The sequence below is a fragment of the Electrophorus electricus genome, chromosome 16 (assembly GCF_041902795.1).
Source record: "Electrophorus electricus isolate QZ-2024a chromosome 16, ASM4190279v1, whole genome shotgun sequence".
NCBI lineage: Eukaryota > Metazoa > Chordata > Actinopteri > Gymnotiformes > Gymnotidae > Electrophorus > Electrophorus electricus.
In genome coordinates, this window is record NC_137512.1 from 12306238 (window position 1) to 12448961 (window position 142724).

A 142724-nucleotide genomic window follows, 5' to 3' on the forward strand; every position below is an offset into this window, starting at 1 on the left:
TTAGAACATCATACCGTGATGCAAATCCTGATGCACACAACATAATGCAGGCACAATCATATGTTATGTAAAAGATTTTATGGACCCTCTGTATCTAGGCTAAATAAGTGAAACAGTTGATGCATGGGTTGGTGTTGCAAATGTCAGTTTGAGTATAGGAATATTTGTATTAATTATATATTTATTTTTAATTTTTATTAATTATATATATTTTTTAATCTTACATTTATTTTTAAGTACTGTAGATTTATATAAAGGTGATCCCATTAACCAATTGCTGCACAACCAAGAAAAAACACGTTAATATGATAAAGGGGGAACATAAGCATCCTCTGTGAACAACTGGTTATTCTTTTTAGCTTTTTTCACTTATGTCCACTTAATCAAGCCACACACGAATCACAAAGATTTCACCAAAAACATTTCTCAATCATTGCTGTAGTTAGTGGAATGTGAAAGTACAATATAATTTACAAGTACAAATCACTTTTTTATACCAAAAATACCAAATCAGCCTCCAATAGCCACATATAACATGATCGGTGACAAAGACTTGATAATCATCAGTAACTCCACAGCTGGAGCAAATGTGGATCAGTTGATGCTGCAGTGACTGTTTGGAGTCAAGTTTGGTTTTGGCTGCATTTCGTCTCTGCTGGGGACAGAACATTTAGAAGCTTCCCAGAATTGAGAGGTGACAAGCACACCAAAGTATTTAACAGAACCAAGGTATTCTATTCTGAAGATGAGGTGGACTCTAATGCAAAACAGGGGACAAAGGGACTGTATGATTTGTCTTATGGCTTGCTAGGCTTCACCCCTGACCCCAACCCAAGAACCATATTTTAAACAGGGCAGAACAAAGCAGAGATAACTGGAAAGAAAGGTTTACAAGCAAAGTTTAGGTTGACTTGACAAATCTAAGGAGAGAGAAAATAGTAGAAAGGAAACAGAGCTGTAGGGCCTGTTGGGTTCATATACATGGCAATTAAACATATGGAAGTGTGGAATACCAGAGAACAGCAGACAGATAAACAAATAAACCAGAGGAACTGAGGCAAGGATATGAGTGTGTGGGACAGAGCCCTTGAAAGTCTGCCATTCCCTCAGAATTTCACAGCTTTTTCATACTCTACTGTTTTTCTACTAAGCTGTTCTTGGCATCAAGCCCAGGGGCTGGTTGCTGATAAAAAGAGAGTATCCATTCTCCTCCCTGTTGTGCTGTAGATGTGCAGGCATTGTGTCCAACATTTTTAGAAAAAGAAGTAGTCTGTGACCAAGCAATCCTAGAGAGAAGTTGTCGCTCATTGGAGTACCAAGGAAGAATTTTACTTGTTAGGCTGAGACAGTGACACAAAATAGATAAAATAGACACATAGAAAAGAAATAGAAGTGATATAAAAGCTTTTAATATTCTCTCTGTTTAACAAGTTGAAGAAGAACACCAAAGGATCAAAGAGTTTTTTAGTTTATACTCATGTTCCCCATATGTGGTGAACCATAGTGTACAAACAGCAGCATCCTGCAGAGGGAGGGCTAGTTACTAAGGTTGGCTCAGATCTATGTGCTTTTGCACATCTGTTTCTGACATGGAATTTCCAATTTCAATTGGGATTTCCTGAAAATTAATAAAAGCTATTATTCATGTACGTGAACACTAGCCAAAGTTCCTCCACCCAACATTCTTCATTCTGCATATGCAGTCATAGCCATTTATTTGACTAGGCATTCATGGTGGTACCACAGCAATACAACAATCATGCATTTTTTATAATGAGGTACAGAGATAGATATGCTTTGCTTCTGCAAAGACATGTTATGTTTGCAGAGGTATAGGCAGCAAAACTGAAGCTTGCTGTACACCATTGGGTGAAATCAACGGCTCACTTTATAATTAACCATGAAAGCCTCAGTGAAAGAACAATAGGCAGAGCTGAGTTCTTGGCCAAAACTTGCCTTTTTTGACTAAGAGCTTGAAGAAGACTACTTGTGTGGCAAGAGTGATCACACAGTTAAAATTCAAATGCCAGTGCCTCGTAAAGGAAGTCCTCTGAAGAAGCTGACAACGCCCATCTGACGCACAATAGAACATTGCTAAATGGCCTATGTATAAAGCAAAGAGAGGGAGGGCATTAGTAGTATGGTCGTGTATGCAGTCCTCAGGGACTTGTTTTACATAGATTACACCTCCTTTCCAGTAACCCCATCCTAACAACCTCCTTTGAAAGTGGTCAGAACAAAGCACAGATAACTGAAAAGTTGATATAACAAAGCCCAATAAAATGTTTTAGTAGTTAAAAAGTTGCATCTATGCTGATCATATCTGTACCTCATAATTCACTGATTCATTTAATTTCTCACTTTTTCCTGTAACCTTCTGGACTCCATCAGTAATAAAAGCACTAGTTTGGGCCTTCTTACTAAGTTTGGTGCTTCCAAAATGGAAAAATCAATATTAGGTACAGTGAATTGGGGAGAATACAAATGAGACAGAGATGATCTTTAAAATGCCATAGCACTGCACAGTTTGATCACTGCAAAGAACTTAATATTTAGTTGGTGAGCTGAATTATGTGTTAATACATGAAAACACTAACCATTGCATATCAGTATCATTCCTCACATTAGGCTTACATGAGCTTCACTAGACTTTAGTATGTTCATACTAAATTTGGTGGTGCTGTAAGGAAAACTACAAAAAAGGTGTTTGAAAAATGAAGATAAATATTGAAGATATTAATCCCAATTAATACACTTTAAAGGAAAGCCAAGCACATGCTTTGAAAGCCCTGGTAGATGCTTTTGAGGCAAGCTTGGAATCACAGAACCTTGAATGAATGCGTACAGCAGTGTTTCCCAGGTGTACATTTATGCTGGACTGCAGTTTAATGTTTCCACTAGTCTAATTTGCAGGTTGAAAATCTTTATCTGATTATACTTGATTATACTATAGTTGAAGAAAATCTGGGGCATTTGTGTGGTATATGGTCTGTCTACAATCTGTTAGTTCATAAAAAATCTTATGGAAGTTCATACAAATCCGCTTATCTTTTTAAAGTTTTTGTGTGATCTGCCAGGGGAGTATGTATTTCATGTTGGCCATATCGCTACTCTCACAAACTTCAAAATAGAGTAACACTATTCAATACAACCCTGCAAGAATAGAGGGGACAAATTTATGTGTTTTTTCATCACATAAAGCTTCATTCCTTTTTTATCTACCTCAGCTAACACACTAATTCACATTCTCCATACACAAGCTCTATTGCCTTACCATTTCCAATCAACTACCCATGCACGCCAAGTGGTGATGTCAGCCCTCATGAGGCTGTTGGCAAGATGCCTTGTTAAGGCAGGCATATTTGGGGGAGGGCATCCAACTAGGGGAACATAGCAGGGTGTTTTGGAATCAGTCTGCTCCCAAGCCTACAACATTGGAAAGGTTCATGATTTACCATCTCCACCTCAGGTAGTGCCACCATGTTTACGAGTTTATGGGAGATATGCAATAATCATGAGTCAGGCATAGAAGGCATTGATTCTGTGATGAATCTCCTTATCCAAGGCCCCCATTCATTAGCACTATACTGCTATGTAACAATACAGTCTGCCTTTTGCCTGGGTCATCATTCACACCTCTGTGACTGTGATTACGATACAGTTTTCCCCAATCTGCACTGGCACATTGGATATATATCGCATGTCACTGACATTCCACTGTAATAATAATCTTCATAATCTTCACTGATGCAAGAAAGATGCTGTGCCATGGCAACATCTATTTCAAATCCTGCAGTGATTGTTGCTTTCTTGATGACCACCCTGCAGTGATTGCCACTTTCTTGATGATCACCCTGTTGTAACCATAAGTTGCAATATTTTGTTCAGTGTGTCAAATGGCACAATTTAGCATTAAATACTGAAAGCAGGACATTAGAGGAGGAAATGAGTCCACAATAACATTCTGTTGCTTGAGTCAATAAAGTCAGTGACAGTGCCTGGGCGTGGGGGTTTGGGTCAAGCTATTTGGCTTTTGTGAGACTGTGTACACACACTCTCAGCAAAGAAAAAGAGCTCCAGCGTGCTTGGCATGACCAGAAAGGAAACATGCACAAAAGGAGGGGTAACCAGGGTGGGCAGGGTGGTGATGGCTAGTTCAGCGAAGTGGGCTAAAGCAAGCAAACTGGACATGCTGTTGCTAGGCTGCTTTGTTTAAGGCTGAGTAAATAAGAGACAAGCCTCTGTTTAACAACAGAAGAAACCCCTTTCTCACTAGCTAGCCCAAATTACACTTATTACCAACTATTAACACCCCCAACCTTGGTGCATACAGGACTGTGTTTTAAATTCAAGGCCATCACATCAACAATGAGATTAAAAAGGATCTCTGTAGTACTTCCAATCTTCTGTTGCACTATCAATCACACAAAGTTTCCTCAAGATACTCTGAGCACTGCAAATTGAGCTTAACATGAATCCAAACACAAAATGGTTCTTACAGAACAAAACAATTCCTCTGTATTTCAGTTTATCAGACAATAAAATCCAACAGCAAGTTTTAACTTAATGAGAGATAAGACAGTCAGTGTATGATATGTCTACTGCAGTGCTGTATCAGTTTTAAGCAAAGACCAACCAGCTGGTATCAGTTTAAATAGAGCCATGTGGCCATGATTAAACCTCATGTGCACCCATCAAACCCTCTTGACTCTCTGTCGTGAAAATTCAGTGCTGATCCTGTGAACCCAAATATGCAAAATATTATCTAGGCTTTAGCTTTGATCAAAGCTTATCTGAAGCAAAAAGGTTCAGGATGACCAGTCAAGTCAAATCCAGGGTCAGTTCCCTGCAGCTTTAAGTTATCACTGATAACTTAGATCACTGTTTGTCTGAATGGCTACTTTTCCTATGTAATCATTATCCTTGATACATTGCAGTGATAAACCAGCACAGGAGAGTTTGTCCCTACCCATCCCCCATCAGCCCAAAAGGGATGCTCTCTGGGCAGGTCAGTGGGAGGAAGTCAGCAGGGAGCAAGGGAGGTGTTGAGGCTTGTCATCCTGTTGTTGATGGTCCACACCTGTCTATTGATTCTAAAAGGAGACCGTGTGGGGAGTGTCTGTTTGGGATGTGACAAATGAATTGAGTCAAAGTTAAATGAACCATATTGGTAGTGCTTAAAGGAATCCTTCACACAAAAATGGTAACATCACAAAGAATGAATTTAAAGTTAATAGAAACCTGTCGTTCTGATTTGTCTTATTCTAATTGGCCAAAAAGATTTTCTTCATTTTCACTAGTTTACATTTTTGTAAATGCATGTACTTGTAATAACATTTTCTAGTTTCACTTTTTTGGTTCTTTACCTGTGGTAAAATACATAAAATGTATAAGGTTTTCCAATATATACAATTTTCTAAGATTGTCACTCTAAGCTTTTCAATGGCACACATATTAACATTTGTTAAAACACAGAGGTATGCTCTCTGATGTCATCACAGACTGGAGAAGGTGTTTGCACCCAGACTTCATTCAGTCAGTTTTGACTGTTGGTACTGGTCCATCTAAAATCAGTGCAGTAAATTGAACTAGGTAGAAACTGAAAACTAAAAAATGTATTTTAAATGGCCATAAGTCATTTATATGTACAAACCATGTTAGTCTTTACAGTCATAAAGAGATAGGATTGATGAATGAGAAGACACTGTCATCACAAACGCGGATAGGTCTAATGCCTTCACTTCATAGCGTGGCAATTTCAAACAGAGTAAAGAAGTTCCTTTGCTTGATTAGGTGATAAAATCTGTTTCTGCTGGCAAGCCTCAGTATCAAAGAGATTCAAAGAACATTCTAGTGTGCTTAGCATTGGGAAAGGACTTAGCTGAAAATTTCCTTTGTGTGTTGAGTTATGGTCAGTCACAATTAACTTCGGAGAACTGAAAAGGGGACCAAACTAAAGTTATGGCTTGTGCAACCATTTAGGTATTGAACAGGCCATGCTTGATAAACCCCTATAACAATGCATCCATTAGCATGGGACCTGGAAATACTGGATAAGGCCATATTGTCTGTCCTCAAGTGCTGTATAGACTCTTTAATCTTGGCAATCAAACCCAGCATGGTCAATCTCAAACATTTGTATTTAGGTTAAACCTTTGCTGCTGATGAGGTTTGCCAGTATGGCAGTGGTGCAATATACGTCACAATTACTTGCTGCATAATATAAACTATAATGCTACACCATAAACTATTTAGCATAGCTTGAAATTCCACTCGTAAATTGTAGGTTTACATATCACTTTGTAACTATTAGTGACAAATAGAGAATAAGATAAAAGAATGTCAGGTTCTTGCCAAATTCCTGCACTTCCTTTTTCATACAGCACACTGGACATGAAATAAGACCAGCAAATTATGTCAGTAGATGGATTCTATAATAATGTTCCACATCCCGCTTTTGGTGGTGTCTCTGTGATATAGCTATCCCACCAGGCTAATTCTTTCCAAATAGGCCAAGAAATGATCTTTGCACTAGAACTAAAACTAATTTATGGGTCTTTGATGAACAGCCTCAGTTGGTATTAAAGACAAATGGACTGAGTTTGTTGCAGTGACAATGTAAATCACATGATTTTGATCATGACACTCTGATGAAATTTCAGATGATGTTGGAAAATGACTTATAGATCAAGCTAATTTTACTGAAAATACCCAAAATCAAATATCTTTTCTTGAGTCTTGGGCTTCTCTCTTTAGGAAAATGCCCTAGTTGCTCCTTATCAGACCAAAACATTCCTGGAAAGGCTGCAGCCAACAGCTTCATCTTGATTAATGTGGCTAGTAAAAGGCTCTTCCCCTGTTTGTAACTGCTTACATCAAAGGTACTCTGCCCAGCTTGCAAGGCCAGAATCATCAACTCCTTCACAATGGGACAGGTTCAGTTAACAAGTCCCGCAATGGCAAACGTGCTAGAGGGGTCTTTTCTGGTGAGTCACTTGTGCGTAGAAAACAAAATCTTCATGAGGGTAGTGTTTATGTGAACCTAGATGTCCTATAGGTGAGTGTGGGCATTGCAAAGTTGATCTGAAGACAATTCTAAAGACAGGAGAGTGGGATGTTAGACTTTGCCTGGATATACTTGTTATAACCTTAACACCTAAACCTAATCTTGACTTCCAACAAAACATTAACTCTCTCTGAGCTGTTTGATCTTTAAGGTTCTGAATGTCATTCTGGTTAGTCCAAACAATCACCTGGAACAAAGTTTAGAAGCTCATCACTCATATAACTCTGAAGCAACATTTATGTCCAATCACTGTCAGGTAGTCTTAATTAGATCTATGGCTTTTGCTTGGAAGATATAAAAATATTTGTAAGAGCTCTAAAATCATTCTGGTGTGAGTAATGAATAAATTGCTTAAGAAAGTTAATACCAGTTGGCGTCCATATTAACTACAGAACATCGGTACTGCTGTAATCCAGTTTGCTGTTAAACAGACAGATTTAATTGTTAATCAGCTTTCTTAATCAGTTTCCTATGAAGAAAAAAAAATGTAAAAATTAAATATTTCAGAGATCCAAGAATGCTGAAGCAACCAGCAATGGGAAATTGGTCAAGAAAATCACTTTCAATATTATTAGTGACTAGCAACTCATTTACAACAGCTAACTTGAGAGTGGCAAAGGTCCCTTATATCATAAAAAGGAAAGCCCCCATAGTTCTAACAAGAACACAATCGTCTAACTACTTGACTTTGTTTCACAGCTAAAACTAAAATATCTTCAGTTTGTTGATAAAAAAAAGTGATCAGCTTTATGCTCCAAGATGGAAAAAAATCAAAGAGATAGTCTCATTGTATTAGCATTCTTTAGATCAAACACAGTGCAGACCATTTTATCTGACAATCCCCAAGACATCAGTGATAGTGGAGTCTTCATAATCTTGCTTATCACAAACAAAGATAATAATATAACAATTCAACAGAGTAGAGACAAAACTGAATATTAAGGTCCCTTAACATTGTCTCCCACATAAGCTCTCATATCATCATTACTGTTATACCCATAAACAAGATAAAATAAACAAATATAAACAAGAGTAATCATGTAACTTTATGGCTAAACAAGAGTACAGTATGTAACAAACTGTTTTCATAATGAAATTATTACATCCAAAGTGTAATGGTTGAATGTAATAAGGACACTCGTGGATTATGGTGTTGAATAACGATTTACATATGGAAAGACAGGGGCAAGACATGATCCAAAATAGGGAGTAGTCAGAGGTGATGCAGATCCTGAATAAACATGCATCATTTTCCAAATCAAAGTCAGGTACAGTTGTGAGCTGAAACCAGAGTAACAATAAACATGAGATGTGTAGACAGGGAAAAACCAAAGTGTCATAATTTAAAAAAACAAAAACAAAAAAAAAAAAACAGTCCAGGTAGAAAACGTGAAAAAGGCAATCAAAGATAATGCTCAATAAGCATAACGAAATGGTAATACTTCATACCAAGGAATGGTTATAGCTTTACTTAAATCTTAAGTGGATAATTGTAATTGTAATCAGGTGTAATCAATATTCTGTAGAGGCTGGTTTCCGGTGTCCTCCTGAGGCCATTAAGCGTGACATTAAGCGCTTTAACATTTTTTAATTGAATTTGTTTGGCTGAATAAAAATATATGATTATTAATTTATAGACTCAGAACACTCTTTTCTAATGGTATTTAAATAATTTGACTAAATGGATGACCAGTATTGGGCTAGTTTTTAAACTGGGCAGTGAAAGTGGAAGTGACCCATCCCACCCCCCATCTCAGCTGCTGGCAGCTGTGCTATCACACATCTTGACAGTCTTAGAAAGCCCATTGTACAACCTGTGTCTCCTGCGCAGCCCGGGCCACACAACCTAAACCCCTATCCACAGAGTTTTACCTATCACTAAAGACCAATTATAACCCTAGACCACCAAAATTGGAGCAGTTGAGCTCAGCATGTAATAAGAGATATGGTGAACTAAATTGCATTCATAAAGACTGCTCAACCAATTTACTATAACAGATTTAGAAAGAGAGAGGTTAAATATTGTTTTGCAACAAACGTTTCATAGATTTCTTAAAATACTGCTTCAGATTTGATATCTTAGCTTTACTCTTCTATGAGCAAATAAGAACCTGTCTGCGGTAGTAATTGTACTCTGGTTGGTTGGCTGCTTGGCATGCTGTTTACACACCTTTTCCTGTAGCTTCCTCTATAGGCACTTCCAGGGCTGGCGTCAGTCAAGCCTGTTTCTGCTTCTCATGGGCACACAGGAGCGGGATGCACTGCCCCTAACACACCAACACACATACAGACACATTCATACATACACACAGACAAACACATACACACACACACACAAACACAAACACAAATTCAGCTTCTGAATGTCAACCAGACACCACAGGGACAATCCAAAACAAGCAGAAAAGAATGGAAAAGAGAAGGATTCGCAAATTGATTGGACTCCAAAATAAGATGTAAAGCTTACTATTGAATCTTAATACTGGAAGTGACACATTACAAGTTTTAATAATTTCTTTCTTTTAAACACATAATTAAGTGCATAAACACGGAACATGGAAACTGAATTATTCCCCACCCTTCATTTCAAAGTTTTGAGTAGAGTTGTGCAGTTTGTAAAAGGGGCATCTGATTTGAGATCATTTGAGACCATCGTCTCTGGTCTAACAGGTCTCCATAGGGTCAAGGGAAATTAAAAGGAAGGGTGATTTCTGCACTGCAGCAAGACAGTAATGATCCATGATCCACTTGTTGGACAAGCTGTTCTCACCCATGCTACCCATAAGATACACAAGGTGTCGTTACAACTGATGGGCCCCATTTGGTTTTTTATGGGCTTTTTTTCATCTGTAAGAGGAGTAAAGACCGATGACGTTGAGGGATAACGCAGGCCTCACTTCAAATGATGGATAACGCAGGCCTCTCTATACAAGGTTGGACATGAGTCAAATATGCTGTAATTGCTGCTGGCAAGGAACCTGACACTCTGACTAGAACCACCTAAGGCCAGATCAGTTATTAGGGTTTTATAATCTTTTCTCATCTAAGCCATTACAGAGAAACTAAATACAAACGTAATTATTACATGGTTATGATGAAAGGGAAGAACATTAACACACACCTGCCTTGGTACTATAGAAAGAATCACAGAAATTAAATGTACAGTCAGTCACGCAAAAACACAATTAGATGACAGTTTCATGATATCATGAAAAACATGTCCAGCATTACTCTTTACAACATCTTATGACCTCTTGTAATATCTTTTGCATATCAAATCATGTTTCTATGATATGTCTAATGCCACAACTGCTCTGGATTCTTTAATAAATACATGTCAAGTGACAAACAGGAAAACAAATAAAATAGAAATTTACACTGTACACATATATAGATTCAAAGGCACAAATATAACTTCTAATCCTCTCCCCTCGGCAGGTTTGCTTGCCTATACAGCTTTATACACTGCTCAACTGTTACATAAATTCAAAAGAGAAATGGTACAGCCAAGATTAGCAGGAGTTCCATCTGAAAGCATGTTGCATAAAACCAACAATCATCCCTAGTGCTTTGAGTTTGTGTTCCAGTGCAGATGTCATGAATGAATTCTAAAACACTTCTTAAAGTGGACTACAATAATAAGCCTCTGAATCTTCTGAAAGTTGAAACACGGGCATAAGAAGAATGAATACACTGAAGAGGGTTAGATGTTGGTTGAGTGCACTCTGCAAGCCCCAACGACATTATTCCAACTACTGCTGCTGCACCTACATCTGCTCCAGCAATGCTCTGCCAGTCAATAGTCACCTCGCTTTCCCACTTATCCCTCCAAAAATCACTATAAATACATCACAACATCCCACTTGTCTTTGCAACAGCTTGCCATAGCTTTATAAAGACAACTGCCCATGTTTCTACTTCTTGGTATTTTTGTACTTTTAGATTGAAGTGAATTTCTTTTTACATTGTCGTGCTTGTTCTGCTTTGTTTGTCAGTACAGCCCATTAAATGCCTTTTAGACTTGACTGATTAAAAAGTGTGTCTGGTTTGTGCACCCACCATGCACAGACAAGTAATGTCTTTACAGAGTAATGGTAAAAAATATATATATATATATATATATATATATATAGCCCAATTAGAGAAATATGTGTAATTACTTATGAAACACATATTTGTCATTCAAATATGGCCACCATGAAAATCTATTAACCATCTATTAACCATTGTTCTCTACAAAGCAAAAAAAGGAGAACAACCACTTTTAGACTTTTTCAGCTTTTAAACAAAGATAAAAAGTCCATTTCCTACATACATAGTATTATAAATATATTTATTGTCTGGGCAAACTCAATCAAACTGCAAAATATAGAAAATGTATGTACCATTCTTTAAAATTAGAATTTATTAAAGCATACCACACTTTAATATTACACAATGGTATGTATTACACACTGATATTTAAGAGCTTGCAACTGCCAGTCACTGTATTTTCTCTCAGTGATTTTGTTCATTGCTAACCATTTTCTGCATAACATTATCCATTTGAAACTTTTTTTCAAGGTATTACCACACCCTAGAAACAGAGAAAGATGTGAATAGGGGTGCAGTGTCATGTTTGCCCCCTAGAGGACATATCACTCATAACAATAATATAATTATTGTATTATTTTTAGGCCCATCTTCAGCAATTATTTCCATCCCTATAACGTAACATGCTGCAGAAATGCAAAGTAGCATTTAGTGTAATCTCTAGTTATCTATATGTGCTGTAACAAAACAGCACTGATCACATGATCAACATTGTTTTCTATAGGAACTCTGTAGAGTGGGCCAAACTTTTCAATAGATCTGCTTTCAGTTACTCATGCACAGCATGAGGGTAATGGAAACCTTTCAAGGTTAATTGCAATGTTTTTAGATCCTTTATTTATTCAAAATTGCAAACATATATATCTAAGTTCAATCAATCATTTTAAGGCTGTTTGTCTGCAGTCCCAACTCATTCCTATGTACTGATGAAATAATAATGTTAAATAATATGAAATCTATGTAATTTTATGAAAAATAAAACCACACTGGGGAGAGGCACCAACACCTAAAGAACAATGGAATAATGTCAGTTTTACAGATTGTGCCTAATGGTGTAGCGTAGATAGTATAGTATACAACTTTTGCTGTAGTAGAATCGGGGAGTGTATGAACATTAGTAGACATGCAAACTTATCCAAAGCTATTGAAAAATCTCAAAATTTGCTGTTCTGCTCCCATTAATGAGCCCTCGCCAATAGATGAGGATAGCAATTAAAATATTAACCCCATTATATATTGTCTGTAAAACAACAACAACAAGAAGACTTACATAATCCAAATGTTTCATAATTCTGAGTGACGTGGGATTAGTTTGACTGTAGCTAGGTGGAATATCATGCTTGCTTTTCTAAGAGTGAGAGACAGTCACTATGTGATGTAAAGAGTAGTGAAAGTAATGTGACCAAGTAAAATGAGCCTAAGCAATCATTCTGGGTGAGTTGTTGTCATATATAAGAGACAAGATAGCCCAGTTTCATTAGCACTCACTTGCATTTATATATTCCAAAATGGAATATAAAGTGTCCTGGTCTGAAATAATTAGGACTATTGTTTCGTTGGTCCTAGTGGTTGATTAGACCTATAATATATGGGCCACTACTTCAGACTTGGGATAAGATCATTATAAATAATACAAGACTTGCAAAACTACTGAGTACTCTGCTCCATTAATTCCAGAGGGGCATGGTCAAAAGTCAGGTATCACCTTTTGGAAGCCATTTACATTCAGTTAAAAAAAAACAAAAAAAGACTGGCCTGCAGTGGGTACATGTACTGCCTAAAATATTTATGTGTGATAGATTAGTTGTGGTAGAAAAAAAAATGGTTCTGGCCTATCAAAAGAAAGTTGTATAACCTAGCCTGACTGAGAATAGACATGCACAAAGATAAAGCATGTCAGATGGGATCACCAGAGACATGGCTATGACATCACTCTTGGCACCAGCTTTTCCCAAAGCAACATCCAAACAGTGTGGTAGATTCTATCCACCAGGGAAGCCTGCATGTCCTAGGTACACACTGCTACACAATCAGGAGTGATGATGTCAACCTTTTCCCATACAGAGCTGACGAGTGGCAAACAGAGTGGCACTTAGGCTCCAGGACGAAAGAACACGGGAAGTTAATGAGTCCTTCACTTCATAGGGCTGAACTTCCAGAGACTCTTTTGACATGTCAATCAGTCCAAGAGCTTATAAAGGTGAATTGGTTTGGGTATGTTTGCTTTCTTTTTCTTTTCTCTCCCCTTCCCTTCCCGTCCTTTCCTTTCCTTTCCAAAAGTGAAGCCTTGTGAGTTGAAATGAAATGGTAAGGGAAGGAATGGACATGATTAGTTGCTGTCTTTCCAGTTGATGAGAAATAAGTAGGTGCCATTCAGTACTGAGAGAGCTAGTAAATAATTGTACATCTTAAGAGTTTCAAATAACCTTTAGACCAGTAATAATTGGTATTTGTACACACTGTAAAAATGAAATATCAGAAATACTTATATCCATTGGGTCTACAAATGACATTCTCATAAATCAATTCATTATTTTAATCTAAATATTGTTGGAAATACCGTATACCATGTGGTATATAACAGCTATAATTCCTAATTATTTGATTAGGTCAGTACAACATTATGCTGGTTGTAATGCACAATGGAACTAAAATGAGCTATGTACTATCATGAATAATATATATATATATATATACACACACACACACACACACACACACACACACACACACACACACACACACACACACACACACACACACACACACCCCTCTACTGGTCGTTTGCAGTACTACTCCCCTCATAATGTAGACAGGATAACCTTCAGTAGGCCAGGCACGCAGTAATACATACAGACAGGTTAAAAAAGACAAGGTTAATTAATTTATTAAATAAATAAATAGCCTTCGGCTTAGCTGCTTTGTGATTTTGCATGTTTCGTGTGTATTTCCTTATTCATTTTGTTTTTCAATATTCACGTTCCTTTCGGGGAGCATATAAACCTTTACTTATTAAATAAAACAGTATCTTAAACCTGATTTAAATTAATCTTTTATTAAAGCACATAAACCTCTCTCTCTTGTAAAATACTTATTACTAATTTATTACCAACGCTGAGCGGGTCATCCCCGTACATCTGCTGCTGGAACTTTCTTTTTTTTGCCGCAGTGGACCGCGCAATGATACCTCATACGTAGTAAATCTCAGTCCGACGGCAGTTTTACTAGGTTGCTCCGCCGCCGGAGAATGTATTACATTTTATTTTAAAAAGACAAAACAAGACCTACTGGTATATTTGCGTATCTCAGAATAACATATCCATACAGTTTAACGTAATAGAAAAACCCATTCTTATTGCTCTCACCAAATAAGTATTAAATTCGTTTACAGTAGGGTCTAGTTTTGTATCAAAAAAGAAGTTCTAGCCGTGGCCACCATTTCATCAGATGCTATTGTATGGTGAAAGTAGGCGTTAGCATGTCTGTTTTTCACAAACTGTGTAGCTATTTTTAAGACATTATTTTTTGTATGAGAAATCGAAATATATAAATCTTCTAACAACGGACAGATTTTAAACCGTTGGTTCGGTGCGCATGACTTCAGTGTAGTTAGCTAGGTTCTTTGATTAGCTTATCTAGCTAGTTAGCTACTTAACGTTAAATAGCTAAAATAGCTAGCAAGGAAGTAAGGATTGGTCACTTGAATGTGGGTCCGGATTTTAATTTGGATTATCTAAATAGTCTACTCACACAAAGTGTGACGGTTATATTACATCAGTAGTTTTACATTTCTATTGTCACACTGACGACCATTCTGCAAGACTCAAAGACAGAAGGGGAGATGGCGAGCTCAGTGGGAAACGTGGCTGACAGCACAGGTAATCAAGATAGCTAGCTATTGGCTAATTTAGCTAGATAGCTAACCTACCTGCCTACCGTAAAGGAGCATAACATTTTGAACAATAGATTCAGTGTATGACTTGGCTTTATTCGCTGGTATTGACGTGTTTTGTCAGATTTTAGTTCGCTAACCCTACTTAACTAGTTGATTAAGGTGACCAGTTACACAAAAGAAAGTTGCTAGCTATAGTTATCTTCTTGACAACTTAAGACTTGGGTAAATCAAGAACTGTAGCTATGAAAATGTTGACTATGATGGCTGTCTAGCCCAGAATGTTAAAAAATGTAAATGTAGCTAGTTATTATTAAATGTATTGTAAACACTTAGGTTATTTAGGTTAGCTTCGTAACAGCTATGTGAAGCAAGCTACCTAGTGTTAGTTAGAATTAGGTAAGCTATTTTACAGCGCCATTTTACTTGTATTCCTATTGTATTCATTTGGTGTAAGAAAATGTTAAATGCCATTGCGTTGTTAGCTTTATGCATTTTGGGTCGCTAATTATAATCACAAGGTGTGTCAGTGTATTTTACAAACAGTAGGTTAACTACAGTTATATCCTTTCTATAAAATGTATCCGCCAACTAGGCTGTGAGTCCACAGCTCAAGTCGTGCGAAGTCCATTACGTCTCCGTACATTAGGTTTCTTTAACTGATAATTCATATAGAGTTAGCTTACATACATTATTTACTTAGCTAGTTATTTAGTTATTAGATTTGCTGTTAATATTACGCTAAGAGGTGTCGGCGATAAAAGTGTTACATGCTAATAAACAGACCTCTTAAACATATTTACACCCGTGTTCGTTGACACACCCAATATACACACCTACATTTATCTTGGGGCTGGGGGTGTGATTAACAAATGTGAAAATTGAAGAGACAATTATGGGGTTTCTGCATTTGCAAAAAATGGCATGTCAAAAGCTGTAACTTGGAGTAAATAAGTCCTCTGGGTTCATAAATCATGCAACAGGATACTTTAAAAAATGTATTTTGCATCAGTATATATGGGATATATGTATCGTCATGCAGGAACATTTTAACTCGCCTTAATATCCCTTTTTTCCCTGCAAGGTTTGGCTCCTTTACAGTCATAAGGGTCTTGACTGTCAGATTTAATCACCTAACTTGGCAAGGCCGTAATTTTGTTTGGAATCATCTGTGTGTTGTGAGACACATTCTCATGTTTATTCCCCCACACTTGCTTTATTTCTTTTTTTGAGGAAGAGTTCAGATTTTTAAGCAAATTAAAGAGATTTTTTGTATCCTGTATTTAACGTAGGTTTAGAGATTTATTGTCTTTTCATATACAATCTTCCACAGTGGACATGGTCTGTTAGAACTATATTAATCTGCAGATATTTTGAGCTCATCCCATTACGTTGTTTTAAATAGACATTGATTATTCTACCTGCATGTGACTGTTTTAAAAAAAAAAAATTATACATTTTATAGAATTGGTCTTCTCTCTAAGTCCTCTAAAATTAGTGACCCCATGCTTCCCCAGTTTGAGAATATATACACTTTGACACTCATGGATCTAGTCTGCATGATAAAGATAATTAGGAAAAAAAAGAAATCTGTTTTTGTCATTTTTATTTTTCTCATTTCCATTTCTTCTAACATGTTGTTTTCCCCCCTCCTCCTTCGGATTGTGTTGGTGCCACAGAACCAACAAAACGTATGCTTTCCTTCCAAGGGTTGGCTGAGCTGGCCCACCGTGAGTATCAGTCAGGGGACTTTGAGGCAGCAGAACGCCACTGCATGCAGCTGTGGAGGCAGGAACCAGACAATACTGGCGTCCTGCTGCTGCTCTCTTCTATCCACTTCCAGTGCCGTAGGCTTGACAGGTGAGACAGTTGAGGAAAGCTTCTTTTCATTCAGGCTGCTGTGGGGCACAGCAGGCCAAGATCTCTTGTTTGTTGTGCAGCGAGACTTGTCTACTGCATCTTTCCTCATTGTAGTTGTTGTGTTTATTGCAGAAGGTAGTGACTCTTCATTTATGATTACATTACTTCTGAAGATTGTTATACTTTGTCTCTTTTGCCTTTTCTGTTGAATATGGCTGGGCTTTTCTCTAATATGTTACTGCTGGAAAGTTTATTTTGTGCTTTAACCACAAATGGTCATTTCTTTGAACAAGCGGATTAGATGTATATATTTTGTATGTAAAATATACATAAATAAACATTTATATCATATTTTGTATGTAAAATCAATTTAAAGTATGTACGATGTTGCATGATGAAGAAAAATTAGAGCTTTTGTGGGCTGAACAGCTGCGTCTGTTGGCTTGTAGTTGATAGCGTTTCAACATTATCCTTACTTGCTGGCAGTAGACTCATGTTCTGGGCTCCACGCAGGTCAGCCCACTTCAGCACGCTGGCCATAAAACAGAACCCCATGCTGGCGGAGGCCTATTCCAACCTCGGCAATGTCTACAAGGAGCGTGGTCAGCTGCAGGAGGCCATCGAGCACTACCGCCATGCGCTTCGCCTCAAGCCAGACTTCATTGATGGGTACATCAACCTGGCTGCAGCCCTGGTTGCAGCAGGAGACATGGAGGGAGCAGTGCAGGCTTATGTGTCCGCTCTTCAGTACAACCCGGTGAGTAATCACTGACTATAATTGCTGGGCATGACTTTATAGTTCAAAGTTTGTTGCTTATTTTTCTATTTCTTGCTGCAGGACCTGTATTGTGTGCGGAGTGACTTGGGCAACCTTCTTAAAGCTCTTGGTCGTCTGGAAGAGGCAAAGGTCTGTTTTGACATGTTGGCGTGTGCATGTTATATTGCGTTCTTTATTTTTATGTTTTAATTTTTTGTGTTCATTTGTTTTTATACCCCTTCTTAAGTCTTAGCCTTCTTTGGGAGTGAGTGCTTCCGCTCAACACTAAGTGCTGTTTCTGTTCTGTAGAGTGTGGTTCTTTTTAGTAATTTCCTCTCCCTACTTGTACCCAGCCCAATGTCACCACTCACTCTGCCTGGTCTTAGCCCCCTTGCATACATACATAGTCATAGAACCCTCAACTAGTCCCAATAGTTTCAAAAGGGCAAAAATGGACCTCCCAGGACCAACCATGTTGGTGTGGTTTTGCTGTTCTGATTTTTCTAGTCTGTCAGTGGGAAACAAATGTATTTCTTCTTGACCCTCCCTTCTCCCCTTTCCCAGGTATAATCCCAGTAACTTTCATGACACAGGGAACCCCAAACCTATTTCCAACTTTTTTCTCAATTTGTTTTCTTTTGTTAATTTAATAATGGCTACACTGGAGTTAACGCCCCCTCCCTCCCTTTACATTTCTTCTTTCTGCCCTATCTCACTCCTTCTGCTTTTCTTTGTTTAATTAAACACTGCCGGCCTGGCCTGGCCTCTCAGTCAGTGCTCCTCCATACACAAGAAGAAAGGCTGGGTCCTTTGATGACTCACCAATGGGGGAATCTTTAAATGCTCCGGTTCTAGCATGCTTTTCCTTTAATGTTACGGAGGGATTATGCTGGCTCGGTCTTTTTTTTTTATTATTCTTTTTTTTCCCCTTTTTTTTCCCTTTTTTTTTTTTTCAAAAAAAAGAAAGAAAAAAAACAATGGACTGCTTTGAAGTTAGTGATGAAGTTTGCTGTGCTAAAAATAAGATGGCTTCCAACCCTAACACGTTTCTTATTTGTTTGCCTAACTATTCATTCATGCCTCCGAAAAGGTGAAGAACACTTTGGCTGACACTGCATATTTGCATTTTGCACCCATGAATAAAGAGAGTCCCCACTTACCCAGGCCAGTATGGTCTTCTGCCCCATAATGGTGGATCTGTGGGAGATTGAGGTAGAGAACAGAGAGATCTCTCCTCACCGGTTAGAAGCCCTCTTATTTGATGCCACAGGGGGGAGGAGTGGGAAGGAGCCCCCCAGATCAGCTCCGTTGCTCTAACCCCCCGCGCGCTTGCTCAGGGCCCGTGGAGTGTGCGCGCTCAGAGCTGCCTACCTGATCCTCCAGCCAAGCCTACAGATGCTCTTTAGGGGCTCCACAGTGCTTTTGCTAATAACCAGCCCGCTGTAATTCACTAGTTACCCCCTGTTTATTTCTACTCTCCACCTTTGCATTTCACTACAGAAATAAATGCTAAATGGCACTGGGGAGGTTTTGGGTGATACTGTGCGTTGTATGTACTGTGACGTTAGCCCTGGGCTGTGCCAGGCAGGCAGCTCCCTATCTGCACTCCACTGCACGCGGCAGATGCGATTATAATAGACAGAAGGAAATGCACATGCGCAGCACAAGCATTGACCTCTTTATTTCAGAGCTGTGGAGGCTTCTAGATACAAATCATTAAACCACAGGCTTTTTTCTTTACCCATTGGCCAGGATTGAAGAAGGCAGGACAGGATAAAGCAAAGAATGTATTAAACCATGTAATCAAGCAATAAAAAATAAGAGTCGATGATTTTTTTTCACTTTTGTCTCTTCAAGTATGATTAATGTTATGATTAATGTATGCCCGAAGAAATGTGTTCAGTTCATTTGGGGAAGATCAAGCCAGTTAGCCTCCCTCCTTTTTCTACATTCTACATCATACAAATAAAATTAGAAAAATTTCTACATGAAATACAAAGCCTTTCTTCTCTCTCGTCCCCCTACAAGCATTTTTTAGCACTTTAAAAAATTGAGATCCTTTACATTGCATGAGTGAAGATTATGCAGAATATTTTTACAATTTTTTTTGTTTTTATGAATATATTTTTTACCCATATAAAAACAATGTATTGATTGCAAACCTTTACTAACGCTCTTGTTTTCTTATTTTGTCTCTTTTGGTTTTTTCCACCACTGATATTGTTATTTAGAAGGTTTCAGGTGGGTGACAGTATTCCTGCGTAGGTGCGGTCTGACGGAAAGGAGCACTAGGGCAGCATCAGTCCTCTCCTCTTCTTCCAGCTGTGGCCGCCCCCCCAGACAAAGTCCAAAAATATGGTAACGGGTTTGTAACTGCCAACAAAAGAAAAAAAATACTTCATGCCTGAGTTCCTGTGTCTTGTGGCTACCTTTTGAAGAACTAAAGAAAACAAAGGAAAAAAGTAATTGAAAAAAAGTGTTATTTAGAATTCCTTTGTACAACTTAACATCGGCAAAGCAAGTAATTAAATGAAACATGGATTTGGATTCAGTAAGCAAACAAAAACACAGTAAGAACCCTCTAACTCTCTTCTTACTTGTTAATTATTTTTTCCTGTTGCTTTGATTTTATCTTTTTTTTTTCCTCTTTGATTTGGAGTTGCAGCGTTCTGCTGAGCAGATGATGCGCTGTGAGTCTGCAGCGACGCAAGGGCTGCGCAGCGACAAAATACCCTTGAACGCAAAGCAAAAGAAGCGCTTGCGCGCAACACACGCCCCCCTCCCCCTCCCTCCCAGCCTGGGGACTGCAGAACTTCCTGCCAACTCTGCCAGCATGGCACCCAGTGGGCCCCCAGCCCAGTGCAGGACACCATTGGCAGATACTCGTAATATTATCTGGCTATATTACAGCTCTCATATTCCCCTCAAAATCAAGGGCAATTGGCAGTGGACCCTGTTGTGTTCCTGAAGGGTGGTGGGTTTCAAGGAGTGTGCCAGTCTGGTGGGGTCCAGAGCACCTGGGTCTTTAGGGCTGTGGTCCACGCTGTGAGCTGGAGTCAGCGCTGGCAAAAGCGACAAGCAAATGTGGCGCAAGCGGCGACTGCAGCACAATGACACAATGGCCGCCTGCCAGGCTTTTTGCGCTTGCATTACAGGGATCTGCATCTACACCCTGCACAGGCATTTAAGGTTGTGACTGTAACTGGGCTAGTTGTGGCAGGATTTTAAAATATGAATTTGTCATAGACCTTGTGTGCATAATGTTAAAAAAGTGTCACATAGTGGTTTTTTGATAATGTCTCATACTGTTTTTTGTTGTTGGTGAGACCGTAACTGAAGAATGTCAGTGGGAGTGTAGGTGCTGGTCGGATTTGCGCAGCGCAGGAAAAAGCGTGCAGCTTAGCGCGGCAGAACAGTGCGCTCGCGAGCCCACGCTGTAGACTCACTTTTTGCATTTTGGAGAACAGACTCTGACTGCTTTTCTCTGCTCTTTTCATTTTCTTCCTTTTTATTCAATCTCTTTATTTTCTTTTATGACCCCCATCACCCCTGTCTGTTCTACTGCTCCTCTCTGCCCCTCTTCCTCCTGTTGTTTTCATTGTTAACCCATTAAAGGCTTGCTACCTGAAGGCAATTGAGACTCAGCCAAACTTTGCTGTAGCATGGAGCAACTTGGGCTGTGTGTTTAATGCGCAGGGGGAGATCTGGCTGGCCATTCATCATTTTGAAAAGGTGAGCGGGGTGGTTAAAAAAATTAATACGTGTTGAAACAACTCATCCTTATCTCCTTTTCTTAGACTTGCATCATGATTGTCCATGTTTTTGTTGTCTTTTTTTGTAGGCAGTGACCTTGGATCCCAACTTTTTGGATGCTTACATTAACTTGGGCAACGTTCTTAAGGAAGCCCGCATTTTTGACAGGTGAACTTTTCCTGAGCTGGTGTTCATACTCCCCACACAGACTACAATGTTCAGCTAGTATCCACGCTTACTCTTCGCCTTATACTGCACTTTTATGTAATAACTGTATATACATGTCCCCCCATTTTTCCCCCCTTAATTTTGTACTTGAAATTTAAACAGCTGTAGAGCACATTACCCTCACACAAGCACTGTCTCTGACTTTTGTGCACATGACAAACTTGAACCTACTTATCTACTGCTTTAGCATGAAACCACTACTGTGTATGGTTTTCCTTTACAGAGCTGTTGCTGGTTATTTGCGAGCCCTTAGCCTGAGCCCCAACCATGCTGTTGTCCACGGTAACCTGGCCTGCGTCTACTATGAGCAGGGTCTAATCGACCTGGCCATCGACACCTACCGACGTGCCATCGAACTGCAGCCTCACTTCCCTGATGCCTACTGCAATCTTGCCAATGCCCTGAAGGAGAAGGGGAATGTAAGGAACTCCATTTCCCTTTAACACTATAGTATCTCTATGGATATGTATCATTGTGTAATTATAATTTACTTGGGCTCGGCTTGTCTTCCTTCATTGAGTCATGGTAGCACCTACCATGTTAAGCATGTTAAATTAAGTAACCATCTCCTCTCAGGTGTCTGAAGCTGAGGAGTGTTATAACACAGCTCTACGTCTGTGCCCCACGCATGCTGACTCCCTCAATAATCTGGCTAACATCAAACGGGAGCAAGGCAACATTGAAGAGGCTGTGCAGCTCTACAGGAAGGCTCTGGAGGTGAGAATCTTTTCAGTTTTATGGCCATTTTTGTAGGTTTAAATCCTGTAGGTTTGCGTATGTAAAGAGCACATGTTCATAAACACTTGTCTATTTTTAAACAGGTTTTCCCAGAGTTTGCAGCAGCCCACTCCAACCTTGCCAGTGTCCTTCAGCAGCAGGGCAAGCTTCAGGAAGCTCTCATGCACTACAAAGAAGCTATCAGGCACGTCATTGTTGCTTCGGTTTGACTTGAACAATAATCAGTGTTACATTTTTGGACAGCCAAAAGTGATTCCCTTAACCTGAAAGTAACATTTTTGATTATTACCTTCTTTCTTTGGACAGGATCAGCCCCACCTTTGCTGATGCCTATTCCAACATGGGGAACACGCTGAAAGAAATGCAGGATGTGCAGGGGGCTCTGCAGTGCTACACTCGCGCCATTCAGATCAATCCTGCCTTTGCAGATGCTCACAGCAACCTGGCCTCCATACACAAGGTATTTTCTAATACTGACCTTTTAACTGCACTATGTAATGTTTTTCTCAGTTTCTTTTTGAAAAATGTTTTGAATCTGTGCCCCTTAATCCACAGGACTCTGGAAACATTCCAGAAGCAATTGCATCTTACCGTACTGCTCTGAAGCTTAAACCAGACTTTCCTGATGCTTATTGCAACCTTGCTCACTGTCTGCAGGTGACAAAAACCATCCAAATCTTCAGGCTTGCATTTCTGCCTTGAGGCAGATGAATTTAATTATACGATTTTCCTGTTTGTAGGTAATGTTAACATTTGTGTAGTTATGTTATCTAGGTTGTCTTAAAAGGCTAGCTAAATACTGTAAATGTGTCTACTTTCTTAATATGTAAACTGTGGTTCTTAGTCCGTGGTTACAGAGCTAGTCACTCGTAAATCCTGAGTCATATTATAGCCAACTTTCTTTTGCAGATTGTATGTGACTGGACTGACTATGATGATCGCATGAAAAAGTTGGTGAGCATTGTGGCTGACCAACTGGAAAAGAACCGCCTACCCTCTGTGCACCCACACCACAGTATGCTCTATCCTCTTTCCCATGGATTCCGCAAAGCCATTGCTGAGAGGCATGGCAACCTCTGTTTGGATAAGGTACACAAATTGGGCGATATCTTGTTTAAAGCACTCTATTCTAGCTACTTGAGGAGATACAAATTGTGTGCAGCAAAAGTCTTATTGATCTTGTTGACTGCCTGACAGATCAATGCTCTTCATAAACCTGCCTATGAGCATCCTAAGGACTTGAAGGCCAGTGGAGGGCATTTGCGTGTTGGCTATGTCAGCTCAGACTTTGGCAACCACCCCACCTCCCACCTCATGCAGTCCATTCCTGGCATGCATAACTCTGAGAAGTTTGAAGTGAGTTCTCTTGAGAAGAAAGATCATCATAACTCGAAACTAAAAAGGTCTAATACATTAGACTACTGGTAATACCTGGTACCATTCTTTGTTCTTAGGTGTTCTGCTATGCCCTCAGTCCTGATGACAATACCAACTTCAGAGTCAAAGTGATGGCTGAGGCTCATCACTTTACTGACCTTTCTCAGGTGATAATATGTAGGGGCTAAAGCAAGTAGAATAGCTTTGGTCTGTCCTCTCTGTTACTGTTCCTCACATTTCTCTCTTACTGTGTACCTTTCACATAGATCCCTTGCAATGGTAAGGCTGCTGATAGGATCCACCAAGATGGAATTCACATCCTGGTCAACATGAATGGTTACACCAAGGGAGCCCGCAATGAGCTGTTTGCCTTGCGCCCAGCACCTATTCAAGTAACCAATTCAGAATTCATACATTTCTAACTATTGCATGAACATTTTCCATTGCTGAGCATCTAGCTGCAAAGCTTGACAAAGAGAATGAAATAGCTAAGACTAAACACTGATGAATAACATTAACATTAAAAAACTTTTTCAGGCAATGTGGCTTGGCTACCCAGGCACCAGTGGTGCTCCTTTTATGGATTACATCATTACTGATAAGGAGACCTCTCCAGTCGAGTTGGCTGAACAGTACTCTGAGAAGCTGGCGTACATGCCAAACACATTCTTTATTGGAGATCATGCAAACATGTTCCCCCACCTCAAGGCAAGTGACATCTATGAATTCTGAAATATGTCAACTGTTAAAGAATGAAACATTCCATTCCATGTTGCATTCCAAATTATTGAGCTTTTGCTATTGTGCTGTACAGAAAAAGGCAGTGATTGACTTCAAGTCCAATGGACACATTTTTGACAATCGCATTGTGCTGAATGGAATCGATCTCAAGGCATTCCTAGAGAGCCTGCCAGATGTCAAAGTAATCAAGGTAAATTAGAAAGTCCAGGAAGAGTTGCAACACTTCATTATATTGCAGGTTTAGATGTTTGGTTGTATACTGATGTTAAATTGGCTTACTTTTAGATGGAGTGTGATGGCCAGGAGGCCACAGACACTAATGGAACCCTCTCTATGCCAGTCATCCCTATGAACACAGCAGCTGAGGCTATTATAAACATGATCAACCAAGGTCAGATCCAGGTCACCATCAATGGCTTCACCGTCAGCAATGGCCTGGCTACCACTCAGGTATTGCCTACTAAACACCTGAAGAGTTGATTTTCCTTCTAGCATGTAGGGTGCTGTTACCGTTTTGTTTTGTTTGTTTGTTTTTTATCTGCCATCAGTGGTGTTTTGCTCCTTGGGTTAAAATGCTGTAACACTTCTAGGTCCTTTACTCCATAATTCTTTAAGATGCTCTGAAAAGAACTGGCTAATATTTGAAAATGTTTATTAATCACTTAGTCCTAATTGACCATTCTGTTTCTTGTGGTGATTCACTGTTGTTAATTGGCAGGGTAGCAAATAGTGTTTTCTCTCCCTTGGCATGATGATGCAAAGGGATACAGAGTTTTCCCACAAGGTGATGTTGAATCTATTCTAATCTGTTCCCACAGATGTGTGCTTAATTTGTGCTTGAATCAAACATGGAATGTCATTAATAAAGAGAAACCAGTCCTGTAAAAGTACAGTGATATTGTAAGCAATGAAATCACATTGTTTTTTCAGATTTTTATTACCAGGAAGGTTGTTGTATCTGGTAATGTAGCCTTGCAGGTTTGAACCATGATGGCTGGTTACGTTAAGGAGAGTACGCTCCAAGACAGAATGTGTTGTAGCAGCTCAGCCTCATTACTCTTGTTCACCTGGGTTTTAAAGACAGCTGAAGGTGGCAAACAACATATAGATGGAAGACTTGGATGGTTGGTGTAAAAACACCAAGGTCACAATCAGAATGGCATTTCTTATTTGTCATTTAAGATGGATGGTTTCTATTCTGTAATTAAATAGACTAGAAATAGGTTATTTATGCAGTTGTTCAATAACAAATGCAAGTGGCACAGTCCTTAGTGATTTAACAAATACCATTTGCATAACTGTTTTACTCTTTACCTGAAAGTGAAAAAAGTCGTGTGGAAGAACCCATTTTAGTTTTTTAAGAACAAGGGGTTCACAATACGTAGTTTGTTAAGCGTCATCAATTTGGCATTTGCAGTACTGATATAACAAAGTTGGAAAATCTGTAGAAGTTATTTAATATTTTTTTAACTAAATTAGGAGCCTGGGCGATATCAAGATATTTAGAAACCCAGATGTTATGGTTTTCAGTACCATCAAAAATACATATGCTATAATATAAAAGCTAATACAAAATTAATTTATTATAACTGCGAACTTGACCAACAATTATTTGGAGGTAGAGAAGAAATAATTGGCTTGTGGGGCCCATGCACACGCTGGACTAATATTTAAATATAATTTTTGCCCATGTTCTTATGTGTTTACATTTTCGTTGCTGTTCAGTAGATTGGTTAACTACGTTTCCTGTACACCCTAGGAGGAAGTGATGTTGAAATAAACAAAGAGCTAGGAATTTCAGTGATTCTAATGATGTGATTTCTAGACAGGTATGAGAAGTAAGACTTGGCTACCAAGCAAAGTTCACTGCTTACAGTTAATAGTTTACAGTTGAAAATGAGCAGGTACATGCAAACCTGAAAAGCCAGTTTAAACACTGCTCTGCATTTGGGTGCATGATTGATTGATGCTGTTTTTTGTGCATCTTTGTATCTCAGAGAAATAACTACTATAATGCTAATGTTTTCTTCCTGTTTGAGATGACTTTTGTGCTGTTCCAGTCCTAAAATTTAAAAACATGCTAATAAAATCTATGATTGCAGTAACAGTAAATAGTTATAGTATTTTATAGTAATAAACTAAATAGCTAACGATATGAAACCTACAGATCCGCATTTAGATTGTTAAATTACTTGTTCAGCAGAAAACTGGCAACTTCTGTCACATTGAAAACTTTGTTCCTCATCAGTGATTTACATCTAGAAAAGGCCACAACCCAGTGTCTGTTTGTTCTGCTGTTGTCTGTTCTAGTTTTGTTTTGCTTCATGTGTTTGCTTCTTTGACAGTAAACATTCAGCTTCCCTTACATTTTCTTGTGCTAAATAAGTATGACCCTCCATTTGTCCCAAATTTGGTTCTCAAGCTTCATAACACAAAAAGGTTAGACATAGTACTGGCAACAACTATTGATTCTTCTTTCTAGATCTTCCAAACCCTGCTAGATTCTAAGTTAACACACAACAACTTGTAGTTACAGGTGGTTAAACACTAATGAAAACATGGCTTATGATGTTATTCAATTTCTGCTAATAAATCTCCATAAATTTTGTACACTAATTTGTGCTCCATTAAGTCCAAAGCTAGGTGAATATTCAACTGAACATATAGTGTTTAGACTTTTGCTTTAGAGTGCGTAAATTAATTTCAAGTAAACTGACATGCACTTAATTGAGTCCACACTTGGCCAAATGTATGTGAATGTGATATAATCACACATCACATATAATCCATTTAACCATGGATACTTTTTTGACATCTTTTATTTGTTAAATTTTTAAAAATTTATTTGTTGTATTTATTTACAAGATCAATAACAAGGCTGCCACAGGAGAGGAGGTCCCAAGAACAATAGTGGTGACCACACGCTCTCAATATGGACTTCCTGAGGACTCCATTGTCTACTGTAACTTCAATCAGCTCTACAAAATTGACCCTCCAACTCTGCAGATGTGGGCTAATGTATGCACTGGCTAACTACGTTTTACATAGGATTGCTCTTTTATTGTTATTTTGCTTTAGATGTTTAGTGCATGAAGTAAAAAATTAAATGAACAAGCACCACAGCTCATCTCATGTATCTGTTTATTCCAGATTCTGAAACGAGTGCCCAACAGTGTACTCTGGCTTCTCCGCTTCCCAGCTGTGGGAGAGCCTAACATCCAGCAGTATGCCCAGAACATGGGCCTGCCTGCCAACCGCATCATCTTCTCCCCCGTGGCCCCTAAAGAAGAGCATGTTAGAAGAGGCCAACTAGCTGATGTATGCCTTGACACACCGCTTTGCAATGGTCACACCACTGGCATGGATGTATTGTGGGCCGGCACCCCTATGGTCACAATGCCAGGTTAGCAGCCAGTACATTTGCCTACATAAAATTGTATTTGCTGTTTCTTATAAACAACATGCTTAATGATAGATGGTTTTGTAGGTGAAACGCTAGCATCTCGAGTGGCTGCCTCTCAGCTGACTTGCCTTGGCTGTCCTGAGCTCATTGCCCAGAGTCGCCAGGAGTATGAAGATGTTGCTGTCAAGCTTGGCACCGACATGGAGTAGTAAGTCAACTTTACTTAACTATTTGTACTTCCTCACACACCAAGTAAATTTGCGTGTACTTAGTTATAGAAGAAAATCCCCCATCTGTTTTGCAGTCTAAAGAAGATTCGTTCCCGTGTATGGAAGCAACGCATCACTAGTCCGCTCTTCAACACCAAGCAGTACACCATGGACCTGGAACAACTTTATCTGCAGATGTGGGAGCATCATGCTAGTGGCACCAAGCCTGACCACTTGGTCAAGCTGCAGCCACTTGAAAGTAGTGAAAGCACCTGAACTGGCTTGCATGCCCTCCCCTCCCCATCTGTGCCATCATTTGACCCTCTGAATTGGCTACTTAATCCCTGTGCTACTACCAGTTATCTTCGGTAACAGAGACTCCATAGAGCCTGTAGTAAAGCAATGATCTGACCATCCAGCCAAAGCTTTTTGTTCCTATGTGACAGGAGAGCATGACAGTTGTGCTACTTCACTGAGACACTCCTCCCCAATGGTTCTCTTCTCTGCTCTTCTCTTCTACTACTTTGTAGAATCTGAAATGGACTTTGAGCACCGGTCCCTTTGTCAAATTGTGACCTTCATTTCTTTAGGTGAAAGTTGTTCTTTTTTCCAAGGGTCACAGCGTTGCACATTGGAGCTTCGATATGTTACTAAAATGAGTGATTGGCTTTAACATGCTAACATGAGCATTTTTTTTTTTGTTGTTGGGTTTTTTTTTTGGTTTTTTTTAGTTAGCAGATACGCTTCTTTATCTCTTTTAGCCTGTTTATCATGACCCTAAAGTGGATGTGTGGATGGAAATAATCATTTTCCCTTGTTATTTGCCAATGATTTGATTTCTTTCCCTGTGTTAATGATAAATGCTCTTAGTTGTACCAGTTCATCAAAAAAGCTCTGTATGGACAAGTTAGAACATCATAATACACAGTGAAAGTGGCCTGCAAACCCCAGTACTGACTCCACTTGTTAATTTTATTATTTTTACCAGGAAAGGTGTAGGTAAGTATTTTTCTGTTTTCATTTTGTACACTGTCTTCCTGTTTACCATTTTATTTATGCTCTCTCATTGAAGCTTTGCAAGGCTCTTAAACTGAAATAAATGTGGCAAACCTGAAGTACTAAGAGTTTCAAATACTTGACAACAATAAGCTAAAATAAACTTTCCTTATCTTCCAATGCTATCAAATAGTATTTGGTATTTTATGCACTGCCCTTAAACATAAAAGGGAAAACAGTTATTAAAAAAACAAACAAACATACATTTATTACATAAACATACATCAGACTATTCATCATTAATTCATGAAGGTTTTTTAGCTAAATCAATGGTGTATAGTGTATACCGTGCGTTGCACTTTTGAACTTATTACTTGTAAAATATCTGTCAACCACCAGATGTCAATGTTCCGCTCCAACGCTTCGACCCTTCTATCGGCACAATAAGGAAAGTCTCCAAAAGCTTCATGAGCTTTCGTCTACCCACCACTATAAATAATGGATTAACATGATATTAAATACATGTACGTGGGCCTGATCCAGGGTGTATGACTATATCTACCCATAAGTAAAACTAGAACTGCGTATTTAGGCAGGGTTCCGAGGTGAAACAGGAAAGTGACGTTCCCCTGAGTTGTGACAACTTCCGTTCAGGTAAATTTGAAAGTTGTTTCTTTGTTTTAAAGGCGATAATTCACTGAGGTTGTTTTGAAATAAACCTTTGATCTTAAAGAAGGTTTAAGAAACAAGATATTTTACTGTGCATGTGACGTGGATAGATTGCACTTTATTAGTGGGAACTGTTCTGTTTGTCGATATGCTTAACTACTAATAGTTAGCTAACAGCTAGCATACTAGCTTTTCTATTTTCGCTAGGACAGCTAACCTAGCTAGACAGCTAGTGATAACTTCGCTGGCGTTAACGTACATGTTGCCATCCGAGAAACTAGCTGGCTGGCTAACTTGTTAACTAATTATTTATCGTAACACAGTTCTGTAAAACTAACAAATACACCTGATTTAGAAATTATTTAGATATATAACGCTAGCTAAGTCACTACTAATAGGATAACACTAATGAGAGCATATCTGTTTTTCCCTTTTGTAGGGTGCAATGGATCCCAGCACTCAAAGGCTGTTTCAGAGAGTTGCGGAAAAACTCGGATGGGACAAACCTGAGGCTCTAGATCGAGCTGCGGAAGAGGTATATATTTTTTGGTGAAGTATACATAAGTGAATGCTAGCTAGCTATCCTACCTATTACTGTGTGTGTGTGTGTGTGTGTGTGTGTGTGTGTAAAGGAGAATTTACATATTAGGTTGTCTCCTTTTTTTGGCTCAGTTGAAAGAGAGCTTGAAAAGCAGACGACCTACTACTGGTAGCTATGGCGCAGAGGCTGCTTTGAGGAAAGATACTTCGCGTAAACCCCAACTTTCAGACAGCGACAGTTCGGGGAAGGAGAATCAATGTGGAAAGGGAAATCCTCGCTCAAATCGTGCGTCATTAGAGCCCAGTGATGATTGTAATCAAAGCAAGTTAAGTATTTAATGTTCTAACACAGCGGTCCAAAAATTAATAAATATAACTGGTCATGTCCGTTTTCCTTTCAGTTCTTGCAGATAAAGTTACTCCCAGACGTACTTGCAAACAAATTTCATCTGCTAAGAAAATAAGGTATGTAATGTTCAACTGACTGGTATCACTTTTTTTTTTATTAATGATATTAAGTTCTTAGTTTTTATATCTATATTAATAATGGCTCAATAGGTATAGTCATTTAACTACTAAATAAAGCTTGAAGCAGTGGGTGTTGTCTTTTGCTGTTTTAAAAAAGACCACTTTATAAACAAGCCATGTGGTTTTTTTTATTTTTATTTTTTATTGGAATTGAAACAGGTTTCAGGGATCATTAGGTTATTACATAGAAATCTCAAAGAACAGCATCAAACCTGTCTGAAGATGAGGGAATACTGATAGAGACCGATTTATCTGTATCTCTTTTCCAGGGAACCGATTCCTGTTTTCTCCTCAGACAGTGATGACGATGATTTTGAAATCTGTAAGTAATTTTTTTTGTTTAATTTCTGGAGGTATTGAAACTTTTGTTGTTAGTATTAGTATTAAACAGTTTCTGTTTTCTTTTGTAGTTTTGAGTTGTGTAAGAACACCAAAAACTCAACCCAGCCTGCAGTCTGTGAGTGGCAGTGATGACAGGTCAGGGCTAGTGTGTTATGCATGGCTCAATAAATGTATTAACATATGGTGGTGATTTCTAACTTCTCTTAATTCTACAGCCTTAAACATTTTATAGTGGATGACTTAACCTCTGAAGATGATTTTGTTGTTGGGGAGAAGAAGCCATCTGTTTCTAACGGTAACCTTTATTGCGAGAGCTTTTGTGCCAATGCAGTTTTGCATCACACGGAATGAATGGTTAAAACTGTGATTTGCATGAACAAATTCACCAATATCCCATTTATCAATTTACTATTACTAGACTTAAATAAGTCTTATGAGAATGTATGCTAAAATTTATATTCTAAAATTGCAGATTGTTAACTATGATGTTAAATGTGGTTGTCTTTTCAAACGCAGACAAACAGAAGCACCCAAAACCCCCTGGGTTTGTCAAGAGGTGGCAGAGGAAGGCTCCCTCTCAATATGATTCCCCAGTCTTTCTCAGTGATGATGATGATGATGATGACAGAGACACCTGGAAGGCCCAGAAAGGTGTGTTCACATGCCAGCCCTCCAAGGACACCTGGGCTAAAGAAAACAAACTCAGAGGTGCCCTGCATTTTGTCTCCCCTCTCTCTCTACATACCATCCTTCTGAACCTTCCTCAGCCCTGACTACATGCAGTGGGAGGTGCAGTGACACAGGCAGCTCTGATGATGATGAGTTCCTGTCCTTGCTGGACCGAATCAAGAAGAACCAGAAATTGGGAAGCAGTAGCATGCAAGTTTCTCCTAAACTTCCTGAAGGTACTCTCATTGCAACTTTCATTACTCCTCATATAACTGAATAATAATTTCAAATTCATATAATTCTTATCAAATACATGTTCAAATTCATGTTGGAAGTCAGCTGATATACGTTGTATGGCGTTAATTGAAAATAAAGGAATACAGTTGGGGGGTGGTGTTAACTATTACACGTTTGGCTCATTTAATGTGTTTTTTCATTTGTGTGTGGGCTATAGAACCTAAAGTTACAACAGCCTGTTGGACTCCATCTGTTAAGGGCCAGAAAGGCAGTGACTGGGCACCAGTAACAGAATCTCTGTTGGACAGGACTCGAGAGCAGCTCCATATTAGTAGACCTGTGAGCCACAGTGAGCCACGAACAGCCCCCAGCAGCAGGTAGAGGGAGCATGTTGCCCTTGCTATAGTATAGTTTACTACCCTTTATAGCTCTTTAATATATGTAGCACTACAGTGCATCATACTGACATGTTTCAAATCAGGTTGTTGGACTATTTATTTTTTAAGAAATGTTAACTCAACTTTATAAATAGTTTTTTGTTCATAAAACTTCTCTAATTTCTTTTTGCCCCTCAAACTCATGAGACTGTGACACTGAACTGGTTTTATGTATCTGTGGCAGAGTGGCAGTATGTAAAATCCCAGGCTGCTTTTTGCAGTCTCTGTCCATCCCTGGCCCCATGTACTGCCGTAACTTCAAACAGAACAAGCAGGAGCTCACCAGCAAACTCTACCAACTTTATAACTCCAGCGTATTTGACAGCAAGGTCAGCATGTGCTCGCCTTATAATGATCATGCACATTTTAAATGGGTCCTAATTCAAACATTTTAATTCCACCAGCTACCCGCAGACATGACAGTCACCTGGAATAGAAAAATGAGGAAAACTGCAGGATATTGTATTACGGGACAAGAGCGAGGCACAAGCAAACGGTATGCCCGCATTGAACTGTCAGACAAAGTCTGTGATTCTGCAGGTAACTCTTACTTTGAAATTATTCTAATATCTGATCTAAGTCCATTTGAAATATCTAACCATAACATTCTAAGCAATAAACAACCACGCAGCATATCCAGTGATGTAGCTTACCTGGTAGAATAAGATGCTAGCAACATACAGATAGCATACATTATCCTGTAAATGTAAGCTAAGTTGCTTTGATTAAGAGTGTTAGCTAATGCTGTATCTGGCATTTTCAGCACATGGCAAACACCCCTTTTCGGATGTTTCGGACAGAGATCCTTTATCAGCTGTGCAAGCATACTGTTTCTGAATTTGTAGTAGGAGGAGCCAGTTTATATAACTGGAGTACACAGAGCTTCCAGAGAAAAAAGATGTTTCAGATAGAGGTCCTTGTGTCCCATATCAAGCTCTTAAAAGCATTGCATCTCCCTTACAACGCAGCTGTGTGCCTTAGCTGACTAGCTACAAATCTCCTTACAGTAGCATAGTTCTCACATTGGAAGTTCGGAACAGGAGACACAGCACTGTTTTGTAATAACTTGATTTAGACTTTCCGTGACTGGCGACCTGTCCTTTGTAGATCGGTTAAGGGATACGCTAGTTCACGAGATGTGCCATGCAGCCACATGGCTGATAAACAATGTACGAGATGGGCACGGCCCTTTCTGGAAGCTCTATGCACGTAAAGCCATGCTGGCTCATCCTGAGTTACCAACGGTCACCCGTTGCCACAGCTACGACATCAACTACAAGTATCAGTACCAGTGTAGCCGCTGCAAAAACACGTAAGTGTTTCCCTCCTTTCATAGTTCTGTATTCAGGGCTCGAATGATAAAGCTAAAATTCTCTATAACAGAATCTTTTATACTTTTAAAATGTATAAAAGCATTTGATTGGCAGAATTTGTTATATACACCAAATGTTGTCACACTTCTGTCCTTTTTCCTGAAATACAAAGTTGTGAAGAGTACCAGTCATTTAGTTAGTTCCTGGGCATTAAACTAAACCTCTGCCTGTGATTATCCCCAGCATTGGTCGCCACTCCAAGTCACTTGACACACAGAAGTTCGTATGCGCCTTGTGTAAGGGGCAGCTGGTGCTTCTCACAACATCTAAGCCGCGGAGGCCCACGCCCTTTGCTGCATTTGTGAAGAACAACTACGTGTCAGTGCGACAAGAGCTCACTGGCCAGAGTCATGCTGAGGTCATGCGCAAGCTCAGCGCTGACTTTGCCAGCAAGACACACCTCAGCAACAACTGATATCAGAATTTTAGAACAATTCTGATGCTTTTCCTGTACTGAATGTGATAACGTGTCATGTGGTGCTTTGCTGCACTAGCTTTTTCTGTGGTTATTTACCTCACTGAATCCAGGCCATTGGTGTGGGCATTACATTTCCATCGTGTTTTGTAAAGACACTGGGTTGGCATGTCATAAGCACCTTTCAATGGCTGTGAAAGGCCCACTTTTACAGATTTAAGCATATGTAGTTATTGTGGCAGGGTTGGTATTGTCAGATTTTAATACTTTCATCTTTGTGTCCTGTTTGTGTCTCGATGTTCAATAAACTTTTTCATACATACTGATATGTTTATGAATACTTTTTGGGAAAAGCAAGTTGTACAGATATGTCTAATCATTTTATGCAAATACGACATGCAGAGCATGTTGGGTGAATCCCTCGCCTAATGAGTTCGGCTTGGGTGGGCCTACTCTGCTTTTCAAGGCAAAATTTGGGAAGGGAGTTTTACGTTGTCAGTTATGAACAAGTTGATTCCCGAAATGTATCTAAATAATGTATTTTGCTTATTGTGTGTGTTCATAATCATTGTTTCAGGATTTAGTTCATTTTATTTACTTAAGTATATGTGCTGTTGGGTGTATGCCTCCCCCTATTTGTGTCCTGGCCAGTGTCTTTTCTCAGCGCCCATCAGTTGCCATGGTTACACGTATGTACTATGCTGCATTAACCTACTTGCCAAGACTACCATGTTCAAGAAGACATTCCTAAGAGGGCCTGGACTTTTTGATTGTATTCCTACCACCTCAGACTAGTCTATGCTGTTCTGAAACATAGCAGATAAGGGAGAACATCTAAGCAAGAAAGCAACTGTTTTGATATTTTTTTTAATGCTATAAACAGTCATTGATATTTAGGTCTGTACAAAACATTGAATATCAGGTAAATAGGACAGGATTGCAAAGTGGAAAATGCACTTCACAGAACTGCTTCAGAAATAACAGGATATTAATTTCTCCTTTAAAAAGCTTTCACATATGACAGTCACCACAAAAAAAGCACAATGGGGTCAGCACACTCATGTAAAAAAAAATTTAAAAATTCCCAGACTGAACGGAATGGTTTGATGCTGACTGCAAAAATCAAAAGCTTCAAGTGAACTGGTCCCTTGGCTCTGTAGAAACATTTGTTTTATAACTTAAGTGAAACTTGTGTGATTTTGAGACAACCTAGAGTACTATAATTTGTTGTACATATCTTAGAATTTCTTAAAGCATTCAATGTGATTCACTTTTGTAAACAAAAATCCAAACACATTAGGTAATCATCCAAATACACTCAGTTTCCTAAAGGGCTTGTAGTGTTAAAATCTTAATTATTTGAGGTCAAAATGTTACTCACTGTTAGGATAATCATACCTGATCATTTTCATAGAATTGTGCATTTTGTGGTCCCTTTTAAAATCCTGCAAGCCTCTGAATGACATGCTTTTGGGTGAGGGTAAATTAATGCTATATCTCCTTTCCCCTTAATTCCACCAATTTAGTATAAACATGTTTTCTTCATAATGCGAAGAAACTCCTGCTGGTTCACTTCTCCATCACCATCCCGGTCTGCTTCATCAATCATCTCCTAATGATGAATACAGACAAAATTACATCAAAATAGTGAAGCTAAAAACTATATTTATTAAAGATTATGAATTGGAGACAACACAGCAAAACAACCAATAATGTGCAATAATACAGGTCAGTGTAATTTTTAACATTTTCTTCATTTAGCAGAGACTGTCAGGTAATTGCCCTCACCTGAAGCTCTTCATCAGTAAGATTCTCCCCCAGCTCTTTGGCTACTCGCTTTAGGTTACGAAAAGATATCTTGCCAGTCTCATCATCATCAAACAGTCTAAATGCCTTTAGAATTTCCTCTTTAGAATCCTTTTCAGCCTAAAACATAACCAACTGATAAAGAAACCTGTTGGGTATATAATATTGTTTTTGTTGTTTAATCACCAGAGCGCAGAGCTCACCATCTTTTGGGTCATGATTGTGAGAAAGTCACTGAAGGAAATCTTGCCAGTCCCATCCTTATCGACCTCTGCAATCATTTTCTTAATTTCCTCTTTTTTGGGCTCAAACCCAAGTGCCCTCATAGCCACCTAGTGCAAAAAAATATGAGTATCTTCACACACTCACCACTCACTTTATAAAAAGCATCCACACTTTTTTTTTTGATCATCATTGGCCAGCTTCAGACCACAGGACCCTTGCTGGCTGGATATTTTTGGGTGGCAGTCTTCTGTAAACTCGGCAGTGGGTTTATGTGTAAAAACCCCAGCAGCACTGTTGTACCTGTTAGCAGTTCAACACCCACTAGCATTTAATATACTGAGATTTAATATACTGAGATTGGTCTGCCAGTCAATGTACTGATCCTGTAGTCAGAATCTAACCAGTGATGAAAGAGGCGTGGGTGGCTAACAGATTTCTGCATGGAGACAGAAGAACTGCAGTTAGTAATCATGTATATAAATTCAACAATAATAAGGATGTATCTAATAAAGTGGCCAGTGAGTGTAGGTGCATGACAGGTGTTTCTGATAAAGTGATATTGAGTGTTGATGTATACATGAAATATTCTTGTACAGCTTTTAGAACCTTACCTTTAGCTCCTTCACCTCAATGAAGCCAGAGCCATCAGTATCAAACAGTTCAAAGGCTTCTCGTATCTCCTGCCTCATTTCCTCTGTCAATTCAGGCTTAGGACTAGCTTTCTTACGAGGAGCCACAGCCCCAAGTGACGGCCTCTTGGCATTAGTGGCCTTTAATAAATAAGCAGTGTGAAGGCTCATTATCTTTACTAATACTGTTCCTCTTTTGACAATGTTTCAAATTAAGACCAGATAAACCACAGAATTTACAGCATCCTAACTGGCAGTTTGTTAAGGAGCAGATCTGCACCCTCAAATAATTGCGCAGCTTGTTTTCACGGTTTTAAAAGACAACATCAATGTTGCGGTGACTCACCATTACAGTCGGGAGCACAACAAGAAGAAGAAAAGATCCTTGACACTTTGCAATTTTACAATCTGGTTGTCTATTGTGAAATGTAATCCTCCCGTTTTTTAACGAATCTGTCAAGATTTTGCAACTATAAATGTTTCAGAAGGATACATCACTCACTCTCACGACACCACCGCAATTACAGCATCATCTTTCCCTGTTTTTGTTGTACAGTAGTCTACGTACTCTGCGGTTGGATATGGTGGGCTTTGCAAACGCTGATTGGTCTTTCTTTGACGGTGATTTTTCAGAAACGTAATAAAGAACATTTGATTTGCTACATAAAATTAAGATGTATACTGAGGACGTGCTAGGCTGTGGTTAAAGTTTTTACATTGGTGTGCCAAATATTTAAACGTTTAATTTGCTTCACACATTCGCTAAACCCTAAAGTGCCTTCATGAATATAATAGGCTACTTCTGAAATCTTTAAACTGGTGCAAAGTTGCTACGTTGCTCCTTTCAAACCAGCTTAGTTTTTCATATGTAAAAAAACAACAACATATGTGCAAAAACAAAACAAAAAACCCAAACCTAAAGGCTACCTATAAACATTTGATCTCGTGTGAAAGAGGCGGTTACTTTGGTAGTGCTGTTCGAGGACTGGTTCTTGCAATGGCGTAATTTGACGTAAACTCGGCATCATTGGTCAGTCACATAAGTTACCTTCAGAGCAAGCAATCGTCTACCCAATGGCAGCGTCGTACACTCTCTGCTGATATGTTCATAGTATACGAGACTTTACGAGGCTGACAGTTCATGTGAGTTGGGGTGCATTATTGTCGAGGTTTGAATAGTGTGTTGTTGGTCTGTTGTCTTGCTTGTTTGTTGCATTTGGTTGCATTCTTTGAAGGGTTTCATATTCATCGTTAAGATTGTATAGAATAACAGAATCAGAAAAGTTGATAGCAGTGTAATATACCTCAAATTGTTGAACTTGTAGCTAACGTTAAACTAAGACCCAATACCGTTGTGCCTTCCAGGGTGGTAGCATACCTGCTTTAGGTGTTAACATCGTGAGTATGGCAACGCGTATCCGACCGGTGAGTAACTTCAATAGTAATTTTTGCGCGTTCATGTTCTGAAAATAATAGCTAGCGTTAGTTCGGTTATTGAGATGACACCAGAACTTGCTTATGCAGTGTTCATCTAGTTGCAGACTGTTGTTTACTTCCAACAGAGCACCAAGCGATGTGCTGTCATAGGTGGCTCTGGATTTTTGGGCAGGCACCTTGTTGAGCGGCTGGTGGAAAAGGGCTTTTCAGTGACTGTATTTGACATCACACAGAGCTATGAACTTCCTGGGGTTACCTTTCACCAAGGAGATCTTTGTGACAAACAGGTGACTAGCTTCACGTTATACTTCTTCAAGGCATTCCACGCTTAATGTCTCATTTCTTTACACCCTTATGTTTTCTTCCAGGCTTTAATCACGGCTCTCAAGGACGTATCATTAGTGTTTCACTGTGCGTCTCCGGCTCCCGCCAGTGATGATCGCGCTCTCTTCCAGAGGGTCAACATCGAGGGCACGCATACTGTTGTCGAAGCCTGCCAAGAGGTTGGGGTGCAGGTATAAAGTGCGCAGACACACTAAACATTGAAGAGGAAGAACTTCTGGCCATTAACTGTTTTGCTGATTCAGTTCAGTTTGACTGGTTGTGGGTACACTTTGAGCAAGTACCATGATCACACAGTTTTTCATGCAGAAAGGACATTTCTGAAGGAAGCATAGAATTGGATTTTGTTTTAAAGCTAAGAAAAATGCCCGTATTTGGAGACCTGCAGGTTTGCAAGCTAATATTAATCCACTTTGTGCTTTGCAACTGTACACATAGTTAACAGATGGTAGAGATGAAGCTGTTACTTGCACTTCTTGTTTATGCACACTTCAGTAATGGGGAGATGTATAAGAAGATATTATAACCTAGATTTTTTTTCTTACACGTCCTGGACATAATTTTTAAATGTGATGGATATTTCCCAGGCTACTTTTAATAAATATGCCTAGTACCTTCCTAGTACCTTCGCATCTCATGTTTAAGTACTGAACAGTTAAAATAGTTGTTTTCATACTAGAAAAACAAAACACATCTTTTCATGAGCAATAACAGTAATTCACCATCTAAATGATGGACTAAATGTTAGTAAAATGGATAATGTTATTGAAATAATCACCTTTGGATTGGATAATTCATGCATTATAACTTACCTAATATGATTATTGGGAGAACAATAATCAGTCTTCCTTTATTCCCTTTTTCACTGCTAATTACTTTGTGTATAGTACAAACACATACCAGCCTACTAGCTAGTTACAGATCTGATGAGCCATCTTGGGTATGCATGTTTCTACAAATGGGCACAATCATTCAGTTGCAGTCAATCAGTGAGTGAGTGAAAATGGCTTTTGAAAGGTGGTCCTATGTGGTCCCACAAAAATGAATCAGTAAATGGTCATAGGAATGAATGGAGTCAATATATTGAATTGTCCAATATGTCATAACCTAATATTTTTTTATAGAAACTTGTTCTAACCAGCAGTGCCAGCGTGGTGTTTGAAGGAACTGACATTAAGAATGGAAAGGAAGATTTGCCTTATGCAAAAAGGCCAATTGATTATTATACAGAGACCAAAATCCAACAAGAGAAGGTAAATGTATTGTGCTTTCTTTTTGTAGTGACTTGTATTTTTCACTAGTGACTTGATGTACATTTTAATATAAAAGATATTGACCTTGTGAAATTCCACTTTTTCAACTATTCTGCAATCCCTTTACAGACTTTTTATTTAACACAGTATTGTCTTTTTTTTGTATTTTCAATTTCTTTCAACCACTGGTTCAAATATGAGGACAAATTCATTGTTTAAATGCCAAATTGTTTCTCACTGCTAGATAGTTTTGGAAGCCTGTAGTAAAAAAAAGGGTTTCTTCACTGTGGCAATTCGTCCTCATGGGATCTTTGGCCCACGAGACCCGCAGCTAGTGCCCATCCTTGTAGATATGGCCCGCCGGGGCAAGATGAAGTTCATCATTGGGTAAGTGAGAATGACTTTTGGGTGATTTAATAAGATACTGTAATGCTCCAGTATACACTGTATGCCCAAACGTATGTGGACACCTGACCATCACACCTATTTGAACTTGTTGGATATTCTATTACAAAACTATTAACATTAATACATAGTTGCATTCCAATTCATTCCAAAGATGAGATTAAGGTCAGAGGACTGTGCAGGCCACTAGAGTATATCCTAACCAAACTCTTCAACCATGACTTTATGGACTTTGCACTGTGTAGTCATGCTGGAATAGGAAAGGGCCTTCCCTAAAACTGTTGCCACAGTGTTGGATGCATATATTTCTCTAAATTGTCTTTGTAACTATAACTCTTGCATACTTCAACTAGGTCTTGTATCTCTCTTATCGGGTCATCTCAGTGTCATCAGGTTTGAAAAATATATATTATTAAAAATAACTTGATCTCAGAGACCTCAAACAGGTGCTTCATCCTTTGTTGCAATAAAGCATTGAGCCACTAGGTGACACCCTTTCCTCAGATACTTTGGCTGTTTAGGGTGAAGGCCTGGGGAGTTTTTCACTGGCTGCAGTCAAAAACCAGTATTAACGGGTGTTCCATTTCGATTATTTCTTCCTATGGGGGTACCTATGGAAGAAACTTTTACATTGCTTTAACAAAATGAAAAACCCTGCTTTAACCCGGCCATAGTTTTTGTCACACTGAATGGTTGCATATGCTTAGCAAAAATGTAATAAACCTGCGTAAACACATCACATTTTAAGTTATTGTTTTTCATTTAAGTAACGTTAATACCTATATCACAAGATGACTGTAAGAAGGACTGTATGTATGTAGCGGCTTTGCTCCGTTGGATTGTTGTGGTCTTTGTGTTGTGGTCATGCTTGTTACGTGTGTGTGGCGTCTAGCAAACATACATACAGCCGGAAAGCTCTCTTTAAAAATGTGAATGGCATGTGTAGCTCTACAACGGAAGTCCACTCAAGGACAGATACCAGGGGAGATTTCTCATTCAGCAGGGTCCTGGTGGATCATCTTACTAAGCGGTAGATGAATGAGGCGGCATGGAGCTACTGAGCAGGGCTGCCAAAGTGGAGTGTTAACAAGGCTAAGCCAGTACTACCTAGTATCTACCTCAAAAATGCTAGATCACTTTGCAACAAAATGGACAAGCTAGAGCTGATAATGTCAGCTCAAAGAAGAGTGTGAGAGAACTTGGTAATGTTCATCCCCAAGACCTGGCTACATATGGGTTTCCCCACCAAGGCTATCGAGCTAGCAGGTGGCACACTGTATCGGGGGGACAGGACGAAAGTCTCTTGTAAAAGAAAGGAGGTGGATTACACTAACAACCAGTGATGTAAGAATACAACCATCATCAACAGACACAGCTCACCTGACGTGGAGTACACAATGTTGAGATGTTGGCCTGAGACTTTAATACGGTGAACATAAAATCTGTACTTAAGTTTTATCGACATGTGAAATGTCCTATGAGAGGTCGGAACACACTGGATCATGTCGACAGTAACATTGGAGAAGAATATAGAGTCTCCACGCTTTGACATATAGGCCTGTCTGACCATCTAACTGTTTTTCACACCAGCATACAGACTTCTCATAAGAACATCATTACCAAGAATGAGAACCATAAATACATGGCCTGCAGGGGCTTCATCACAGTTACAGGACTGTTTGGATTGCATATACTGGGATTTATTTGCACAGCAGAATATAGATGAGTATACAGCTCTTGTCCTGTCTTACATTACATGCTGTATAGACTGCGCTACAGTGGATAAATACATTAAGTCCTTCCCCAATAAACTGGATGTCAAAGGATGTTGGACTCCTGCTACAAGAGCGTAACTCAGTTTTCAGATCAGGGAACAGTGACGTCTATAGTGCTGCCAGGTCCAATCTGAAAAGAACCAATCAGCAGAGCCAAGGTGGACTACAGGAAGAAGATAGAGGGACCTTTTAATGATGGAGACATGAGGCAAGCTTTGCAAGGTATTCAGCATCTCCTCAAGCACAAAGGCAACAAAAAGATACCCATAAACTACAACAGCTATCTAGCAGAGGATCTTAATCACTTCTATGCATGCTTTGAGGAGCACACAGACTGTGGATTAGTCATTACGAGCTACAGGCAATCAGACTCTCACCGTCAGAACAGAAGATGTCAGGAGGGAGCTATGTAGTGCAAAACCTAGGAAAGCTGGCCCTTATGGCATCCCGGGTAGGGTACTTGGAGACTGTGCAGACGAGCTGACTGAGTTATTCAGTAAAATCTTTAATCTCTCACTTTATCATGCACTGTTCCGAAAAACTTAAATGCATTAAATGTGTCACCATCATTCCTGTACCTAAGAAGCTATCTGTCAGCTGCCTCAACTATAGGCTGGTTGCTCTCACCACCACTGTCATGAAGTGCTTTGAGAAGTTGGTCCCGAGGCACATTAAAGCAGCTCTTCCCCTCACCATAGATCAGCACCAGTTCACCTACAGAGCAAATGGATCAATGGACAATGTAATCAACACAGCAGTACACACAGCTGTGCTCCATCTGGAGCACTTGGGGACATGTGAGGATGGTATTCCAAGACTTCAGCTTGGCCTTTAACACCATCATTCCCAGGAAAAAGGAGGCCAAATGAAAGCCTGGGCATAGACCATGATGTAAGAAGCTAGATTAAGAGCTTTAACAGACTCCTCACAGACAGTTAACGTGGAGGCTTACACCTCTCTCACTAACAATCAACACTGGAGCCCTGGAGGGGTGTGTGCTGAGTCCTGTTTTGCCTCCATACACAAGACTGCACACCCACCCTTAACACACATACCATAATAAAATTAGAAGATGATGAGATCGTGATTGGCTTGATACACAACAGAGACGATTCTGCCTACAGAAATGATATCTGCAGACAGATGCTCCTCTAACAACCTGGTACTCGGTGTCTCCAAAACAAAAGAGATGATCATTAATTTCAGGAGACAGGAGGTTGAGCCTGCTCCCTTGTATACCAATGGTAAGTCATTGGAGGGAGTGCTCTCCTTAGAGTACCTGGGCACGTACATCACACAGGACTTCACATGGACTGAGAACATCACAGCCCTTGTCAAGAAGTCACAGAAGCCTTGGGTCACTTAAGAAAATGGACTTATCACAGCAGCTCCTCCTCTCCTTTTACCTCTGATCCAATGAAGCATATTGACCTGTGGCAACCTGGTTTGTTTTACAAGCTTCATGGCTACAAAGAAGGCCCTACAAAGAATCATCAGGTGTGCTCAAGTGATTAGAACATAGCCACACTTACTAGAGGACATTTACAACACCTGTTGTCTCTTCAGAATTAAGAACATTGTTAAAGACTTATCACACCCTGGCTACCACCTTTTCATCTTGCTGCCCTCTGGGAGGAGATATAGGTCTTTTAAAGACATGTACATCAAGATTTCTCAACAGTTTTTATCCTAGCGCCATTAGGGTACTTAATAACCAACTTTATGTGCCAGATAATTATCGTTTATTTCATCCAGAAATGTGAAAAGATATGCATTGTTTTTCTGCTCTTCTTTCTCTTGTAGTATTGATTTTGCTATAAATAAAGCTTGTCTTTTTATTTATATATTGTTTTCTATTTAGGTGTTTAATGCTTCTTATGTATTTTGTTTAAATGTAACTGGTATTCACCGGATAACATAATTTTGTTGCACATTGTGCAGTGACAACCAAATGGCATTTGATATTGTCCATGTGAAAAAGCAGTTTCCTCAGATGGGTCGGGACTCTTGCTTGGGACACTCCAGAAATTTTGTTTTTCTGCTCTTCACGTTTGTGCCAATTACTCTTCTGCCCATGGATAGATGATTTGCATGTTCTCCTTAAGAACTTTTCTAGTTTAGTGCAAAATTAATGATTCCTTGTAAATGATTACAGGTCCTCAGGTAGCAAAACATCCCCACATCCAAGTCCTAAGGCAGTAGACCATCCCCATGTCCCCTACCTGTGGTGTCTATAAAGTTCTATAAAGGTTTGACTTGACTCTCCATAGAACATTATCCAAATAAGCTTGGGGATCATCCTATTGCTGTGTTGCTAATGTGAGCTGAGCACTGATGTTTCTTTTGGTTACCAGTTGTTTCTAACTTGCTACTCTTTCATAAATCCTGTTTTGTTTTTTTTTGTTTTTTCCCCCAGTATTTTTTGCTTTTTGGAATTGTGAACACTGATCTTAGTTGAGATTAGACAGGTGTGTAGAAATTTTGTCAGGGCTGCTCCTTTTGGGAAGAATGATTTGGCTTTTGAAACTGTTCCATGTCTTCTTCATTATCCCCTAAAGGTCATGGTATCCAGTGGTATCCCAGAACATTAGAAATGCCTTTCTTACCTTTCTAAGACTTTTTGGATGACATTGTCATTTAATTTATTCAGAGAAAAAAGGTGTTGTATACTTGGGATTGTTTTGTTTGAAGATGTGAATCCATTTGGTGTGCCAAATAAGCAGTAATGGGGGAAATCTGGAAGCGGGCAAGTACTTGTTCACATTACTATACTGTAGTGCATAAGTGTGTATACACTTGTTAGCACTTTTGGGTAGGTGGTGATGGGACAATGTCAGATTTCTAAAAGGCTGTTTTCTGTCTCTTTATGTAGTGTTATTTACTGTTACTATTGCCTAAAATGAGTTGTGTATCAATTTTTTTTAAATACTTGTAATGCCCTCTAAGAATTAGTTCAATATTAATTATGTTTTGATTTTGATGAGTAAGATGTAGATTTTTCCTACTCACTAAATTGGACCTGTTACAGAGCAGGTGTACTGTTTTGAGTTATAATTCTCTGGTGTTGTGGGATTCCGTATTCAGGTGTGTTTTCAGTACACTGGCAGCAGCATTTTTAGTTCATGGTAAATTTGGAGTATAGCTTGTGGATAGGCCAGACAAAAAGACATTACAATAAGGTCATCACTGGCTGTGGAGAGAATATCCTACATGTCCTAAACCAGTTTGAATTTTTGTGATTGGATTATTTACTGTATGCAATTTATGCGCACATTGTTTCTTTAACTTTTTTTACTCCCTCTCTCTCTTACTACTTATTCTGCTCCTTATTGTTTATATTGTGGCTAGTGTCCGTTCTCGACCAGAGGAGAATAGGTCCCACCCTTTCAGTCTTGGTTCCTTTCAAGCTTTGTTCCTCATGCTCTAGGGAGTTTTCCTTGTCACTGTTTCCCTTAGCATCCTTAATGCGGGCTTGGATTCAGACATTTGTAAAGCTGCTTTGTGACCCCAGCTGTTGTAAAAAGTGCTATATAAATAAATTTGTTTTTGAAATTTGACTGAGTCAGATGAGAGAATAAATCAGATTATTTGTTTTTAGATAAAGCAAAAGATAAAATCCGTATTTGACATGTGGTATCTTATTTAACTGCCTTCATCCATTAGACTGCATAGGGAGCTGTTTATGCATTGATGCATTTACCTGAAGAGATAATGTAGGTCTTTTGTTTGTCCTTGCAGAGATGGCTCTAACTTGGTGGATTTCACTTATGTGGAAAATGTAGTCCATGGTCACATCCTAGCTGCTGAACATCTGAAGCAAGACTCTCCACTTTGTGGAAAGGTGGGTATGGTGTGAGTGAGTGGGGTGGTTGAGTGTGAACAGCTGCAATAAAGTGCATTGATAAAAATGTATTTTGTTTAAATTATAGTGTTGTGAAATACCTAAAATTAGGTTTAGGAAAAGGTTTTTCTGGCATACCAAGCTTGTGTTAACAAAGCTCTAAATAGTGGAACAAATAACTCACATCTGAGTAATTATGAAATTAGATGAAAGCAGGTGCTTCAAAGCTAGTGTCTAATAGTTTACTGCACTTCCCCACTTGGTGTCTAGGCCCAATCCCATTTCACCCCTTGACCTTAGCCCTACCCATCCATTTTGCATGTTCACACCTGAGTTTAGGGTGTCCGATTCTTGTTGGAATAGAGGGATAAGGTAAAGTGTTAGGGCTACATGGCTGTCCAAACAAAGTCGGAACACCTTGCAAAACACTGGCAAGCTGTGCAAGTGATCAAAGAAACCCACAAATATAAAAATTCTGTTAATAAAATATACAAAAATTATACCATAACCACTGTATTATCTTAGTGTTAAGTTTCAGTGTATTCTGATCCTTCATTAAAAGTATATAAGAATCGCTAGTAGTTTGCTGATGTTATTTCCTGATTTTGTGAATAAAACCTGCATATGATCCCCAAAATGCATTTAAAGCAGCAAGTTTGCCGAACTTTACCGTTTCTCTGATATCAATGCAGATAGGCAGGGCTGCTTACAAAGTACTGCTAGTAGCCTGGTAGTGAAGCAGTGTGCTTTTTAAAGATCACCACAGCTGAGGACAGCATATTGGAAATGTACACAAGTGTACACTTGTGTCTGTTTACATAGAAGCCATCGGTGATGACATATCAGGTTCTTTGAGGGTTGGGAAGATTGCAGCTACTACCACAGTTCCAAGGGAACACTCAAAAACAAAGGCTAAGGGTAAAAATAAAAAAATGGATTGGTCTTGGGCAATGAATATTAAAAGAAAGCAGTTTTAAACTTAAGATACCAAGTAATAGAAGTATATCTAGCTAGAGAGTTTTACATTACTGTCAACAAAACACCAAAATTCTCCTGAGAATTTGCTGGGTTGGGCTGAGAGTTGCTAATTTATTAAGTGCATCTATTTATTAGTTTGTTGAATATATAACATGTATACAATAGTTGCATTGAACTATTAATTATTATTGTTGTTGTTGTTATTTATTATTTACAGTAGTATTATATATTAAAAGTTTTGCCCTGGTTTTGATGGATGATTTTTATCACAAGTATTTTGCAGATTTGCCATTGTTCCATCAATATCTTGTCCCTACAGGCTTACCACATAACCAATGATGAGCCCATCCTCTTTTGGGATTTTATGTCCAAAGTACTAGTCAGTCTAGGCTATGACGCCCCTCGCTACCACCTGCCCTACATGCTGGTCTATGGAATTGCACTGCTGCTGTGGTTGTTAACTTTGCTCCTGGGCCCTCTGGTGACCATAAAGCCCATATTCACCCCGATGCGTGTGGCCCTGGCTGGCACACATCACTACTACAGCTGTGCCCAGGCTAAGCAGGACATGGGTTACCAACCACTGGTGGGTTTGCAGGAAGCTATTAGCCGAACTGTAACCAGCTACATGCATCTGCGGAAGGAAGCCTAGGATCTTATTGAGTTTTTGTTTGCGCTGGCAATGTGTGTGCTCGTTTTTAACTATACTCATAGGAGTGCTCATGCAAAATCAGTTTTATTCTAGTTAATCCTGATCTTGGTCAGTGTAGCCTAAATATAAGAACTCATCAAGAAGCAGTGATCGTGTTAAAATGCTCAGTGAGTACAGGCCCTAGACTTGGCTCAGTGACAATCATATTAACTGGGTTGATATTCCTAAAGTAATTACCTTAAGAAAATGCAGTCAGATTCTTGCCTGTGTATATCCAGGCTGAAGCACAAAACCGCAAGTAAAGCTCTTATAAATGCTTTCAGTTCTTCTCCTGGAGTACTTATTCATACTTTTTACATTGTTATATTGTTTAAATGGAACATCAATGAGCAGTTGTAAGCATTATGTTCAGCTGCATTTTTTTTTGGAATGATCGTGGATTTCACTCATGCTTATGAAAGATTAATTGAGGGCTCTATAATACACAGATCAAAGAATGGGAGCAATTCCATTTTTGTCAATATTTCTCAATAAAAATGATGTATTACATTTCTCTTTTGTTGTTGTGGATCTTTTATACTTAAATACAATTTTTGCAGTAGAACTGATTACTTTCAACTAAAATATGAATGTAAAGAAAGGTATTGAATGTTCTAGACTGTAGGGAAGGGCAAATAGTCTCTTGTGTCTTCTCGTTTGCATCCACATTTTGTGAGTGTTGAGCAACACAGCGTACATATTCCCTGAGCACACCCTGGATCACAAATGTCTTTCTATAGATGTGAGGAATCCTTTCACCTGATTTTCTGCACCAGCTCATACATCACAGTAACCACTCATGCAGTGCAGCCTGTCCTGTGGCATATTTTTGGCATTCCTGTTCTCGGTGTGGTGAAAGTTGGAGGATGGTGATGAGATACTTCACATTCTTGGAACAACATTACACACCGCTGACAGGCTTGTGACTCACGGCCGTTGGGCCAGTTTGCCTTACCTGTTTCTTAAGTTGTTGAGGCAGTAGCCAGGCTGAAACACTACTATGGAGCTGTTACTCATACTCCTTCTGCTCCCTAAACAATAATTGTGCATTAGTGGGTGCTGTTCGAATGACAGCCAGTTAATGAATATTCAAGAAAGTTGCAAAGCACATCCCTTGACTTGGAAGTGTAAGATGAATCAGTACTTTACATACAGGCCATGAGAGCCACACCTCTTCCCTTTGTATTGTGTTGCTACTGACAACATTGCATATCTCAAAGGTAAACAGGCTTATCATTACTCCTCTGTATACAGAGCTACTCTGAAGTCCATTCTGCTCTGCAAGCCACATGAATGTGACACAGCATGTATACTAATTATTGCATCTCATTTATATCTACACCATATTCATACTCAGAAAATACTGCCAAATACTGGTCCATTTCCACAGTGTTAGATGATCAATATATCACTGTATTCCCATGCTGCCATGATCCAATTAAGATAATGAATGCTGTGTACTTTACTCTTTCAGTGAACCTTTCACAAATAGTCCCATTGGAGCCCCTGGTAGGACATTCTACACCAGGTTACTGATATTTGAGCTGTGTTAATATCTTGGTTTTGGAAGGTCATGTTAGAGGTCAGTCAACTAAAACTGATCATAATCTGGCCAAGTGCTGAAGAATCTCAGATCTATGCTGACTGTGGAACTGTTTATCATACATATCTATATGTCTGTTCTGCTTGACAAAAACTATGAGATTTAAGTATAAGGCACTCCTATTACACCCTAATGCACACACACACTCAGGCAAGCATACACGCCCACCATGGGCAGCCAAGCTTCTCTAACTGGCCGGTCTAGTCAGTCAGTGGCACGCCCTTACTTGATCTTTCCAGGAGACGGCTGTCAAGCAGGCAGCCTTCCCCAGAGTCTCTGTGTGTATGTAATAACTCAGAACAGACAGTCCTACAGTTCATTTGTTCTCATCTAGCAAGACCTCTGTTTAGCTATATCTGGGCCAAAGTAAGGTGTCCTGCACTACTTTGGATTTGTATTTTGTAAGTCAAGGTAAGTTAGTGGCTGTACCAGCAAAAGAGTATTTAGAATATTTAAGGTTCAAGTTGCGTTAAAGCAACTACTGAGCAATATTTTACCTGTCATGTAGTCATTTGCGGTTGAAGACAACACTACTTTTGACAATAGTATTAAATCATATGTCAGATCAGCTAAGCATGCTATCATTTTTGTTCTCATGGGGGCATATACACTATGGTTAATTGTAATAATTTAAAGAATGTGATATGTATACAGGGAGGTGATTGATATGTAGCCTTATCCTTTGACTGCGAGGTTTACTGTAATACTCTTTGCCTTTTTTGCCATTTCTATGTCACTTTGTTAACTTGCTCTGATTTACACTGTTAGTAATTCACGTCTCATCCAGTTTTGCCTGTTTGCCTTTGCGAGTTGATTTTTGTCCTGAGTTACAATATAAAAATATTGAATCTTACCATGCATTGCTCCGTGTTCAGTAGGTCAGACATTCAACCGAATCATGCCTCTATTTCTTCAAAAGACCAGTCATCTAGGTCATTTTCATTACTGGGAGAAAAAGAGCTACATCAGATTTCTAGTTATGCTAGTGGTGTTTGCCTTTAGTCTTGAAGGGGTGTGTCAATGCTGGGTTATTGGGAACAAAGCTTATGAACAAGCATTTAATGAGTTAAAGAGAGGAAAACATTGAACTATGCTGTACTGGAGCCTATGACCTCTCCAACAGGACCCCTTGGATTTAGAGTGTTCACCAGTTATATTTCAGGGCCTAATTTTCTGAATCTTACCATTCTTATTAAAAAGAATACAGATATATGTATTCTGAAATTGGCACATCAATGTTTAATTGTGTTGTTAATTGACAATAAATATAGCTAGAAAGGTGTGGATTACTTGTGTTTACAATTGCAAATATATTTGGACTACTATACTGAAACCCACTCATGGAAATAATCCTTAATATGTGCGTCAGAGAATGTTCTGAAAGTGGTGGGACAGGCTAGGCAGCATGGTTAAACAATGACTCAGAAATTCTAAATAAATGTGAAAAGGATGAAAAACAGACCTGAAAGGATGGGTGGCAGTTTACTTGGGTGGCCAGAAAACTGCCAAATAACATTAAACCCATCATGGTCTGTGTGGAAAACAGAAACTTTATATTTACTGAAACGTGTCTATTTTTGGCAAGTTAAATATAATACATAATACTGGCTCTTCTTTCTTAATTTGATCCAGATTTTCTCTGAAAGCAATCTTTGGATACAGTGAGCTGCCTACAATGTCTTCAGGTGAGCTACAAGGACAACTACTCTAACTTATATGTTCTCTGACACATAAGCGATAATAACTGAAACTTTGTACCAAGCCCAGATTTATGATGACTAATGGAAAACCTTCTGTATGCATGAATGACATTGCCATCATCTCTTTCCTCATTCAAAAGTGTATATAATATAAAAGACAAATATAAAAGACATTGTGCTTTTGTCAGTTACAATGTTATCCTGTGGCTGTATATATAAATATGTGTGTACATTTCATACTTACAATTTGGGTATGGGTAGAAGAGAATATACACTCAAAACAAACTGATGTGAAAAACACTGTACATTCTTCTCTAAGGATGTTTGTAAATATCAAACATTTTGGAAATTTGCACTTGAGAAATGACGGCTTTTCTCAAACAGTTAACACCCAATTAATATATAGCCTAAATATGTATTTTAGGTGAGATGTTTGTTGCCTTCTCATAAAAAATAGCAAATGAAAAGTTTTGCAGCGTGTGAAACTGATGTCACTGAGGTCAAAGCAAGGAAAAAATTCTGTTTGTTTTGATGCTGCTTTAGCTCAGAGTTAACCGATATGAAAATGTTTACAAAATGGCAACAAGTCACAGCAGCAGTGGCATGATCGTAGTTTGCAATCTCTTTACAAATAAGGAGAAATTTCTGTGCTATTTGAGTAGTACCAGGGCACATGCTGTGGCTATCATGTAGGCTTTCAGAAGATAGTACAAAAACTTTCTGCCTGTCACATCTGTCCAATGCTACTGGTGCTTCAGAAGGCCAATGATGTGCTCCACACCTGAACATGCAGCACATTGTAGTACCTCTGTGCACTGTGGGTTAGAGCTGAATTCACCCTGTTAGCTGAATGTGTGCAGTACAGTGCAGTCTATTAACTTATCATTGCTGCATATTCTACTTTCATGCTAGCCTGTTCTCCCAGCTTGTAAGGAAACCTCATTCATTCTTGAACATTCTTGTGCATGGTTTGTCTTGGCTGGTGTTTGTAATGCTTGTTCCAGTCTGGCACACAAGTCCACTACTCTAATTGGCTTATAAAGAAATATACATCATGGGCTAGAAAATGCAAGTGCTCTCTGAGAAGCTGGTCATTTATAAATCTTCCCTTCATATAATATTCCACTATGGCCATAGCAGCCACTGAACATCATTATACTTTGTAAGTGTAAGACTTTTATTACCATTTAAATGAAAACCTTAATTTTTGACAGTCAACCTAGCACTGTCTGTGGGGGAAAGCAATTAAATATCCATATAGTGAATGCAAATGATATATTTAACAGTACCACAGGCAATAATATGATTTACTAACACTATAAACATCATGGTGAAATATCTAACAGTTCAATACAGTTCAAATACCATTCACTACTCAGGCCTCTAAGGATGAGACCATTCACTACTGACACTATTCCTCATCTTTTGTATTGGAGATCCAAATGTAGGTCATAACTAGTTTGCACAATTGTTATTCTGCAATGCTTATTTTGCATGTCTGTGCAGAGAGGGACAGACAGTCTGTTTTGCGTACAACAAAGGTTCGTACTGCACTGAAGGGCGACAGCAGCTGGATTCAACGCTCCAAAGGGTTTGAACCAGAGGAGGATGAGAAGCCATGGTGAGTGTAATTAAGAATTCTGATGACACTGATAGTATGTGTGTGCATGCATGTGTATGTTTGTTCATGTTCTGCAGACTAAGGTATCTCTTGCAGCTGATATGCTGATCTTGAGAGATGCTAGTAGTGTGTTTGTGTGTGAGACAGAGATTGAAAGAAACTGCTCTTACAATAGTAATGGTAGTGTCTGCGAGTTTCCCAGAGCCAGAACCTAGACTAAGCCTAAACCTAGACTAAAAGGAGTTACCAATGATGATTCATTGGTACTGCGATTTAGTCCTTTTAGAGTAGGCTTAATACATGACCAGGAAACAAGCAATAAATGTCCTTGATTAATCAAGACTCTGCATGAATACACCACATTCAAACTTATGTTATCTGAAGGGTCTCAGAGGTGCAGGGCAGTCGTTTCAATGGAGCGTTCAGTGACCCTTTATTAGATCCCACTTCTACTGAACAAGAACCCAAGCCTTCACACAGCACAGACAAGTGAGATCTTGCATCGTGCGCGTTTCTGTTCTGTCACGTTTGTCACGTTGTTCAAATAGCCCGTTTTAAAGTTCTACTCAGAGTAAAGCCTTACACTGACATTTAGTTTACCTTTCAACAGTGCCAAAACACCATCATCTGGATACTTGATCAGGTAAGTCAGCATTTAGGTATATGCGGTGCTATAGACTACTACAAAATGCTTCCGTGTTATGAACCACAAAAAATTATTTCGCAGAGGAGTTTTCACAAAGACTGAAACCAAGTCAACTCAGCCGTCCTCTGCCAACGGTCACATGTAAGCAAGCGACTCGGTGATTACCTGAAATATTGGAAGTACACATAAAAGAGGGGATAAATACAAATGTTCATTAGTGGTACTGCAAATTATGTGGAAATTTAAGAGTGTCATAAAGGGTTCTATTTTTACCCGCCTCTACTCTGTTTATTTTTAGTGGAACATCTGGCTTCGTCAAAAAGGCTTCTGATGGGTACAAGAAAATGTAAGGGTTAATGAGTTTAGTAAACTGTGAATAATTTCCTGATGCAAAAAAAAAAAGCCTTTGTGTAGTAATGCACGCTTCCACTACAAGCCATATATATAGGTTCATAGATTAGTGGGTACGATTCATTTATATTCGTTAAAATCTGAATTGCTTTCGCATGTGTTCTCAGAGCCCCTCACACTGTTCGCTCGAACATAGAGACTACCGAACGGTCGGAGCCGTCTCTCAGCACAGAAGAACAGGACAAAAGGTGAGAGGAATAGGCACCTGCTTATTAACCACTGTTACTCACTACTTTTACATGCACACCAGTGGTTCGAACTACACGATATTTTTGTCTTTCACGCGGGTCAGTATGTCAGATTAGGCAATCATAAAAGCATACATTCTTGCCGTGTCCTGGTTGGGAGACTAGCAGTAATACTGGTTTGACGCTGCTCAACCACCATCCATGTTCTTGCACGAGTTAGTAGGTGATCTAATGATTGTCAAGAAGTTGTCAGTTATGGCTACCGAAGCGCTATGAGTGATGCCTGCAGTTTTGTTTTCGGAAAATATAAAACGCATATGCACCCGTTCCTTGGTTTGATGAAAAGGAAACTATTGACTATCTATCTTCAAAGAGAACTTGAGGCAGCCTAAGGAATAACATCAATGTAGCAATGGCTAGCTATCAAGTTCGCTGTATGTAAACAGAAGGTGGTGGGAAAATGATTTGGTTTTGGGAATGAAGACCTCTTAAGAGCTCTGAAAAATGATGATACAAAGATATGTTTTAATATCACGTGGTTTGACAATTACTGTAACGCTATATCTAACCGAAATCAACAGCAACAGCAGAGTCCCTCATCCTATTTGGCATGGTTAAGGAATGCGTCGTAGAAGTTGTCAGACTAGGCTAGAAGATACAGAACATAGTAGTCCGAACCAGGCATAAATTTAGTTGATGTAGGTTCAAACGTGCAAACCTTTGAACCACTCACGCAGTCTATTACACCCAAACACGCACGATACCACATTTAGGACACCCAAAACAAATGTTTTGCTCTGATACAAAAAACAAATTAGTAATAAAAGAAGTTGACGATGTGTCCTTTATGCTCAATATTATGAACTAAAACTCTTAAGAACTCTTAAGAAAGTCAAACTGTCCTTCTCTGCATGTAAGCGGAACTATGAACTGAGTAATCTTTCAGAACTATTGCAACCGTTTGGGGTTTTAGATTTTTTTAGACTGATTAAGAGCAACATTTCTTAGACTAGGTACTTGGGCTATTGTTTACATATAAACTTAGCATTGTTCACAGCGTTCCTCTCCCTGAAACCGGGCGTGTACGGTACTGTCTGACGCCGAGCTTGTGTGTGTGTGTGTGTGTGTGTGTGTGTGTGTGTGTGTGTGTGTGTGTGTGTGTGTGTGTGTGTTCTCGTGTTCAGGACAGAAGCAGCCAGCAGTTGCCTGAGGAACTCGGCAGCCAGACAGCGATCATACGTGCTTTCGGCTGCAAAGAAATATGAGTAGGTTTAACTTCTATTGACTCAGTGGTAGTCCCGTGAGGCATGACACTGCTCAGATCATCGCTTCCCAAATCCACAGGTGTTACATTTGGATAACGATAAATAAATAACTCGTTTTCAGGATGAGCATACATTTGTAAATCAATGATTATATATCTTCTTACTACCTGCAATTCGTAGCGTCATTCTATTATGATAGTGTTTAATAATATACGCAACGGTAGTTTATGTATTAAACCTTCGTTGTCTACACGGCTGCCCGTATGAATGTATATCAATTACATAAATTATTTTAGTTTTTGATATTTTTGTTTTTACTACTTTATGGCAAACATTTAGGTCTTCAGAGAAACCGGACGGTTCTGCTCCGACAGTTACATCTTTTGTTGCCAAGAGGTACACACTTTTTTGGCTAATTCACATATTCAGAAAACGTCATTTATCGCGTTATAACTGACACCACTGGTGTGTGTGTGTGTGTGTGTGTGTGTGTGTGTGTGTAGGGTAGTTATCAATGAAGATGAGGACAGCAACCCTGTTGAACCTAACGCAGAGACCCCAGTTTCGCCTTCCTCTTCTGGCCTTGTGGCTCAGCAGAGGTAAACCGTCACTTTATTGTGACGATTATGCTTGCCTATACGACAATCTCAGATCGTGAACGATTTCTTTGGTCGTGAGGTAAAATCTAGCGTCTGAACATGTAATGTGTCATGCTCCACGGCAGACAATTTAGTGCCTGTGCGACCAATGACAACCTTCAGTTACCCTCTTGTGTATAGTCGGCTGTAGACTGTAGTGTTGTAGTAAAGACCATTAGAACAGAGTCCACGTCAAGACCAAATATTGTTAGAAAAAGATTATCCAACCCACACTGGCTTCCTACATTTACCGTCGGATTCGGCTGGTTGATGTTCTGTTGTGAATGCAATAATACCATGTATCACACAAACTGTAACACGCCGAAAACCTACATTTGTGACTGAGGAAACGTATCACCGTGACGTTATATGCCTTTACCGTCATGTTAAACCTGGCAGTAGGTTTTATGAAATTAGTCCATTGTCTATTAAAATAAATATAGTATCAGTCCAGCTATTTTGAAAGGTTTGGAGGCACACGATAAGGTTTATAATGATAAAGACCTTACTCTCCATTTCTGTAAAGCATTTACTTCTATAAAGCACAAAATATCCCTTTGCTTCTCTAAAGCATTTCTCTCTTTGCTTCTATAAAGTTATTCAGAAGTTATAGCCTAGTCAATTTAATGTAATAATAATAATAATAATAATAATAATTATTATTATTATTAATAATAATCATCATAATAATAATAATCATAATAATAATAATAATAATTAAATGTTCACAGACTCAGTGTTATTATTAAATGAAAACATAACATTGCAAAGTGCTCTTATAGGTCCTGTTGGAATTTTGGAACCAATGAACATCAACAAACAATACCCAATTGAAAAGACTGATTAGATGTGGTCTGTTAGATAAAATTGAACTTGTTTTTATAAATGCATTGCTTTACATAGCTTGAGCTATATAATAAAATATATAATAATATTGGGAGATAAACTTGACAACCATACAAATCTATATAATAGAAACATGTATTAGTATTGGTAGTAGTAGTATGGTAGTAATAATACTTCTTCAAAAGTGTCATCTATTTTGACACATGCACATGAAATTAAACATAATAACATTTGAGAACTCAGATTATTTTAGTCTTTTAAAACAGTAAATGTGTTAGCAAATGTCTGTAGTTTTCAAAATACTATGCTACAGCAAAAGTAACAAATATCGTTTACATATAACTTTTCCTGAAGGCCGAGGGAAAATTTCAAACTTACAAATTCTGCACAATCTGTTTCAGTTCAAGTTGTTAAAAAGTGGGTTTAGCTAATGGAAAAAGTATAGTTGTACTGTTTAAGCAAATTAATATGTTAGCAGCATGCAAGTCCTTACTCCAGGATGGAGACAGGATGTATTTCAAATGATGTTGAAACCAAGACAAGGCTATCAATTTATGGTGTGTACTACATCACTAATAGAATGGACCACATAATTTGATTTGGTTAATTCATACATTGAAACTTTTATTTTTGACACCACCATCAGTTATAATTACAGAACCTGTGTCCATATTAACCTAGCTACAGTGTGGAAATAAGTGTTGATGAACCAGCACCTCCAATTACTGCAGTCGGAAAGAAAGTCCCATCTCCAGCTCCTGAACTGAAACCAGAGGCCACTCCTACTAAAAGGTTGAATTATATTTGGGATCTTGTTATATATTAGGAGTTTAAATGTGCAGTGAAAAATGCATAGTGAGGAGAAACATCTACATACTAATTTACCTTGCGATATACTTCTGTGTACATAAATATAAATGAGTTTATCTCAACTTGTCTTTCAGTGAGTCTGCTTTCATTTAATCAGCTTTTTTTCTCCACTTTACAGTGATCACATCCTGTATGCCACCTATGACACTTCAGAACCCACTAGGTACTTAAACATTTCTGACCATAAATTGACAAAGTATCTGATACCTTTCAATTATTTTTTTAAACATAAAAGCATAGCGTCACATAAATTAATTTGTTATTTATTTTCTGTTGTGGTCTGTTTCTTTCACTAGTGTCTGGAAACCAGATGCTCAATTCACACCTGCTCCAGAGGCAAAAAATGTGTCATTCACAACGCCTGAAACCAAAACAGAACCCACTCTGAAAACAAGGTTCATTGTGTTTACATTATTGTAGATTAGGAATGGAGATTAATGTCAATACTAATATCTGTTATCTCATTTATCATTTCAGTCACTTTATTCTGCTATGTAGCACTGTTGCAACACATGGCTGACAATACATGGCTGACATGTATTGCAGAAATTTGCTTTTTTTGTCCTTTTGTTACTGAACTCTGCATTTATCTCTGTCTAATTTTCTGGACACCTGTTCTTGTTCAGTGTGACTAAGTATGTCAACCACATCTGTGCCAGTCAAAAATGAAACCCCATCCACAGTACACAAAGCAAAGCCTAAACCAGACCTCTCCTAGCTAAAGTTTATTCCTTATTTTACTTGAGTATTATAATTAAGTAAATGCATATGTATACTTAGTGGAGGTTAGCGGATTTGTGTACCATCTGCTGGGTATCCACTGCTCTGCAGTGCTCTCAGTTTTTTTCTGATTTAATACACCTGACTGAAAAGTGACTCATTCACAACCTGAATCAGATGTGTTTGAGGAGGGTGAACATGAATCTGTGCAGGACAGTGGGTCCTTAGGACTAGAAACCACTTGTTTAGATAGAAATCTCTCAGACAACATAAAATAATGTGTATTATGTGAGAAATTCTTCTACCTGTTTAATACTTTTGCAGCATAAAACAACTCATAGGAATAAATAATACATAGAATAAATAATCTATTGAATAGAATTATAAATATTTGCTGCTAAAATCTTATACTTGACTCATCATTCTTTTTTATCATCCTTATTTGTCTTTCTTCTAATTTCTAGTTGCTCATTTTCCTTTTTCAGTGTCACTAATTCAATTGGTCCAGTTGCTCAAAAAGCCAAATCTACAACACCAGAACTGAAACCAGAGCCTACTCCTAAACTAAGGTTTATTCCTTATTTTAGATGAGTAGCCTGATGTGAATATATTGTATGTATATGCAGATAGTATGTTTGTAAATGCAATATATATATGTATTTTTTCCACTAAATGTAATTTTGACATTTTTATATTTGAATATTAGTGCCATGCACTTTGCTCATAATGCCTTAGGCAATAACATTTTCCTTTCTTCCGTATTATTTTCTCTCAGTGTCACTGAAGGAAATGCTCAAGTCATAAAAGCTCCTGTGTTAAAGAAAGCTTCCTCTGCAACACCTGAACCCAAACCAGAGTCAGCTCCTAAACCAAGGTGCAATATAGTTACATTAGAAAAAGTTACACATAAAGATATAAATTATTTTTGTCTTCACTCATTGTTTTTATTTATCTACATGTTTCAAGCTTGAGTATCTCTATTTTTGCTCCTTCCATATTTTGCAAATTTCATATAACTAAATTATAATACCATAATAGCTTGAGATCAAATTTGTATACTGTTCTCCCTTCCACAGTGTCACTGAACCAGTCACTCCAATTGCTCCAGTTGCTCAGAAAGACACAACCAAAACACCAAAACCAGAGTCAACTCCTAAACAAAGGTGCATTATATTTACATTAGAAAAGGTTAGGTACACATAAAGATAATTTTTATATTCTGTCATTATTTTATGTACTTACAAGTGTCAAGCATTAGAGTTTTTTGTCATGCAGTTTTTTCTCCTTCCATATTTTGGAAATTTCATATGACTAAATTATAGTACGATAATAGCTTGAGATCAAAATGGTGAATCTTCATCATGATGACAGTCCCAGTCCCTTGAGGCAGATATCCATTTCCTAATTAGTGATTGCAGATGCCCATTTGTGAAAATATTTTCACCATCGTTGCATGACAGGATGCAGTACACCAAGATTATATTTTTAGTCGCGTACTGGAATACTTGGCTGGAGTAGTACGGATAACAATAGGGATGTTATCCAACAGTATATTATTAGTGATTGTGCATACAATGCATAATCAGCATTGTTATCCTACAGTGTTTTCTTGTTCTTTGTTCTTGTTCTTGTTCTTGTTCTTGTTCTTGTTCTTGTTCTTGTTCTTGTTCTTGTTCTTGTTCTTGTTCTTCTTCTTCTTCTTCTTCTTCTTCTTCTGCCAGATTTCTGAGCGCTGACTTGTTGCACACTTTTCGAGATATCAGCTATGTTCTAAATAGCCTACTATATTCTACTGATTGGGCCCCAGATCAGTATTCCATTGGCATTATGCAAACAACATAAATGTTTCCAGTACACAAGAAGCCTGGATGATGCACTAAAATGTCAGAAAAAAAGTTGTACATATGGGTGAGACCTTCATGTGTTCAAGTGAACCGTAGTATGGTTTGTTTGTTGCATACTAGATACAATATTGCATACTACTATGGGGACCAGCATTATACAGTATATACTGAGTGCAGTATATAACATGTAGTAGGCTCCTTATGGGACCTTATGGGTAATCAATTGGGACTCCATGGCAACCACTTATTCACCTACTAACAACACAGCAACCCCTTGAGATGCCATAGCAACCACTTGGACCAGCTCTTTCCACTACTTAAAGACTGCATGGCAGTCACCTGCGATACCACAGAAACCACCCAACAAGGCCATAGCAACCATTTGGTTACACCCTAGAATGCTTGGTACTCCATAGCACCTGCCTAGCAATACCATAGCAACAACTTGGTAACACTCTACTAACTACCTGGAACACCATAGTTGCCACCTTGCAAGATCATAGCAACAACTTGGTAACACCCTAGCAATCATTTGGGACTCCATAGCAACCACATAGTAAGATCATAGCAACTACCAAGCAACTACCTAGGGGTTGCTTAAGATGCACAATCACTCTGTATTTTCTTCAGGAAATGCACTTTTCAAGTTTCTGTAATGTTCTCCTTTCCACAGTTTCACTGAATCAATCAATCCAACTGCTCCACTTGCACAGAAAGACTCATCCAAAACACTGGAACCCAAACCACAGCCAACTCCTAAACCAAGGTGCCTTATATTTACATTAGAAAAAAATTGCTTCACTAAAATAAATGCCGAAATAGCTTGAGATCATGGTGAACTGTTACTATGATAGCAGTCCTAGTCCCTTGAGGTAGGCATACATTTCCTAATTACTGATTGCGCATGTTGTTATCCAACAGTATATACTTCTTCTTTGTCGTCATCTTCTTTGTCTTCTTCTTATTTTTCTGATGGATTTTTGACTGCTTACTTGTCCTGAAGATTTGGAGGTATTGACAATGAAACCAACGACAATGGATTTTGTCTGAATGGGAAATATGTGCTTGTATTCCGTTTCTACATAGCAAACTTTTTTTCTCTTGATTTTTCCCATTATAATTGAATATTGGAATGTTTGAAACCTTCATACACATAATAACTACTTACACACCAGCAGTTACACTAGTTATCCTTCAATTGGGACTCCATAGCAACCACTTGGGACCTCATAACAACCACTTATTAACACCCTAGCAACCACATGGTATTCCACCTGGGAATCACTTAAGATATGCATCACTGCATTTTCTTCAGGAAACGCTCTTTTCTAATTTTTGTACTGTTCTTCCTTCTGCAGTGTCACTGAACCAGTTGCTCCAAGCACTCCTGTTGCACAGAAAGGCATATCCAAAATACCTGAACCCAAACCACAGCCAACTCCTAAACCAAGGTGCTTTATATTTACATTAGAAAAGGTTAGGTACACATAAAGACAGAAATCAGTTTTATCTTCTGTCATTTTTATGTACCTACATATGCCAAGCTTGAGTATCGCCATTTTTGCTCCTTCCATATTTTGCAAATTTCATATGACTAAATTATAGTACCATAATAGCTTGAGATAAAAATGATGAACTGTTACCATGATGGCAGTCCCAGTCCCTTGAGGGAAGCACCAATTTTCTAATTTATGTACTGTTCTCCCTTCCCCAGTGTCACTGAACCAATAATTCCAACTGTTCCAGTTGCACAAAAAGATATATCCAAAACACTTGAAACCAAACCAGAATCAACTCCTAAACCAAGGTGCATTATATTTACATTAGAAAAAGTTAGGAACACATAAAGATAGAAATGTTTGTCTTGTCATTGCGTTTATGTACCTACATATGCCAAGCTTGAATATCTCTATTTTTGCTCCTTCTATATCTTGCAAATTTCACATGACTAAATTATAGAATCATAATAGCTTGAGATCATATGGTGATCTGATACCATGATGGCAGTCCCAGTCCCTTGAGGGAAGTATCAAGTTCCTAATTTCTGTATTGTTTACCTTTTCACAGTGTCACTGAACCAACCATTCCAGCTGCTCCAGTTGCACAGAAAGACATCTCCAAAACACCTGAACCCAAACCACAGCCAACTCCTAAACCAAGGTGCCTTATATATATATATATTATAAAACATTAGCTACACATAAAGATAATTTTTCTACTGTCATTAATTGTATGTACCTACATGTGCCAAACATGAACATCTCTATTTTTGTTCCTTACATATTTTTCAAATTTTGTATAACTAAATAGAAATACCATAATAGCTTAAGATCATGGTGAACTGTTACCATGATGGCAATCCCAGTCCCTTGAGGTAGGCATACATTTCCTAATTAGTGATTGTGCATGCAATAGAATGCAATACGCAATCACTGTTTTTATCCAATGGTATATACTTCTTCTTTTTCTTCTTTGTCATCATTGTTTTCTGTGCCGCCTTCTTATTTTTTCTGACGGATTTTTGACTGCTTACTTGTCCCAGAGTTTTGGAGATATCGACAGCAGTACCAACTCCAGAATTTTTTTGTCTGATTAAGAAAGAAGTGCTTGTATTCAGCTTTTTGATTTGACATCTGGTTTCTACGTAGCAACTTTTTTTCTCTCAATTTTTTTCCCATGGGAATTGTATAGTGGAATCTTCATACACACACTCACCCAAATAATAACTGGTTGCACACTAATGGTTACACTAGTTATGCTCCAATTGGGAATCCATGGCAACCACTTAACCACCTAGCAACAACATAGCAACCACTTGAGGTACCATAGCAACCACCTAGCAAGATTGTAGCAACCACCTGGAATGGCAAAGGAACCACTTAGCAATTACATAGCAGTCACCTGGGATACCATAGAAACCATCTAGAAAAACCACAGAAACCAGCTTGCAACCAACTGGGTCTCAATAGCAACCACTTTGGACTTCATCGCAACCACTTTTTAACACCCCTGCAACCACCTGGTATACCATAGCAACCACCTAGCAAGTACCTGGGAATCACTTAAGATATGCAATCACTGCATTTTCTTCAGGAAACGCTCTTTTCTAATTTTTGTACTGGTCTTCCTTCTGCAGTGTCACTGAACCAGTTGCTCCAAGCACTCCTGTTGCACAGAAAGACATATCCAAAAGACCTGAACCCAAACCACAGCCAACTCCGAAACCAAGGTGCTTTATATTTACATTAGAAAAAGTTAGGTACACATAAAGATAGAAATTAATTTGAATTTCTATCATTTTTATGTTCCTACATGTGCCAAGCTTGAGTATCATTATTTTTGGTCCTTCCATATTTTGCAAATTTCATATGATTAAATTATAGTAGCATAATAGCCTGATATCAAAATAATGAAACTTCACCATGATGACATCCATTGAGGTAGGCATCAGTTTTCTCATTTCTGTACTGTTCTCCCTTCCCCAGTCTCACTGAAGCAGTCACTCCAACTGTTCCAGTTGCACAGAAAGACATATTCAAAACACTTGAAACCAAACCAGAGTCAACTCCTAAACCAAGGTGCATTATATTTACATTAGAAAAATGTAATGCCATTTTTTGTCTTCTCTCATTATTTTTATGAACCTACATGTGCCAAGCTTGAGTATCTCTAATTTTGCTTTCTATATTTTGCAAATTTTATATAATTAAATTATAGTACCATAATAGCTTGAAATCAAAATAGTGAACTGTTACCATGATTGCAGTCCCAGTCCTTTGAGGTAGGTATCAATTTCCTAATTTCTGTACTGTTCAGTGTCACTGAACCAATCACTACAGCTGCACCAGTTGGTCAGAAAGACACATCCAAAGCATCTGAACCGAAACCGAAGGTTGCTTCTAAGCAAAGGTTCAGATTGACCTTTTTACATGAATGGTGTTGTGTATATACATGTGTATGTGTGTCATGTAATATTGCAGTAAATTTGTGTTTTTGTTGGTTTAACAAATCTGATTAGATTCAACTAGTGTGAAGCCTGGTTGAATTGGTTGCGGTAGAGGAAGATAAACATGAATCTGTATAGGGTTGGGTTGGGAACCCTGTAGGTTTAGGAACAAACAGTACATATAATATTTATTTATAGGTGTAGGAAATGCCAGTCTTATACATATTCAGCAATTCTTTGGCCCTTCGTAACAATACTAAAAATTGTTCTCTCTTTCCTCAGTGTCACTGAACTAATCACTCCAGCTACCCTGGTTGCTCAGAAAGGCCCATACAAAACATCTGAACCCAAACAAGAGATCACTCCTAAGAAAAGGTTCATCATCCTTTTTAGATGAGATATTAACATGAACCTATGTATATGTGGTTATAGTGCTGGTAGATAATCATAAATAATAATGCATGACAGACCTATTATATTATGGTACCTTTGAGGCAGTAAGCTGTTTATGAGACATAATAATGAAACCACATAAATATACTGCAGAAAAAATATACTGCCTTCTGCAACCATTGCCCAGTGATATTACAGCCATAGGTCTGCATGTGTTATTATTTCTCTTCCTTCAGTGTGACCAAACCATTCCTGGCAGCCTTTTATAAATAAGTTACAAATTAGTTACAATGGAATAGTTATCATCATAAATAGATAGATATATAACTGGATGCATAGAAGGATCATTCTTGTCAAAATGTTTGTCATGTTCATCAAGATGCAAATTCCATCTGAAAATGCTAATTCTGTCTTTTCCCTTTTTTTATTTTCTGTGTGGCTGCCTCTTTTTCCTCAGTGTAAAAACACTTCAGAAGACCAGTGACTTAAATGACATTGATCTTCTAGATCTAACTCAGAGGTCAGTTAAATTATCATTAGATTATCAGAGATTATCAGTAAAAATTGAAAATATGCCTACATCCATGATTGTCCTTTTATAGATAGCTGCTATATGCATTTAAAATTTCAGGAGCACCTATGTGCTGTTTGTAATAGAGGGAGGGAATTGAAACTCTTATAATGGCAAAGATTCAAAGGGAGATTCACACCTTGTACTGCCCCCTGTTTTATCTTATGTCATCATGTTCAAGCATTTCAATTCTATTTTACACATTGTTAATAAACATACCCCTCTCCCCTTGTCAATTGTTTAGTACTCTGCAGAAACAAGTGGACCTCAACCCTACCACCACAGACCTGCTGACAGGAATTGGCAGGTGATCAAATGGGGGGAGGGGGGGTCTCAGGTAAAAATAGCTATTGCTGCTACTTCTTTTTGTGAATGCAGACTATTCCTTAGTAGACTGGGATAGGATAACAGGCTGAACAGGATATTAAGGTGATCTGAGTGATCTGAGAAGGCCACTTCATGAAGTATGAAAGGGATGTCTCAGATCGCTCAGCATATATAATATGGTAAATCATACCCTTCAGAAAAAGAGGCTTATTGCTAAAGACATAACCAGGCCTAACATATTTTTATGTTGATACCATTGCAGATTTAGAGTACAGTTAACTTTGCAAGTGTCATTTATGTGTAATAAATGAAACAAACTGAAAAATACCTTTTTTTGGTCTTACTTGAGCCAAAGACCAAATATGTATATATATATATAATTTTTTTTTAAATTTTACCGGTAATTTCAAGCATGTTTTTTTTAAATATTAGCTTGGCTATCAGTTTCAGATGTATAGGTCCTTTCCCATTCAAATAGATAGGATAGTCTTGTACAGCTGGAAAAAATTCTTTTTGGGGGGCATTGCAAAGATTGGTTTTGAGTGCATTGTTGGCTGCTCCCACAGCTCTCTGCCCCAGTCAGAGAAGACCCGAGGCTCTCTTGACCTACTTGCCCTTGATGTCATCCCCATTGACACCAATTCTGACAAGTGAATTTTTTTGTTTCTTAAACTATGAGTTAATTGCATGGTGTTTCAGAAATGGAAATTTCAGAGATTCAAAAGCAAAACTAAAGTAATATATATTTGTGTTTCATTTATATGTGGACATCATGGACTCTTGAACTTTTGTTTCTTGCTACTACCTCAGGCTGAGCACTGATAAATTAAATACCAAAGATGAGACAACAAAAACCGTTGTATGGTCAAAGGACCCAAGAAGGTACAGCAAAACATTATCCCTTTGCCATTTAGAAGGATTCTTTATTTCCGCTTCCTGATTTGCTTACATAATGTCTCATCAGTTCAACAGAAATGGTCACCATCACAACCAACAAAACAGAGATAGTCAAGGGTAGTGCTTTACAGAGATAGTCAAGGGTAGTGCTATTCTTTGGCCTATTCTTTGGCCCTTCACAACAATACTAAAAATTGTTCTCTCTTTCCTCAGTGTCACTGAACTAATCACTCCAGCTACCCTGGTTGCTCAGAAAGGCCCATACAAAACATCTGAACCCAAACAAGAGATCACTCCTAAGAAAAGGTTCATCATCCTTTTTAGATGAGATATTAACATGAACCTATGTATATGTGGTTATAGTGCTGGTAGATAATCATAAATAATAATGCATGACAGACCTATTATATTATGGTACCTTTGAGGCATTAAGCTGTTTATGAGACATAATAATGAAACCACATAAATATACTGCAGAAAAAATATACTGCCTTCTGCAACCATTGCCCAGTGATATTATAGCCATAGGTCTGCATGTGTTATTATTTCTGTTGTTTCTCTTCCTTCAGTGTGACCGAACCATTCCTGGCAGCCTTTTATAAATAAGTTACAAATTAGTTACAATGGAATAGTTATCATCATAAATAGATAGATATATAACTGGATGCATAGAAGGATCATTCTTGTCAAAATGTTTGTCATGTTCATCAAGATGCAAATTCCATCTGAAAATGCTAATTCTGTCTTTTCCCTTTTTTTATTTTCTGTGTGGCTGCCTCTTTTTCCTCAGTGTAAAAACACTTCAGAAGACCAGTGACTTAAATGACATTGATCTTCTAGATCTAACTCAGAGGTCAGTCAAATTATCATTAGATTATCAGAGATTATCAGTAAAAATTGAAAATATGCCTACATCCATGATTGTCCTTTTATAGATAGCTGCTATATGCATTTAAAATTTCAGGAGCACCTATGTGCTGTTTGTAATAGAGGGAGGGAATTGAAACTCTTATAATGGCAAAGATTCAAAGGGAGATTCACACCTTGTACTGCCCCCTGTTTTATCTTATGTCATCATGTTCAAGCATTTCAATTCTATTTTACACATTGTTAATAAACATGCCCCTCTCCCCTTGTCAATTGTTTAGTACTCTGCAGAAACAAGTGGACCTCAACCCTACCACCACAGACCTGCTGACAGGAATTGGCAGGTGATCAAATGGGGGGAGGGGGGGGGTCTCAGGTAAAAATAGTTATTGCTGCTACTTCTTTTTGTGAATGCAGACTATTCCTTAGTAGACTGGGATAGGATAACAGGCTGAACAGGATATTAAGGTGATCTGAGTGATCTGAGAAGGCCACTTCATGAAGTATGAAAGGGATGTCTCAGATCGCTCAGCATATATAATATGGTAAATCATACCCTTCAGTAAAAAGAGGCTTATTGCTAAAGACATAACCAGGCCTAACATATTTTTATGTTGATACCATTGCAGATTTAGAGTACAGTTAACTTTGCAAGTGTCATCTATGTGTAATAAATGAAACAAACTGAAAAATACCTTTTTTTGGTCTTACTTGAGCCAAAGACCAAATATGTATATATATATATATAATGTTTTTTTTATTTTACCGGTAATTTCAAGCATGTTTTTTTTAAATATTAGCTTGGCTATTAGTTTCAGATGTATAGGTCCTTTCCCATTCAAATAGATAGGATAGTCTTGTACAGCTGGAAAAAATTCTTTTTGGGGGGCATTGCAAAGATTGGTTTTGAGTGCAGTGTTGGCTGCTCCCACAGCTCTCTGCCCCAGTCAGAGAAGACCCGAGGCTCTCTTGACCTACTTGCCCTTGATGTCATCCCCATTGACACCAATTCTGACAAGTGAATTTTTTTGTTTCTTAAACTATGAGTTAATTGCATGGTGTTTCAGAAATGGAAATTTCAGAGATACAAAAGCAAAACTAAAGTAATATATATTTGTGTTTCATTTATATGTGGACATCATGGACTCTTGAACTTTTGTTTCTTGCTACTACCTCAGGCTGAGCACTGATAAATTACATACCAAAGATGAGACAACAAAAACCGTTGTATGGTCAAAGGACCCAAGAAGGTACAGCAAAACATTATCCCTTTGCCATTTAGAAGGATTCTTTATTTCCGCTTCCTGATTTGCTTACATAATGTCTCATCAGTTCAACAGAAATGGTCACCATCACAACCAACAAAACAGAGATAGTCAAGGGTAGTGCTTTACGGAGTGAGTACAGGTATGTTTTAAGCATGGCTTTAATTCCTCTGGAGAGCATTCTTTCAGCCTAATTCCTCAAACTGTGGATATTTTATATGTTGGATTGGTTTTTAATTATTTTACCTGAAATCAGATTCAAAGTTTTTTGCAACATTAATTTTGAATGCCACCTTGTCTGTATCATTAATATCTAATATAAACATGGGCTTCACCTTGGAATATGTGGATGTAGAATAAATGTCACTAGTATTTTCATGGTGATCTGAACACGTGACTGGTTATGCTCTCAGCGCTGTGCCCCAGTCTGAGAAGACTTGGAAATCTCTGGACCTGCTTGCAAAAGATGTAATCCCCTTTGACACAGATATGGATGAGTGAGTTTTTTTTTCATAAAGGAGCCACACTTTTACTATTGCTTCGCAAATACATAATTGTTTGAGAAATACTACAAGCAAGGTGTTTTAAATGTTTAGAAAATATAAAGGACATAAAATATATAAAGGAAATAATATTTCAAGTCTGATTCAAGATTCTATAACATCATGCCTTACTATTCATCTTTTTTCCTGCCTTCAATGACTCAGCTATAACAAAACACAAAGCAAAATTGAGACATCTAAAACTGTAATGTATACAAAAAAAGATTCAGAGAGGTACAGAAACACTTTCCTTCAACAATTATTTAGTAATATTGTTTTCTGGAAGTAATGTGACATTTTTTTTCAACAAAACATAATTCTTAGGTTATTCAAAATATATGCATATAAGATCAACATAGCCAGTATTTAAATGGTGATTTGAGCATATAATTGATTACTTCCTCAGCTCTCTGCCCCAATCAGAGAAGACTCAAGAATCACTGGACCTGCTTACTTTTGATGTCATCCCCAGTAAAGAAAATACAGCCAAGTGAGTTTTTTCTTTTAAGGCCATGTTTTAGTGGTGTTTTACAAATACAATACATAACATTATAAATACTATAGGCAAAGCAGTTTGGACACTTTATAATTATAATTATAATTTTGCACTCTTTTCCAAATTTCTTGACCCTGCTCTCATCACATGCCCAGCAGCAACAAAATGCAAAGCAAAGTTGAGACATCTCAAACTATAATGTATACAAAGAATGATTCAAAGAGGTACAGAAACACTTTCCATCAACTATTAATTAGTAATATTGTCTGTGGAAGGAGTGTGAATTTTTTTTCAACATTTCAATGTCATTCTTAGGTTCTTCAAAATATATGGATATAAAATCAACATACCCAATATTTAAATAGTGATTTGAGCATATGATTGGTTACTTCCTCAGCTCTCTGCCCCAATCAGAGAAGACTCAAGAATCATTGGACCTGCTTGCATTTGATGTCATCCCTAATAAAGAAAATATAGACAAGTTAGCCTTTTCTTTTAAGGCCAAATACAATATATAACATTGTAAATACTAAAGGCAAAGCATTTTGGATACTTTAATTATAATCTTGCACTCTTTCCCCAAATTTCTTTTCTCTGCCCCTATCGCAGGCCCAGGAGCGACAAAACACAAAGTGAAGTTGAAACATCTCAAACTGTAATGCTGCCAAAGGACTCAAAGGGGTAAAGCAACATTTTCCCTCAATCATACATTTATTGATTTCTTTTTAGAAACAGTGTGGTGTAACTGGATTTGTGTCTCAGAAAAAGAGAGCATCAGTGTAGATTCACATCCTTTCAAAGTATGGATAAACAGCTGCTGAAGAATAAGCCTACATCTACCCACTTTGTAACCAAAGGTTTTGGTCCTATTGTTGTAATTCGTAATACTATTTAATTTATATTTTTAGTAGAACATTAGGAACTCACACTTTCACCACTGCATAAAAGTAAAAGGTACAGAGCCACAGATATTTATGAGTATTCAGTAGAGGCACCACTGATTCTCCAACTTCCTCATTAGTTAGCTGGACTGGAGAACATTAGAATTCACTTTGTACATGACAAACTGTTCTCATCTCCCAGAGTGAAATAACCATGAATTTTTTTCAAGCTGTGCCGATCCATTTGATCCTATTCCCGTAGTGAATGTGTGCATAAAGAGCTGATGATTTGGATGTAAAGGTGATGAATTCCAGTGAAGACAATCATCTGTGTATACATTACACTTATTACAAATGCAGTTTCTTTTCTCTCTTTCTCTGACAGGACTATGGAGCGGTTTGATCCCATAATGTTAGACAGGTATGCCTGCAGGCAAAATGAATCAACATGCTGTTGGGGGGTGCTGATGATGATGATGATGAGAAGGAGAAGGGGATGATAGGATGGATTGATAGGCTTGTCAACAAATCCGTATGGAAAATGCCAAAACAATAATGCTCAGTGATGTTAATGGTGTCAGAGTTGAATGGAGGTGAGGTGTGAGATGAGGGACAGCTCCATTAGAATATGAATGATGATGATATTTTATTGAAAAAATATAATAGATCTTGTTTGGTGTGTTTTTGATTTGTTTTTGATGTAATGGCATTCTTTAGTGATGCATCCTAGCACTTTTAACCATATGTCTGAGAAAGTGCACTGCTTATTAAACTAAAATATATCTTCAGGTCTATCTGTATACATTTTAATACCTTTAAAAAAGTATTCTGGGAACTGTAGCATATGGACTAGATACATCAAGAGTTATTTATTTATTTCTATCTCAGTAAGAATATGGCTGGTGATGTCATGAGCACCTCAGATGATGATATTCCCAGTGACACGGATATCATGGGATTTGATTATCAAACGTGTTCTTTTGGCACATTTACCTGTCTAGGAAACACTAGTGCAGATCGGCGGTGCTGAAGGCACAAGCAGGTGTCAGTGCATTCTTTGTGTTCTAGCCTCAAAAGTGACACTTAGAGGAACACTGGGTATGCAGTGCGCATGTGCTGTATTGTGTTTGTGTCTGTCAGTGTGTGATGTGATTTTGGATGCTGTGTTTCAGTCAGAAGAGCAAGAAGCAGACTCTCACATATGAAACAAAGTGAGTCATCTCTGTCTTGCTTATTCCTTCTCACAGTCTTAATCTTTCTCATTGCTTGTATTACTATTGCCCACATTTGAAACATTTGGCTTAGTGAACAAGAACTAATTGTGAACCACTGATGTTATAGAAATAACCACTGTCTAGTCTTTACCAGATAGGGGAGCCTATTCTTTCCTTTACAAGTGTCATCAATGAACTCTTCAAAATATATTAGTAATTGTACGACACACTTAAAACCATCATTATATAATATGTCTTAGGGAATCTGACAGTGGGTCACCATGGGATGAGTGGACATCATCCACCGTATACACCACAATAAAGAAAAGGTAAAAAAAAAAAAAAAAAGAAAAGAAAAGAAAAAAAACTCTAAGGCTCTTACTTTAAAGGCAGCACAAAAAACACAGAAGGTTAGTATTAGACTCTGTAGTAGTGCAGTAGTGCCACATTTAAAGCTCATGGATGTAATAATGTTTAAGTGTTTACAAAAAAGCTATTCAAGCTAACAGGATGAAAAATAAAAATAACAAAATATGTTATTGGAATATATCCAATCACCTACTAGCTACTGTGCAATTTCAGTTGGATAGTGTGACACCAGTGTTTGTTGTCTGTAAGCAGTCTCTCTTATTTATTTAGTCAGTGTTTCTAGAAGTTCTGACAACCATAAGATAGGCATATTGTGACATAATCATGTTAACATGATAACATATAACATATTGCCCAACCCACCTGTTGGATCTTCCTGTCCAAAAACTCTTATCTCCTTTGTCACAACTGATAGGAAAGCATGGAAGCATATTTGAAGTTTTATTTAAAATTGCTTCAGTGAGCCTTAAAAAAGAAAAAAAGGGATAAAGAGTAAAACAAAGAGGCATATAGTCTGTTGATGTAAGGGGTTAACATTGTTGGACTGGGCAGGGCAAATCCAACCTTATTAGGATTGCTGAAGGAGGCAGGATCAACCCAACACCATTGCTTCCACTGTAGTACTAGCGTTACCATGTTAGATCCAGGCTAAATATACTCAGCAAGTTTCATAGACCTCAAAAAGAACACCATTTGATTACTCTGGCTCATCATTTAAAGGGCTAGTGTGCGATTTGTGATTTCTTAACTTTTTTCCATAGTGATATGAAGGCTGACCCACAACCAATGGCAGAGTAAGTTCATTTTTCTACTGTAAAACATAGATACCAAACACAGTAATGTTAAATATAATCCACAGAATAGGCATTCATGTCATCTGTTTAAAATATGCTTACAGATTAAAGAGATCAGAGGTTGAACATGTTAAGTCACTTTAAATTTATTACAATGTTTATAATCTTTGCAATGACAGCATTCACTTCACTATATGTATTGCATAGGACATCAGTTCTTATTTAACACAACCATTGTAATGGCACAGTAGATTGCCTAGAGAAACCCTTAAAACCAATTAAGATTAGATGGATGTGGACATGTCCTAGATTTTGAATGAGTGGCAGGCTATTTTTAGAGCAAGAGCTTTGTTCCTACAGTCACGTCTTGATATGTAAGATCATGTAATCTTTCTGTACCTGTTCAATACTGGCATTCTGAAATAAGAGATGGACAGCTGAAGTACTGCATTTAGGGCAAGCTTTTAGAAGTTCAGCTCTTAACTCTGTCTTGGATTACTCAACTTCTTTGTCCATAGACAACACCTAACACTGTGTTTATGGACATGTGCTTTTAAGGATGGTGGGACTTTGTGCCCTAGTTCACTGGATCCTTAACACTCCCTTTTTCTGTTCCTTGAAAACATGCAGAACACCTTTTTGGTATCCCTTACTTGCTTTTCAAAAGAGAGGAGGTGCGTAATTCTGAGAAGGGTTATGGTAATACCATGCTGGCAAACCAAAGTCAAGTGCAGTTACAGGAGTTGAAATCTTCTATTATGTTGCCTGCAAAGCACTTCACTTCTCCAAGAGTTTAATGCTACCTGTTATCTGATCTTGAACAGCAGTTATACCTACTCCAGAGTGCAAGATAGTCCTGCCCAGGAGTCCAGGTCATTGGACGCTGACACTAAGAGGTATGTAGCCTTGTGGCAGATGAGTACCTGAAACCCACTGAATAAAAAACATGTCTAGGTTTTGCATCTTTTAACCTCTCCTCTTTTATAGGAGCTTTGTCTATGTCAAAGAGTATGTGAATTTGTCTGAACTGTCCACACAAAATGATGTCCGGTAAGATGCACTTCACTTAATTCTTAGACTAATGATTATAACTGTGGATCTCTGGTTAGACTCAACCCCAGTACTACTCTAACCATTGTTAGGGAAATCACTGAAAATACTGTCAGGTCAGTATAAAAGAAGTATTTCTAATAGCTGTATAATAAAGCGTCTTGTTGCTCCTTATGGCCAGACACACATAGAAACCTTCTAAATAGGCATAAGAATAAAACATGCTATTGTTTTAATAGTTTAACTGTTGTAATAGTATTGAAGCAAAGAAATTATAGCAGCTGTTCTGCTCAGAATGGCATTACAGTGATTCAGTGGGTTAAAATTTGGGACTTAATTTATGATCCTGTGTGAAAGATCTGATCTTTGTGTCCTCATGTACAGTGATGGGGATTATTTGTCTTCAACCACCTCTAGATATGCATACAGCAGTCCCTCCAGGTAATACTTCATCATCTAAAAACCTTTGTGGTAACCCTTTAAATACAAATTTTGCTTCCTCTAGCTTTGCTGGGTGTATGCTTAGCTGACCCACCTACAGATTTTATTTAAAGTTTTCCTTTTAGTGAAGAAAGCAATTTTACAATTGCTCAGTTTGCTCAGTGGACAAATCAGATATAAGTGTTTTTTCCAAGCTGCTAGAGTAAAAATAATCCATGATTGACAACTTCTCATATGAGACCATGAGGTAACATGCTTCCTTGGAGAGGCTTTCATGTCACTGGGCCCTGCCTCTCATCATGACTATGCTGAGAATGTTGTGTCAAAGCAGTCCAGGGTCGGATTCACTTATGAATGCAGAAGCCCTGGGTAGACTCCCCTCCAAATACTAATTAAAACCATTGTTAGGGAAACCAATGAAACTACTGTGGGGTCAGTGTAAAACAAGTATTTCTAATGGCTGTATAATTTAGCTTCTTGTGGCTCCTTATGGCCAGACACACTTCTAAGTAGGCATAAGAATAAAACATGCTATTGTACAAACTGTGGTAATAGTATTGAAGCAAAGAAATCAGAGCAGCTGTTATTTTCAATATGGCAGTACAGTGAGTCAATGGGATAAGTTATGATCTTGTGTAAAAAATTGATCTTTGTGTCCTTGCCTCCAGTGATGGGGACTATTTGACTTCAACCATCTCCAGATATGCATACAGCAGCCCCTCCAGGTAATACATGATACTAGGTAGGCTGATAAAGGCAAGTCTGAAGCCTGATGGGCAGTAATCAGAGAGGATGTTGGGCAGGATCTGGGTGACAGTGTCCAAGAATGTCATTTAGGAAACTCTGAAGAATAATAAGGTTAAGTGAGTCTTATTTGACTTACAGTGAACAACTACTACAACTAAAAAGCAGTTTAATTATTGTTCAAAGATCCTCACTTAGTGAATGTATGAAAGTGTTAATTATAACTTCACTCTTGAATGATGTTGGCAATAACCATTTCATTTCTGATTGCCAGTGTAAATGCGACTGCCTGCACGTATTGTGGAAGGCTTGTAGGGAATGATGCCAAGATCACAATTGAGCATCTTAACATCTCATGCCACCCTGATTGCTTTAAGGTATTTTACAGTATATGTTGCATCTTCACTTACTGGGCATCTTATTAGGCACACCTTGCTGCATTTTATGTGTATTTACAGACAGCAACCTCTGTTCCAGTTCATCAACCACCCTCTATCTAATTTTTCACTGGATATTTTCAACTGCTGGATGATAATATGGCACCCCATTAACACTGATATGGTAGTGGCATGTCTGTGGGTGTTGAGCAGGTATAAGTGTTTGTCAAGACACAGCAGAGGTGCTGGAGTTTTTACTTGTGCCAGTGGCACTGCTGGGCTGACAGTGGTCCATCACCAAAGTGGTCCATCACCATTTACCAGAAACCATGTGGTCAAAAACTGATTAATGTTGAAGGGTTAGAGTATAGCCAACACCAACTGTGTATGGAAATAATTGGGCTATAGAATGAAACTGTAGATCTATTATGTAAAGTAGCATATAAAGTAGCATTTGTAGTAAAGTGATTGTTGAAAGTAGTATTTACATGAAATACATTTTTATTTTAATTATATTTTAATTGATTGTAAACATTTATCAAGATCTATATAATTTTGAGATGTTATATAGATAACTTGAAATCCAATTTCATTTTAGAATTCTGCGTAATATAAAAGAATCCTTTAGTGCATATGAACATGTTCATTTTACTGGCAAGCTTTCATATCAAGTATACCTGAAATCAGTTACAAATGTTAAACCAGGAATAGGTGCTTTTTGTATGCCAGGTTTTAGTAATTTAACTTAATTAAATTGAAAAGTAAATTAGTAAACTTCATTATAATTACAAACTATATCCATATAAAAATATACAAAATGTAATTTACTTTCTACTAGTAATTTCAGAGGTAACCCTGGAGGAGCTGCACTGCTGTTTTGCCAGCAACTTAACATAATTTTGCATTCTTCCCTCCCCCAGTGTGGTATCTGCAGTAAGCCAATGGGCGATTTTCTTGACAACATGTTTTTGCACCGTGGGACCGTCCATTGTGAGAGCTGCTATGCCAATGTACATTAGAGAGGGGTTGATTAGGCTTGTGCTTACTCTTTAATTATTGCAGAATGTTGGTTACCCTGAGAAAGTAATGCAGTATGTTATTATGAATTACTTTTGCATTCCTACTTCTGTTTTCCTGTTTTATATAGCCTTACTTAATCTTAATTGTGCAAAATGTGTTTGTTGGTAAAATTACAGTAATCTAATTTCAGGGTTGTCATGTTTAACATCTTATTGGACATCTTAGTTTCAGACTTGAAATTTTGTATGAGCATATCTGTATTTTCTGTTGCTAACCATCAGTTATTAGCAGTTTAATGTTTTAGAAGCTGAATATATTTTGGAAAAAATGTGAATACATTTTGACCCTTGAAATATCTACTTTTTTTACTTACTGCTACAAAACATTATCCACACTGGAATTAAAGGTTTGTGTATAACCCTTTTAATTTGTTATTCTCCTTTATAAAATATGAAAATAAGAAATATGAAAATATAAACATTCCAAGGCACTTATCGAACCCAAAAACCTCATTACAAAGAAATCTGCTGAATAAAAAAGCAGCTGCATTTAAATGTCTTGTTCAGCAACCTGACATTCATAAATCACAAAAAGACTTAACAGTTGCAGTGATAAGAGTAGATTCATTCTAATGCTTTGTTTATGTGGATTATTTATTAAAGTATATCCATATGAACAATGTCAAAAAACCTCTCGTGACTTGTAACACTGCAAACAATGCAACAATGAATATGTAAGTCAGTCATGCACAGGCCAAAATAGATGTAATATGCCATTCAATTACAAAAATTGCACATACACACCATCTTCAAATTCTATATACATAATGTGCATTATAAAAATTTCTGTGGTAACCCTTCAAATACAAATTTTGTTTCCTCTAGTTTTGCTAGCTGACCCACCTACAGAGGTTACTCACAGTTTTCCATTAAATGAAGAAAGCAATTTTACAATTGCTCAATGGACAAGTCAACCATAAGTGGCTCTTTTTTCCAAGTTGTTGGGCTTTGGCAGAATAAATAACGATTAAAACCTACTCATAGGTGAGTCCAAGAGGTAACATGCTTCCTTGGAGAGGCTTGCATATCACTGGCCCCTGCCTCTCCTCATGGCTATGCTGTGAATGTGGTGCCAGAGCAGTCCAGGGTCAGATTCATTGTGACTTATCAGTGACACCAGGCCCTCAGCTTGGTCTAGACTCTGCCAGTAGTCCTGTGGCCACATCTGAACCCAGCTGAACACAGACATGCAATATTTCAAAACACACATCTTCATATTACATGCTTTTGATCTCATTTAGACAATTGCTACTTATGACCATGGTGAAAAATTTTACTGCAATTCTTTCACTTGTGAAGATGTGAAACATGAAAAACTTACGTGTCGTTGGGGTCAATCTCATCTAAGGAGCCATAACTTGGACTAGGGAGAGGGCAGCCCATATGGCTGTTGTTGGCCATCCTTTGGTGGGGTGCAGGGTTTTTTTCCGGGTTTCGCCAGTGTGCTTTTTCTTCAACCAGACGTTTGTTCTCACCATCACACACAAAACACTCAAAGCCATTCAGGTAGTTTGGCTTGCTCATGTCATTGACACCCCACTCTCTGTTCTGAAGCCCTTCCAGGAGGCGCAGATTAGTGATCTTGCTGTGTGTCTTGTACTCCAAATACTGCATGTATGCAGTATCATCCTCATCCAGAGCCTTGATGAATTTGGCCAGCTCTCGGGGGGAGGAAAAGTCATCAATGAGGACAGCAGAATGGGGGTTGGGAAGCCAGTCAGCCACTGATGATGAGCCCAGGTAGATAGGTACACATCCCTGATGCATGGGTCGCCACAGTTTTTCAGTCATATAGTCAGGGCACCGGCCATTCTCCAGGGCAAGATGGAACTTGTAACGGGCCACAAAGCTCATGAACAGGCTGTCCTCACCTGTGGCGGTGCTAGTGTCCTCCAGGTGCTCAGGCAGATGCTTGTTGTTCAGACACTTTCCATATGAGTCCACCTAAAAAGAAATTAATAAAAAAAATGTCAGTGGTATCTCCGTCTACTACAATTTACCAATGACCTCAGTACTGGGTCAAACCAATGTGATTCAAGTTCTATACAGGAAAGAGAATGGAAATGTAGTCAGTCATTCTTCCTATATTTATAGCAAGGCTACCTCTATATACAGGTAGATTATTAACAAAAATATTGATCATTTAACAAAATTTTGCCGTAAATGAAATTACCAGCAACTATTGTTAACTCACAACTTAGACATAATTCTAAATTTCTCTCAGTTCCATAAAACCAATGGAATGTTTTGGAATTCTTGGCAATATCCACAATACTTTTAGAAAAATTGTATTGTTGCAAATTTTATTATAACTGCATATTGCCACATCTTACCTCTATGTATTTCATAAACTCCCGGACATAGCGGTCACGGTCAGAAGGCACATCGCAGTGTGACTGCATGTAGAGCACTGGGGCTAGCCCGGCCTGTCTCCAACGGTTCTTCTCCTGCAGAGAAACTGAAGGAGGCTGCAGGAGGTAGTCAAGTGATGGCAGCCACTGAAGCGTGAGGGGGTAGTCAGACTCCCGCCTGAATGTCGCTGTGTAGTTGAAGAGGCGAATTCCAGGGCTGTGAGAGAACATGTAGTTGTTCATGGGTGACTCCTCGTGGAACAGTGCCCATGTCTGGTGGGGCAGACGTGGCAGTGGTGCCTCATATGCACGGAAGTCTGTACCATAGAAAATAATGGAAGTAGTGCGGCGGTGCAGCTGTACTTTGCGGTTGTGTGTAACTAGGCAAGAGGAGCGGGGACAGTCCACGCGTTCCCTGTTACCAGGAAAGTGGGGGAAGAGGTTGGCGCTCCACCAAAGGAGAATGGGCAACTCTTTGTTACTGCGTGTGTCACTATTGCCCGGACCTCTGTAAGAACTTACAGTGACAAATTCCATGCCAGTAAGGGCACTCTGGGGCTGGAATGCTCCACTGTCCACAGTGTCTGCTGGCTCCAGGGACCTGCATGGTAGTGTACACAGCCCAAGCCACAAACAGAGCACAAGCCCACTTTCAACCTGCATCTAAAAGGCAAATTAGCATGGGTTAATTTTTCTGTATTAAAATGTTTACTTAAGCCACAGAACACCAGAATAAGAACATGTCAAGTGTTCTATTGCTTTTATTCAACAGTTCTACAATATAAAGTAACAAAATATAAATATAAAGCCCAAAACATAAATGTTTTAAATATTGGTAAATCACAGCACGGAGAGTCTATGGTCTTGAACAAAAAAAAAACCTAAGAAAAAATAAGATACATGCCTAACAGAGGCCTAACTACAAAGGTTTATATAGCACTGTCAAGTTACGAACAAAGGCAAAAAACTAAAAATACAATTTAAGAAGTAGAAGATAGAACTGAGTTATTTATTAGTTGTCATTAGAGCCTACACTTCCGTTCAGTTTGTGCAGATAGACAAAAAGGGCTGCTTAAGGGTTCGCAACAGACCAGCTCGCATCGCTGGCGGCTTCAGTGTGTTTAATTGCTCTACATTCACAGCAGTCGACTGTTTTCAAAGTTTTCAAAGTAATCGCAGATTTACCGTTTGAGGTGGTTCTACCTCTCCTTCAGAGTATAGTCAAGTGGGCTGCAGTCGTAAAGCTATGTTATAAAAGTCATTCAAGTTATGGGAACATTTTGTATACGCACAAATTAGCTAGATGGTTGGGTGCGTAAAGCTAGCCGTTACTCAATGCATCAGCGGGCTGAAAACAGTTATTAGGAATCTCCACGCGATTAGAACACATTTCAACCAATCAGATTGAGAGTTCGGAACTAACCGTTTTATTAAAAAAGGGCACAGGCTATTCTTGGCGATGAATATGAGAGTGGCCTAAATTTTAAAATTAAGAGCATATGGAATATTAGAAAAAAAGAATTCCTCGCACACTCCAAATATGCTAGGCTGCTATTTATTGTAGTGGGGGCGTCATGCAACGTCGGTTTACATCTGGTGCATCCCCCAGCGGTGCATCATTTTTAGTAATTGGTACAATTGATAAAAACTAGTCATATAGTTCCTTACCGTTCTTAGAGCAGTTGCATGCTATGAATATTCAGTTCCTTTGGTCTTCACCTAATTGTTTTTGAGAAACAGAATGGTATTCAGCTGATGCAGAAAGTGGAGGTTTGAATTACCTAAACCAGCTGCTTTCTTTCACGTCTACCCAAGGAAACGGAATTGTGGGCTTTATCACCACCTAGCGCGTTGGATGCCTTATCACAGTGTAAAACGAGAGCTAAAAGTAAAATATGTAAACAACCAGAAAATGTATATACAATCTTAAAATATTTTATATCATACCCTAGTAATGGCAAAATAACATGCTGTTGACCGACATTCTTTTTAAAACTATAATCTGTACGTATTGAATGGACCTTAGGACCATGGGCAGGGATTGGTGCTGGAAGGACGTCGCTTGACAAGTACATGCACGATGCACGGCAAATCTCAGCAGCAGGGCTGTTCAAGCCACTACTCGTCACCATAGAGAATGAGGTAATTTAGAGAACATCTCAACACAAGTAAATTAATTCAAAACTTCGGCAACCATTGTCTTTTAAGATATTTAGGTTAGCTGATGTAAATGATTTTTAGAAGCACAAATTGAACCGTTCTAGTAAAGAACGTTGCGGATTGAAATATAGGTTAGCTAGCTAGGATATCTAATTTTAGGTTAGCTAGCTTGGCTAACCTAGCTAGGATAATATTTACGATAGCATAGATGCTTTACTATTTTGTTTTGCACAATGCAGAATAAATAACTAGTAAAACAAAAAAAATTTGTGCTGATGTAATTCTAGGCCTACACACTGAGACAGAACGTAATATGGAAACGTAAGAATAGTTTTAGTAGTTGCAAGCCACGAATACGCTTGCGCGAAGTAGGAGGGTGTGGAAAAAGTGATGTTTCCTGTTTAGTGCCCTTATCTTACTGACTCACTGTTATTGCTCATTCAGAGCTCATAATGACGCTAGCATGTGATGTTATGTGATATGTCATAGCTGAGCAGTTAAATAGATAAACCCTTGACTAGAACAAAAATCATGTCAATTTCAGTGTTCATCTTATCCCGACCCCTTATTTAAGGCTTTTTCAGACGGTTGCTTATAGTGTGAATATCTTCTGTATCAACCAAAGTACTTGGGCTAATGTGTCTCGATTAGCCCAGCCCCCCCCCCCCCCCCCCCCCCAAAAAAAACGCGTACATAACGACGTTCTTCCCCGAAATACAAAAGAGAACCGATCTCTCTGTGTTCTGAAAGGTTAACCAATCTCTCTGGCGTATACAAGAGGGAGTAACCCTGTTCAAAGTCTCAGTCATCCGCTTAGTTAAACACTTGTGCAACCACAACTATTTTGTATAAGAAATCACATTACTGGCTCAAATTTAGCATGCTTGGTGTCCACTTACAAAAAGGTTAGACCTTCTCATACATTTAGTTTATAACTGCATAATCCATGGCATTCATTTAATCAGTGTTTGTGTGTCTGTGCGTGTGTGTATGTGTAGGTTACGTTGAGGCTGTGGGTCACCCAGCCTTTGCTGGCGTCATGAGTGGGAAGAGCCTCCTTCTGAAGGTGATTCTGCTGGGGGATGGCGGTGTGGGTAAAAGTTCTCTCATGAACCGCTATGTGACTGACCGCTTCGACTCTCAGTCTTTCCACACTATCGGTGTGGAGTTCCTCAACCGTGACCTGGAGGTGGATGGACGACCAGTCACATTGCAAATCTGGGACACAGCGGGCCAAGAGCGATTCAAGTCCCTGCGCACACCCTTCTACCGTGGCGCCGACTGCTGCCTGCTCACATTTGCAGTGGACGACGTGCATAGCTTTCAGAACCTGGGTGCCTGGAAGAGGGAATTTGTGCGCTACTCAGATGTGCGTGATCCCGAATTCTTCCCATTTGTCGTGCTGGGCAACAAGGTGGACAAAGAGGAGCGAGAGGTGGGCGAGGAGGAGGCACGTGCCTGGTGCGAGGAAAATGGTCACTGCCCCTACTTTGAGACCAGTGCCAAGGATGATACTAATGTGAGCGCTGCCTTTGAGGCAGCTGTACGGGCGGTGCTGGCCTCCGATGATCATGTTGACCATGCCCTGCTCAGCAGCACCATCGACCTGCATGGTAATCGCAAGCCGGCCCGCTCCTCCTGCTGCTAAGGCGTAAATGGATACCAACACATCCACGTTTGCCCTGCATATGCACATGATAACCAATGGTACAACACAGGTTGGGGTGGGGTGGGTGAGGCAGCTTTGATTGAGTTCCCTTGGGTTCTTTAGTTACAGATGTAGCAGAATTATTGTACAGTGTCACTGGGACAGTCATTTTTTGTGTCTGCTTTCTGCAGTCTGGCACCGATGACTGCATGATATTTTCTGTCTTTCCTCACAAAGGCTCCTGTGGCTTGTTGGATTTTCTGCTTGTTTTGATTTTTTTTTTTTTTTTTTTACAGTAGACTAACCTTAGAGAAATATATATAATCTTCAGTACTGTGTAGAAGTTAAGTCAGATTTGCTAAGCCTGTAACAAGGTTACACTGAGGTAAGTTTTGTGAATATGGCGGGGGGGAGATATGTGGCATTGACAGAGTACGAACAATGATTTTTGCTGTTACTATTTTTTTTTCTAGGTACATTGCCGTGGTACACATTTTATGTTAGCTTTCACTTGAGCATTTAAGGTGGTCTTACTTCTAAGATTCTCTGAGTTAGAGGGCTGTGTCTTGCTAATGCTCTAGTGCCCACTGACATTGGAAATAAGGGCTGACTCTTTGAGGAAGTGTGTTCAACAAAATACTTTTCTCTTTGATTTGCATCCAAATTCAGTCTTTTACATCAGTGTGTACTGACTGAGTTGGCACTTATTGGACTCTGCAGTGTTTAACTGCTTATTTGTTTTTCAAAAAATACTCATTTTTTTCTGGGTTTTATTTTTGTTGTTTCATAGCTACTAAATAAGTAGTGATTACCAGGTCTGTTTGTGTTCCCTTAGTTTAGTCTAATTTGAAGACGGGGGGGCACATTTGCCCAGGTATAACACATTTAACTCTTAATTGCATTTTTAGCATTTTATATAAGATTGACAAAAGAAACCTTTGGTTCTTAAGATTTTGATATTATTGAGGCATTTGCCATGTTTTCATATTTAAATATTGTTCCTTGGTCTTGCTAAATTATACTGGACTTTGACCTGGCTTGCGTGGCTAATGGTAAAATAATTTGATTCTTGCTAGCACTGCGAACATGAAGCAGCAGATGTAGCTGATATATCCTTCCACTCAAGATTACAGAAAACTTCAACTTCCAAGCCTGAAACACATTCTCTGTTGTAATCTGATGGATGGCTCTTATCTTTGGCCACTGTCAAAGCCATAATGTTTTATTTTATTCTGCTGTTTGTTTATATAGGGGCTGATGTGGGCCACCACATTTTATCGACAGTCTCCATCAACGTAAAATGCCTCCTTCAGTGTTTTAAAAAGAATAGTTCACTGTGAAACAGAATAATTTAAGGCACTGTGTTTTCACCTCTCATTTGCTGATGGCATTTTTAAGTCGAGGCACATAAGTTACAACAGTGTTCATTGTGATTCTGATATAGTTGTGTTGCATCTTGTTTTACAGTATTTTGTTACAGGTGATGCATTCCAAGGATGCTTAATGTTTATCTCCCTACTGCCCTCCCAAATTAGAAAGTAAAGTACTGCTGCCTATGTGGAAAGGGTCTATGTAAAGACATATTAAGATTTATAGACATGCATGTTGAATTCTTGGTGGTGTTTATTTATTTGTTGTTATTTTGTGTGATAAGCAAGAGAGTAAATATTAATCATTTGCATATTGTTTTCCATTTATGAAAGTATTGTTTTTTTAAATTTGTCACTGTCTCTTTTCCCAGAAATGTAGAGAGTCAAGTCTGTGGTTATAGGTAAAGGCATTTACTGCACTAAACATGAGCAGGGGCTTGGATAGATCATGTCACATGCTGTATGTACTGCACTGGGCATTCACTCACAAATACTGTTCTGACATGTTATGAAGTTGCTGTCTAGCGTTCCAAAGTATTTGCTCCATGTGCTTTGAACTGAGTTCAAGTTGTGTAATGGTACCTGGGAAAGGCTGAGTTCCTCAACTGTCCAACCCACTGTCTTGCATTACATGCCCCATGGCAATAAAGGAAGTCAAGATTGCTTCTGTTTACATACCAAACTAATTCGGTTTGCGATTATCCAATACCAGTAAGATGAATAAAAATGTCAGTTGACAATGTGTCATTAGTTTCCTTGATGAAAGTATCCTTAAACAGGAAAAATCAAAGATCAGCTGTGTTTGCAAAAACATGTAAACTGGAAATTCTTTAAGTGAAAATACATCATATAACTGCCACTTAATGTATCAAAAGCTCATTCTGAATCAGTGTGAACCTTGTAAAAAATATATTGCAATAGGATAATACAGAACATTTGATTCAATGCTCATCATCAATATCAACATCCGCAAAAATAGTACGTACTTTTAAAACTCTAGGTTTTCCCATAACTCATGCTTTATCGTTTTGCCTACTAGAAGCCTCTGCTTCTGTGTTGCATGTCATTGGAGTTGGAAGGAGAATGGAGAATGCAGCTGTGAATGTTCAGGGGTCTGCCAAACATAGTCGACTGTCTCCTCTTTGACCTGCCAACATTTGTACAAGGTGCCACATGGCCAGGTGCAGAGGACAGTGAACCTGTGGACAAACCTGGTAACCAAAGTCCCTTTTTCACACAGAAAACATTAAAGGGCCTTGATTTTCCTTTATTTAATCACCAAGATTCTCCCTCACCCTCTTGCCTGAAAGATGTATTAGACAGCCAACAGGTTAAAGAAAAAGCAACCTGTGTTGGATAAACCATTCACTTTTCAAACTAAAATTATAAATATTATTAGTGGCACAAAATCAAATTTTTGATAAATGAAATGTAAATCTTCAGTAGGATTAGTTAAAATCTAACTAAAGAGTGTTATACAATAACTACTACTTTTCTCCTGATAGTTACAGAGACAAAACAAATGCAGTTTTATAGCTGGAAAAGTTTGTATTTGAGATAAATATTCACCCAATGCTAGGGGGAGTCAAAGCCATCATCAGTAAGAGCTCAGAAGCCAATTGCCTCTGAAACATTAACTCCATTCCATTCCAGCACTGGCTCCATTATGTTCAAGACTGAAGGGGAGAAAGTGCTGTGGTCACTCTAAGTACTGGTGTGCCTGGCACCATGGTAACCAAATGTGAAAAATAATCAGCATAGTAAGAAGTCATCAGCAACATTATGGTGCTTTTTTGATGCACTCCAAGCAAAATTGAAAAAAAAGCAAAAGCTATTGTTTAATCAAACCTGATTAGTTTATACTAAAAGTCCTAAAAAGTCCAAAAGAAAAACAAAAAAAATTAAACCTACATTTTGGGGTGATAAAAACACTTCAGAAGTCTACCAAGCTACTTCATTTTTAATAGTAATAGTGTACAACACCTACTTTAGAAAGAATAAGGTATACTCCCACATTTAGTAAGGGATGTGGGCACTAAAACAAGACACGTGAATGCCATTTTGAATCTTAAATCACAAAAATAAATATAAACAGCTATCCCTTAAAAAATTATATAAAACAATAATAAAAAAGTAAACACAAATTGCAAAATCCAATTGGCACCAAATATGTGAACAGATTAGATTCAAAGCCTTGAAGTGAAAAACCAATGTTTGCGCTTTGAGCTTTCATCAGTTTGCTTCTTGTCACTATTTTTGTTCATCAGTAAAGAAACTGATGAAAAAATGATGAAAAAAAGGTTCCTGAAAATTGTAGTTATTGATGTGCACATTTTCATAATCAAGAAGTGTTACAATAAACAATTTGTTGACTAGCCATCAGAACTTTTAAAACATGCAATAGCCTGCATGGCTCAAAAATACAGTACCACCTGGTGGACAAAAAGCTGAGCTGCTTAAAAGGCGTCACCTCAGTTCAATTTGGAAGACAGATTCCTCAGATGTGTTCAACAGAAATGTAGGTGCTGTTAAACAGGTAGTTGAAATAATTTCTTCAGGTCACCTATAGGGTGCAGCATGGATGGTAGGAGAAAGCAGGGATCTTAAGACCTCGGACCTAAGCCTTTCCTCCCCAGATAGCGCAGTACAGCAAAATTATAGGTAGTGGACACCACATATGTGAGCTACAGCGAGAAAGAGAAACAGAGAATGAGGAAACAAAGCCTAGGAGTCATGACAGGGTAAGCTTAATTAATATCTTGTTTTACAAAATGAAAACTTGTTTATTGATGAAGAAAACTCCTTATATAGTTCCCACTGCCAAATCACCACTAACAAGCAACACTAAGAGAAGTCACATGCAGACACGTCATGTAGTCATGACATTCTCTGCAGAGAAAGCTCTCTAAATATTTGAGAAAAACATTTTAAAATGCTGCACTCACAATTTCTGCAATCAGTCTGAGCTAGTGCAAAGCAGAGACAATTACTCATTACTCATTACTAATGGAGGATCTGAATTCTTTTACACCTACAAATACTGTATGCCGTCACTGAGCCACATGACCAATTGTCCAGTGCACTGAAAACTAACATCTTAGAGCCTTCTACTCACAAGGGCCAATAAGGTGATTCCAGCTCCCGCAAATGCTGCGATATAGAGATCATAGGTCAGGAAAAACTGTAAATTAGAAAGACAGAATTTACAGAAGTCAGACACAAACCACAGTGCTGATGTTTGATATCAGTTCCATATCTGCCAAGCCTTTAGAGCCAGTCCTCTGAAGACAAAGGCATGGGATTGCACTTTGCCAGAGGGCAACATACCTCTCTTGTACTGCACACATTGGACAGGGTCATCCCACAAGCTTTTCCTGGGACAGTGTTCCATGGGAGCAAACCTGAAGGAAATGAGATGTCTTTGAACTTTTAGCGTGCAACATCAGAAGTCTAACAACACATCCTGAGTCAACCCCAGAGTATGAAAGCCTGTGAATCTAATGCTACAACCAGATTTAGGTCATATGGTTATGTACAACATTTCACTGCACAGTCATTTCAAAGAAGCCAAGAAAAGATGACCCAAAGATACATTTTTAAACATTGTCATTAAAAAATTGTACTCATGTTTACAAGTACATACTGCAACATTTTGCAGTAATTTATTTCATATTACAACAGCAGCAAAAGGAGCTGTCAGGAGGCAAAACAGGTGTGCAGAAGATATTAAGAATTGTGAGTGCAAGTTTATTACCATATTGTCTGGCATCCACACAGAGCTGGTTGATGCTGGAGGGTGTTTCAGAGAGCATATTGATGGTGTGACAGGTGGTCGCCATGTTGTAAAAGAAGTAAACGGGAAGGGCAGAGAGAGCAAAGACCAGCAGCCAGATGACAGCCAGGAAATATGTGATCACTATAAACTGTGAATGAGACAAATCATACAAGTGATTCTGCCACCCTTTAAAAGTGTTTTACCATGAAAAGGTTAAGCACCTAGCCTGACAGTTGAGGACACAACTCTGAGCAGCCAAACAAACTTGTTTTTTTCAACAGGGTGAGAAAAGGTACTACTGAGCAAAAACAATGCAAAAGGCCCCAAGACAGGTCCCAAGACAGGTCCCACTAAGTCGCAATTGACTGAATAAGAAGGAGAACAAAATATTTCTGACATTTCTTAAACATGCGCACACAAGTTTATAGTCAGATGCTGTCCTCACCATTGTACTGAGACAGCGGCCGCACACAGTGCTTCGGAACTCCCCAAATGTTTGCCTTGCCACACTGGTTGTGTAAAAGCCCTCAGCCAGTAGTGCAATACAGTACAGAAAGAAGAAGGTGGCCAGCCCATAGATAACATACTGGAAGTACTCAATACTGAGAGAGAGAGAGAGAGAGAGAGAGAGAGAGAGAGAGAGAGAGAGAGAGAGAGAGAGAGAGAGAGAGGTTGGTGAGGGAGATAATTATTATGCACAATAATTTAGTACATACATCGTGTCTCAAAAGTGTTGCTATTGGATCAATATTATCCAAATGAATATAATTGTGTGTTACTCTCAGATTTTGATACAAATGGGATGTGAGTTAAAATGATCTATAATGTTCTCTTTAGGAAATATCTTGGATGATCACCCCTCTTAGTAAAATGACTCCATGACTTTATCCTTGTGTGATTTGTTTAGCTACATTGTGGTTGTGGCTCTCACCATTTACAGATATGTGGTTGTAGCCCTCACCACTTACAGGTATGCCAGTGTGATGTAGTCCTGCAGGTTGCGAGCAAAGTAGGTCTCAATGAGCCTCTCAGTCTCTGTCAGTGCCTGATGCCCGCAGCCGCAGAACAGTGCAATGCCCGAGAAGCATAGGAGGGTGGCTACCAAGGAGGCATAGGGCACTCCTCCCAGACAACGCATGCAGCACTCGTAGAAACCTACAGGAGCCACATGAGCTTCATCATCATCATCATCATCATCATCATCTCCTTACACTGTGTCCATCATCCTGTCATTCTCCCTCCACTCCATCAATCCAACATTCCCTACATTGCCTGCACCAGCCAGGAGTTTTTTTTCCTTTTCTACGTTATTAAAGGTGAACAAATCTATCTTTAAAGCTCAGCTTCAGTGTGCTGGCAAACCATCACATTCTTTACTGCAGTTATTAAAAGATTCACAATAAAGCCCTCATACAAAGATTCCTAATATTGGTAAAGCTTTTCATATTTATTTATTTAAAACTTAGAAAACAGAGTCGCAGTGAACAGTTTACAAATAATAATTAAAACTTAATGAACATTACTACAAGTGGCTAAAAATGAAGCTGAGTTCTTCTATAGTGAGACTGGTATCATATCCATCAAACACAACACCACTGTTATCATGCACAACACACCATCCTCTGTCCCAATAATCATCAATTACTTTTTGACCACCAGTCTAAAGCTGACTGGCTATTATTTGTGTTGAGGAGCGACCCTGACTTGGTGGTGGCACAGTGGGTCTTGTATTCGTATGCTTAGAAGTTAGCTCAGTGCTGGCTTGTAAAAACAATAGCTATAAATAGTGACACAGGAAGGATTTGAAAATAGTGCAATGTCAATATCACAATGTCTCAGTGAGTGTATACATGTACCCTTGTTTCTAAGGTATTTTCACACAGCACTTCTTAGGGCAACCAGCTGGGGCCATAAAACTGTCTGGCTGACAGGATACAGGCGAGTGCCACCTACCACCTTCTGTGCAGTGTATGAGATGTAAGTAGTAGAGGACCAGGGAGTACCATGCCACACAAAGTGTGAGAAAAGAGGAAGGACTGAGGCGCAGAGGGAGAGCATCTCCTTTTGTAAATTCACTGACAATGGCCTTTGTCCCTAAGAAGCTTGTGAACACAAGGGCAGGCAATGTGAAATGAACAAAAGGCCACAGCTCTACTTTTGAAAGCTGAAGCTGGGGGTGGGGGTGGCTCATGACTTCAGCAGCAGGGATGGAAGACCTGACTTGGGAGATCATGTGGAAGGACTAGCAGCTAAAACCTTTCCCAGAATGTTAAAGGACGGGCACTGTTGATTTGGCTGACACCAGGAGCATGTAACAAGGTTTAGGGTTAGAATATCCATGTGAATGAGAAAGCCATAAAATCAAGGGCTTCAAAACCATTTTAAATTTAATTAATATGATATAATAAATATGGTGAATGGTCACATATTTTGCAATGATACAATTCTCTCATTTTTCCAGCTGAGTTAATATTTAGCTTCGACGCAGTGACCTGCATTACTGTAAACCATTAGTAAACAGGCTATAAATGTGAATTTAGCATTGAGTTATTTCAGAATACAAGAAAATAGATATGTGTTGAACTTTTGTTACGTACACTGAAGGGGAAGATTTGCACTTAACAATAATCAGAAACTAAAATATTCAGTATTAAACTGAAATTACCGAATAAAAACCATATGATATGATATGATATGATATGATATCATTTCCAAGACGTTTTGCCTCAAACCGGAGCACATTCCGGCCACATACAAGTTAGCCTATCAGGTGCCCATAAAAATAAACTAAATAACAGTCTGAAAAAATAAATATCACCATATAACGTTGCCTAAGACAAAACTCATCTTTCCTGAAAATATTCGACTCAGACAAACTAGTAGCATCAGCCGTAAATTACTCACCCATTCCTGAAAATAAATAGATTAATCTTGGTTTGTGCTAGCTAGTGCGAAGATATGCCCGATTCGCCGAACAAGCTCAGTCGTCGCTGTTCTCGCTGCTCTGCCTCCCGAATCTCAAACAATGAACAGAGCCAGTTGATGGCTGAATGTAGCTTTTCAATGAACTGCATGCCCACACTAGAATAGGCTGGGTTCAAGACGGAGAATAATGACGAGGTCAAGATTCCCTCTGCCTTTAGAAATTTACTGGAATCGGGGGGCATTAATTTGCATAGCATTATCCGCTTTTTAGATTTAACAATGTTCGTTAACAAAAAAGACTATATACCTTCTTGCCAGTACAAATTATAATTAGCAGCGACCCTACATTATTTCAAGACGTTGGCTTGTAGGCCACTCAAGTGAGCCATATGTGCAGGACAGACCTGCACCGATTTCATTCCACATGGAACGTCAGAACTTCACCTAAGATAGATCCATAGGAATAGAAATTGTGATAAAATTAGTCTAGTGTTTGTTCTCAGATTTATGTTGAAAATTTAATAATCTACACACTGCATCAAGAGTCTGTTGGGACTAGGTTGCGTCTCTGAAAGCCCCCCTCCCCCGAATGTCTCATGGAAGACACCGATATACTTAACCACCAGAAAGACTACCTCACCGTAACACAAACATGCTCATTCTGCTTCTCCAGTGAAAACCAGTATTTTCAATGTTGCAGACTCATTGATATCTGTTAGGTTGCTGCTGCTACAGTGAGGATGACAATTATTTCTGTGACTAAAACCAGCCTGAACCCTGTGCCTCAATTCTCTCCCATTCCAGCACTGCTTGAGGGAGAGAGCCACTACCCATATGACCTAAGACTGGGGATTCCCCCTCGGCTTTGAGGAGGTGTGGGGGGGGGGTCCCTCTATGGAATTTTTTTTGAGGAGGGCTAATGCACCACTGAACCCTGCTCTCCAGGTGTTGACCAATCCACACCTGACTGTTATGTGAGTCTGGAGGTCCACTCAGGGGTATGTTAACCTGTAGTGCATTGTGTATCTGCAGAGCATGGTGGCAGTCATCTGGCTGATAGAGGAGCATTGTTGATGAAAGGGGGTGCCAGCTCTGCACTGAGTCGACTAGTGAGGGGCTCTATCGACAAAGAGGGTTGACACTGCTGCACCCTGTCCAGTGAGGGCGTCTCAGGTTGTGAAAGGGGGCACCGTTTCTGCACCAATCTGCCAGAGGGGGTGCTGTCTTGTGCCTGATCAACAAGGAGTCCTGGAAAGCATTCATCGCGGCAACAGGACACCTTTACTGTGCCACCCTATCTGGTCGACATGGAAGACCCCATTGAAACAATAAGGCACATGCTTGTGCGCTTCCATCGATGAAAGATGAACCCATTAGAGAAGAGGGTGGCTTTCATGTTCTGGGGATGCGCATGCTTGCCATGCCTGGACTTGGGAGGCACGGTATCCTCCATGCCCCGAGCTACTGGTGGCATGACTCCCCGGGTCCGAGTGGGCACAGTACCTCCCCTACCTCCTCTGTTTACATGGTGGCGGCTTTGACTGTGGCTTTGTTTTCAACTTTTTTTGCATGTTTCTCCACTCATTGATTGCCACTCGTAGTGTGTTGTGACTCATTTGCCACACCACCTGAGGCAAAGAAGGGTTCAATTGTAGCTTTACTGACAAAGGGATATGGTGAGCATCAGGTTGCTTCCATCTTGAAAATTTCAAAAACTGTGGTTCATAAGAACAAGGTCAAGCAGCAAACACATGGGACAACAACAGCTACAGACTGACAGAGGTTGAAAATGACTCTATCGATGATGATCGTGATGATCACCACCTCATTCGGATGTCACTTAACAGTTCGGGTGAATTGCACAGTGAGGATGGTTCGAAACAGGCTTCTGGAGGCAGGGCTGAAGTCGTGTAAAGCTAGAAAAAAGCCCTTAATCAATGAGAAGCAAAGAAGAGCCAGACTGAAGTTTGCGAAAGACCATAAGGATTGGACCGTAGAGGATTAGAGTAAGGTCATCTTCTCTGATGAGTGCAACTTTCACCTTTGTTCAACACCTGGTCATGTAATGGTTAGACGGAGACAGAGTGTCTCGCACCCACAGTGAAATTTGGTGCAGGATTGGTGATGATCTAGGGGGTGTTTCAACAAGGCTGGAATCTGTCAGATTTGTCCTTGTGAAAGACACATGAATCAAGCCACTTACAAAACTGTGCTGGAAGAAAACTTGCTTCCTTCTGCTCTGACAATGTTTCCCAACTATGATGATTGTTTTTTTCAACAGGACAATTCTCCATGTTACACAGCCAGGTCAATCAAAATCAAGATCAAGACCCTATCATGGCCAGCCCAATCTCCAGACCTGAATCCAATTGAAAACCTCTGGAATGTGATCAAGAGGAAGATGGATGGTCACAAGCCATCAAACAAATCGAGCTCCTGGAATTTCTGTGCCAGGAGTTGTGTAAAGTTACCCAACAACAATGTGAAAGACTGGTAGAAAGCTGTAATTAAAAATCAGGGTTATTCCACTAAATATTGATTTCTTGACCTAAATTGAAATATGAGTACTGTGTTTTTTTATATATATATAAATGAATATGAGCTTGTTTTCTTTGCATTAATTGTGGTCTGTTTTATTTTGATCATTAGTCATTTTCATTAAATAACATGCTCTACAATACAATATTTTTATCTGGAATTTGGAAGAAGTGTTGCCAATAGTTTATAGAATAAAACAAAACTACTCAGCCTGGTCAAACACATACCCATCAATTGTAAAACTAGAGAAACTGATAATTTTATAGTGGTCACTTATTTTTCTCCAGAGCTGTAGCCAATCAACCTAACCTCAATCTTTTCAGACAGAAACTGGATACCCCAAAGGAAACCCACACAGATAAGGACTTGAACTCAAGACCCTAGTGCTGAGACAAACATGCTAACCACTAAGCCATCAAAATTTCACTAGAAGAGTCCTTTGCAGCTAACTTTGGCATTAGAGAATTATTCGACTTTCAAGTTGGATGGTCTGTCAGCTAATAGCATTTAACCCACACAATGCAAGTCTGCTCCTGTAATCACTGCCTGATCCTGGCTATGGTTCTTGATTATTTGAAAATCCTAACTAGAACAATTAAAGTTACTGACCTCTTGTGGTCTTATGTGCACTTTCAATCACTGAATTATAATAAGAAAGCTGTAAAATGAGCTTTTTACAAAAACTCACCTCAAAAAGGAAAGGGTAAGACTTCTGTATGAAGTTGTTGCAGGCAAAATAAACAATTTTTCAGAAAACAAATTTATGAGTGCACTCAGGCACATTCTTGCCCTAATAAGAAGTGCCATTGCTTCACACTTAATGACATTTCAGGAGGTCATAGTAACTGATACTAGATACTGCATCTTGCTGATGTTTGTTATATTGTTTGATGGCATGAAGAGTCATTTAAAACATGAAAGGCAAGGCAAGTTCATTTGTATAGCACTTTTGATACACAGTGGCAATTTAAAAGTACTTCACATAAGGTATATGTGACTGGAGGCACAGAGGGAGTGATGGTGAGCCAAAGGAGTCTTTATTCTCCATTATACAACTAGGTCAGTAAGCTGCAACACAGTGATAAAACAAAAAATAGTGAATGCATAGGCTTAGCACAATGCTGATGAGTGGCACATTGTTCTAAGGTCCACTATTGTGCAGCACTGACTTCAGGAACCTATGGGCTTAAATAAAGACAGGGTAAACAAGGCACCTTTGATCTGCCTTCCTTTCAAAGGGCACTATGGCAGAGCACAACCTCTGGTGCATCTCCTTCCACACCGATTCGCTGCACTGACACCACGTCTGGACTGCGGGCTGGTCAGACATAGGGGGTTCCAGGGATAAAACAGTGGCTGGTGTCCTAGGACACTTGAAGGGAGTAAGCCTCATTCCTGCATGGCAGAGAGAGTTTTGGGCATATTCTGCCCAGGAGAGGCAAGTACACCATGTCTTGGGGTGTTGCTGACAGTATAAGTGAAGGAATATCCAACTCCCAGTTGGCTCTCTCCTCCTGTGTTAGCCTGGGGGTGATAACTGGGCATTAGATTCACTATGATGTATTGTTTTCTTGCCATACCTGCGATGTTAACTGAACCCCCTTGTCAGACACGTATCCTCGGGAAGCCCAAACTGAAGATGTGGCAAAAGAGCAGATCAGCTGTCTCCAGAGTGGCGGGTAGTGCTTTGATGGGGCTTAGCCACCTCGATGCTGCGGTCCAGATCCCATCGCACAGCTGCCAAGAAGTAGGAGGGGGACAGCACTGGCTGATTGGTGGATTGCACCTCAGTGGTGTACTGCCTAGAGAGTGCATCCCCTCACGTTCTTCTCCCCCAGTCTGAAGGTGAACCAGAAAACAAACTGGGAGGAAAAAGAGACCACTGAGCCTGCCTAGAGTTCAAACGTTTTGCTGTCTGGAGTACTCCATGTTCTTGAGTCTTGTGGTTAGTGATCAGCATGAAGGGGTAGCACACTCCCTCCGGCCAGTGCCTCTACTCCTCAAATGCCAGCTTCGCGGCAAGGAGCTCCCGATCACATACTCCGTAATTACGCTCTGAAGGGCTCAGTTTATGGGAAAAGTAGGACTACTGGTCTTAGCTTGCCCTTCTTCCTGGTGTGTTGAGATCACACTGCATGTCCAAAGCGTCTACCTCAACAATGAAGGGCTTAGCGGAATCAGGTTGCTGCAGTACTGGAGTTAGAAAATGCAGTTTTGAGGCCCTCGAATGCCTTTTGCCTCAGAATTGCATCTTATCCGCTTCGCTTGTCCCCAGAGCAGGTCCGTGAGAGGCCTGGCCAGGGTGCTAAAGGACCTGATGAACAGCTCATAAAAGTTGGCAAACCCCAGGAACAGATGAAGCTCCCGTGCATCTAAGGTCTTGGCCATAGAGTCACCGCCTCCATCTTACATGGTTACATATGTGCAGAGCCACCCCAAGTGATGTGTCCCAGGAAATTCCACTCTAGCTCATTTAGACCTCTATAATCCATGCATGGCCTCAGCCCATCGTCTTCTTTACAAAGACACTAGTTGAGGCGGGTGAGGTATGTAACCCTGCTCCAAAGCCTCCCTGATGGCTCCCTGAAGCCTGCTCCTCCTTCTGGGAGAGTGGATAGATTTTGCACTGAGGTGGAAGAGCTCCTTCCCTTACATGAATAGTACAGTCCTATTCACAATGAGGGAGGTGAAAACCTCTGCCAGATAAGTCCTTGTTGGCTTCTGGCCTCTGTACAGATGTAGACTGGAGAGATACATCCTGGTCAGGGAAGCATTGCTCATCACAGGAGGGTACCCACTCTAGAGTATGTTTTTTCATCCAAGAAACGTGAGGGTTGTGTGAGCGTAGCCAGGAGACCTAATGTGATGGGCTGACAAGAGGAAAACAAAAAGATGTGCTCAATGTGTGCTTCAAGGACGACATGAGGAGTGACATAAGTAAGAAAACCTGAGCTCACAGGTCCTCCATCAAGCACATGTACATGTAAGGGAGAGGGTAAAGGGATTGACTTTATCCCCAGCTTCTTGGTGAAACTCTGATCCATGAGGTTTCCCCACTGTGCTGGAGTCCACTAATGCCTCAACAAGAGAAGAACGACCCTTGTGCAAGACACTCAGAAATGCAAAATATGAATGGTGTTTGAGTGTAACTCACTGGATTGCCCTTCCTCTTCAGCTCCTCTTGCTTGCGTTGAACTCCGACGCCGTCCAGCTGCATTGGTTCTGCAGGAGCCACAGCTTGTCCCGCTGGTGAAGTGGGCTCTCAGGAACATGATCTTCTGCGGAGATAACAGTGTCTCTCTTACAGCAGACGGTCGTATGTAAATGGCAAGATGCACAACCTCTTTCAGGGTCACCGATTCCTGCTTGCAGGTGAGTTCACCCTGCATCTCCAGGTCTCCGAGGAAAGCATCCACCAGCACTGGTTCATATCAACAGGTCCCAGCTGCTAGTGTCCAGACCTCCATAGCATAATCTACTGCCAACCATGGACCCTGCCTAAGACATAGCAGGGCCTGGCTGCAGATTCTACCCTGGTGTGGATGGTGCAAGACTGCCTTGAGTTCCTTAATGAACTGAGGGCCAGCAGCAGAGATGAGTTAGTCACCAGCGCAGCTCCCCAAGCACAAGCCCTCCCCATGAGTCGAGAAATTACGAAGGCCACCTTAGCATGGTTGGGCAGATGGGGCTGGTAGCTGAAATAAAGCCCACACAGAACCATGAACCCATCATAGCTTTTTGGGCTCTCCTCCTCTTTCGATTAGACACCACACCTGGAACTGGAGGAGTAGTAGGCCCCGCCATTCTGCTCTCGGGACTCATGGAGAGGCTTTGCATGCACTGTCTGACTTCACACACCATAGAACAGAGCTCACCAAGTTCCTGCCTTTGATGTTCCAGTGCCGCCATTTGAACAGCCAGAGGGCCTGGCCAGTTAGGGCTGCTCGCTTCACTCCCTGCAGTCTGCACATTCTGTGGCGGTGGCGACACAGAGGGAGTAAGAGGCGAGGGTGATGCAGAGGAGTCTTTATTCTCCATTATCGAACTAGGTCAATAAGCTGCAACACAGCGATAAAAAAAAAACAAAACCCAAAATGCATAGGCTTAGCATAGTGCTCTAAGGTCTGCTATTGTGCAGTGCCAACTTCAGGAACCTGTGGGCTTAAATAAAGATGGGGTAAACAAGGAACAGGTGAGTATGATCAGTAAACGTGTGACTGGGACCAGGGCAGGTGCTTTGCATGGTTCTGTGCAGCAGTGTGTGTGTCCCTCCTGCTGGATGACCAGCCTACCGTGACAGTATAGAAGAACAATAAAGCTTATTACATCCCAAGATCTATCACCTCTGGAAGGTTTTTGCCAAAAATAAAATAAAATATTACAAATACAATTTATTAAAGTTAAAATGAACTAAACTTAATTGAAATAAATAAAATTAAAGTTTAAAGTGCTAAAACCTGAATTAAAATAAACATGACATATTAAAGGTACAAAACGAATAAAATCAAATTAAACATGTAAAGAATAAATTAGGAATAAATTAGAAAAGTTAAAAGTGCAGTGCTACAGGACCTGAGGGAACAGTGTTTAACCTTAGCCAACAGCCTAGGCAAATAAATATGTATTCAATTTTGATTTAAAAACATCTAGTGCCCTGGCTTGTAATATCCGCTAACAAGTGGCTCCATTTAAAAACGGCATAACAGCTAAACACTGTCTTTCAATGCTTAGTTTTTACCTTAGGCAGGACTAGTTTCTAATGATCTGAGGGTTCTTCCTGGCGCATAATACTGCCGCATATCAGACAGATACACTGGTTCTACACCTTTAAGTGATTTATAGTAATAATACCTTAAAGTCAACTCTGTAGTATACTGGTAGCCAGAGTAAGGACTTAAGAATGGGGTGATGTATTATCTTTTTTTGCTCCTAATGAGAACTCTAGCAGCTGCATTTTGAATCAAGTGAAGCTTCTCAAGTCTATCTTATAAGAATGCTATCAAATACTGCACTGAGATCAAGCAGTATTAAAACTAATACCTTCCCAGTGTTTGAATTTAAAGGAATGTAATTCGATTACCTTAATTCAAGCAATCTCAATACTATGAGTAGGCTGAAATCCTGACTGAAATAGCTATTTGAAGACAGAAAACCAGTAGGTTGCTTGAAAATTATATTCTCAATGATTTTCCCAATGAACAGTAGATTTGAAATATGTCTGTAATTACTTTACACAGCTGCTTCCAGATTTTTCTTTTTAATAGAAGCTTCACCACTCCAGTTTTTAGTGAGTTAGGAAAAATGCCAGATAAGAATGTGGTTTTACCGTAACCAAGATCTCCTGTAACCAAGATCTCAAGCAGTGGATGAGCATAAACAGTATCTTGATCAGTTCCTCATCCACGATTAGGAACTTTGGCAAACTCTTTGTCTCCTCTCTCTCTTTTGAACCCCACATCAAGTCTATGGTCAAAAATGCCTTTTTTCACCTCTGTAATATTGGTAGGCCCATGCTTTCCACACATGATGCTGAGACCTTGGTTCACGCCTTCATCACCTCCCGTCTTGATTACTGTAACTCTCTCTTCATTGGCATCCCTAACAAAACCATCCACTCATTTCAATATATCCAAAACTCAGCCACAAGAATGCTCCTTCAAATAAAAAATCAGTCCACATTGCTCCTAGTCTACATCAGCTACACTGGCTTCCCATCCCTGAATGCAATCGGTTCAAAATCCTCCTCCTTACATACAAAGCTCTGCACGGTCTTGCACCTCCCTATCTAGCTCAACTCTTACACCCTTATTGCCACACCCGTACACTTCGATCCTCTAATGCAGGTCTCCTCTCCATCCCCAAATGTAGACTGGTGTCTGTAGGAGGCAGATCCTTTAGTGTCATGGACTCAAAACTATGGAACACGTTACCTCAAACTCTCTGTCTCTGCTCCACACTCTCCTCCTTCAAATCTCAATTTAAAACCTACCTCTTTTCATAAACTCTTTTCTTAGCCATATTTGTTGAGCTGTGGTAGCTCAGTTGTTAAGGTACTTGACTTGTAATTGGAAAGCTGCTTGTGCAAGGCCCTTAGCCCTCAATTGCTCAAATTTGACTCAATCGTAATTGTAAGTTGCTTTGGATAGAAAGTGTCAGCTAAATGTAAATTATTGTTTTGTGTCAAATGTATTTATTTTTATTTTTTCACTGTAAAGCAACCTTGTGTCTGTGAAAGGTGCTATATAAATCGAACTTATTATTATTATTATTATTATTATCTTAAGTGTTTACTATCTGAAGTATATCAGCTGCTATTGAGTGAAACACATTTCAGAAGTTAGTCAGAAAGGTGACAAGGCTGCAAGAAGATGATTTAATATAACATATTGAGTTGACTGTTCATTGTTAATAGCATTAAACTGGAACATTTTTATAATAAACACATGGTGACAGATAGGTCACAGGTTTTCTCTATTTTGAATTTGAACTGCATTTCTCCTTGGTGCATTCTGTTGGCTTTAACTTGAGTTATCTCATCCTTAACAACAACAAATTTTGAGTTGAAGGTGTCCAGCAGAGCATCACCAGACCCGGGTGGTTTGTATGGTGCCATGCACATTTTGCTCATGAAAAGTGTAGCTGTCCTGCCATTAAGAAATCTCTTCTTAATACTGATGCATCAGGTCTTAAGTTCTAGTAAGGCTCTCATATCAAAGGACACTGAGTAGTGATCAGAGATCCTTTGCCTAACTGTCCTTGGAATCATCAGCACATATAGCCGTCTCCAGGCTCAGCACTGCCTGCATGTACACGGTTACCTGTGCTTGTGCAGCTGGGCAATGTGGGCTATTTGCAATCACTCTCAGTACATGTTTCTCTGGGCTGTCCAAACTCTCATTTATGGCTAAGTTAATCCTTCCTATGATGCTATCTAGATGGAAAAGTATTTTTGCTCTGGTCTGAGATGTGAGGACTGAAGGACTGAGATGGTACAGTCCCCATCCTTCTGTGATGGACAAAAGGCTTCCTGATCAAGTTTCTGTTCAGTTGTGTACAAGTTCCCTGTTTCTTTGCTCACTCTCAAATATGAATTCCCAAGCAGCTGGTATGGAGGAGCGTAGAGTCTGCTCAGGGTGCCAGTCTTAATTCCTTCTGTCTGCTCCTCTAGTGCTGAGAAAGGCAACAGTGTGTGATCTGCCTGACAGACACTACAAGAAGCACACTCTACAAAAAAACCAATCACTCTCAACAAAAAAAAACAAAAAACAAAAACAAAACAAAAAAAACAAAGCAGAAAAAATGTTTAGTAGGCTAAGAAAGCAACCTCTCACCATATAAAAGTTAAACTATTATGACCAAAAAATATGACTATTAACTATGAAAGCAGAAGCATGACAGTCCCGTTCTGTTGCATGAGTCACCGTAAGAGGGAAACTGCATCAATGAGACGTAAGACGTACGACCTGAGAGTTAATACTTGATTCAGTAATTAGTTCAGTAATAGTAACGGTTTTATATCAGATTTGTTTGAAAAAATGTGAAAAGGATTTTAAATCTTTAGCTTCGCTTGTTAAAAAGGTGCGCCCCCTACCCCGCCTCCTCATTTTCCCATAGCACTACATTCCGCATTCTTCAGTGCTAGTCCACAAAAGAAACATTGACTTTTATCTCGTCTTCTGCTCTGCTTAGAATTATTTGCAGATTAAAACAAATATTTGAAATAAAACGGTAAGAGCAATATAACCAATATGCTCAACTTGATCGAAAATAAAAATTATGCAATAATACCTGTAATAAACACAATTTTTCCGTGAGCCGCAACCGTCACTTCTATATGCAGACGTTAACAGTGCAGAAGGAAGTCCAAGTAAAACGAAATTTTCGGGGGGTGGGAACATTTAAGGTACACTGCAGGTATTTGATACACATCCCTGGGGAGATACTGATCTGTCAATGTTCTCTTTTTTTTCTCATTAAGTATTCGTCATGTAGGCTAACCGTTTTAACTCTCCTTAGGAAACGTCAGTACAGTAATCAGGGATGTTAATGAGCACATCAGTTAATGAACATATATTTAAATACACGGTGTGGCAGTTTCTCAACGCCTTATTAATTTTAGCCTAGTAAAATGACTGGATGGATATTGGACTTGATAAAAAGATAATGGACACTTCCAACCGCAGTTGTGATGGAATTAGAGTTCGAACGTTTACTCTATTCTTGTGTCGCCATCGTGTGGCATTGGACAGGCATCTGCGTGACCTGGAGACAGATAAGGCTCTAGTTTCGATCTGTCGCTGGAGTTTCGAAATATCAGTACAGTATATGTCGTTTCTCTTCCTCACAACGAATTTAAAAATAATTAATCTCAAACAACAAAATCAAATCAAAATTTTATATCAGCGTTATCTTAAAGGATGTCTACCACAAACGTTGCAGGTTAGTTTTCTCCTTTAATATGCCTAAGTAACCTAGTCAATAGAAAAGCATATTAAGTTAGAAAGTAGCCTTAAAATATATAGTAGTCTATATAAAATATAGACGTTGTTTTATATATGTTTATTAAATTAAAAAAACCCCTAAAATTCACATCAGAGGTTTTACATAAACCAAATTAGCATTGAAAAGTATCAGTAAATTACTGTTAACGATCTTAACTGAACTAGGTTTACGCACATATCAAATTGCTCTAGACTTCGAGATGGAACTCAGGGATCTTCTTCAGGAATTTAATGAGGTTGTTGAAGAACTGGCCGCTCCGTCGCAGAGCATGCCTTACGCCTTTGAAGAACAGCTCAGCGCGGCTAAACAGCGCTCTGCTCTCAACGATGGAGTGAGTGACAGCGGCATTGAAGACGCGGACGATGGTGAGTGCCCTCATATTTTTTTCATTGCATCACCTGTAGATGAATGTAAAATTGAAAATGGCTCACATTCGAAGATACTTCTCAATAGAAAACCTCCTTAAAGAACGCGCATTGTTTGAGATTACTTATTTTTGCCGTGCAAGTTTCTAACCTGGAGTTTCAATATCCAAGGCCATAGTTTTCCGACTGTCACGAGTTGAAGACTGATTTACGCTGCCCTGTGTAATATAAAGATAAAAAATGATCATAAAACAAAAATTAGATAAGACTATCTACATGTACATCTCCGACAAACATGAAATGATAGACAAGCCTCACATTTCTGTACATTGGAACACTTTTAACGCTTATTACTTGTGCTTTTACCTCTCAGGCAGCGAGGCATCCCACGGAAACATCTTAAATGCTAGTATGGAGGAGCTCAACACTGCAAGTATGACAGCTGCACAGAAAGGTATAGTCTATTACTGATGGCAAAGCTGCAGGCATTGATGTGCATTTAAATCTGTGCGTGCATTTTCATGTGCATGTGTTTGAAGGATGACTTCCCTCAATCATGCTTTGTCGCGTAGGGTCTTGATTTTTTGGTAATAAAGACGTTGACCAACATCTTAAATTCATCTGACGCTTTTTACCCAACGCGATTTACAATTATGACTGAGTACAACTTGAGCCATTGAGAGTTAAGGGTCTTGCTCAGGGGCCCAACAGTGGCAACTTGAACCAGCAACCTTCTGATTACAAGTCAAGTATCTTAACCACTAAGCTACCACATCCCTGGCATTTAACAACTAGATGCATGAGGAGTTTATAGAAGGTAATTTGAATTAACTAGTTGGCATGGAAGGGCCAGTATCTCACTTTTTGAGGAACTTATAAAAAGAAAATAAAACTGTTCCACTTTAAACCACAGATATTCTTAGCTACAAACAATGGCTAAGTCTGTTTCATGATAACAGTTAATCTCTTTGATATACACTGTGTTTTATGGGATGTTTATGATTTTCAAGCCACATTCAAAGCCATATGAACAGCTGTGAATTTGCTGCTTCTGATATAGATGTGAGATTTGATTTAAAACTCTCCCTGTCCAATCCCCTTATGTAGTTATGACTGTCAGAATGCATTTCCTATAATATAGAACATTCCAGAGGAAATTCCACAGCACTTAGTAGCTTTTCTCCACATTACCAGATTACAGAATACTTACTAAACCACACCCCCACCTTTTCCCTTACAGCTGCCAAGCTTGGGGACACATCAGAACTACAGAGCTTCATCGAGAACCTGGACAAAGAGATTTCTGGTAAGAAAATGTTCATTTTCTAAACATTTGGGAAGATTTTACAATCAACTTATTTATACATAATTAGAGCTGTGGGGTCTGAAAATATCAATTATTAATCCTATTAATATTTATCCAAAGCAACTTACAATTATGATGCTTTTTATCCAAAGCAACTTACAATTATGATTGAGTACAACTTGAGCCATTGAGGGTTAAGGGTCTTGCTCAGGGGGCCAACAGTGGCGGTGCTTGAACCAGCAACCTCCTGATTACAAGTCAAGTACCTTAAACACTGATTGAATTGGAATCCATCAGTCTCTGAGGGACACGTACAGTGAAAAGTGATATCCATTGGGATGATAACAGTCTTGCCACTAATTTACCCCAGTGGCAAACCCTCAACAAAAGGCCAGTGGTATTACATGGCCTGCTCCCAGCAGACCATGCTATCACTGGGCTGTAGAAATGAGTGTAGCTTGTGAATCATGACTCTCCAGACATCAGTGCATGGTTCAAGCATACTAATCCTCACTGCTTTACTCCTGTTCCATTCTGATTCATAACAACTTTATTTTTCCTGATAGAGATGTGAGCAGAAAAACTGGGAGCCTAGACTAATAGCATGCACACGAATACGTGACGAGAACCAAAAGAGCTTACTGACAACGGGTATCTGTGGTATCCTCACACAAGATAAGCCTGTGTTCCTGTTGGGCAGGAGGTTAAAGGAGTAGTTCACCCAAAAATGCTAATGTGGAATACAGGACCTGGCTAGGACCAGTTAGCATTACTTTATTTTAACAATGCTGACTTAATATGCTAACCATCCTAACTTTTTAGTTTTTAATTATTATTAGAATTAACTATATTACCATTTTTGAGTGAAAAGATCCTTATTGTGACTCTCAATATTGGCTTGGACAAGAGCACTCTTGAAATTGAGCTGAAGTTTTGTCTATGTTTAGCATATTTGACATTCAGAGTTTCGTAATGGAAGTAAATTTGTTGAGTCACAATTAACAGAATGAATATGGCCATTTGGAAGTATGCCAGCTCAAGGTCTCTCAAACAAAGGCCCCTCTTTTTTACCCATTCAACAACGATTCATGACTGAAAAAAGACACTTTTTCCAACAGTATTGTAGTTCCAATTGCATGAATACTTGTGGCAGTGCTCTCTTTCTCTCTCTCTCTCTCTCTCTCTCTCTCTCTCTCTCTATATATATATATATATATATATATATATATATATATATATATATATACTTTAAATATAATATAAAGATTTCTTACTGACATTTTTTGTTCTATATTTGCAAATAATTAATACATTTGTAATGAAATGCAATTTGTCATGTAATTAAAGTTTTTTTTATCCTATCCTCTGAACTATAAAATTTTTCCCCTTCATATTGTGTGAGTTGCTTAGTATCAGTTAAGAGATCATTTCAGTTTCTGGTTTAAACCATTTGCAAACAAGCAAGGAAATTGTGGTTTATCAACTGCCTTGACAGGAAGTGTATCACCCACCCTACTCTTAGTACAACCCAGTTTTTCAGAGCTCATCATATGATGGTTCATTAAAAACTGAAAACGTTTGCAGTGCTCTAAATGCTGTGCTGTTGTATAATGTAGCACCCCAAATATTTTTATTAAAAAGATAATAACCAGTTCAATAACCAGTTACTAATTTCTCTGATTTGGATTTTGCACTTTTCTTTTTTTTGCTCTCTGGAGAAACTGGCTACATAAAGATAAAGCAGGCCCCCAATCACCCGAGGTTACACTGTGCACAATTATTAGGCAAGACAGCATTTTGACCATATAATTTATATGCATATTTTCCAATTCCAAGCTGTATAAACTCGAATGCTTATTGGATTTAAACATATCAGGTGATGTGTATTTGTGTATTTGTGTAATGAGGGAGGGTGTGGCCTAAGCAGATCAGCACCCTATATCAAGCTGTGCATAATTATTAGGCGGCTTCTTTTCCTCAGGCTAAATTGGCCAAAAAAGATATTTAACTGACTATGAAAAGTCAAAAATTGTAAAAAGTCTTTTGGAGAGATGCAGCACTCTTAAAATTGCTAAGATATTGGGGTGTGCTTACAGAACCATCAAACGTTTTGCTGCAAATAGTCAACAGGGTTGCAAGAAACTTGTTGAGAGAAAAAAAGATGCAAATGAACTGCCAAAGATTTTAGAAGAATCAAATGTGATGTGACCAGGAACCCATTATACTCCAGTGCTCTCAGAGACATGGCCAAGGTAAGGAAGGCTGAAACCTGACCACCACTACACAAGACACATAAGGTGAAACGTCAAGACTGGGTCAAGAAATATCTGAAGACAGATTTTTCAAAGGTTTTATGGACTGATGAGACAAGGGTGACTCTCGACAGCCCAGATGGATCAGCCCGTTGCTTGATTAGTAACGGACCCAGAGCTCCACTTCGACTCAGACGCCTGCAAGATGGAGGTGGGGTGCTGCTATGGGCTGGTATTATTAAAGATGAACATGTTGGACCTCTTTGGGTTGAAGGACTCAAAATCAACTCCCAAACCTACTTCCAGTTTTTAGAAGACACTTACTTCTGAAGCTTTCTGCAGCTTTCTGAATGGTGTCTGGGAGGCTGTGGTTGCTGTTGTACAAAAAGTCAAAACTCATGAAGGGTTGCTTTTTTTTTTTCCAGAAATGTTCATTTGTAAATCGAGTTGTTTATTATTCTCACTAACAGATGAAAAACAAGTGAGATGGAAAAAGTTTCATTTAGTTGCATATTAATTCTGCACAATTGTAGTTACCCAATACTTATTCACACATTAAATATTCTCCCAAAAAAGCCAAAACCTACTTTCTTAAATACTCAGGTTTATTAACATTTTGGATTGACCGAGAGAACTATAGTTGTTAAATAATAAAATGAACTCTCAAAAATACAACTTGCCGCCTAATTGTGTAGTAGTAAGCAGGCTTGCCTCATCACTGCATGATCTGTTTAGTGATTAAAGACACTTGAAGCATATGCTCATATCCATGCAACTACATTCAGAGCCACAAAAAGCACTTTTGGAGATGGAATTTGTCATAAAGGCTGAAAGTCTGTGTACACAAATGTGTGAATGCACATTTGAATATGCAACCTTTCATTTAACCTACAAACATGCAGCCCGACTGATTTGTCATCACCCTCATTTGAAGAATGCTTAATACATTTATTGGTGAGCTGAAAGTGTTCCCCAAAGGAAGGAAAGATGGACCGTCATGCCATTTGTTTGTTTTGAGGCATTATGTAAAGTGTTCTAGCAGGCCTTCTTGGGGAAAGAGTACTGTTCATGGTACTTGACCCTAGCCTAAACAGAGTCCAGCAATCCAGCAGCAGAATCAAAGTCAAATTTATTTATATATCACTTTTTACAACATGCATTGTCACAAAGTAGCTTTACAAAATGTTTTGGTCAAGATTCCTACTGAGAAACCCAATGGCAAACTGGGAAACTCCCTGACTGGATTAAGCAAGAAATCTTGGGAGGACCAAGACTCAAGAGATCCCATCATTTTTGGGCAGCCAAGCTTACAAACAGTTCATGATATTACATTATATATAGAGAGCTAGTTCAGTGTAGGTGTCTCATGGCTCTAGAGTGGATTTTGTAATGAAAATAAAGCTTTTGTTGAACTACCTGTATAACTATATAAGGGTTGAACATTTTCTGCCATCATTGCAAATTTGATCACCACCAATGAACAGGTCCAGTGTTATCTTGGGAGTAACACGCAGATAAAACAGCAAGATGTAGTTATACCTGTAAATATGGATAACAGATGAACAATCTATAAACAGAGGTTGTGCATGTGATCAGCTTGCAGTTCCAGCAGGCCTATGTAGCAGCATAAGTAAAAGGGACCAGAGAGTGACCAGTCCTAAGGGCTTTGAGACATTTCATCATCAAAAACCTGAGTGAACATATGAAACAGACAGACAACAGAATTCTCAGATTATCAGAAATCTTTATGATCAGAGGCCCTGCACCCTTATATACAGTGAGGTAAAAAGAGCTTCCTTTATGTAATCCTCAATTTTCTTAAGTGTATGGGCATCATCAGATACATACTGCTAAATAGCACCTGTGTAACAGTGGAAGCTAATGGCAAGCCTACAATTAATTGGGCATAACTTATAAAAGGGACCCAGTACTGAATGTGGGACACCCACTTATTTTGTAATACATCTGTAAGCTCAGTGTTAATTATGTACAAGAACAAACTGACATTGCTCTGTCAAATACAGTATAAACCAGGAGAGTGCTAGTGTTCTAATTCTAGTGAGTGTTTCCAACTGTCTAGGGACTGGATCTCCAGTTGTCTCATAGAAAGCAAATCTGCTACTGTCTGGGAGCTGACCATCTCTTTTTAGGGTAATGAATAGCAAAAAGGACAAGTGAAACATCTCAGTTCCCACTTTGCATTAAAAGAGAAACATGACAGTTTTCCCACAAACAATGGGCAAAACCTGTTCATTTATATACCATATTTATAATATGGAATTCTAAGCCATTAAAACAAATGTCAAGGCTTCAATTTCCAGGGAGCATACATAGTTACATTGATAAACATAAGAGTGGATAAGAGTTTGTCAAATTCTATTAAAGGTAAGTATAGTTGAGCCAACAGGATTGGAGGGATGAAATAGGCATTCCATTTATCATTTGAAATAGATAGACTGTGTTAATATTCTAATAGCCTAAATATAAAGATGTTAAATTGCAAAGACCTCTATGGTTTTTGTCCATGGTCAAGTGTTAGCTGCCATTGTCAAATGAACAGTACTCATCTTCCATTGTCTTCAGTCAGCATTATACCTGCCAACACATTTGTTAAATTTACTTCATTTAAAATCAAAGGTTGTTTTATTAGTCAGAAATAATTTAGCCTACATTAACAATGAAATGACCAGATTCATGTTCCACAAGTCAACAGGTTACTGCTGCCCTTTTATAGAATTGTTTTTAGTGTGGCCTTAATGTGAAGTGTCACTAGCACTTCAATGATCACCATTTCCCTTTTAAATTTATGTGCAACATTTCTTCATAATGACTTGGGGTGTTTGACCTAATTGAAAGGCAACAAGGAACCAACTGTAGGCTATTTAAAGACCTTTGTAAGAAGTGCTGTTGTAAAGTTGTACTACTTGGCCTCTTATATTGGTATTAAATAAGGGTCCATTAAAATCAAGACGTGAACTCTAGCGGTTAAGTAGAACAACCCTCTGTTGCACAATCACAAGCAAAGCTAAATCTCCAGTTTATCAAATAAGAAATTGTGCATTTAACACGAACGAATCAAAAGCACCGTCTATTTAAATCAGGTCAAGTACGCACACCAACTTTAGCGTCTCTAGGGAGACACGTTGTACTTATACCAATTTCCATTACAGTGTTTGTGTGACTCGTTTAGGCTTCTTTTCGCTCGCACCCCCCTCACCCGAGGGTGTATGCGTCAGAAATTATAGATTACTTATATAAATTATAGATTTGCGATAGCTGCATCGATTTTAGTCTGTTTGTAACGTTGATAGATTGAGGGAGCCCTATGAATAGTTAGGGAACAGAAAACCAGGATAAAAAAAATAAGTTTAATATAGATAAAACAACCAGAAATGCAAGACATCTAGAATATAACAGACTAACAGGCTAAAAGTGGCAGGGATGATTACAACAGGATACGAAGGAAGCTAAACACAAAGGAACGACTAACGATAGCGCAACGACGAAGCATAAACCTAAAATAAGCCATCATGATTACTGAGCATGACAAGAGAAAAGAAGGGGAATACGCAGAACCAGGATACGTAGCTGGACAAGAGACACTAGACAAACAGAAGACAATCGTAATCGTATTGACACGCGAAGACGAGGGGAAAACCGGACGATACTTGCCTATAACTGGGAGAGCGTAACTAAGAAAAAAACAACACGACAAGGAACAGCTAAATCAAGAGAGAATAACCACCCAACAAAAGACGAGGGAACAAAGTTTAAATGGGTGAACTAACACTAGCCAAAGAAGGAACAGCTGGAGACAATAAGAGGAAGCGGAAACAGGGAACCATAGAAACAGTTGATAGGGAAAACAAGGAACTGATTCATGTAGGTTAGCCAAAGAAAGGGGGGCCGCTCCGGTATGCGAACGTGACACAATTTCATTTTTAAATTCGAAACTAATCCATTAAATCAATGCAGCCATATCGTAAAACTGGTTAGTTATAAAACGATTCAAATTAATATCATTCACACGATAGCTAGCACCTTTAGTTTGAACTTTTAACAGGTGCCGCAATTTCGTGGCAACATAACACATTATTACAGAAATACTGCAGCTATTGTTTAAAGAAACATAAAAAATAATGACATTTATTTTAACTTTACATTTGTGTGGACACATAGACAGTATTGCCAATTGTCACGTTCGCCGCTATGTTTATTTACTTCCTGGTTTTGGTTCCGCCCACTAGTTAGTTCTATTACCTGATATTGTACTCACCTGTATTTGAATTACCCTTTTTGCCTATTCCCCGTCTCTTTGGTTTGCTTCTTTGACTGCTTTCTGGATTATTACCTTGCTTTATGTATTCTGGATTACCACTGTGGATTACTCATGTTCTCTAATAAACTGCATTCACTTTACTGCATGCGACTGCGTCTCTGCTCCTGCTCAGAGCGTTACACCAATGAACAATCGTTAACTGACTTAATTTGTACAATGAAGACAAATATATTCTATATCCATTAATTTACCCCAAGGTGTTTAAAACACTTTGATATATGACATTGAACTCAACAACAACAACAACAACAACAAAATTAAATGATTAATACTATTAGCAAGATGTTCAAATATGTGGCTAGAAGATACTTCTAAAAGTGATACTCTAACCATCTTTTTGTTATTCAAATAAATCTCACTGCTTTATGTTAGAATTGGAAAAAACACTCTAAAAGAACGAATTTTTTACTCCAGGTATAAATGGTCTAAAGAAGCTCATTGGTAGATAATCCATTTATCACACCTTGGAGGACAGACTTTTTTCCTCTTAAAAGGTATAATGCCAAGATGAGAAGGTGCTGAAAGTACAATACGGACCATCAAGGAAAAATATTTAAACAGTGTATTAACCAACCACCTGTAACATTGGGGAAGGCAGGATGCAAAGATGAGCCATGTCGACGTACAGAGATGTTCATTCTTATATATAGCATAACCGAAAACAAAACACGAACAGTGACACTACACAAAAACCAGGCAGGACTCAAAACATGACAGAATGTCTACTAACAGATTGCATGGGGCAAACACCAACTTAAATACAAACTTTAATGATGAACAACAAAGGAGAGGTGTAACACACAAACGACTAATAAGGGAAGGGAATGACACACACAAACATCCCCCCAGGTGGCATGACTCCTATCAAACACCCCCCCAGATGGCATGACTCCTATAAGGCCACAGCCCTCAAACTAACAGCAAATGGTGAGGCTGGAGGACTGAGTGACCCGACACAGGCTAGTGCAGACAGGCCAGGGGAGTATGACAAGCACAAAGACAATGACAGACACAGCTGGGCACACTGAGGGGAAGGGGAACAGACAGGCACAGTATATGTTACAGGAATTGGGAAAGTGACAGGAACAGACACATGAGAAATTTGTAATTTGACCACATAGAGGAAAATAAAAAAGTCCAGGAAAGTTGGGAGGAAGACCAGCCAATCATCCTGTCACCGGATGATACAAGGTCCAATGAGTCCAGGGGGAGGCGGTCGCTGCTGGCCTGGGAGGTGACAACATCTCTGCCTTTTGGGCACATTAGCCATGGAGTACACCAGATGAGGCACCTGTCTGCTTCCATCTTTCGCCATCTGGACTGATATACATGCACGTCTCAGAGTACTCGTCGTCTTCAGAGTTCCCTGACCCCATATCAGAATCTGACTTAGGATCCTTATGGATTGCCTCTTCCACCTCCATTGAAGGATTCTTGGAACCCTTGAACTCTGCTTCTGACCTGAGGCTGATGTCATTGCAGTCCTCACCCTGGTCATAATCCTCATAGCCATCCCATTCGTCCAATGAAAGAAGGATGACTATAGTAGTAGTATAGTAGTATCCCAGTGGTCCCAGGAGGGCAAATAGGACTTCACAGTGTCCAAGCCCAGACCACTAGAGCCCCTCAGAATTTCCCAGGGAATCTTTCCCCTTCTTTACCAGCATGGAACGTGCCCACTACCAAGAAGGGTTCCTCCACATGGGCTGGGATGGGACAGTTACGACATTTCTTCCCCTTCAACTTGGCGCATACCATCCCTCAGCAATCTGTGTTTCTGTAACGTCGGGGAGACGAGGCAGGATACAAAGATGAGCCATGTCGACACACAGATGTTTATTCTTATACGTAACAAGAACAAAAACAAAACATGAACAGTGACACTACATGACACAAGACAAAATCTAGTAAGCACTAAAACAGGACTCAAAACAAAATTGTAATGAATTCCAGGACACAGGTAGGTGAGGATCCAAATGGGAGAGGATCCAGATGGGTTTATTGAAACACAAGCAGGAAGGAGTTTCAAGGAGGGTTGGTAGGGTAATTATTAGCAATAGGGGAAATGTGAAGAGGAGAGTCGTAGGTACAGTCCAATGTCGAAACCAGCAGGCAGAGTCAGGAGTAATCCGAGGGCTAGGAGCGAGGCGTAGTCTAGGGAGGAAGCAGGGGTCAATAGACAGGGGAAGCAACAAGAAAAAGGAATGCTTAGTATTTCACATTTTCAGTAATTCACATTTAGTTTTCAGTAATTTCAGTAATTCACATTTAGCCAGATTTAGGGTTAAGGTGGATTCTTAGAACCAGAGGAATGCCTCACGGAGGGTGCGTATGTGATTTTCCCATGTATCTGAATACACAATAACATCGTCTAAATAGGCATCGCACCCTTCAATGCCAGCTAATACTCTGTTCATAAGGCGTTGAAACGTCGCTGGGGTGTTTTTTAAACCAAAAGGCATGACCTGATATTGTAGGAGCATGTCAGGGGTAGCAAAGCCAGAAATTTCAGAGGCTCTCTCCATTAACGGAACTTGCCAATATCCCCTTTAAGATGTCAAGTTTGGTTACAAATTGGGTGTTACCCACACGATCTACAGAGTCCTCTATCCTAGGAAGAGGGAAGGAATCGGACTTCGTCAATCAGTAAAAATGAAAGGTGCTTTCAGGTTTAGGTACCAACAAACAAGGCAAACACGAAAGGCTAACGTTAGGAGTAGCAAGACCATTTTTAAGGAGGCATTCAACTTCCTTTTTCATAAGTGCACGTTTGGCTGGGTTCACACAATAAGAATTTTGTTTCACTGGGTGGCTATCACCAATGTCCACATCGTGCCAAAGAACCGTAGTGTGAGAGGGAGTATCTGAAAACAACAACAAGTGTTGGTGGAAGAACTGTATAACATCAAGTCGAGATGACTCAGGAAGATGTCCTATTTTAGAGGGGAGATCATTAAGGGATTCGGAATTGGGTAGACGAGCAGAAGGACAAAAATTGTCAAGCAAATTTAAACCATCAACATCAGAGGACTGCTCGGATAAAGAGGCAGGGATTGGGGCTATGACTAAGGAAGGAACAGGTGCACATCTACTACCATCATTTGTGGAAGTGTCACATGAGACATAGTGTTTGAGCATGTTAATGTGACAGACACGCAACTTTTTCTTATGATTTTAATTTATGAATTTAGCATGAAGGGCAGGACCTGGCAAAGGCAATAAAGGTAACACTTTGTCTCCTTCCTGGAAGGATCTCTAAACAGCTTGCAAACCATACCTTCATAGTACACTGGGACTTGTTTATGGTTTTATGTGCTAGATCACAAAGGGAGTGTAAACACTCACAGAACTCACTAACATAATCAAGTATGTTAGTTGGGGAGGAGGGAGAAGGATCTGGAGACAACATCTGCTCCTGCAATATCTTTAACGGTCCTCGGACGGTGTGTCCGAACACTAACTTGGCTGCACTAAATCCGAGTGACTCCTGAGGAGTAGTACGAATAGCAAACAGAAGGAGGGGGAGGCCCATGTCCCAGTCCTTCCTGTGTGACAGACAAAACGTTCTCAAAATGGTCTTGGTGAAACTTTTCTAAAGCACCTTAGGATTTGGGATGGTAAGCACTAGATACAAGATGTTTTACCTGCACCTGGTGCATAGCTCAATGAAGATGTCTAGACATAAAATTTGTTCCTTGGTCAGACTGAACATATTAAGGCAGACCAAAAGTAGTAAAAAATTTAATCAAAGCATTTACTATGGCTGGGGCCTTAATAGAGCAAAGAGGAACAGCTTCAGGAAACTGCGTGGCAGCACAACATAAAGGTCAATAAATATACATGACCTGCTTTCAAGTTTCAAGTTTCAAGTTTGGTTTATTTGTCACATACGTAGTCATACACAGTATAACTTGCAGTGAAATGGTTTGAGAGTGCTCTGTCCAAACTGAGGAAAACAAAGAGGGGTGTATAGGGAAATATATATCTATATATATACAAAATATATTAATAATGTATGTACAATATATGTATAATATGTCTATATGCACAATGTACAATGTATATATGGATATGCATAAATGTATGTACATAATGTACAGTTCCAGCTTACAATTGAATATTTACAGTTACATAATGGTGGTGGTCCCCACAGTTGATCAGTTTCCCTGATTCAGGGCCCGAATTGCCTGTGGGAATAAGCTCCTCTTCAGTCTCTCTGTCTTGGTCATCAGGAAATGATGCTTCCCTGACCTCAACAGAGAGAAGAGCCTATTGTTGGGATGGGTGGGGTCCTTCACAATCCTCCTGGCCTTTGGCTGGCACCGCTTGTAATAGATGCTCTGCAGGTCAGGAAGTTCCGTATGAGTGATGCGCTCTGCTGAACGCACCACCCTTTGGAGTGCTTGTCTGTCCTGCTTGGTTCTGTTCCCAAACCAGACTGTGATGTTCCCCGTGAGGATGCTCTCGATATTGCAGGTGTAGAAGTTCCGCAGTACCTTGGAGGGCAGTCTGAAGTCTCTTAGGTGTCTGAGGTGGTAAACACGCTGACGAGCCTTCTTTGCCAGGGAGTTGGTGTGGCGGGACCAGGACAGGTCCTGCGAGATGTGAACACCAAGGTACTAGAAACTATCTACTCTCTCCACCGTGGTTCCATTGATCCTCACAGGTTGGTAGTACCGCTCCTGCTTCTTGCTGCAATCCACGATCAGCTCCTTTGTCTTGCTGATGTTTAGGAGGAGATTATTTTCCTGGCACCAGTTTTCCAGGTGTTTAATCTCCTCCAGGTAGGCCCTCTCATTGTTGTCTGAGATCAGGCCCATGACGATGGTATCATCAGCAAACTTGACAATGATGGTGGAGCTGGAAGTGGCTGTGCAGTCATAGGTGTACATTGAGTAGAGCAGGGGGCTTAGGACACAACCCTGAGGAGCTCCAGTGCTGAGGGTGAGGGTGGGTGAGACACAGTTGCCCACCCGTACTGATTGTGGTCTGTCTGTTAGGAAGATGGAGATCCAGTCGCACAGGGTTGTATGCAGTCCTAGATCCTCCAACTTAGTAATGAGTAGGGAGGGGATGATGGTGTTAAATGCTGAACTGTAGTCTACAAACAGCATTTTAACATAATTACCCCTCCCTTTGTCCAGGTGGGTCAGTGTGGTGTGGAGCAGATGTGCAATTGCATCATCATTAGAGCGGTTGTGGCGGTATGCAAACTGCAGTGGGTCCATGGAGGCTGGCAGTGAAGATGTGATGAAATCTCTGACTGGCTTTTCAAAGCACTTCATCACAACTGATGTGAGGGCTACAGGGCGGTAGTCATTGAGGCCGGAGGGTCGAGGTTTCTTTGGGACGGGGATGATGGTGGAACGCTTGAAGCTGGATGGGTTGATACCGAGCGTCAGGGAGAGATTGAAGATGTTGGTGAATACCGGGGCTAGCTGGTCTGTTCAGGCTTTGAGGACTCTCCCGCAGATACCATCTGGTCCCACTGCCTTCCTGGTATTCGTTTTAGGGAGTGGACCTATACAGTCAATAATAATCTGTTCAAAGGGCTCACAAATTACTGGAATGGGTTTCAGTGGAGCCACTTGGATAACCTGATTCAGTTTTCCTGCGACTTGACAAGTACGACATGAACGACAAAATTGGACCACATCCCGTTTTACCATTGGCCAGAAGAATTGTTGCAAAACACGCTGATATGTTTTCCTGATACCAAGGTTTCTGGATAAGAAATGGTCGTGTGTGAGGGTCAAAATGTGTATCCTGTGGGGCTTTGGTACTACTACTTGGTATATGGTTCTCCACTCACGATCTGTATCAGAATCTGGAGGAGTCCATTTATGCATCAAAACACTGTTGTCTAAGTAATAGGCTCGTCGAATGCGTAGATAACCTCTCTTTATTAATGGTGTTGGCTAAACATGGAGACAACGCACTGACTCGACAAAGTCTAATCAATTAAATGAGTATTGGCAGAGGGGTCTTGCAAAGGGTCAGCCGCAGGTTTTTTTTTATCCGGATCGATGCACATAAAGGTCTCTGACAGATCCTCGACATCTGCGTATTTCTGTTCTTGTGCCCTGGTCATCACACAAGATTTGAATACCACAGGAAACGCATGAATTAATGTGTCAGAAGTACTCTCTTCTGGCACTGACATGATCTCATGTAACGACCACTTCCTATCACTGACTAAGTCGTTCCCAAGAATAAATGATTTGCCCTTAATAGGTAATTGAGTGCGCACCGCAACTTTAACCACGCCAGTTACTAATTGGGAGCGTAAATAGAAGGTATGGAAAGGTGCTTTCAATACATGCAAATCTATACCTTGAACTAACACATCAGAATCGCATCTGGTATTTTCAGACAAAGGAAGTACAGTGTCTAAAATGAACGACTGGGCTGCACCAGTATCCCTCAGTATGTGAACATGGTATTGATTTGCATCCAACAGCAATAGTGACACTGTCTCATCCAATACAAAAGGTTTAAATGAAGCATCAACCAGATCATCAACCGGCACCAGCTCATATGCACACAGAACCTTTGCTGTGTCGTAATCCAAACTCTGCTCTAACGTCAGAGCAGAACACACCTCCTGTGCTCTTCCCACTAGCTTACAGTGAAACATTAATGACCAAACTTCTTTTGGACACTGTGCTGTGGTCACAATATGTTCGATCATGGGAAAATGCCAATGCCAAATTTTTGCCAACATCAAAATCAATAATCTGTACAAATCGACAGAGTCAAAGCCAAAGGGACAGGGGAAAGGGCACGTGCCTTGCGCGGAGTAGGCACCGGATGAGAGTCAGCAGGAGGAGTAGGAACAGAATGGGCCTGTCTCAGCTCTAGTTCTAGTTTCCTCACTCTAATGTCTCAGTGCGTTTTGAATTCAAGAGCATGAACCTTCTGTGTATTCAGTTCCAATTCCAGCTCTTTCATATGTAGATCCAGCATTGGATCCACATGAGGCAGAGAGGGAGTAGTGGGATCTATGCACACTGAACCTTTGACTTCAGCCTCAGCTTCCACTGGGACTGGAGACATAGGCAGGTGAACAACACCAAGCTTCCCTTCAGTCTCTGAAAGAATCTGCCGTTGGACAAGTTCATCATACAGTGTGGCCTTGACTATCTGCTTGGCCTCACTACGAGGCACCACTATGACGAAGAAATCTGCTATCAGTAACAAATCATCCTTCTGACATGCATCAAACTGTTCCGGTGTAGGGAACAGCGTAAATTGTTCCAAATCAAACCCAGAAGCCATAACAAATGAAAACCAGCAAAATCCACAGAAACCAGCAACCAACACCATTAAACCAATACCCTCACACACAAAAGAAAAGCCAAAACCGGCAACCAAACACACACCCCAAGCACAGGATCAGCCCCCAATTCTGTTAAGACCTGGTCTAGTCTCCAGACCGTAACAGAAAAAGGAGAGATGGGGAAAAGGATATAATAAAGTAAATGTGGTGTTTACTCATCGAGGGGTATACTTTGGGAAATGACAGTGCCAAAATAACAAACAAACAAATCTGGAATGAAAACAGATGAAATAACTTGCCTAACAAGAAAAAGAACTAACATAAAGGATCAGCAAAAATGTGCCCTACCTTGCTAAACCAAAACAGAAAATAAATAAAATACCAAAAATAAATGGCATCATCTTCCTACATCTCTACAACCAACATACTCTGTACAGACATAACCAAACTAAACACTAAACCCTCGCATACTCACAACCCCCAAAAACCATTCAGTAACAAAGTTACAAAATAGACACAATGCCAACTATGCGAAGGTAGGGATACAGGCTCTTCTTCTCGAACGGCTATATGTGAGGTTGAGTAAGGTAGGATAACCAATTAGGTCAGATGTTGCAATCACCGTCAATCGTCAGCACTTGGCGCAGTGATGGAAACATGACAAGACAACCGTCAATAAAATACATATAAGCAGAGGGTCGTAACAGTGTGTGTAAGATTAATACAATATTTCACAAGTTGGATAGGGAAACCAGGAGTTTATAAAGAAAACTGGAATGAGAAACAAGTGTTGCCTATCAGTACTCAGGTGAGGGCGATCTACATCTGGGTGGGGAATGGTTAGTGGGTTAGACAGAAACTGTCACAACAATAGAACGTCTACTAACAGCATGTATGGGGTCAAACACCAACAAGGACAGATTAATATTCAAGGACTTAAATATACACATTAATGATGACTAAGAAGGGACAGGTGTAACATGCAACTAACAAGGGAGGGGCATGACACACACACACAAACACCAGCACACAGACATGGGGAGGAGTCGAGGAGGAGGGGGCTGTGCCATGACACCACCTATAAATTTACATCCACATGTAGTTTTCTATACTGTGGTACATACTACCCTGCTGAATGTAAGCATGTCTCTTTGCATATCAATCAATTACAGTGATACCTTGAAATTCGCGGTTCCTAGACCCCCCACAAATTTTGAAAACATGGGAATTTTGGACAATCAACTAACAAAGGCCTATAAAGACCTATCTTCATATGTTAAACCCTAAATATGTTCTCAAAACACTTCAAGTTCATTTAAAAATTGATGTTATAATTTACATCACCGTTTAGAATTGTACAGGTGAAAGTAGATTATTCTTCTGGCTCATCTTCTGGCTCTACTACAGGAGCCGTATCTTCTGGTGCGGTTTCTTTCTGGCTTTTTTTTGGCCCTTGTGAGGAACATTGTTATCGGAAGTTGCTGCTGTTCTTTCTTTAGGGTGTCTAGGAGATTTTTATATGGCTGGAGCAGTGCATCGAAGCCATTGTTAAATTTTAATACCCGAATCATGTGAGGATCCCATTACTCAACCATCGTTTACACATTCCTTGCTGTCCTCAAGATCCCGGACAAACATTCCAGTGTCAGGCCCTGTTCTTCCTCTGCCTCTGTCTCCATTTCTGCATCCACATCCTCTTTGCTGGCAAACTTCATCAACTCCTTCAGATCGGCATCTGTCAGAGGTTTGATGAGGGTATTTACTTCTTCCTCTGTAATGTCGTCAAAACCTTCGCCAGCAAGTAATTTAGCCAGTCTTATGGCCTTGTCGACAGCTGCATGCTGAATTTCATCGGGGGAGAAGCCCTTGGCTTTGGCTTCGTCCTTCATAAGATACGTTCTAGACGGCATTTTCTTCCAGAACAAGCCAGTCTCGTCCATATTGAATACTTGTTTGGGCTTGTACCCTTTCTCCTGGACAATGGTCCTCAACGTGTCGGAGTACTTCTCTGCTGCCTCTGTGTCAGCAGATGCTGCCTCACCATACAACAATGCCGACCTTAAGATAAACCGTTTTTGAAAATGGTCGAACCATCCCCTACTGGCAACAAAATCTTCAGTGTCCCTTGATGTTCCTGGTTGTGGTTCTGTGCCTTCTTCTGTTGAAAACTGCTGGTACAGATTGTGTGCCTTTTCTCTGATAATGTTGGCATCTAAGGGGATGTATTTTTTCCTGCAATCGTTGATCCACAATGCCAATGCCGATTCCATCCTAACGATGTATTTATTCCTAACGTTGGATACATTTTTAGCAGTTTCACAGAAACTTGATGAAACGGTACGCCTAATAGCCAATTAGTTCTTCTGGATGTAGCATACCATACTTTCATTGATGCCATACTGGTGGGCTACAGCCATGAAGTTCTTCTTTTCAAAGCATATTCAACAATTTCACCTTCTTCTGGAGTGTCATAGTAGCCTTCGGCCTCTTAACTTCCCTGCCAGAAGCCTTAGAAGGAGCAGGGCGTTTGGGAGGCATCTTAGGGTTTGCAGAAAATGCAAATAAAATACACACACAAAGCTAACATGCTACATGATACACTTGATACAATGAACAAGGTCGTGAGACGCGATAAACTGCGAATTTTAAGTGTTAGGTTCCAAAGAAAAAATACACGAATTCGTAAAGCGGCAGATTCAGAAGCGCAAATGTTCGGGGTATAACTGTACACTAATTCTGAATGCTCTAAGGACATGTTATAGACATTTTCTGGGTGCTCAGAACTACACACAAAAATGACAACTGCTGAAAAAAGATTTTGGGATAATCAATGAACAACTGAAATGTGGAAATTTCCTGACTTGCGATAATGGAACTTCTTGTGTTTCAGTTTGTCTAACAGGTATTGTTTGGGCAGTGACTGGCTCTGTGTTCTTGCTCAGCTGCTGCATACTTGGTGAAAACATCAGTTTAAACAAGAATATCCTTGGATGAGCTTCAATCAGGTTCAATACACAGAAAGCCTATACATAAAAGATCTACAGGTCTGGAGGCTCCAATATTCACTAAAGTGCTGCCTTTTCATTGTAAGCCTCTCACAAGTTTTGACTCACTCCACTACATTTAGGGGCATCTATGCCCAGAAGATTATGGCGCTTATAAGGTGCATTCTATACCCATGAGTCCAATATCATGTAAATTTAAATGTTATTAGGCACAGCTTCTCTAGTGTTATATCCACCTGTGTGTCTCTCTGAGAAGAAGGGCTCAGCTTAGGGGCTCATTGGAGAAGAAATTGGCATTGCTAGTGGGATGACCGTATGTAGTTACACATTGGTGGTGGGGAATGCCTGCCGTTTTGTTTGGGTGTGGGTTTATTTCTTTTTAATCCAGTGTAGTCAGTGTAGTCATTGTATGTTTCCTTTTGTTAGCTTAGTCAGTTGTCTTTTTATCTCTAGTGTGGTTTTGTTTGTTGCGTTGGCCTGGGCCACTAATGATGCTATTGTACCGGTTTCTTGTATTTGAACACCCAAACCTATATATACACTTGACCTTTGCCATCAACCTTGTTGTCTGGTTTGCATTCCTTCATTCATTTTTACCACTGTTAAACTCAAACCCTAAGTTATGGTCTTCCAGCCTATACAGGGTCATACTATTAATAACAAGTGAAATATCCTGGTCTCACTCTTGTCATCTCCTATATAGAATTCCAATACATGATTTTAATTGATTCCATTCACTTAACAACAAGGTAATTCTGCTAATTCTGTTCATACATTCTTGAATATCCAGTTCTAACTACTCGCATGGCTGGATCTGACATTTTTTCTTTTTAGGTTAATTTCAGAGAAATATGGGACCACTCCTGACCCTCCTGTAATGCGGAGAGGCTTGGCAGGATGCAAAAGAGGAGCCATGATACATATAATGACGGTTATTTTAAAACACAGAAGACAACATAGCTCTAAGGCTATCACGGGATCAACACTGACAATGTTCACGTTTACACAAAGGACTTATATATGCACACATTAACAATACAACGAGGAGCAAGTGTGAACAAATGAGGACATGGCCACACAGACGAACACATACACACACACACACACACATTTGGGAGGAGGGGTTGTACTGTGACAGAGCCCCTCCCCAACTGCACGACTTCTGGCGCACCAGCCTATTGGGCTACGGCCCCAAAACCCATGCCAAATGGTGAGGCAGGAGGACCAAGCGACCCAACAAGGGCCAGCGTGAGCAGAACAGCGGGGGGAAGGACATGAACCAGAACAATAACAAACACAGGGACGGACATACTGACGGGCACAGGTGCAGATATAAAGGGAGACAAAGTGATGGACACAGTAAATGTGACTAGGACTGGCACAGTGACTGGGACATTTACATGAACATAATTAAACAACAGGTTATGAATAAGTCTGTGGAAGCTGGCAGGAGCCCCAGCCTGTCCCCTAGTCATCGGCTGGGTCGAAGTCTGAGTCTGCTGTGGGGGTTCACCCTTTGCCAAGTTGGGTGGCGGTGGCTTCTCTGGCTTTGGGGCACACACCTTAGGAAGTGCACCAGTGGTTTTGCCTGTCTCTGGGGCAGGCACTGGTGATGTCTCCTTCTTGCCTCCTTGAGGCTTGCGTGCAGGCACACGAGCTCTGAGGCTGTGTGCCCCAGGTGAGGGAGTGTCCTCAATTGATGACAGCACCTCCTCTTTGTGAGTTATGTGGGGCAGCTTGCTGATTCTGGTGTGATGTGCCTTGGGCGCTGGAGACTTGTTGCACTCTGAATCTGCCGACCATGTGTCCATCACAAAAGGGGAATCCTAATGGAGGGCCTCCTCTACCCCCATCACAGGACTTTCCAAACAGTCGACCTCCGTTTATGACCAGAGGCTGATGTCCTGACACTCCTCACTCTGCTCATACTCCCCGTAGTCCTCCCGATAGTCCCAATATGGATAGTAGGACCCCGTGGAGTCTGACCCTGGAAACTGGTCACCTTCATACCTGTTCCGGTACTCCGTCAAGGGTCTGTAGTACTCCACTGAGTCTGAGCCCGTACTACACTTAGGGCCCTCCCAAAATTTCCCCTATTGTACAAGTGTGGAAAGTTCCCAAGAATATGCGGGGGGGGTTTCCCCACAAGGGCTGGGGAGGAAGGATTACGTGCCTTCTTCCCCTTATTCATCTTCTTGCTCCTCTTCCCTGACATCCTTGCATGGTCAGTGTTTTTGTAATGTGGGGAGGCTTGGCAGGATGCAAAAGAGGAGCCATGATATATATAACGAAATTTATTTTGAAACACAGAAGACAACATAGCTCTAAGGCTATCGCGGGATCAAACACTGAATGTTCACGTTTATACAAAGGACGTATATATGCACACATTAACAACACAATGAGGAGCAGGTGTGAAACACATGGGGGCATGGCCACACAGATGAACACACACACACACATGGGGAGATGTTTGGGAGGAGGGTCCATACCATGACACCTCCCAGGAACCTTTCTGCTTCTAAACTGCATTGTATGGATTGTTGATGCATAAACAGATATTTTAATAGTATTATGGGTGTTTCAAAATTCCCATAGTCACTTACAATCATGTATTTGTCACACACTGCTTTGACAACTTCATTGTTGAGCTGTAATGCCATTATTATCCATTTTTGTGAAGAATAAACTTTTTCTTTTTTATTTCTGAGAAAGAACATCTTTTTATCAAGGTCACCATAAAGATGCTGTGACAATCCATCAGCATCTTGGTTTTTGCTGCCTCCATGGTAGTTGAATATAGACACCAACACCACTGGGCTAAACCACTCACTTTTAGAAAGTTTGATGATCCCTGTATCCAACATTGTCCCAACTTCCTTTTTGAGCTCAGGAACCAGATGTGATAGGACCCTGCAGTATGTCTGCCATATGGGTTCTGTCTCTACCAGATGTAGGTCATTGTGGATGATGTTCCTGCACCCTTGTTGTTCCTTGAATAGTTGTGTTGAGATGACAATGCTTAGTTGTTCCTGTTATTCAATTGTGAGGTGGGCGAATGCCAGTAGTGGTGTTGTTCCTCTTGTCAAAAGGAAGTACTGTTCTCCCTAATCTTCTTGAAGGGTGATGACTGTGGCAACTCTCTGTAAATGAAAAAAGGTAGGGAAGCCAAGTGTCCCAATTAGTACCCGTGTCTGCTAAATACTTGCATAGCATGGCCTTCAGTGTTTTATTAAATCATTCAATGAGCCTGTCCATCTGAGGATCCTGGTCTGTATGCCTAACAGTTTGAAAAAGTCAGTGAGCCGTTTTGAGGTGAAATTAGTACCCTGATCTATGAGTACTCTTCTGGGAACTCCTACTCTAGAGATGAGTTGTATGAATGGGTTTACAATTTGCCTTCTTTTAACTTCCTTGAGTGGGAATGCCTCTTGGTAACATGTAGCATAGTCATAGATGTCTAGGATGTATTGGTTTCCTGTCCTACTCCTGGGTAAGGGGCCAACCACATCCATTGCAATACATGCAAATGGTACTCGATGATGGGTAAATGAATCAAAGGCACTATGTCAACCTTCTTTTCTGGTGCTACTAACTGACACTCTGGGCATGTTTTATAATATTAAACCATGTCTAGTATTGCCTCAGCTAATAAAACCTGTTTGCTACATTGTTTATTGTCTATGTGGCTTGCCCAGGGGTCTGAGTGACCCAGTTTCAAGACTTAAGTCCCTAAGGCACTTCGACATCACTAATTGTTCCACCCTGTCTTTAATTCTATATAAAATATTGTTTTTTTTAAGGATTAATTGACTATTATGGTCTGCTTACCCTCAGCATCTTATCCTGCTTCTGTAGTTCAGCTAAGTTGGCAAGTAAATAAAAATTTCACCTGTGGGTTTGTGTAGCTGCTCTGTTATTTTAGTCCCTTTAACTTTTTCTTGCCTTTTTTCCTATTTTGCTTTTCCTCACTTTAAACTCCCCAGCATATGGCAATTCCTTTAAAAGTTCTGCAGCACTATCTGGTGCCAGGTTCTGTCTGGCCAGTTGCCTAGTCATTACCAATACCTTGGTGGTATGTTGCTCTGAATTTAATAGGTCCACCAATATTGGGATGTCGTGCCCTAAAATTATGGGATATGCTGCATTTTGTTCAATAGCTGCTTTTATGAGGGAATTCTGGCCCTTGATTGTCATAGTGACAATCAGGTAAACCTGCTTGTCTCCATGGAAACATTTGACCTTTATATTTCCTGTGTATGTAAGCTGTTGTGTGGGGAGACACTGCAGTGTGATCACTGTCTGGCTTGCTCCTGTGGCTACTAGTGCATTGTAAGTTTTTCACCCTATTTTGACCGGTATGATGATTTCAATGCAATCAAGTTCTTGTATGCTGTTTTTTAAATTGGGGATATAACTTCAATGATTAGTGCCCGTAGATAGTTTGAGGCATTCTGTGATTTTGTGTGTAGCCTCTATATGAATGCATTGCCATGTGCCTTCCTCTAAAAATAGGACCACTGCCAATGTGCAATTCAGACTTATTGGGTTGTGCTAAATGTGTTCTGTTGCCAAGGTAAAACCTGCCTTCACTTTGTCTTGCGGCCAAATATGCTTCCACCATCTCTATATCTTTTGCTGGCAACTTGGACCACTTTCAATAATCCAGTTCCTTCATTTGGTCTTTACTATACTCATTTTTGCTCTAGGATTATTGCATCTCTAATTTCCTCCATTGTCTTTTCCTTTGGCATAATCCATTTCTTATACAACCCTTTGGGTTGAGTATAAAGTTCTTTCAGTGTTTCACTCTCATGTATGATGTTGCTCCTAAAGCACTGCCTTATTAATTTCATATTTCCTTTAGGATCACATCCTTTATTTTGATATAATTGCCAGCCTCCTCTATCTCCATGGCCACCTAAGCAGCTCTCACCTTTTCCTCTAGGAGTAGGACAAAGTGTATTGCCCACTCTGACTTTGGTCAGCATGTTGCTTGTGTAATGTGCTTGAAAGTAGTGAGATAATACTCAGTGTCAAAACTTAGTTTCAGTGCAGACATTCTAGGTGTGGGCCATGTTGTTTGCGTTGCGACATCTGCCATTTCAGCTGCTGGGTGCATGATTCTTGGGTGCTCTGAAAGTGGGAGAGAGAGAATAGTATACACTGTCCATCAAAATTATTTATTGCTTATTTTGATTGATTGATTGACAGTCCTGCCATCGGAGGTGCTTCCCCAACAAGGCTACACCACTCCAGGCTACTTCAATAGAAAGCTCGGATGCTGATAGGTGGGTGCCTATTCCTTCCGAGTACCAGGACCTGGAGCAGGTCTTCAGCCCCAGCAAAGCCACGCGGCTTCTGCAGCATAGGGACTGGGACTGCTCCATAACACTCAAGGAGGGAGTGGTGCCCCCTCAATGCAGGATCCACCCCCTCTCTCAGGAGGAGGAGTGGGCCATGGAACAGTACATCAAAGAGGTGCTGCAACAGGGGTATGTCCAACCCTCGACCTCTCCAGCATCAGCAGGATTCTTCTTTGTGAAGAAGAGGGACGGGGGCCTGAGACCTTGTGTGGACTACCGAGGACTCAACAAGCTGCTGGTGCAGTACCTGTATCCCCTGCCCCTGGTACCAGCCACACTAGAACAACTGAGAGGGGCCCAGTATTTCATGAAACTGGATTTACGAAGCACATACAAACTAATCCAGAGGATGTGCCCCAGTCACAGTAGTCTTCCAGCTTGCATGGAAAGAGAGCCTTCGCAAGTATAGAAAAGCACTTATTATCTTTCAACACTAATAGAAAATTCCAAAAATAATCCTAGATTTCTTTTTATTACAATTACACATCTAACTAGGAATAAGACTAACACCAATGCTCAGATTGCCAAATCACATAGTTGCAATTGTCACGGACTGCTCCTCCCCCATTAAGTCATGTGGTAAGGCCTGCCACATGCAGGGGGATCCACATATGTACTGTGAATATCTGTTTTGTAACCATGCCCCTTCGGGATTGCATACATGTGTACAGGGTTTATTGTTAAGTGTTAATGTGTCTATTTAAACCCCTGTCCATGTGTGCTCCTTTGTTGGTCATTGTCGCTACATGTGTGTGAACTCCTAGCACTGTAGCAGTAATGTTGGTTTGTGTAGAATGACTACTGACTGACCCGAGAGAGGCAGGAGATTGGGGAGAGTACAATGACCGAAGTTCGCAGAAACTCCGGAAGGGGAGAGGAGCACCCCCTGGAAAATTTTTTGGGGGGCCTAGGGCGATCGAATTGGCAAGATCTGAGGCCAAAGATGAGAGAGACAGAGTTCTTCCACTTCTACAGACCCACCGTAGAAGGGTCCGCCCAAAGTCATGGAGGGGAGTTGCTCTGGGGCACTCCTAGAGTGGCAGAATTGAGGAGGACAATTAAGGGAGGTTGCATGTACGGAACCAGAGCGGACATGTGCCCCTGGTGTTCGAAGGGCTCAAGGACACATTTACAGCACCTGTGGGGTTAGCAGGTGCTGCAGCACAGTGCCTTATGTGTTTGTGGATTGGCACTATTGTTTGTGTGTATTCACACCTTGTGTGTGTTTTCAGGTGCATCATGTTGCGGGGAGCATATCGGACTGACCTGAGAGAGGCAGGCACTCTGCCTTTCTCCCTTGCTTATAAAGGTTTCCCAAGTGGGAGGCTCCTGGCCCGCTTTGTGCTGGGTGGGCACCGGGCAATGCTGTGTGGTGTTTGTATGTGTGCACAGTGGCCTGGAGTTCGCTATCCCAGAAGGGGAAGCATCAGGAATTGAACTTTACTAAATTGAATAAATACCTCCTTGAACCTTGGCTACGTTCCTAAATCATTCAAGTAACCATGACCCATGTTATCTGTCAAATTACAGGCCGATCATAAACCCTTAATTTATTTCCAAGATCCTAGAAAAATCATTAATGACCTGTAGTTGGCTTCTGACCAGGATTATGTGTCTTTGCTTATATTGCTTAATCTGAATGCAGCATTTGACACTATAGATCACAACAATTCACTAGATAGACTCGAAAATGTTGTTGGGATTAGGGGAACAGCCCTTTCCTGGTTTAAATCTTACCTATATGGTCGCTACCAGTTTGTTAACATAAATGGAGACTTCTCAGCATACAACAAGGTTAGCTATGTTGTCCCACAAAGATCTGTTCTAGGGCTTTTGCTTTCTTCTTTATATATGCTACCTCTAGGTGACATTATATGTAAACACTGCTAGTTTCCACTGCTACGCTAATGACACTCAGCTATATGTCTCAGAGGACGTTTCATCTTAGTACTATAGACAAATGCATAAAGGACATCAGACACTGTATGTTGAGGAACTTTCTTACACTTAATAGTGACAAACAGAGGTGTTTCTATTAGACCCAGAGACAGCTATGTCCTCACTCTCTAATTACTCAATGAATCTCATTGGTATCACAATCTCATCTTCCCTAACAGTTAAAGATCTTGGAGTTATTATGGATCCCAGTCTCTTGTTCGAAGCTCATGTAAATAATATTTCTAGGATCACCTTTCTCCACCTCAGAGAACATCTCAAAGATTAGGAACATGCTCTTCTCACATGAAAAGCTAGTCCATGTGTTTATTACTTCATGATTGGACTACTGTAATGCCGTACTATCAGGCTATACTACTAAGTGCCTAACAAGCTCCAGCTAGTTCAAAATGTAGGAGTCAGATTTCTTACTAGAAATCCCTCCTATTTTAGCTACTTTACATTGGCTCCCAGTAAAATTTCACATTGATTATAAAATACTTTTAATTACCTACAAAGCACTGAATGGTCCTGTCCCACAGTACCTTAGAGAACTCCTAGTGCATTATGATCCACCACGTCTGCTTAGATCAAAAGATGCAGGCACTTTACTAGTACCAAGAATAAGAAAATGTACTGCAGGGGCAGAGCCTTTTTGTAACATGGGAGGGATGACGAGCAAACACATTTGTGAAGTGCTGATGTGCTGAATGTTATGTAACACGGAACTAATAAGAGATGCCATAAGGAACTTGACTATAAATAAATAATAGGTTTAATAACAAACAAACAAACAAACCACTAACAGAACAGAACCTAAGGACAGACAGCACTAACGGGTAAGACAGTGTAGATAACAAACATTGATAACAAACAATATCTAACTAAACACATAAGGACGAGGAAATCTGATAACTAACTAAACACATACGAGCTAAGAAACACTGAGAGAAATGATGTCTAACTAAACACATATATGCGAGGAAACACCGTGAGCTAACTAAACACAGATCTTACCGAACCACAAACGTAATGATCGAAACAATGACCAACAACCAAGAGATGTAGGAACGTGGTTTACATAGGACTACAATTAGGAACAAATTACTAAGGGGAGGAGACAGGGAACCATGAAGATGAATGAAAACCCAGAAGTGCTTCGGTTGCCATGACAATGAGGGACGCTCAGTTCTGCGGATGTGACACTTTTCCTATAAAGCTCCCACGCTATGGAATGACCTTCCTGTAAATGTTCGAGATTCAGACACGGTCTCAATATTTAAGGTTAGGCTGAAAACCTATTTGTAGTCAGGCATTTTATTAACAACTTCCCATCTTAGGTAAAGGTGTAGATCTGGGGGTCCATTGATATTGAGAGTTATGGTAAACTGGGATGTTATGTTGCTGTCACTTCCCCTCTTCTTTTGTCACTCAAGTTTGTTGCCTGAGAGTGGCAGAGTGCTGATGTTCCAGGGTGCCTTCATATCTGTTTCTCCTCCTGGCTCTATCCTTTTAGCTGTACTGCCATAGCTAGATCTGCCAGAGTCCATCATTGCACATTATAGTTCCCTAATTTACACAACCCCGTACCTGGACATGCCTAATCTAGTCACTCTTTCTACCAAGATACACCTACCCCTGATGTCCTGATGTTACTAATGTTACTGCTGTAGGCCACCATACCCTTAGCCCAACCAACTACTCTCAGTTGCCCTTAATGGACAATCTCTTGTGGGATGTCATAATGTTACTGAGCCTCTACCCATCTTAGCTGCCATGGCTACTCCCACCAACCGCTGATGTCCCCTGCTGTAGCCCACCTAGCCACCTACTTGTCTGTTGCCCTTAATGGACATTCTTGTGGGAGAATCTTGCGGGATGGGTCTCAGACACATGCACACTAGGACCTCTAGAAAGTTGGATTAAACATGAAATGCTTTTTTTTATTTAAAAAAAATGTTTCTCTTAAAATTGTTATTATTGCGGTGACCATTGTTGACCAGAAGAGGATGCCATGGCCTCCCCCCCCAACCCTTTGCGTCTTGGTTCATCTCCAGGTTTCTTCCTTGTGCTCTAGGGAGTTTTTCTTTGAGTGGAAAGAGTAGCCATCACCCCTCAAATAGCCCTAATGAAAAATGTGCTAGAACCAGGACGATCTACTGATATTGTTCTTAAAGACAACCCAGGATTACTTCTGACCAACTACCAATTTAATGTACAGAGGATTTATGTCCACTTTCACCCCGGGATTACTTTTCATACACGTCTCCTTAACCCCACAGTCGATAGCAGGGGCGACCAGTTCATCAAACCACTCATCTCAGAAGCAGTTGAACATGCCCAACAGGTCACTGTACATACTCTTGACCAACTGAACAAATTCTTGGTCACCAGGGAAAAGCTTGGTGGAGCAAAGAGACAAAAGTACTTCTTAGGTGAATTGTTATCAGCAGCCTCAGCCATTGGCTCCCTATTTTCGCTTGGCTTTTCCGCCATGAATGCAGTAAGCCTGAACACCTCTAGACAACAAGTTAAGGACCTGAATGATGAAATGCCCCAGATTTGGAAGGAGCTTGTGTTCCAGCAATAGCTGTGAGGGCTGGTAAAAACACTGCAGGGTACAATTCTCATGCTCAGCACTCATTGAGTCATCCTCAACACTATGGTCCAGACCCTTGGTAAGATATGTCACATAGTAGAATCAGAATTTGTAGAGCTCAATAAGGTTAAGTAGTTCTTAGAGGATCTACTTTATGAGGTTAGCTCCTCAATAACTAGCCTACTTACTTGATCTCCATTGATATGGTCAGGGACATCAAAGTCAGTAACTGCTGGTTACTGACTTTGATGTCCCTGAACCAGTCTGGAATCCAGACAACTCTTCTGAGCCCTATAGCAAAAAAGACATGCTGATCCATGGAACATGGTGAACATGGCTGCCTTTGGCCTAATCCTCATTGGCTGGGCCTTAACTGCAGGTGTTTGTCTGATGCTCCTTAGGTACACCAAAGTACTACACTCTAGAATTGATTTACTCACTAACATCCCTCAACATCTTTGCCTCCAACCATTTGAAATGCGTCTTCTCTCCTCTTCAGGGGCCACTGTTGTGACTACACAGCAGTATATCCTGATACCTGTTCTATATCTTCCTTTTTTTGTACATTCTAAACACATACATTTATCTTAATTTTAGAAGTGTGCCATACTAACTGTATAGTGTTAGTGTAGTTAATTGCTTAATGTTTGTCATGTATTTTTTATTCCTTCCTTGTTTGTTGTTCTTGCAATGTAATGCATGACCTGCTCAAATGTAACAGTCTATATATCTTACCCAGATGTCACAGTCTATATTTCTTGCTCAGGTATCACAGTCTGTTATGATCTGCTTTGAAGGTTTTGTGGCTTCACTATCAGACCAAAGGGGGAATGTTGGCATCATACCTCCACAGATAAGGGGATGAGTGGTATTACCCATGTACAGGACACATGTAGACCTTTACATCATCAGGTGGACCCCTTTTAAAAGAGGGATGCTATGCTAAATGATAGTTTCATTTGGCATCATAGATCCAAGATAAAAGAATTTGTTTGTTCTGATACTTTGAGCTCTCTCATCCCTAACTCTCACTCTCAATCTTCCTCCCTTTTCCACAGGTGAAGTTCCCTTAATTCCTGATTAACTCAGCGTTAACCACTTAATATTTATCTCTGTTGCTTTGTGAGTAATCTAATATATGCTATAGCATAACACAGCTTGTGTACATTAGTGACTGTGCTTCCTTTGTCATTACATTGTGATTACACACACACGTGCACACACACACACACACACACACACACACACACACACACACACACACACTCACACACACATGCATGTACACATACTCACCCACACACATGCATGCATGCAAATAGTTAGTAGTTCACCTTTGTTGTAACTGTGTTGTGACATTTTAACTAATAAATGTATCTCCTATGTTGAAACCTGTTACCTGAATTGTTGTCTCTCATTTATAAACTGAAGCCAGAACTATTATAGGACTATAGCCTTCAGAGTATAATTATTAGTATTATCACCAATAGAATTTGTTATAAATGTTAGACTTGTTTGATAAGGTTAAAACAAGTAGTTGGACTTTTATTGTATTAAGATATTAGATATCAATATTGGCCTAATGCTGATTTAATATCAAATAAACTTCCAATATTTTTTAGGTAATTTTATGAGATTGATTACTTTTTTGTCTTTTTTACCTACAAAATGTAATGTAGCTAAGATAGTAGTAATGTGATAAAATGTTCTAGTTCTAGTAAGAACTCTAATTCTAGTAAGGAACTTGTTTAAACACTTAGTGGTACAGCTAGATAGTAAGGCATTACAGTAGTCCAATCTTGAAATGATAAATGCATGAACTAGCTTTTCTGCATCATGTGATGAGAATATGTTCCTAATCTTTGCAATATTTCTGAAGTGAAGAAAGGCAATCCTAGAAATATTTACATGAGTTTTGAATGAGAGATTGGGATCTATAATCACACCAAGATCTTTAACTCTTAAAGAAGGTGTGGTCAGGAGATCATTAAGACAATTAGAAAGTGAGGTCTTAGCTATCTGTGAGAAAACATCCAGTGTCTGACGTCCTTTATGCATTCCTCCATAATACTAAGATGACATATATATCCTGTGGTTTGGCTGAGACATACAACTGAGTATCATGAGTGTAGCAGTGTCACTTAGAGGTAGCATATATAAAGAAAGAAGCAGAGGCCCTAGAACAGGTCCTTGTGGGACACAACAGATAACAAACTGGTAGCGATCGTTTAGATAAAATTTAAATAAGGAAAGGGCTATACCCCTAATCCCAACAACATTTTTAAGTCTACCTAGTAAAATGTTGTCAAATGCTGCACTCAGATCATGCAATATATACACATATCTAGAATCGTTTAAAAGGCATGCAATTAATTTAATTTGTGAGTGCATATGTATTTCTGGATCCTATATGTCAGAATTAGGCCCTCCTGTCTGTAGGTGCCATAGAGCAAACTTCAAATGAAAACCCACATTTATTTCAGCAAAGTAATAGGCAAGAACATTAAAATGTATACTAAAACATTATTTTTACTAGAACTAAGGGCAGTGTTTAAAAATATCCATTCTGGTATCACCCACATTGCTTTCTTAAATCCTGTTTTCTTCAATTCTAGGCTTAAATTTAGAGTTGCAGTTAGAGATACAACCAAAAATAAATCCTAAAAAGAACTTACCCAGAACATAAGCAACACTATAGCCAAGAACAATGAAATGTGTTATATTTATTTATTTTTTCCTGGGAAAAAGCCAGTAGCAGGGTTGACTTAAAAATATGATCAGCATGGCTTCTAGGGTTTCTAGGGTTAGGGTAGCCCTTTAAAAATTGAACCAATGCTAAATAATAACCCATGATGTAATATACCCAGAACACTTTCAAAGGCATACAATTAATTTAATTTGTAATTCCTTGGACGTTGTGGGATTGTTATTTGTGCTGTTGTGGTTTGATGTTTTGCTTTACCCACATGAGGGCACTCTGGGAGGAACCAGTGAGATGTGGAGATGTGACTCATTGTTACAATGAATGACCTAACTAGCCAATGGGACAATTTACAGATTCTATCTACGACTGTCTAGTATATTGCAAATATACTAGACAAATATACAAATATTCTTTTTTTGTGTGTTTGGAGTTGTAGGGGTGTGTGCCTTTTTGCCTTTTCTATATTCTGTTTTTGAATTAGAGAGTTAGGATAGGAGTGTTGTTTTTTTTATTTTACTTTTTTAAGAGAAATTAGTGGTCAGGTTGGTGTTAGTTATCTTTTGTTTGTTGTGTTGGTATAAGCCCAGCCTGAAGAGATGCTCCTGTTTTGGTTTGGCTTATTTTGTGATTACACTTTTTTTGTGCATTATACAGACAAAAGAATACAGCACTGCAAACCAGGGAAGGGTGCGTCTCTGTGCATTTTATTTTGTGCCCTTGTGGACCTGGATTATCACGTTCAAGAGGGGTGTCTGTGATATGGACGTAACTCTAGATCCCATATGTCAGACTTTGGCCCTCCTGTCTATTGTGGACATATATTAAGCTTCAAATGAGAACCAACACTTATTTCAACAAAGCAAAATCTGAAATATTTTACAAGTTTCACCTATGGCCCATTTTTCCTTAAATCTAGTGTTATGATTAGGATTGTGTTTAGATGTATAATTGATCCAATCCTAAAAATAACTTTGTCAGGAAGAAACATACCCAGAATCATTTTAAAAGTTTGCATTTTATCCATGAGCCAATACGCATTTGTCACTCCCATACGCATAAAGTTAAGCCCTCCTGTCTGCATAGAGCAAGCTTCGAATGAGAACCCACACTTATCTCAGCAAAACAAAAGGCAAGAAAACTAAAATGTAAACTAAAACAATATTCTTTTTATCAGAAAAAGCAACTGGCAAGGTCTCCGAAAAATACTCATTCTGTTATCAGTCACATGTCTTTCTGAATTCCTGATTTCTTCAACTGTAGGATTAGGATTAGGGTTGTGTTTAGAGATAAAACTGACATTAAAATAAAACTGATATTAAAAATAACTTTATCAGCAAAAACTGTATAAAAGGCATTTTCATCTGAGAGCATACAAGTATTTCTTATTCATATATGACATTTATAATTTGGTATAAGACGAAACAGCAAGCTTCAAACAAGCAATATACAGTTTGGGTTAGGGTTATAATTACAGATTCAACTAAACCATTCAGGAAAATAACTCTGTCAGGAAGAAATTTACCCAAACTGTTTGAAAGACATGGTTTTAATTCATTCATTCATATGCACATCCAGACTTCATACACAAATAGGTTGGCCCGCCTGTCTGTACTTGGCAGACAGCATGCCAGCTAGTTTCAGAGCAAAACAATAGCCAGCAAGTTTAAAATATAGACTGAAATATTCAGCATTTGGTAGAAAGAAATCTAGTGGCAACAAAGACTTGAAAATATTCATTCTTTTATCAACAATGTGGATCAAGTAAAGCCTATTTTCTTAAATTCTATTGTTAGGGTTAGGGTTCCAGTTTCATAAATTACTGAAACAATCATTTGTCAGGAAGGAACACACCCAAAACCAATTGAAAGACATGAATTTAATTTAATCTGTGCAAACACATACAAATCCACTTCTTATAACTTACCCAAGGTTATACTCACTTATTTAGGTGGCAGGAAGCAAACTTTGAAAGAAAGCCAATCAGTTTCAAAGCAAAGCAGAAGTCAGCAAGTTTAAAATGCACTGCTAAATATTCAGTCATTCTGAGAAAGATAAACACTGGCAAGGAAGGATTGAAAATCTTCTTTCTTATATCAACCATGCAATCTTTTTAATCATGGTTTCACTCTGTAAAAGGTATAAATGTATTTTCATGTATGAGCATATGCACATTTATAGTTGCCATACGTCAGAGTCTGGGTTATGGATGCCTTTAGACATACAACTGATCCAATCCTAAAAATAATAAGAATGAACCCTTTAAAATGTAAATTTCTTTCATCTATGAGCCCATACATGTTTCCAGCTACTTTTTCTAAAGTTAGGCCCACCTGTCTGCATTACTGTTCACTCAGGTTTAGGGATATTTGCAGTTGTCAAAGATCTGGTTAGGCCTCAGTCGGGTATCTTTGTAACAGATCTCAAAGGGCTTTTTCTCTGACTCACTGGATTCCTCAGTTTCAGGTCTTTGCCTGTCATCATCCTCATCCTCCTCACTTTCATTCATTAACAGCACTTAGTAACCTGGACATTTGTGAGAGCTCCTCCTGAAACACAGCACTTAATGGCTTCCCACTGAATGGATTTCAGTGTGTCAAGGTAAGCTCTTAGCACCCATGCTAGCTTGAGCACACACTAGGTAGTGCTGTTACATAGAAAGTGAGTTGCTCTTGCTTCTGAAGATTGAAGGGCAATAAGGTGTTGACTCAGAATTAAAGAAGAGTTTGGATCATCTGAGATAGGAATAAAAGGGTGGAAAAGCAAAACAAAATAACCCAGGCAATTGACTTGATGCATGCTCAGTAATCCAAGTAGAATACTTGAAGAAAGTTGACTCAGTTCATCTGGACACAAGTTTATTTATTTAGATATGTTTCATCATCAATAACATTTTTAATTAAACATCTAGTAACTGTTTTTATTGTTTTAACATTTAACATAACACATTATTACAGAAATACTATAGTCATTGTTTAAAGAAAACATAAAACATTACAGATAAAATCATACTAACTTTGCAGATATGTAGAAAATAATACCAATAAACAATTGACAACTAACTTAATTTGTACAATAAAGACTAAAGATATGTTCTATCTCCATTAATGTAGCTCAAGGTTTTTCTAGACTTAGACAAATGGTATTTCAGTCACTGAAACTGTCCTCATGATTTACAAAATTAACAATGAAGTTGTTCATATCTTTGGTTAGAAGACACTTGTAAAAGTAATACTTTAGAACCTTCTTTCTTGTTACTCAAAAAATCACTCACTGCTGTATGCTAGAGTAGGAGAAACAAAGAAAAAGTAAATGAAGATCTTTTAATGCAAGGAAAAAATGGCCTCAAAAAACTGATTGTTAGCTAAGCCACCCATCACACATTCAAAGACAGATTCTCTTTTTTCTCTTAAAGAAATTGTGTCAACTGTATAACACAAAACAAATGGTCAAGGGCAAAAAAACCTATTTAGTATATTACCCAATTGCGTAGAATTTTACATATATGTGTGGTTTTCTACACTGTGGTACAGTAGCATTACCAAAGTTGTTATGGCTTTACTTTGATGTGAAGGGATAGGCTATTTAATAAGTATATTACGTTATTACGTTAGCAAAGGTTAACTGTGTGGTACCTATTATCTCAGGGGAGGGGTGTTATCTAGGGTATGAAGAACCCTAGATAAAATATCTCTTCAACAGCAAATAATTTTTTTATTCTACTTGGTAAATTAAGATGACATTCCATTGCATTTCATTATTATTCTGAGATACTTATCACATAATCATGTTAACCACATACTGTACAAATTCCTCTTGATATAGCAGTGGCATTTGGACAGGCATCAAATTCCTATTTGTGAGGGGATGAGACATGATAGTGTTTGATATGTGGTATTCCTGATGACAAAACCTAGTTTATTGATAGTGAAATTACAAACCTCTAAACACATAACCTCTAAATACATTGTTTGCGATGAGAATAATTGGGTGCTTTCATTGTCCAATATGTTAGTTAGCTAACATCATTAGCTGAAAAGGACTTTGATGCAGTTCACCAGGATTACATACTGTAATGTTATGCTTATGGATACTTAAAAAAGAAGAGTTGTTTTATTGTCCAAAATAGTTTTTTAGCAGGGGAAGATGCCCATGTAGGTCCTGGCCATGTTAACTGGGTGCGGCTCTGAAAAAAAAGGAGAGAAAATAAAGTAAGACTTTTACATTTACATTTACAGCATTTAGCAGATGCTCTTATTCAGAGTGACTTACAAAGGTTCAAGTGCCGCAAGGTGAGGAGTAGGACACACAGGCTCTCTCGACGTTGACAGACATTTATTTTACACACATGAAGGACTAACATAATGGCATTCACAGAAAACAAGGAAGGTGAACATGGGCAACAATTTACAAACATGACATGCAATATTACCGTGAACATGAACACATAGCCAAACATGAACAAAGGCCAACAACCCTGCACTGTCCTGCAAACGGTTTAAATACATACAGCCATTAGACACAGAAGCTGGTGCAGGTGTGCAAACATGGGCTTGGTTACAAACAAAAAAACAAACTACCCCATCATATGGCGAGCTGTACCATGTGAACCGTGGGAAGTGGAGCATTCTGTGACAAGAGGCAATTTGGAGAACCCATATAACACTTGGCAGCCAGGCAACAGTGTAATGAAATGTTCCGTAAGAGTGGTGAGAAGCTAGGAGTTTATACCATTGAGCCCTGACATCTATCTAATAAGGCTTTCTCCAAATTTAGTGAAGAGGAATGATTCATTATGAAAATGTGTAAAATTGGACCCAGGTTTACAAAATTCAACCGCATGCCTTCAGAAGCCAGAACTCAGGTGTGTTGGTTCACATTCAGTATCACTGCCCAAATCTAACCAGTCAAGGTAGTAGACCTATTGAGAATCTTGCAGGAAATCTTGCAGTTAAAACGTCATAACACTTAGCAGTGACAAATCGGTGTAAACAGTGGCCCAATCATCAACAGAAAATGCATGGTTGTAGGTTACCCATTACAATGGAATAAAAATAGTTAGTGATATTGTGGATACAGTTGTGACCTGACAATTGTTTAATTGACATTAATTGACATCCTAGTCAGTGAAAGGGTCTTTCAGCAGTTGTGTTGGGTGGCAGATATTTATGAGCCCTGTCTCCTGGGCTTGGACTTCCTGAAGACTTCCGAATGCATAAGAGACTTGTTACATAACAACTTTTCAATTATGGGTGATTCTCCTTTGTGTGAACCTAACTGTACTTCTTTTGCTGCCTTTCATAATGTATTCCATCACAAGTCAGTTCTTGATGGCCTTACGGTTTTCCATGCTTGTGGATGATGAACTGTTTTCCCCTGTGGATAGCCAATCTGTGATACCCCATTCTATTCAATTATGTGTGTTCCGTTCACCCACAGGGGAGAGTTCTGCTTGTAGTCATGGGTTCAGTGAGGATGGGAACGGGTCTTTGAAACAGGGTCCTGTAATGATACCCTTAAACTGAATTGAAATGTTAATGATATCTTAACATTTCATCAGGACCGTCCTTATGCAGTTACTGTTACAGTACTGTCCGAGCCTATTTTTCATGACCACACCACCAATGGAAAGCCCTTCATTGCCACAGAAAATTTGTAGACAGCAAACGGCCAAAGCATTGGAACACTCTGTAGCATAGACAAGTATGCGAGAATCACTTTCTTCCATACTTAGAGAAGCCATGAATAGAGCTCTGTTAGAACAAAATAGTGAGGGGCTTACTGTTGAGCGACACTTGAGGCTTTGGGATGTGTTGTATTAACACTTCATAATTTTTTTCACCTCCCTAACTTATGTAGGTCACACTAATGAAACAGACATGGTACAGGCCCACTCTCTTCTGTGGAGATCCAGAAAGCTGGATTTATTGAGCTGTCAAATAGCCCCTGGATGTCACCAGTAGTGATGGTGCCAAAATGGGATTGAACCTGATGCGTCTGTATTGATTTCCATCAACTGATAGATGGCATAGATGGCAACATTGCTCTTTCTGGTTCTCCTCCTGGACCTCAAGACAAGATATTGTTTTTGTCGCAAACTGTGCTTCCTAAAACTGCAGTGTACTGCAGTATGAAGCTGACCAATAGCAAATAACATCTGCCAATCTACCACAGGACTATCATATTATCTTATTGTTTATTAATTGCTGGCATCCCCAAAGTGGTAGCACCTCTGCATGACTCACCAAGAAAAATGCCATGTTTGAAATGTTCAAGTTTGAAAATACTTTCATTACCCCTGTGTAATTGATTTATTTTAGAATAACCATCAGTAAATTCAAACAAATCACATTTTTTTCCTATGTCTAATTTGTTATGTTTTAAAGGGGTAGGGAATGATTTTTTCTTTGTTATGATTATATAGGTCTGGGGAGATATGTTCTCATATACACCTCAGGCCTCATCCTCCCAGCCCCACCACAGACAGCTGTATTCTCCATACATACATGTTACTGCAGCCCTTGTGTCTAGCAAGAAATTGCCTTAAGCATAAAAACACTGTTTTAGATGACACTGTTGTATTTAACTCAAAATATAGGGTTGATTATTGTCTTAACATTTTTTTAATAATGTGATTATTTGTAAGAACTTTAAATAGTTACATCATGTCAAACACTGGTGACCTGCTTAAATACATCTGATTAAACTATATTAATTGCCAGGTCTAAGCAGAACAATCACCAAACTTTACTGGACTCTGGCCCTCCAGGATCAAACTTTGACACCACAGGGTTACATGATCAGGTATCCAGCTAGGAAGTGGCTGTCTCAGTAGAAATAGTAATATTGTCATTGTCAAAAATACAGTCATGGCCAGATTGAGACTGACACAAGTTTTAGTTTTCACAAAGTTTACTGCCTCAGTTTTTTTAGAGCCTTCTCTCAGATGTTATAAGCATTCTATAAGTTTAACTTTTTATCAACAAATACATCCAATTTAAGAAAAGACTTAATATTTACAGTGTTGACCCTTCTTTTTTTAAGTCTTCTGCAATTTGCCTTGGCTTGATGGATATCAGCTTCTGGGCAAAATCTTGACTGAAGGCAACTTATTCTTTCCTAATCAGTGCTTGGAGTTGATCACAGTGGCCATGGACCCAAAATTTAAATGTTTTGTTTCACCAAGCCATTTGGTTATCACTTTTGCCTTCTGACATGGTGATCTTTAATGCTGGAAAAAGCATTGTTCATCAAATTGCTCCTGGATCATTGGGAGAAGTTGCTCTTGGAGGATGTTTTGATACCATTCCTTATTCATGACATTTTGGGAAAACCCACTTCCTTGGATGAAATGCAACCCCACACATGAATGGTCTCAGGATGCCTCACTGTTGGCATGTCACAGAACTCATTGTAGCACTCACCTTTTCTTCTCCAGACAATGATTTGTCCAGATGTCCCAAACAGTCTTAAGGGGGCTTCATCAGAGAAAATAACTTTACCCGTCCTCTGCAGTCCAATCCCTATACGTCTTGCAGAATGTCAGTCTGTCTTTGATGTTTTTCTTGGAGAGAAGTGGCTTCTTTGCTGCCCTTCTTGACACCAAGCCATCGTCCAAAAGCCTTCGTCTCACTGTGTGTGCAGATGGACTCACACCTCCCTTCTGCCATTCCTGCAAGCTCTGCACTGGTTGTGACCCGATCCCATAGCTGCATCCTCTTTAGGAGACCGTGCTGGTGCTTGCTTGACTTTCTTGCGTGCCCTGAAGCCTTCTTCACTCCAAATGAACCTATCTCTCCTTGAAATTCTTCATGATTTGGTTAATGGTTGATTTAGGTACTCTTACAAATATCAATGTCCTTGCCTGTGAAGCCTTCAAAAACTTCAAGCACCACTTTTAAACCACACTTTTAAAGCAACAAGTCTGTGCTTCTAATCAGCATGACAGAGTGATATCAATTGTTTTGTCTTTGTTAACACTTTCTCCTGAGCTAATGAGATCACCAAAATTATGTTAGCAGGCTATTTTGTGGCAGGGCTGAAATGCAGTATTTTTTGTGACTAAGTTAATTTTCATGGCAAGGAATGACTTTGCAGTTAATTGCAATTCATCTGATCACTCTTTACAATCTACAGTTTATGCAAATTGCCACTATAAAACTGAAGCAGCAAACTTTGTGAAAACCAAAATTTTTGCTAGTCTCAAAACTTTTTGGCCACAACTGTAGTACTTGACAGAGTACTTGGAAAAACCAAAATTTGTGCTAGTCTCAAAATCTTTTGGCTGTAGTACTTGACATAGTACTTGGCACTGACATATATACAGTGTCAAGTACTGTATATACAGAGTATGTTGATTCAGAGTTTGTGTGTAGCACTTCACCAATGATCAGTGTCTGACAACAGACAACACTTGGCTGCATGTTTTGTGCTGGTGGACCACTCTCAGATTAGCAGTGACCCCAATGTTGTCATAAACACCTGTAACACAATTACAGTAGACACACTAAGAATGCTCCACCAATCATATCTAGACAACAAATAGACTATCTTCTGTCCATCTATATAGTGAATAAAAGTAAAATGTTTTTTCCAATATAAAAAGAATGTTAGTGGCCTGATAGTGTATGAGGTTCTAGTATACATGTAACATATACAGTGTCATTGCTGGAGCTTTTACACACCTCAGTGTCACTGATAGGCTGAGAATGGGCCACCACTCAAAAATGAATAGTAAGGAGAGTTGCATCAATAGCATGTTTTGATGTTATATTGAACATTTATAAGAGGGAGAAAATAACAATTTGACTTATCTGAAATGTTATTACTGGTAGTTCATGTTTATTTGTTGCAACTGTCCCCTGCAGTTGAAGGTAGTATAGCATGCTGCCTAAGTAAATATTACAGTTTTATCCTTATCCTTCTGGTGAACAGTGGGATAAAATTATACTATGCAATTTGATAGTAATTAAAGGCTCGAAAACAGGGAGTTTTTGCAAGCACAGAACCAGGAGGGTGTGTCAGATTGTATAATGTTTGACAGTAGTACCTCCCATAACAAACCTGGCATTAGTGGCGGTGGTAAGTGACATAGCAAACATTATCAGTGTGGTTTAGCTGTACATCTGACCGAACAGGGCCCTTGTATATGACAAGTTATATAGCCAAAATGCTAGCTGTTTTTGCTAAAGTTTGCTAAGTGATAAAGAGACTGATTTATGTACAGTAAAGCAAGAGGCTGCTTTCAGATGGGATAGCAAATTCATGAGGTCATTTAGCAAATCTCAATAAATTAATGTAGATGATGATGATGAATTAATATGTATCTCAAAGCAGAGTATTTTTTAAATTGCAAATGTGAGCAATTTGTATTGTACAGCCCTATGTTCATCCCCAGTAATTTACCCACTAATATACATGACAAGAGGTGACAGAATGAACAGAACCTGTGAAATACACAAGCTGCCCGAACACAGCAAGTAGGTGATGTAAACTTGCTAACTCTGACTGGTATTTTGGCAGATTTGATTTCAGGTACGGCAAAGTTAATCCCACCCAACTAAAATCCAACAGAGGAAAATGGTAGAAAAAAACAAAACAAAACGAAACAAAAAACCTCTCAACAGAAAAGACATAATTCTTTGTCTGCACCTTCATTGTAAATTACAAAAGCTAAAGATAATAGTTAAAAGATAATCATTAAAATTAGTAGATAAAGGTTGTGCTGTTGTGTTTGTAGTTTTGTCATTGGGATTTCTAATTTATTAAAGTATTTTGTACTCCCAGGCCACCATACACTTGGTCTCATATTCCAAAGAAGACAGATGGTCTGAAACACATATATGGTTATTGCCTGAGAGCAGTTAATTCAAAATGTAGCAATAACCCAACACTGACAGTTTTTTGACAAGACTCAAGTTGAGGATGTGGTTTGTAGGATGAGCCTATTATAAAGTTCAAGTAAAATTATAACAATTATTATCTGTAAACAAGTATATT

The 142724-nt window shown here is 39.4% G+C and overlaps 9 protein-coding genes and 1 long non-coding RNA gene across 30 annotated transcripts; 6 read left to right on the forward strand and 4 right to left on the reverse strand.

The window, feature by feature from the left end:
- Positions 1-14589: 14589 nt before the first annotated feature.
- ogt.1 (O-linked N-acetylglucosamine (GlcNAc) transferase, tandem duplicate 1) lies at positions 14590-29231 on the forward strand. Of its 2 annotated transcripts, none has more exons than XM_027008613.3 (22): positions 14590-15036; positions 16730-16910; positions 17424-17667; positions 17749-17817; positions 21283-21399; positions 21509-21588; positions 21872-22067; positions 22225-22365; positions 22470-22570; positions 22693-22846; positions 22942-23043; positions 23296-23475; positions 23584-23742; positions 23841-23930; positions 24030-24155; positions 24301-24471; positions 24578-24694; positions 24790-24954; positions 27370-27522; positions 27655-27907; positions 27992-28115; positions 28212-29231. In XM_027008613.3, the coding sequence occupies exons 1-22, from the start codon at positions 15000-15002 to the stop codon at positions 28390-28392; spliced, it is 3141 nt and encodes a 1046-aa protein (XP_026864414.1). In that variant the 5' UTR covers positions 14590-14999; the 3' UTR covers positions 28393-29231. The 2 variants fall into 2 exon arrangements, with proteins under 2 accessions (XP_026864414.1, XP_026864415.1); XM_027008614.3 differs by having other exon boundaries at positions 14591-15036; positions 16760-16910.
- A 345-nt stretch (positions 29232-29576) lies between these two features.
- Positions 29577-34647, forward strand: gcna (germ cell nuclear acidic peptidase). Its single transcript, XM_081699266.1, has 14 exons — positions 29577-29766; positions 30221-30316; positions 30454-30607; positions 30723-30786; positions 31119-31171; positions 31260-31326; positions 31407-31486; positions 31708-31842; positions 31959-32096; positions 32315-32474; positions 32719-32863; positions 32939-33074; positions 33642-33846; positions 34091-34647. The coding sequence occupies exons 2-14, from the start codon at positions 30227-30229 to the stop codon at positions 34320-34322; spliced, it is 1659 nt and encodes a 552-aa protein (XP_081555392.1). The 5' UTR covers positions 29577-29766; positions 30221-30226; the 3' UTR covers positions 34323-34647.
- Positions 34648-35170: 523 nt separating this feature from the next.
- cetn2 (centrin, EF-hand protein, 2) lies at positions 35171-37837 on the reverse strand. Of its 4 annotated transcripts, XR_014117670.1 has the most exons (6): positions 37476-37837; positions 36965-37232; positions 36332-36460; positions 36111-36248; positions 35721-35934; positions 35171-35476 (listed from the first exon to the last, which is right to left on the reverse strand). XR_014117670.1 is itself a non-coding variant. In XM_081699267.1 (5 exons), exons 2-5 carry the CDS (start codon positions 37151-37153, stop codon positions 35845-35847), a joined length of 546 nt encoding a protein of 181 aa, XP_081555393.1. In that variant the 5' UTR covers positions 37154-37232; positions 37476-37837; the 3' UTR covers positions 35171-35844. The 4 variants fall into 4 exon arrangements, 3 of the variants coding, with proteins under 3 accessions (XP_081555393.1, XP_081555394.1, XP_026864464.1); XM_081699267.1 differs by having other exon boundaries at positions 35171-35934; XM_081699268.1 differs by having other exon boundaries at positions 35171-35934; positions 36965-37123; positions 37485-37825.
- Positions 37838-38031: 194 nt separating this feature from the next.
- Positions 38032-48217, forward strand: nsdhl (NAD(P) dependent 3-beta-hydroxysteroid dehydrogenase NSDHL). Of its 2 annotated transcripts, none has more exons than XM_027008671.3 (8): positions 38032-38125; positions 38348-38407; positions 38545-38706; positions 38788-38934; positions 39886-40014; positions 40259-40401; positions 45933-46035; positions 47333-48217. In XM_027008671.3, exons 2-8 carry the CDS (start codon positions 38387-38389, stop codon positions 47663-47665), a joined length of 1038 nt encoding a protein of 345 aa, XP_026864472.1. In that variant the 5' UTR covers positions 38032-38125; positions 38348-38386; the 3' UTR covers positions 47666-48217. The 2 variants fall into 2 exon arrangements, with proteins under 2 accessions (XP_026864472.1, XP_026864473.1); XM_027008672.2 differs by lacking the exon at positions 38032-38125 and adding an exon at positions 38126-38151.
- Positions 48218-49556: 1339 nt separating this feature from the next.
- znf185 (zinc finger protein 185 with LIM domain) lies at positions 49557-76673 on the forward strand. Of its 14 annotated transcripts, none has more exons than XM_081698706.1 (51): positions 49557-49718; positions 50940-50992; positions 52514-52628; positions 53013-53117; positions 53239-53271; positions 53356-53415; positions 53573-53620; positions 53793-53873; positions 55058-55138; positions 55478-55534; positions 55642-55737; positions 57304-57414; positions 57611-57655; positions 57789-57887; positions 58698-58781; positions 58988-59086; positions 59289-59375; positions 60730-60822; positions 61415-61507; positions 61771-61863; positions 62124-62216; positions 63193-63285; positions 63542-63634; positions 63873-63965; positions 64285-64377; positions 64853-64915; positions 65211-65273; positions 65860-65943; positions 66104-66175; positions 66404-66496; positions 66981-67043; positions 67339-67401; positions 67992-68075; positions 68236-68307; positions 68390-68464; positions 68736-68819; positions 69030-69098; positions 69271-69354; positions 69516-69584; positions 69758-69841; positions 69970-70041; positions 70627-70662; positions 71414-71452; positions 71716-71784; positions 72586-72618; positions 73443-73514; positions 73606-73668; positions 74053-74109; positions 74778-74834; positions 75128-75230; positions 76151-76673. In XM_081698706.1, exons 2-51 carry the CDS (start codon positions 50983-50985, stop codon positions 76247-76249), a joined length of 3777 nt encoding a protein of 1258 aa, XP_081554832.1. In that variant the 5' UTR covers positions 49557-49718; positions 50940-50982; the 3' UTR covers positions 76250-76673. The 14 variants fall into 14 exon arrangements, with proteins under 14 accessions (XP_081554832.1, XP_081554835.1, XP_081554834.1 ...); XM_081698709.1 differs by having other exon boundaries at positions 73446-73514; XM_081698708.1 differs by having other exon boundaries at positions 69519-69584.
- pofut4 (protein O-fucosyltransferase 4) lies at positions 76651-80793 on the reverse strand. 2 transcript variants are annotated; one of them, XM_027008624.3, is made up of 5 exons: positions 80682-80793; positions 80329-80379; positions 78643-79323; positions 77631-78253; positions 76651-77484 (listed from the first exon to the last, which is right to left on the reverse strand). In XM_027008624.3, the coding sequence occupies exons 3-5, from the start codon at positions 79321-79323 to the stop codon at positions 77337-77339; spliced, it is 1452 nt and encodes a 483-aa protein (XP_026864425.2). In that variant the 5' UTR covers positions 80329-80379; positions 80682-80793; the 3' UTR covers positions 76651-77336. The 2 variants fall into 2 exon arrangements, with proteins under 2 accessions (XP_026864425.2, XP_026864426.2); XM_027008625.3 differs by lacking the exons at positions 80329-80379; positions 80682-80793 and adding an exon at positions 79846-80289.
- Positions 80666-84580, forward strand: rab9b (RAB9B, member RAS oncogene family). The gene is made up of 2 exons (XM_027008626.3): positions 80666-80802; positions 81819-84580. Exon 2 carries the CDS (start codon positions 81860-81862, stop codon positions 82466-82468), a length of 609 nt encoding a protein of 202 aa, XP_026864427.1. The 5' UTR covers positions 80666-80802; positions 81819-81859; the 3' UTR covers positions 82469-84580.
- Positions 84581-85182: 602 nt separating this feature from the next.
- On the reverse strand, positions 85183-90647 carry plp1a (proteolipid protein 1a). The gene is made up of 7 exons (XM_027008623.3): positions 90518-90647; positions 88582-88768; positions 88059-88215; positions 87593-87761; positions 87166-87239; positions 86954-87019; positions 85183-86522 (listed from the first exon to the last, which is right to left on the reverse strand). Exons 1-7 carry the CDS (start codon positions 90519-90521, stop codon positions 86442-86444), a joined length of 738 nt encoding a protein of 245 aa, XP_026864424.1. The 5' UTR covers positions 90522-90647; the 3' UTR covers positions 85183-86441.
- A 10687-nt stretch (positions 90648-101334) lies between these two features.
- si:dkey-27i16.2 (regulator of cell cycle RGCC) lies at positions 101335-104900 on the forward strand. Of its 2 annotated transcripts, none has more exons than XM_081699563.1 (5): positions 101335-101515; positions 101743-101943; positions 102317-102397; positions 103184-103249; positions 103816-104900. In XM_081699563.1, the coding sequence occupies exons 1-5, from the start codon at positions 101494-101496 to the stop codon at positions 103821-103823; spliced, it is 378 nt and encodes a 125-aa protein (XP_081555689.1). In that variant the 5' UTR covers positions 101335-101493; the 3' UTR covers positions 103824-104900. The 2 variants fall into 2 exon arrangements, with proteins under 2 accessions (XP_081555689.1, XP_026864447.2); XM_027008646.3 differs by having other exon boundaries at positions 101339-101515; positions 101770-101943.
- On the reverse strand, positions 101841-102425 carry LOC113576534 (uncharacterized). Its single transcript, XR_003410523.3, has 3 exons — positions 102310-102425; positions 102095-102161; positions 101841-101976 (listed from the first exon to the last, which is right to left on the reverse strand). It is a non-coding gene; the product is annotated as an uncharacterized LOC113576534 (long non-coding RNA).
- Positions 104901-142724: the final 37824 nt, after the last annotated feature.

Excerpts from the sequence above, each read along its gene's own strand:
- nsdhl (XM_027008671.3), top strand. The coding sequence starts at position 38,387 with ATGGCAACGCGTATCCGACCG. Across the intron at positions 38,408-38,544 it reads TGGCAACGCGTATCCGACCG|AGCACCAAGCGATGTGCTGT; the intron begins GTGAGTAACTTC and ends TACTTCCAACAG. Across the intron at positions 38,935-39,885 it reads GCCAAGAGGTTGGGGTGCAG|AAACTTGTTCTAACCAGCAG; the intron begins GTATAAAGTGCG and ends ATTTTTTTATAG.
- rab9b (XM_027008626.3), top strand. The coding sequence starts at position 81,860 with ATGAGTGGGAAGAGCCTCCTTCTGAAGGTGATTCTGCTGGGGGATGGC.
- pofut4 (XM_027008624.3), bottom strand. The coding sequence starts at position 79,323 with ATGCAGGTTGAAAGTGGGCTTGTGCTCTGTTTGTGGCTTGGGCTGTGT. Across the intron at positions 78,254-78,642 it reads AGTTTATGAAATACATAGAG|GTGGACTCATATGGAAAGTG; the intron begins GTAAGATGTGGC and ends ATTTCTTTTTAG. Across the intron at positions 77,485-77,630 it reads GAGATTGACCCCAACGACAC|CTGGGTTCAGATGTGGCCAC; the intron begins GTAAGTTTTTCA and ends GTCTGTGTTCAG.
- cetn2 (XM_081699267.1), bottom strand. The coding sequence starts at position 37,153 with ATGAGCCTTCACACTGCTTATTTATTAAAGGCCACTAATGCCAAGAGG. Across the intron at positions 36,461-36,964 it reads TTGAGGTGAAGGAGCTAAAG|GTGGCTATGAGGGCACTTGG; the intron begins GTAAGGTTCTAA and ends TTTTTGCACTAG. Across the intron at positions 36,249-36,331 it reads CAATCATGACCCAAAAGATG|GCTGAAAAGGATTCTAAAGA; the intron begins GTGAGCTCTGCG and ends GTTATGTTTTAG.
- gcna (XM_081699266.1), top strand. The coding sequence starts at position 30,227 with ATGGATCCCAGCACTCAAAGGCTGTTTCAGAGAGTTGCGGAAAAACTC. Across the intron at positions 30,608-30,722 it reads GGGAAATCCTCGCTCAAATC|TTCTTGCAGATAAAGTTACT; the intron begins GTGCGTCATTAG and ends TTTTCCTTTCAG. Across the intron at positions 31,843-31,958 it reads CACCTGGAAGGCCCAGAAAG|CCCTGACTACATGCAGTGGG; the intron begins GTGTGTTCACAT and ends AACCTTCCTCAG.
- znf185 (XM_081698706.1), top strand. Across the intron at positions 52,629-53,012 it reads GAGGAGGATGAGAAGCCATG|GGTCTCAGAGGTGCAGGGCA; the intron begins GTGAGTGTAATT and ends TGTTATCTGAAG. Across the intron at positions 53,621-53,792 it reads TCTGATGGGTACAAGAAAAT|AGCCCCTCACACTGTTCGCT; the intron begins GTAAGGGTTAAT and ends ATGTGTTCTCAG.
- si:dkey-27i16.2 (XM_081699563.1), top strand. The coding sequence starts at position 101,494 with ATGTCTACCACAAACGTTGCAG. Across the intron at positions 101,944-102,316 it reads CATTGAAGACGCGGACGATG|GCAGCGAGGCATCCCACGGA; the intron begins GTGAGTGCCCTC and ends TTTACCTCTCAG. Across the intron at positions 102,398-103,183 it reads TATGACAGCTGCACAGAAAG|CTGCCAAGCTTGGGGACACA; the intron begins GTATAGTCTATT and ends TTTCCCTTACAG.
- plp1a (XM_027008623.3), bottom strand. Across the intron at positions 87,762-88,058 it reads GCCGCTGTCTCAGTACAATG|TTTATAGTGATCACATATTT; the intron begins GTGAGGACAGCA and ends TCTCATTCACAG. Across the intron at positions 86,523-86,953 it reads GAATCACCTTATTGGCCCTT|CTCACATATGTGGTGTCCAC; the intron begins GTGAGTAGAAGG and ends TTCTCGCTGTAG.
- ogt.1 (XM_027008613.3), top strand. The coding sequence starts at position 15,000 with ATGGCGAGCTCAGTGGGAAACGTGGCTGACAGCACAG. Across the intron at positions 22,068-22,224 it reads CCCTGAAGGAGAAGGGGAAT|GTGTCTGAAGCTGAGGAGTG; the intron begins GTAAGGAACTCC and ends ATCTCCTCTCAG. Across the intron at positions 27,908-27,991 it reads CCCTATGGTCACAATGCCAG|GTGAAACGCTAGCATCTCGA; the intron begins GTTAGCAGCCAG and ends ATGGTTTTGTAG.